Here is a 143,668-nt window from a genome sequence, read left to right on the forward strand (position 1 = left end):
TGTTGAATTATGGGAAGATGTAATTGTCTTGGGTATCAAGATCCCATTCCATGGGATTGGGTGTGGTGGTGGGGTGTTTTTGTATTCCTAATACAAAACATACTTAATGGCAATTTGAAGTCACTCTCATGCATTTGTATGACTTGAACATTTAAAATTTTGTTTCCTATTTTTTTTGTTTTTTCAATAGAATTGCATCCGAAAATCAGTCTGTGATCATGGCTTTATTGTTAGAAGTGTGTGCATTCTGTAACACCTTTTGTCCAGGTAGTCCAGTTTTCCTGATAACTTTGTTATGTGCTGTGAAGGGTTAATCATTTGAGCATGTAGTGTGTGTGGCATTAAATTGTGAATCATTGGGACTTAAACTGTAACATCTTATCAACATTTGAAGATAATGGTACTTGATAACCTCTTTAAAGAAAATTGCCTCCAAATGTAAAGCTGAAAAGTCACTGGAATTTAGAAACAAATTGTATTTACCTGCCATTTAGGATTTGGATGCACGCATTAAGAATTGTGGATAAATAGATAAAATTTAAAAATAAGAATTGTGTACAAAGTGTTCATAATGTCTCTGTACTGATCTCAAAAAAGCCCAACAATAAAATGCCAGTTAAAAAATAAAATAAAAAGATTTTCAGTCTTGGAATCCCGAAGGAGCAGTTCAACTCTGTCCTCTATTGTTGCTAGGTGCTGTTGAGTTGCTTCCGACTCATAGAAACTCTGTGTACAAAGGAACAAAACACGGTCCTGTCCTGCTCTGTCCTCTCCATTGTTATTCTGGTCAAGCCTATCACTGCAGCCACAGTGTCAGTCCATCTTGTAGAGGGCCTTACCAGGCATGATGTCCTCCTGCTCCTTGTTATCAGGTCTCTCCTGGTAGAACAGACAGATTTGTTTGTTTTTTCGACAGTCCATGGTACTTTCAACACTCTTCCCCAGCACCACCCTTCAAATGCATCAATTCTCCTTCAATTGTCCTTATTCAGTATCAACTGTCACATGCACAGGAGGCCTCAATTGAAGATCCTATGGCTTGGGTCAGGCACATCTTAGTCCTCAGAATAATTCTTGCTTTTCAACATTTTAAAGAGGTCTTGTGCAGCAGATTTACCGAATGCAGTGTGTCAGTTGATCTCTTGACTGCTGCTCCATGAGCATAGATTGTGGATTCGAACAAGACGAAATCCTTGACAGCTTCAAACTTTTCTTAATTTATCATGATGTTGTCCATCGATCCAGTTGTGAGGATTTTGGTTTTCTTCACATTAAGTTGTAATCCATATTAATCAAATGTGAGAGGAACCAGCCCCTAACAAATCATCATGGGCCTGGTAGGTGCAATTGTACAGTGATAATAGGTAAACATTATAGTAAAGTCATAAAGAGCATGAGAGATAGAAGAGAGAGAGAAATAATGGAGTCAGACACATTTCTTAGTAGCATGCTCACCTCAGCCTCACTTGGTAGTCCACATGGAGAGAGAGAGAGAGATCTTTATTGCTAACCAAGCCTTTTATATTTTCTGGGCCTGTGCAAGCCCCTTAATTACAGGTGAACACATACATCACAGGAAAGGATTGTGCTATAGATAATACAGTAATGGGAGGGGGTGACCTAGGGGTATCCATGTAATAGGAAGGGGAGGTATTGGGATACGCATGTGACAAGATGGGCGAATCCTAGATTCATGATGGCGGCCTAACTTTGGATGTCACTGAGCAGGTTTGACCTGTACTCTGGCTCACTATAGAAACCATTATCAGGAGGGTGTAAACCCCACCTATAGGAACCAAACTGATGACTGCAAACCTTTAGGGAGAAGTAGCCCATTGTCCTTAACAGCAGGGAGTGGGCCCTACTTGTGGTGGGACCAGACAGTAGTCTGGCAACTGACTGTCTTCAGGGAGGTAAGGACAATCAGTTACCATTAGCTGCAAGCAGTGTCCTAAGTCTAACATATATTTGGGGGAGATGACTTGGGAGAAATCTTTGTTTCTCACAATCAAAGGCTGCAATCCTTGATCTTCAGCAAGTGTTTCAAGTCCTTACTTTCAGCAAACGAGTTTGTGTCATCTGTATACCACAGGGGTTCATAAACCTTCCTCCAATCCTGGTGACACATTTCTTCATGTAAGCCAGATTTTCTGATGGTTTGCTCTGCATACAGACTGAATAAGTATGGTGCAAGGACATAGCTTTGATGCACACCTTTCTCCATTTTAAACCAGGCAATAGTTCCTTGTTCACACAACTCCCCCTGGATCCATGTACAGGTCTTGCATGAGCACAATGAAGTGTTCTGGAATTTCCAGTCTTTTCAAGGCTATCTATAGTTTGTTATGATCCACACAGTCGAAGACCATTGCATAGTCAATAAAACACAGTAAACATCTTTCTGGTGTTCTCTGATGTCAAACAAGAGCCATCCAATGTCGGCTCTTGTTCCAAGACCGCTTCTGAACTCAGCTTCCAGAAATTCAGTCAATATACTGCTGCAAAAGTTGTTGAAATGGATTCTACAGCAGGGTTGGTTTTGTTGTTGTTTTAAGGTACACTGATGATGCAAACAGTTAAGCACTGGGCAGCTAACAGAAGAGCAGATGGCTTAAACTCACCCAAGGAACTCTGAGGCAGAAAGAGCTAGTGATTGGCTTCCATAAAGATCACAGCTAAAAACAAGCAAACAAACCCTAGTGTGCAGTTCTGTTCTGCCACATGAAGTCAATCTATGTCAGAACTGACATGACCCATCACTCTAATAACCAAAAGGCTTAATTCATACCTGAGAAATACACCTCATTACAGAATACAATATGTTTTTTGTACCTTAGGTAAAATGGCACTATCTTCCAAAATTCTCTGTGTACAAACAACTGACTGGTAATTACCCACAAAAGAGAAATAAAATGCGATGCTTGCTACAACATGGATGAACCTTGAAAATATTCTGAGTGAAATAAGCTAGTCATAAAAAGACAAATGTGTGATCCACATGTGTGCAGTACCTAAAATAGGTAAATATCTGGAGACCACAGCTTATTAGTGGTGAATAGGTGTAGGAGGGTGAGGGAAAGGAGAAGTCATTAATTATGGGGCATTGAGTTTCTATATGAGTGATGGAAAATTTTGGAAACAGTTTTTTTGGAAACAATTTTTAAAAAATAAATCATTTTATTGTTGGCTCTTAGAGCTCTTATACCAATCAAACACATTTATACATTAGCTGCTATCAATTTCAAAATATTTTATTTCTACTTGAGCCTTTGGTATCAGCTCCTCTTTTTTCCCTCCCTCCCCTCTCCTCCCACCCTTTTGACCCCTTGATAAATTAGCAATTATTATTATTTCCTTATCTTAAACCATCCACCATCTTCCTTCACCCATGTTTCTGTTATTCATCCTCCTGGTGGGAGAGGGGGCAGGGAGTTATAAGTCAATACTTGTGATCTGTTCTCCCTTTCTCTTCCTTCTCGTCCCACCTTCTCCCTACCCTCATGGTATCACTACTCCCTTTATTGTTCCTGAGGGGTTTATCTGTCCTGGATTCTGTGTTTTGAGAGCTCTTATCTGTACCAGTGTATATGCTCCGATCCAGCCAGATTTGTAAGGTAGATCTGGCGTCATGATAGTGGTGGTGGTGGAGGAAGCATTAAAGAAGTAGAAGAGTGTTGTGTGTTTCATCAGTGCTATACTGCTGAGAACAGATTCTTGGCATGGTGAATGTAATTAATATCACTCAACTGTACATAAAAAATGGTGAAAGTGGTTATTTTGTTATATATCTAAATATATATAGATTTTTCACTGAACCTAAAAATTGTACAAGTTCAGATGTATCAAAAACAACTTTTAATAATCTGACCAAAAAAGGGCCTTTAGATATCAGAAGTTTTAAAGACAATCATTAGTATAAATACACGGAGAGTAGTATGCTGCTGTTCATTGTAAGCGGCTGTCAAGTTGGCCGTGACTTAGAGTGACCCCGTGGGCAGCAGGATGAAACACTGCCCATTGCTGCACCATTCACCAGCCATTGCTTTGTTTGAGCCTATTGTCGCCATTTCTGTATCAAACCGTCTGTGGAGGGTCTTCCTCTTTTTCCATGACCCCCTACTTTACCAAAAATCATGTCCTTCTCCAGAGACTGGTTCCCTTGATAACAGATCTTCCGCATAAGATTTGCCTGATGCCCTACATCATTGGATTCCACCCCCCTCCCCCACTGGTGCTTCCAAGGATCCAAGTAAAACAAAATTCTTGACAATGTCAATCTTTTCTCTCTTTATCGTGATAGTGTTTGTTGGTCTGGCGGTAAGGATGTTTGTTTTCTTTATGTTGAGGTGTAATCCATACGGAAGGCTATCTAGTCTTTGCTCTTCATCAGTAAGTCCAGTCCTCTTTCAGTAAGCAAGGTGTGTGAGCTGCTAACGTGTCTTCCTCCAATCTTGATGCCACGTTCTTTTTAATATAGCTTTTTTAGTACAGCTTCTTGGGCTATGTGCTCAGCATACAGACTGGATTCGTACAGTAAAAATATGTAACCCAGATGCACACCTTTCCTGATGAAAACCATTCAGTATCTGCTTGTTCTGTTAGGCTGACTACCTCTTGGTCTATGAATAGGCTCTCCATGAGCGCAGTTAAGTGTTCTGCAAGTCCCATTCTGTGCAAGGTTACCCATAGTTTGTATGACCCACAGAGTTGAATGTCTTCACGTAGTTAATAAAACACAGATACACTTACTTTGGGTATTCTCTATTTTCAGCCAAGATTCATCTGACATTGGCAACCTTCATTGGACTTGCAAAGTTTCTTTCTTTTTTTAACTTTTTATTGTGAATTGAATGAAAATTCGCAGAGCAAATCCATTTTCTGTTCAGTAATTCACACAAGGGTATAATCATTAAAGAAGCAGACAGTTACACGTTGTTTCCCCCACTACAGGACAGCTGGTAGGTTTGAACCACCTACCTTGTGGCTAACAGTCAAGTGTGTTTTAACCACTGTGTCACCATATGGGTTTGACGTTTTCAAAATAAAAAGACAGGGTTAGAAAAAGGAAATCTCTTGCCCTCCACTCCACTCTTCCCTTCCCCACTGATGAGAATCTGGACACAATTGTGAGCATCTTGCCTTCACTCACACAGGAGGGACAATACTCTCCCCAGACCTTTGTGACTTAAAGCATAGCCTGTTGAATCAGCATCACCTGGATCCCAGGTGACCCAGGTGAAAATTCAGAACCTCAAGCCTTACCCTAAGTCCACGGAATCAGAATCTGCAGTTTACCCCATAATCTGCCTCCTTACAAGGTTCCCAAAGGATTCACACACACAATAGTTTGAAACACATTCTCTTGGTGATTTTAGCAGGGGAACAATAGCCCAGGATTCCAGGCAGAGCATTAAGGAGCCCTGGAAAGTCAGTGGTTCAAACCTACCATCCTCTCTGAGAGAGAACTATGGGGCCTTATGCTCTTGTGAAGATTAAACAGCCTCAGAAATCCTGTGGAGCAGCTCTATGAACCTTTAGTCCACATATTTTATCCAAGAGACTTGATCTGAATTCATTCTGAGTAGGAGCCAACTTGAGCTTGGTAGGTTTTTATGTATAGCACTAAGGAGCCCCGGTGGCTTGATGGTTAAGCACCCACTCACTTTGGCTGGCAGTTCAAACAAACCCAGCTGCTCTGCACCAAGAAAAACTTGGTGGTCTGCTTGGCCACTACCCTCCAGCAGTTCCACTCTGTCACATGGGCCCATCATGAGTTAGTTGTTCAGGACAACACACCACAACATATGATGGACAATGAAGACTGACAAGGGCATCTGGAGTCACTTGGACTTTCAAAGTACTCTTTTAAATACAAATGAGATGATGATGATAAGTTTTTTCTAGAATTTATTATACCCCCTGGGCACTTTGTTAAACATTATACGCCAGATCTCACGCATCCCCAAGATGATTATTTTTCCCCAGTGAGGTACTACCATGTTTTAACACAAAGGATATTCAAGGTGATTATCTCCTGAAAGGGGGCTCCGGTGGCACACTGGTTAAGCACCTGACTGCTAATGGAAAAGTCAGTGGTTCAAACTCACCAGCCACTCCATGGGAGGGGGTGGTAATGTGGTGGTCTGCTTGTGCATGCAGAGCGAGGAGTCTGGCTTACATGAAGAAGAATGTGGATTGGAGGAAGACTTATTAAGAACCTGTGGTATGTAGATGACACAAGCTCACTTGCTTGAAAGTGAGGAGGACTCGAAGCCGCCTTCAGCATGGATTAGAAACCAATGTAAAGAAAACAAAAGTCCTCACATCATGAAAAATGAAGAAAAGATTGAAGTTGTCAAGGATTTCATCTTGCTTGGATCCACAATCAAAGCTCATGGAAGCAGCAATCAGGAGATCAAATAAGTATTGCAGTGGGTAAATTTGCTGTACAAGACCTCTTTAAAGTGTTGACTGACAAGCAAGGAGGTTATTTTCAATCACCTCCTATGCATGTGAAAGTTGGACATTGAATAAAGAAGGTTGAAGAGGAATCAATGCATTGAATGATGGTGCTGGTAAAGAATATCGAAAGTATCATAAACTACCAAAAGAACATGCAAACCTGTCTTGGAAAAAGTACACATAGAATGGTTAGGCATAAATAAAAAAAAAGAATGGTTAGGCATGTTATCAGGCAAGATCAGTCTCAGGAGAAGGACATCATGCTTGGTAAAGTAGAGGAGCAGCAAAAAAGCGGAAAGCCTTTGATGAGCTAGATTAACACAGTGGACGCAACAATGGACGCAAACATAAGAGTAATTGCGGGGGTGCACAGGACCAGGCTGTTTTGTTCTGTGGTACACAGGGCCACTATGGGTTGGAAGTGACTCAATGACACTGTGTTCGACAGTGTTCTCTAGAGAAACAAAACCATGACACTTATGATATATAGTCCTGCATGATCCTATTGGCCAGGTTGGCACAATAAACCTACCTATCACAGGCGCCTAGCAACAATTCTGGGCTTCTATGAAGATTTACAGCCTTGAAAGCCCGATGTGGAAATTCTACTTTGCCCGACAGGATTGCTATGAGTCATAGTCAAGAGCAATGAGTTTCTTTCCTTACACACCGCTCCACCCTCTGTCATTATGTGGATGGAGCTGACTCTTCCTCCAGCCGCAAAGTGGTCCGTTTAAGGCTACCCCATTCGGTCTGCCCTGTGATTTAATAGGCCATTGCTTTAACAGGGATGATGTACAGCGCGGTGGGTTAAGCTGCTTAGTTCTGTGGATCAAACTCACCAGCCAGACTGAGGGAGAAAGATGTGGCAGTCAGCTCCATAAAGATTTACAGCCCGTAAACTATGGGCAGTTCTACGCTGACCACTAGGGGTCACTGTGAGCTTGAATCGCCGGAACAATAACAGGTTTGGCTTAATTTTAAAAATCATAACTTGGTGAACTTTTTAGGCCCTGTTTTTTCTTGTGAAGATCAATAACACATGCAACGTTTGAGGTTTTTAAAAATTTCTGTAGACATATGCTCTTATCTCAATTTTCCTAGTTTAATTCTCAAAAACATCCTTATTCTCTTTCAAGTTCAAATGCATGATTATAGGAATCAATATGAGGAATGCATCGATGGATCTGATTGTTCAAGCATGTATATATAATAATTCTACTTAAACTCTTCCTCTCCCCCACCCCCACGCCCCAAACTATAAATCTAATAGGAGCCCTGGTGGATATTGGGTTATGCCTTGAGCTGCTGTCATTCCAAAGCACAAGGCAGTCTTTGATTGAAAGATGAGGCTTTCTACTCCTATAAAGAGTTGCCGTCTCAGGAAACCACAAGGGCAATTCTACATTGACCCATAGGGCCACCATGAGTCAGAGTTGACTTTAGTTTGTTTTTATAAAGCAAATACTTTTTAAAAAATCATCTTATTGGGGGCTCTTCCAACTCTTATCACAATCCATACATCCATTCATTGTGTCAAGCACATTTGCACATGTGCTGCCATCGTCATTTTAAAAGCTAATACTGCTCAAGCACTTCCTGTGTGCTAAGTGGTATAGTGATATGGTATAGTGTTATAGTGATATGAAAAGTATTAGCCGTTTGGCGGGAGAAAGAGCATTTTCTGCTCTTGTTCAGAGTTACAGTCTAGCATCACTGTGAGTCAGTATCCACTTGGTGGCAGTGAGTTTTGAGTGAGTGTGCTAAGTTGTTGTCAGGTGCCATCAACTCCGATCCACAGTGACCCTACACACAACAGAATGAAACACTGCATGGTCCTGTGCCATCCTTACAATTGTTCCTTTGCCTGAGCCCGTTGCTACGGCCACTCTGTCAATCCATCTTGGCAAAGGTCTTCCTCTTTTTCATCTACTTTGTCAAACATGATACCTTTCTCCAGGGACTGGTCTCTCCTGACAATATGTCCCCAAATTGTAAGATGAAGTCTTTCCCTCCTCCCAACACAGATCGGTTTGTCCTTTTAGTGGTCCATGGTACTTTCAATATTCTTTTCCAGCACCACAGTTCAAATGCATCCATTCTTCTTTGGTCTTTGTTATTCAATGTCCAACTTTCACGTTCATGAGGCAATAGAGAATACCATGGCTGAGGTCAGGAGCACCTTAGTCCTCAAAGTTAGCATCCTTTTCTTCAATACTCTGAGGAAGTCTAGTGCAGCAGATTTACCCAATGCAGTACTTTGAGTGTGATTGCAGGGCTTCAACGCATCCATCTTATTTTGTTGTGGCGCAAGAAATGTAGTCAGAAGAGACAAAGCTTTAACGCCAGTCTGACCCCAAGTGATGAGAGACAGAGTTTTATACTAGTAAGTAGACAAAAGGGACTTGCAGATAGTGCTTACAAGAATGGTGATAAGCAGGAATACATCGAGTTTTATCTTGCCAACAGGAACTTGTCTGGTTTTATTTTTTACTTTTAGACTGCGGTTTTCCTCCTAGTGCAGCTTGCCAGCTGTTTTTGTTGTTGCTATTGTTACTAAGGTAGAGGATACAAAAAGAAGGTGTGTGAGCCAGGGTTAGGTTACAATGGTTACAAAGTGGCCACACTTAGGCTGATACAAATGGCTAAGCTTAAGCTAACTAATACAAAATGGTTACATTTAGGCTAATTGAAGTCGGTTACTACAATTTATTCTTCTCAAAGTTCTGGGAGGTAGCTGCATCATTATTCCAATTTTGTAGATAAGAAGACTGAGATTCCCGACACAACGGCTGGAGCCTAAGTGGGTGAACAAGTAAATATGGTGAAGAAAGCTGATGGTGCCCGGCTATCAAAAGAGATAGTGTCTGGGGTCTTAAAGGCTTGAAGGTGAACAAGCGGCCATCTAGCTCAGAAGCAAAAAAGCCCACATGGAAGAAGCACACCGGCCAGTGAGATCACGAGGTGCCAAGGGACCAGGTATAAGGCGTCATGCAAAAAAAAAAAAAGAGAGATATAAGTGTGTGTATGTATGTGTATATGTGTGTATATGTATATATGTATATATATATATATATACCATATTAAATGAAGGGGGAAGTGCAGAGTGGAGACCCAAGGCCCAAGTGTCGGCCAATGGAGATCCCCTCATAGAGGGGTTTAGGAGAGGAGATGAGTTAATTAGGGTGCGAGGTAGTACCGATGAAGAACACAGCTTTCCCCCAGATCCTGGATGCTTCCTCCCCCCAACTACCATGATCCGAATTCTACCTTGCAGGGCTGGATAGGGCAGAGGCTGTACACTGGTACATATGAGGGCTGGAGGTACAGGGAATCCAGGGTGGATGACACCTTCAGGACCAAGGGTGTGAGGGACGATGCTGGGAGAGTGGAGGGTGAGTGGGTTGGAAAGGAGGAACTGATTACAAGGATCCACATGTGACCTCTTCCCTGGGAGAGGGACAGCAGAGAAGGGGGGGAAGGGAGACTCCAGATAGGGCAAGATATGACAAAATAACGATGTATAAATTACCAAGGGCACATGAGGGAGGGGGGAAAGGGGAGGGAGGGAAAAAAAAAGGGGGACCTGATGCAAGGGGCTTAAGTGGAGAGCAAATGCTTTGAGAATGATTGGGGCAGGGAATGTATGGATGTGCTTTATACAATTGATGTATGTATATGTATGAATTGTGATAAGAGTTGTATGAGTCCCTAATAAAATGTAAAAAAAGAAAAGAGGAGAAAAAAAATGATTAGGGCAAAGACTGTACAGATGTGCTTTATACAATTGATGCATGTATATGTATGAACTGTGATAAGAATTGTATGAGCCCCAATAAATTGTTAAAAAAAAAAGACTGAGATTTAGAGAGGTTAAGTAACCCAAAGCATGAGATAGTTGGTTGGGAGAAATTTCAGTTCTGGCAGTCTAATTTCTAGAACCCTGGGTTAATAACCCTGATAATTATGAAAGTATGTAATACATATTCACTGTAACAAATAGGAAAATAGAGAAATATATAAAGGAGAACAGTGATTTCTTTTTCCACCACCCAGAGATGATAACTTAACATTAGTGCATTGTCTCAGTATGCCTCTTAAAACACACAATAGTCATTCATCTTGGGGAGGGGGAAGATTACCTAGATGTTAGGACATTTTCAATTTTCTCTTCTATATTCTGTGTCCTACTCTTTCAGTCTTGTTCTGTCTTAAGACTTCACAACTCATGTCTTTTACTATTAAGATTTCAACTTTTCCCTTTCCTGGTCTTGTAGTTTATTTTTTGTAGCCAGTTCTAGGGAAAATCTAGGGAAGGTTTTCTCTCTGTTTTCATTTCGGGAACAACATAAGTTTCATTTCTAGTCTTTGGAAGCTCTATCTATCTCTGTTAAAAATGGAACAGAGTTTAAAGAAAAGGGCCATGTAAAATTCAGACCGGGACTGTCAACCCAAAATGTTACATCCCAGAAATAAGAACACCATTAAATATATGCATCAAAGAAGGAAGAGAAGATGCCTGCTTGAGCAGCACTGTGATTCTATCATGAACAAGCTTTTGGTTTGGGACTCCACATAGCAATCTGTGAGCTCTTTTCAATACACTCTTAAATGCTTGAGGTCCACTGTGGCTCCGAGCCGGATATGGAATGCTGGGCTGCAGCCACGGTGCACAAAGACCCTACAAATTTGGGGTCCGAGATTTGCAGCCGGACTACACTCATCTGGGCTGTAAAAACGCAGAAGCACTCCTTTATCTTCTGAGGCCCAACAATCCGCTGTCCATCCGTGGTTAGACCAGGGGTCCCAGTTCTCTCATTCACCTCGCCCCGTCACGCCCACGTCTCAGATCCACAGGATAACGCCGGCAGAAACCACGTTTCGTTATGGTTGGATTCTGGAATCTGCCTTTCTTTCAAATTTCCTGCTCCCCAGGAACATCAACCCCTCAGCTGTAACCCTCACGCAGGTCTGCACCCGTCAGTGGGCGTGCAGCTCACCAGGGAAACCCAGCCAGCGGAACCGGAAACGGCGGTAGAAACTCATGAATAAACTACATTTCCCAGAATGCCTGGCGCGTCCTTGGGATTTCGTTAAAGCGTTCGATTGGTTTCACAGAAGAAGTCCTGCCTCTTTCGGCTCACGCAGACCAATCACAGAGCAGTATAGCATCTACTCCGTGGAGGGGGTGTGGCGGGCCGCTTCCCTTGCTATTCTTGGCGGCTTCGGCTTTGGGTAGTTTGGGGTCTTCGGAACTTCTAGTTGGCCCCGTCCCTTGTTGTCCGGTATCTGTTGGGCCTCGCATTTTGCTGCTTCTGCCCGGGTAGAGCGAGGCTTTCGAAGACCGTGAGTCCCAGGCCGGTCAGTGGGGGCTGGTCTGGGAGTCTGGGCTCTCGAGGTTGGCTGGGAGAAAGGAGCAGTGGGCTCAGCTCTTCAGGAAGTGTGGGGAAACCTTAGAGCCGACCGGGGCGCGAAGGAGCCCTAGGGTCTAAAAACTCCATTGTTTTGTCCTGTCGCGCCGTGCACACGACCACCCCCTACCCTCCAGATGGCGTCCACGCTCTCTGCATCGCGGCGCAGGTGAGGCGAGGTCCTCCCATTGGGGTTCCGGTGGTACTTTCTGGCCTCTGCTCGTGCACCTTTGAGGTGCACCTGTGATGGCGGGAACTGGTCTTTGTTTCGGGGTCGGGCGCACAGAGCGAACGGTTTATCGGGCTCTTCTCAGACCACTAGATGCGAGGAGACCAACGTAACGTTTCTCAAACGTCCTTTTCTCAACACTCCTCAAATAGCGGGTTCTTTTGCTTCCTTTGTTGAATTACAAACAACAAGCCTCGGGGTTTATCGAAGTCTGTTGATTTCTAGACTGGCAAACTTTGAGGGAAGGCGGAGAAGTGGTCCTGGATGACGTACAACAAAACCCGCCGCCGTCGAGTCGATTCCGCCTCTTCAGCGACCCTTTAGGCGGGATTAATGAGGCACTTCAGCCATGTTTGTCAAAGGGGACAACGTTTTTCTTTATTATGCCGGCGTCCCGAGTGTCAGCTATGGCCTAACCCTCTCTGGCCCTTACAAGCTATTCTACAAAGGATTTTTATATTGTACAGTTAAAGGGATTGGAGCAAGCTGCTGGTTATCCCAACGTTCTTTCCCAGGCAAGGCCAGGTGGGGGTGGGGTGAGGGTAAGATGGCAGTTCTGAGGTTAACAAAGCAAAGTCGGCGCTACCGTGGCATATCGAGCGGCACGAGCAATGAAGGTTGTGGGTAGAAAGGGAACAGCAAAGAGAAGCCTGTAACCCTCACCCACTCATGACTTTTCTGGGGTGCTCCGTCTTTCCTTTCCCTTAGAACGTGGTATAACTGTTTCCTCCCCCAGGAACTGTTGTACCTTTCCTCTCCCAGAAAACAGTATAGCAGTTACAGAAACTCACAGGGACAGTTTTACCCTATAAGGTAGGCATCAACGCAATGGCAAAGTGTTTGAGAGATTTTTTGGAGTCCTCAAACTACTCCCTCAAGTTATCCATGCTATAGCAAAATGTGGTGAAGAAATTAGATGGTGCCCGGCTATCATAAAATAGCATTTGGAGTCTTAAAAGCTCGTCTCTAAACTCACAATCTAAATGAGATGTCAACTAAATCCATATGGAAGAAGCACACCAACATTAGTCACCGAAGGACTGTAATTCATATAACCTGAAATTGAATAGTATGAGAGCCTAAATTGTGAGAATCCGGTTTGCAGAAGGCTATGGATGACAGCGGGAGTCCAAGATACACTTGTGGAAATTACATAGGAAATAAGTCTCTGGTGATTTCCCTCAATTCATAAGAGATGGATGGGAGGAAAGTGGTTACTAAAGTGCATTGGAGAAGTAACTGTAGCTCAAAAGAATAAACCTGACACTTGAACAGTTAAAACCTTGTCATTTGGTCCCCACCGCTGATGCACATTAGACCTGATCTAGTTATCAACATTTTTCGGTTATGTTTTGTTTGTTCATATTGGGGTTTATTTCAGATGTGAGTCATTGGATTTGTGTTACATGTTTTTCTGTTTATGAAACTCAGGGATAGAAAGTAGAAAAAGGGCTTATGGGGGTTACAGCAGTGGTGGTGGTGGTGGGGGGGTAAATGGGAGCCAATGTCAAGGAATCCAGGTAGGAAAAGCATGTTTGGGAACTGATTATTGTAGCAATTGTACAATATTGTTTGATGTGATTGAACTACAGAATGATATGAAATATGTTTTAACTCCCAATAACAAAACCAAAAATATATCCATCTACTTTTCACGGTTTTTGTCCTCCCAACCTTTGAGAACCCATTTTTACTTAATGTCTAGCACTATGAAATTTTCAACCCCAAGTCCGTTTTTCCTTTGTATCTGACGTTTTTAACTTTTTCTCAGTCCGTCTTTTCTGAGTGAGGCCTGGCTCTCAGGCCTCGTATAATGAGATATTATCTTACATTGTTTCAGGGATCAGTGTTGTTTGAGGATCTAGCTATGTATTTTTCTCAAGAGGAGTGTGTGAGTCAGAGGTCCCTCAGCAGTGATGCCACAAAATATCTTGAGAATGTGGCTTGGCTTGGTAAGGACATTATTTTTTCCTGCATTGTTGGCTTGTGATCAGTTTAGGGTTTGGATTTCATGGCTCATCCATGAAGTGAGATCTCAACTCTGGATGATGTATGATGACATAATAACTTTTATGGGTCAACAAATTTCAAAGTGAGTTGATTTTTTTTTTTTAAAAAGCAAAATTCAGTCTAATAAAACTATTGTCATTTTGCACAAGACATAATTGGGTCTGATAATCTTCATAAGTACAGTGTTACATGGGAAATCTCATCAGTACCGATTACCATCACTTGCTAACATTGGAAATTGATCTCTCTCTTTTTTGGGGGGGTGGGTTGTAAATAATGATTTACTGTGCTTTGGTGAAAGTTAACACAGAAGGCTAGGTTCCCATTTGACAATTTTTGTGTAAAACAGTGACATTAAAGTTTTCACAATATGTCAGTGTTCTCTTGGTGTTTCTCTAGTTGAATTCCAGTACTCTGGTTTTCCTGTCTTCTTTTTGTTATCTTTGCTTTAGAGTAAATGTTGTCTTTTTGGTCTGATAGATGGTTTTATAGTAGAGGCCCGTCTTCCTTAAAAGAACCCCTGGTGGTGCTTTTGCGTAAGAATTAGGCTGGTAACCACAAGGTGAGCAGTTCAAACCCAGCAGCTACTTCGCAGGAGAAAGATGAGGTGATCTGCTCCTAGAAAGATTTACAGATTCCGAAACACAATCTAAGGTGATTATGAGTCAGAATGGACTCAGTGGCAGTGGTAATAACCATTCTTAAGGGAAATATCCTTTATTTTGTTTGCCACCCTTTTGGTAGGTTATTTCAGGTAGGGTTGAAGTTGTGTCTCCAGGTAGTACTGGTTTTATCTTAATGCAATGCCTTTCTCAACTCAGAGGAATACCCCTATGTCTGAGTATATTTTATGCCTAAGGTTGAGTAATCTTTCTCCTAACTGCTTATGTATATTCAACATTTCTTAATTATGCTAATTTTTCCATCTTCTTCAATGTCTAGAGCATTTTTGTGAAATCTGTTTTAACATCTTTCTAATGATTTTAAAGAGCCCTCATGGTGCACTGGTTAAGTGCTCAGCTAATACCAAAATGTTGGCGGTTCAAACCCACTAGCCCATCCTTGGGAGAAAGACGTGGCAGTCTGCTTCCTTAACAATTTACAGCTTTGGGAAATTCTGGGGGCAGTTCTCCCCTGTCCTAGAGGGTTGCTATGAGTTATAGGTGATTCTGGCAGTTGGTTTTTTGTTTTGTTCTTGGTTATTGTTTGTTTCTACTAATTTTATAATTTGTGTAATCTGGGTCTGTTTCTGTTGAATTTTTCTGTAAGTTATGGGTTACCTTTTTCTGCTCAGTTGTCATCTGAGTTAGCTTGAAGGATGGAGTCTTTTATAGATTAACTGGAAGACCCCACCCCTAGACAATGTCTGCCAAGAAGATCTTCCGTATGCATTCTGATGGACTCTAACTCAGTGTAGTTCTTTGTGCTCTCCTCCTGCAGGCTCACCTTTGAGAAGCTCGTCAAGCCTAGTGGCTCATGATTTAGTATGTTATCCGTGTCTGAGTTATAGGCTAATCCACCTACCCTAACTGTGTAACTGCCTTAGCTTGTTTCCTTAGTGCCACTTGAAGGTGTTGTCTGTGGTTTGCTTTTATCAACAGCAGTAGAAGGCAAGAATGAGATTAATCAACAGTTCAGCCTAGAATCTACGGAACTTGAAGAACTTGCTCCAAGAATGTACTCCATTGCTGTGCCCCTTTATCTAGTATCCAGAAAAACCCACTGAAGATGAAGTTGGAAGTGCTGAAGGGACAGTAACAGGGGGAACTTAAACTTGCAACAGAAGATTCATAAACCTTTTGGTTACCATGGAAAGCCACACTCCATGAGTAGACCTTTCTCAATGTTTAAGAACCCAAACACTTTCTGAAATTCTTGAATTTCCCTGTGAAGAAGTCAAAAAGGAACAAATTCCTGAATGTGATCAAAGCACCAGTGAAAATCCAGACCTTGCTTTACATCCAAGAAGCCATTCAGCAGGAAAAAGTTATAGACGTGGTGACTGTGGGATAACTTCAATCATAGAACCAACTTGAGGGCATGTAGGAGAATCCATACTGGAGAAAAACCTTATAAATGTCCTGAGTGTGGCACCTGCTTCCGTCAGCACCCACATCTCTCTCGCCACATGAATGTTCTTCTAGAGAAAACACCCTGTACCTGTGGGATATGTGGGGAAGGGTTTACGTGGCTCCCAAGATCAGAACAGCACCAGAAAACCCTCATTTCACACTAATCCTGTGAGCATGCTGCGGGAACTCTCCCTTCCTAGGAGCACACACACATCAGCAGCACACTACCAGAGTGAGCAGTGGGAGCGCTCTCACACTTTGCCCTCCCAAGAAGGGTGAGGAAGTGAAGGAAGGGGATTCTGAACAGTCCAGTGATCGTGGGGAAAACTTACCATCACACTCAGAAAGCAAACCCTTAGCATGTCCTGGATGTGACGCCACCTTGCCGCTTCTCCCTGACCTTATTTCCCACCCTAACGTTTATGGGGGAAGAAAACATCGTAAATGCAAAACACAAGCAAAAAGCTTCATTTTGGAATCAGAACTAACGCAAGCCATTCCAATTCCATTTTTATAACCCTGGAAGAATTTTTAAATTTAGTTTGTGGTCTGTTTATAGTAAAATGAATGCTAACATTAGCATTCTTTTAATTTTATTTACGCATTTAAAATAAACTTGCATGGGATGCAGCGCTATGGGAAAATTACTATATATTTTTTACTAGTTCTGCAGGGAGAATACCCTGAGAATAAATAATTTTATATTTGCTTTTTGCTATGATTATTAGCTTAAAATATCTTTGAAATTAATATTGTTCTACACGCGGATTTCTAGAGAAGTTTAGAAGCATTTTCTTTTTCCCTGTGAAAAGTGAGCGGGTTTGTTAAGCATCTTGATGGCTGTTAATATCCATGGAATTCCTGTTTTGTGATTCATTCATTTGCACAGTGTTTTTCAGTCTGACTACGGCCTTTTTCTGGTACTTGGACCTGCGGAGTGGTATCTGGAGGTGGTGTTATGTCCAATTTTTCTAAGATGATCCTCCTAAGGTGATTTGCTTCCAAGTCTCTGCTGAAGCATATTGTGTGCCTTTGCCTTGAGTCGTAGTAAGTATTATTTAGTGAAAGGAATTCTGGTGGTACAATGGTTAAATACTCCATTGCAAACTGAAAGTTTGGTGGATCAAACCCGCCAGCTGCTAAGGAGAAAGATGTGGCAATCTTTCTGGAAAGATTAGAGCCTTGGACACCTTTAGGGCAGTTCTACCGTGTCTTGTGTCTTGTAGGGTGACTGTGAGTCAATTGTCTTGGCAGTCAGGTCCGTTGAAGTATACTCGTAGAGAAGGGAAGCATTTTTTCCACACCTCAAGATGAACAGTCAACCTCCCGGATGAGGCTTTCTTACTTTCAACCGTTCCATTTTCGCCGTTTCCTTTCTCTAGATTTTGGGGAAATTGTGACAAAACTCAGTAACAGATGAAAAATATGGCCTTTTTCATAGAAACACTGCCAGACACTTGCGTGTAATCAAAATGGCTTTTTGGGTAACATTTGAAAAAGAAAAGCCAACCCTAAGTGTCAGTTACTGTGAAATAGGCACATTTCAGACACTGCCTTATTCTACTCTTGGACTTACACGTGTTCTGGAATATGACTCAAGCAGCTCTGAGCCCAGGGAGTGGGGAAGGGAGACTCTCAGCCAGTGAGGGCCATCCTGCCCCCTCCCCCACTCTTTTAATGACAGTGCCAACTGATGGACATAGATTCCACAAGATGATCATAAAGGAGATACTATTTGTTAAACCTACCATGTTGGGTGCTATTAACAAACACTGAATAGAGTTATTACTTTGCACTATTGGTTAATTATTGTCTGCAGCTTGGGCTGTGACACACTCTCAGAAGTGAAAGTTCTGTGCCAAAGAAATGTATTTAAACACATTTCTTGGTTTCTTGAAGCAGTGATAGCAATGTGTATCCAACAAGTCTTTAATGCGATTGCTGAATGTCAAGGTCTGTTAAAACAGTTATTAATAATGAAATAACTGTATTCTAGGGCGATTCAGATATAATCATTAAAGTAAGGGATTTGGCTATTCTCAAAGGATTTCCACTTTTTAAAAAGGGTTCTAGGTACAGCATTGTTGCTCGAGGTAATGGGCTATTCATCTCTCTCCTAATGTAGAAAACAACTAACCCAAAAAAGGAAAACTACAAATGACACTTCGCAACTTTTGACTCTTAGGATTCCCCTTAAATGGCAGTGTTCTAATGACTACAGCATAACCCCAAAAATGCAGCTTTTCCTCCAAGTAATCTCCCCGTTTGTCTCATATCGTACAAGAGGGGTGTGTATATGTAACATTATCGTTTCTCTGAGTAAAGTGTATTTTGAATTGTTCGTTAAGTCCATCCCTGTGGTTTTAGGAGGAAAGTGGATCTTTCCAACCCCATCCAACTATGTGTGTTGCTCTTTTATACTTGACATTCCTCCATGTGTTAAACAGTTAAATGAGCCTGTACGTTTGTGAAAGCCTGAGAATATGCTCCGATCTCAGGTCTGGATACCTGAAAAGAATGGATTTGCATTTGTTTAATGTTTTTAAAACATTCTCATCAGCTTTATGGGTAGTGATTCTGCCCATCTAATGTGCAATTTGACATTTAATAAATATTTTTGTATAATGATAGAAATGAATTGAATTGTGCTTTTTTCTTAGACTTAAGGGGTTTTTGATATATTTCTTTGGAATGCACAAGAGTGACAGGTTGTGCCTGGGGAACAGAGTGAATACCACTGTATCGATTAAATGAACATGGAGGGTTGATTCTGGAACTCAGAAAACTCTACATTATTCTGGGAAAGCAATAGACATCGAAGATTGCTGTAGTCAATTAAACAATGCATCCATGGCCTGTGTGGGTCAGGGCTAGAAGCAGGGGAGGCGGAAGTAAGGTTTTGTGCAAGCTCAGAAACGTCTTTAAAAAAAAAAAAAGGCCTTGAGGCTCCAGCTCGGCCCTTTGCTGCCATTGAAAGTACCGACGAGATGAAGGGCTGGAGAGCAGTGGCATGTGCAAGCTCAATTCCAGTTCCAGCTGAGACTTCCCCTTGAAGTGGCACCTCCCTCTGGGGAGGGTGGCCGGCTGCGTTGGGCTGTTGATTTACAGCCGGAAGTTCTGACCTGGCTTAGGTGATGGGGTCTTCATGATTGCCTGTCCTGGTGAAGTGGTTATGTATTGGGCTGCAACCCATAAGGTCAGTAATTCGAAACCATCAGCCACTCCGTGGGAGGAAGACAACTGTACTCCCTTCACAAGTTAGTCTCAGAAATCCACTGGGGCAGCTCTACCCTGTCCTACAGGGTCACTATAAGTCAGAATCTAATCGATGGGAGAATTGAGAATTCTTGCAACACCTGTGAACTCGCTGTGATCCCGGATCAGGGACTCCAGGAACTGACCATCTGACCAGCCATGCTCCTATTTGGGTGGCAATGTAGAGCCAAGGGCCTACCCTGCGAATGTCTCCATCAACCAAGGATGCTTTATACTGCTGACCCTTCTAGGTGACTTTCTTCTAAGCTGAACACCAGTGTGCAGTTGAAGTCTAACGTGCTCTTTGGATTGAATTTTGGTCTCATTTGGGTATGTGGTTTCCCAATGCGGTTTCACTACTCATGAACAGTTTAGAGCAGATCTCTCCTCTCCTGTGCACTCCTGGCCTCTACATTGAACTAGAGATCTTCCTAAAACTGATTGTGCTTTTAACCCCAAGTTGCAACCCCTCCACCCCCCATCCACACAATTGTTCATGCTACAGAAAGAGACTTCCACACATCCCAAATCCTGAACATGGCTTCCTGACTACTTTGCCATCTTCAATTCCACCAGCTCTCTTTCTTCTGGCTGTTATTCTTCCTTACAGCCACACTTCACATTTTCTGTCAGTTGGCCAAATATATCAGTAATTTGAGAGACGTGCTGGTTTAGGCACTGTTTTTTCCTTTAGAACCTAAAGGGAAAATAATCTCTTACAAAGGGAAAATCTCCCATTGTTTTAAAAGAACTGAGCACCTAGGAGAGTAGCTCCAGGAATTTGGGGGGCAGCTATGACTACACTTAAAAGAGGAGCAAATTCAAACCTGCCTCCCGAGGGTACCTGAAGGTCATCTCTGGCTCACCCCAGGGTGAATAATCCTCTGGGATATAACTTAATTGTACCCATTGCCTCCGATACTGCAGCCTCAGGTGATGCAGATAAAAACTGCAAGGATACCATTATCAAATGTTTGAAAATGTTAGGATGTGGAGATACTGGAAGCCCCCCATATTCTGCTGGGGGAGTGTAAAATAGTACAGCCACTTCACAAAACATTCTGGTAGTGCCTCACAAAATTGAAGTTACCATATGCCTCAGTGATTCCATCTGTAGGTGTATACCCAAGGGAAATAAAAACTCATCCACACAGCAACTTGTACACCAATATTTATAGCAGCATTATTCAGATAAGCAAAAGGTAGAAACCCAAATGTCCATCAGCTGATGAAGGGATACACAAATACTCATATAATGGAGTATTACTTGGAAATAAAAAGAAAATACCGATACAGACTTCAACAAGACTATAAACGTTGACAACTTTATGCTAAGTGAAAAAAGGAAGGTGTTGAGGATAGTCTGGAATGGGGACTGACTCTCCATGATTACATGGTTTCTTTGGGAGCTGTGGAAAATGTCCTGAAATTCGATGGTGGATAAGCACTGTGAATATACTACCACCACTGGATAGACGTTTTATGCAATTTATGGGACAGATGTCAATAAATTGACCAAAAATAGTATTTTAGAAACAATCAGGACAAAATTCAACATGGTCCATGGAATGGTTACTAGGGAGTTGGTTCCTTTTGCTGGTAATATGTTAAGGGATAGATTTATGAAGTCTTTAGTTTCTGTAGACTGAAAAATGCTTTTCAGATAAATCTGTGAGGTCCAGATTCCCCACATGTCCAGTGAGACTTCTCCTCTCCTCTCCATTTACCTGAGTCCACTCCAAAGACCAAATAACCTACACAGGATTACCACCATAAGGATAATTACTGGGGAAAGTCCAGAAAAGGTCACAAATAGAAGGGTTGCACTTATATTCTCTTACATTGGGGTTCAGCACACAGTAGCTGATTGCAAACCAGGTCGACATTCTGTGCGGAGGTCCTCTGATGGAGTCCCACATTGGCAAAGGGACTCAAGGAGCCTCTATATTTGTAACAGTAAGTACATGTCCGTAAATGAAGCTCAGTGCCCAGGTGCCTACTTCCTTAGGACACTACTCACCTAGAGCCGAGTCTTTCAGCTGCTAAAGTTAGCACAGCTGGAGGGGAGGAGGAGCAGGAGAAGGAAAGGAGTGGGTCACACATTTGAAAACCTACTGGAAATAGGAGTGATGTTTGGAATGGTGATTTTGTCACAGTTACTCAAGGACCGAACAAGTACTCAACAACACAAGATTCAACAGGAGAAAACACTCAAGACATCTTTATTCTTTTTCAAGAACTTCAAAACACATTGTGGAAACAGAACTCTTATTTCAGGAAGAGAGTTCTTAGCCTCCAACTCTTTTAAATAAGAAAAATGGGAATCTATGTTTCTTCCCTTTGGGGAAAGAACTTGAGTTAAGCTAGATATGGATTGTCTAACAGTAGTTAGGAAGGTGATCTTGGATGAGGCCACTGAGCTTGGCAGAGGTTTTGGCCTTCTGCAACCAACAGATCTCAAGCAAAATGGGTCTGGAGGTGGGAAGGAGGGTTCTCAATTACTGAACACCTACTTCTTTTGGCCTGGGACAGGCCAAGTCCAAAAGCTATAAATTATGAGAAAAAATTTAAAGTCTTTAACAGTCTTTTTCTAGTATATGGTAGGATTTCTCACCTCAATAACATGTCTCTTGGCTGGAGTTGTGTGGACTTTCTAAATGAAAGATGCTTTAATATAAAAAAGATCATATGCATATATAAATATATGTCTATATATACACTTTTTAATAATTTTTATAAATGCACCTATTAGTTATTTGGAAACAGAAACATGACACACGCTCATTTAATGTAATCCATTGTGTGAGCAGCCAGGAGTTATATCAGGGAGTTACACTCCAATTAACTGTTGCCTCAAAGTGCTGGTGGATCACCCAACTTTACTGAAGAAGTATGAGCACGATAAAAGATTGTCTGGTGTGATAGCAACTGCACTACTATGTGTAGAATTTATCCTTTAACTTATTTTAGAGGATAAAGCAAAAGGGAGAATATTTAACAATAAGAGGAGCAGGATCATCCTGTCTCTCCCACGGTATTTACTCCCATCTTTCCAACAGAAATTGTAGTTCTTCTTGACCCAAAGCACAAATCTGCCACCTCTTTATCCTTGACACTGTGTTTGGGTAAGTCCCTGGTCAGCCTTTTCTGGGTGTCTTCACACTAGGGAAATACATACCATCACTTCCTCAGGGACCTCTTTCTTGTAAGTCACACAGTCTTAGTGATTTACATGCAGGACGAGGAAGGAGAAGTACAGAGCCCTTCCTTTTCAATCGAAAGGCTGACACTCTGTTATACTCCATGGTGAAGTCTTTGATGCTTGTGAAGGTTTGACTTCTGGCGAAAGCTTTTCCCACACAGGTCACAATGAAAAGGCTTCTCTCCAGTATGGATCCTTTGATGTAGTTGCAGGGTTGACTGCCGCCCAAAGCGGTTTCCACACACTTCACACGTATAGGGTCTTTCCCCTGTGTGGACTCTCTTGTGTCTTTCTAACTCTGAATTAAATGAGAAGCTTTTCCCACAGTGATCACATTTATAAGCTTTCTTCGGGTGCCCAAGATGTTCCAAGTGATTGCTTTTCTTCATCTCCCTCAGTAGGTGGGTTTTTATGGGGGTGGTAATATACTCCAGTTGCCTGCAATGTCTCTGGTGGTGAGTGAATGGCTTTTGACCATTGGTGGGGCTGGCATGTCTTGGTGATAACCGGGGTTCACTTATATTCACCCCTCTAGATTCAGGACTCTGCAGACCATTCCCTTTGGATCTGTCAGCTGAGATTGCACAAGGCTTTGTTCCTTTAATCCCTTCCTGTTGTGGATTCTCCTTGTTGTCATTTCTCATTCTGGTGGCCTCTGTAAGTGGAAAAAATATGTTCTATTTTCTGGGCTTTGAAGAAAGAACCTCAGCAATATAGATAATATATTACAGTATTTCTCTAAGTGTGGTCCTCTACTGGCCATCTTTATGAGACTCAACTGGGGTATCAATCAAACAAGTAGGCTCCCCTGACCATCCCCCAAGAATCTCTTGGGGGATGGAGGGAGGGCCTGGAAATCTACACCAGAAACAAACTGCTGGAGTGATTATGGTTTATATTTAAGTTAAAACACAAGTTTTCCCACCTACACACTCTTTCCTACCTTTAGGAAAAGTTTAGAAATGGAGGAACATGATAAAGAAAATCCATCGGAACTCATTATCAATGAAAGAATGTTGAAATTTTAAAACTGAAATTTGTTGTACTGAAGTTATTTTAACAAATATCCATAATGGAATTGCCAGCCCATTTTCTCTTTAAAGGACGGTAAATTCTGTGACCAGTGTTTTCATTCATTACAAAGTTAACAATACATGTGTTTGGAAGCCAGAAAATGGGCTGGACAGATATTCTAATTACAGACTTCTTTATCTTCTGACTCCTAGGGTGCAGGGTCAGCAGGTGGAAGATCTAAGCAGCACTGTTCAGCAGGGCTTCTTGCAGTGTGGAAAATGGGTATGGGTCCAGGTGTGTTGTTTAATGTAGCAGCTACTCATCACACATGATAACTGAGTACTTGAACTGTGGCTAGTGTGACTGAAGATCTCAACTTCATTCGACTTTAATAGAATTGCCAATCCACAGAGATCTATGTTCAATTTTTGACAAGGGTGCCAAGACAATTCAATGGAATATTCACACACAAAGAAGTGAATTTCAACCCTTATTTCAAAGCTTAGTATTAAAAAAATAGTAACTCAAAATGAATTAAGGACCTAAAGGCAAGGGTTGTCACAAAAGGACAAATAGTGTATGATCTCATTTTTATGAAAGAAGGAAATAGAAACCAAGGATGATTAGCAGTTATCAGAAGTGGGTGGAGTTGCTAACTAAAGTGTTGATTACCAGAAGTATAGTGGGTTACTTGTTGGGCTGTTAGCCACAGGTCAGCAGTTTGAACCCACCGGTAGCTCTTCACATGGTAGATAAGGCATTCTGCTGCTGTAAAGAGTTATAGCCTTGGAAACCAAGAGGCAGCTTTGCTATGTTCTATAGGGTTACTAAGTCAGAATCAACTGGATGACAGTAAGTTTAGAAGAAAAGAGGAAGAGTTTATTTGCAGGACGGGGCACTAAAGTTATGTTAATGGAGGCAAATAATTTGGCAAAGGAGAATCAGAACGGTTGTACAATTTGAAGAATGCAATCAGTGTTACAGAATTGTGTATGTAGACATTGCCAAGGTGGTGTATGCTGTTATGGACATTGACACCACAATTCAAACCAAACCAAACCAAACAAAACCTCTACAGCACAAATGTTGAAAGGAGCATTATTCTTAATAGCCCCAAACTGGAAATAAGCCAAGTGTCCACCAACTGATGTGGATAAACAAAATCTGGTATATTCATATGATGAAATAATAAAAAGAAATACTAATTTTGACTACAACATAGATGAGTCTTAAAAACATTATGTTAAGTATGAGAAGCCAATCACAAAAGATCGCATATTATACAGTCTATTTATATGAAATGCCCAGAATATGCTTACAACCATGGAAAGTGGAATTGTGGGTTGCCAGAGGCTTCAGGACAGGGGAGTAGTAGAGAGTGACAAGCTGGTGAGTATGGGTGTCTTTTGGAGGAGTGATAAAAAATATATGGAATTAGACAGTAGTGATGTTAACATAACTTTATGACCATACTAAAAACCACTAAATTACATACTTTAAAAGGTGAATTTAAAAGCATGTTAATGATATTTCAGTACTAAAAACTCAAACAGTCTTATGTGGCTAGTGGCAACGACTGGACACTGAAGCTCTAGGCCTGGTAGATTTTAGAGATGGGAAAGAGTAATTCGCCCTCTCAGGAATCACATGTGCACACACACCTAGCTGCCTCTGCTGAGGCAGAAGTGAATGTGTGTGGTCCACTTTGTTTTGGACCATGAAGACTAGCTTATGGGGCAGGGACCTCATAAGCTTTTATTGCTATCCTGGGCCAAGTCCCTTTCCTGAGTTCCAACATGTTTAATTGATTGTAACATATTTAAAGGAACAAGGCTCTAGTGTTATAAATCTCGGCTCTAACTTGTTGATTGCATCCTGCATTTACATGACCATTGTATACATGGGACCAGTACTTACATCTGGACAGACAGGGTAATAGAAGAGGAGGTGGTGGTAGAAGATAGTATAAAGTGTGGGCTCTTTATCTAAAAGGAATAGTGTTTAGTGACCTATTCATGGGGCCATTTTATGAGCTGAAACTTCAGCCACAGTTTGGATTAAAGTTCATCAGTGCTCATTGTGTGCATATTTGGATCTATCTTCACTACAAAAAAAATCTTTAAAAGGAACAAACAAGTAGGTACTGGAATAATCCTGTTGTGCATTTGGTTGCCAAATACTCATGAGCCCATACTTATTTATATTCTCACCATTATTCTAATTAGATTAAAAAAAAAGATCTATGATTACATACAACATTCACACACACACACACACCCCACACACAAACGCACCCTGCCCCCGGACAAAGCTTTCTGGAATCATGAGGTCTTCTGCTGTATATGAAGGCCAACGAGAAGGCGAGAATGAGTACAAAGTGTTTACCTGTCTCATCCAATTTAGGGACTTGTTCCTGGAGGAGTTGGGATTTCTCCCCGTGATGGTGACTCAGCTGGTCCTGAGGTTCTGCCTCAGAAGACTCCTCCAGATATTCTGGTAATTCCTGTTCTCCTAGTTGAGCTCCAGTCTTCTCCAAGAGTACCTTCTGCCCCTGCATACAGACGGCCACCTAGGGACAAAGGCCATCAGGTCTATAAGAACTCCGACTAAGGACTGGCTGAGGGCAGCTTTCTCTCTCCTTGCTCCATGATGAGCCTGCTACCTTGAGAATTACTGATACAAGCCTGGAGGTCCGCTGTTGGAGAGAACCGACCGCTTTCAAGGAAGCAAAAGGAGGGACACGCAGAATGAGACTGCTATAAACCAGCTAGCATGGTGTTTCCAGGGTGGCTGTCCCTAAAGCTTGGACCTTTCTCATTGTCTGGAATTTTCAGGAATCAGCGGAAAATTAGAACGAAGACACTGGGGTCAGTTATGACACTGGCACATCAGAATCCCACCCCGCACTCTCCTCACCTAGTAGGAATGGTAACCAGTATGATGAGGAGGAATTATCAACCACTTATCTAATAAACTGTTCTGCAAAGGCAGAGATCCTGGTCGGGAGATCCCAGCAGTAGCAGACTTGAAGAAGATTGCCCCATACCCCCTCCTTAACCTCCCTCATTCTCCACAACATATGGTATTCATGTCCTGCTTAGGCCCTGGCGTGGGTCTGACTTTGGGGGCCAGTGCAGGTAAAAAGGGATAGCAACACTGGCCAGTTAAGCTGTACCTTCCTGATCCAAAGGCTAAGAACTCTGATTATGGAAAACTTCAAGAGGAAGTGAGGGCAGAGTTGACAGCTGAGATACAAGAGCTTTCAGACTTCTTTCAGTGGGCATGAGGTGTTTTGAAGACTGCAAGGGCTCTGATGAGGCCTTGGCTTCCTCTCTGGAGTGCCAGTGGCTACATTTGCTGAAACCCCGGCACAACGTGCTGGGGGTTCCTAGACTGAGGTGGAGCCACTTTCAAAACCATCTAGTCCACTTTTAGACTGTGTCTACCTGGGAGGTGAGGAAGGGTGGCCAGGGCCCCAACGCTATCCAGAGGAAGAAGAGATGCCGGGGGATTGAGAGAGCAGCCCTTCCTTACCCACTGCTTTGGTCTCTTGGAGGCTCTGTGAAACTCTTCCACCAGGTCCACCATCTCCTGGCTGTTCGAGGGACATCTTTTCCTGACCCACGTCTGGATCTCTGGCGGCAGGATGACCAGGAACTGCTCCAGTACCAGAAGCTCCAGGATGCGCTCCTTCGTTTGCAGCTCCGGCTGTAGCCAGTCCCGGCAGAGCTGTTCAAGGCGGCACAGCGCCTCCTTGGGTCCAGACACTTCTTGATAAGAAAGCTGTCTGAAGCGTTGGCGGGAGAGCTCAGGATCCCGGCAGGTACTCTGCAGCGGAGGTTCCCGTCTATCTTCCAATTTTGCTATTATGTGCCGCTCTTTTTCGGGGGAATCTGGCGAGGGGGGCTGCAAGCTCAAAGTTATCTCCATTTTCGCCGCCATTTGGGGTATCTAAGAGAAAAGCTGGAGTCTCTGTTGGAATGAAGAGAGATTTATGAAAGGATATGACAATACTACTTCATGCACAACAGAAGACTTCCCCAAAAGAGAACGTACAGACTGAGCAAACAGAGTTGGCAACAATCTTTGACAGGGGACTAATCTCTAAACCAAGCTCTAAAATGGTCATTGGAGAAAAGCAAATGAAACAGCAATGAGATATCACCTTACTCCAGCAATAAAGACAACATTCACTTAAGTCAGAAAACAACAAATGCCTCATACTCTGCTGGCGGGACGCTGTACATTAGTGCAAGTACAATAGGAAATGGTATAGTGTTTCCTTAAACAGAAGTAGAAATATGTTTTTATCCAGCAATCTGACCACTAGGCAGATATCCTAGAGAGATAAAAGCCATGAATAGATGTATGCACCGCACGTGTTCATTGCAGCATTACTCAAAAGCAAAAGAGAAGGAAACAATATGTCATCAATGGATAAATGGGTAAACACTATGGTGGATTAACACATACAAAGGAATTCTATGGAATGCTAAATACTAACAAGGAATCTGCAAAACACCTCAGAATGTGTGTGAACATGGAGGACATTAAACTAAGTGAAATAATCACAAAAGGAAAATTATGTTTTGAATTCACAAATATAAAAAGTCAAGGAAAGGCTGACAGACAGAAAGAAACAGTCTTTGATGATTACCAGGGATGGGAAGTAAAATTACGAACTAGATAACAGACACATATTCATGTGAGTGAAAGAGAAGACAATATACAAGGGGATGATCAGCCCAACATCCCTAAGGCAAAATAAGAAATTGAGGTGCTTAAGAGTTACCCACAATAAAGTTAACTAAATAAAGTTAAAATAGTGTGTGTAACACTATTACACACACAATCCTGCAACATTAATAATAACACACAGTAATCTGAGTGGATAAACAGGCAGACAGACAAGCTGAACAAGTATGGGTAGGCTTACAGGACAACACCCATGATTTGGCAGAGGTTATTTCCACAAACTTGTATGTCCTATAAATATATCCATGCATGTAGCAATCAAGAGACAAAGGTATGAAAACATATCCATGATCGAACACCACTGGGCTTGGGAATTTAGGAACACAGTCTTGGAGGGCAGCTAAGTCAGTGGGCATAGCAGTTCACATTCATAAAGCTCTACATCTATAATGGTTAGTCATTAGGACCTTAAATGCTAGAGAACAGCCATCTAAAATGCTCTTGGCCTCTCCCTTACTGACCAAAGAAGAATGAAGAAACTTCAGACACACAGAAATAGTCCAAAGGCCTAAAGGACCATACAAACCTCAGCCTCCTCCACTGAGAGACCAGAAGAACTAGATGGTGCCCAGCCACCACGATAAACCACTTAGAGATCATATTGCAAGATCCTCGATAGAGTGGAAGGAAAATGTGGAATAAAACTCGAAATCACAAAAAAGACCATATGACTAGTCAGAGACTGGAAGAGCCCCGGAAATCCTTACTCACCCATCCAGCCTGGAACTGCACTCAATTCCATGGCTCAGCTTTTAGTCAAACAACAGAAGAACAAGGTATGTTCATCTTACTTACAGTATGTACTCCTTAAACAATCAAACCCTATGCTATCAAAAGGGCCGAACATGCCCAGCGATAAAGCCCAGAAGACAGGAAGTGACAAAGGGATGAATGGAAACAGGACTGGTAGGGAGGAAGTGGGAAGAGGGGTGTTACACTGTGGAGATTGCCAACAGTTTCATGAAACAAAACATTATGGATTTTTTGATGGGAAAGCTCTTTGTAATACTTCACACATATTACAATAAAAAGTTAAAATAAAGGGTATATTAACTGCAGTGGGGCAACAATTTGCGATTACAAATTGCTCCCAAGAGCAGAAAACGAGAAGGGGTTTTGATAGCCGTTTAGAGAAATGACAACCATTACTCATACATCAGTGACTATATGTCAGTTAATGTATAGACATCCTGTCTGGAGCTAGTCCATGTATCTACTGGGGGCGGGGCGTTCTTTCAAGAACGGGCAGCTTTTACAAAAATGTTCTGAGCACGTGCAGTACTGCTTCCCCTCCTCCCTCAAGTCAGAATAGATTAATTTATTAGTGTCAGTGTCCCTCCAATGCCTCTTCCTCCCCCAATCTGTTAGCACATTATGGAGTTTGACCTGCACCCCATGTAGAAAGCTCTCCTATGTCCAGCACCTACATTTTGGGGGCTCTTGCACAGACTTTAAGGAGCCCTGGTAGTGTAGTAGTTATCATTGGGCTGCCAAGCCCAAGGTCAGTAGTTTGAAACCACCAGCCACTCTGCGAGGCAAAGATGAGGCTTTCTATTCCCTCGCTATGAATCCGAATCGACTGCATGGCAGTAATTTATAGAATTATTGGCATAGACTTTGTTCTCCTTGGAAACAGCTCAGACATTCTGGGTCATGACCCTGGAGAAGCCTTTCTGATGCCATCCCCACCCCATAGAAAGGATGTTCCTTGGAGAAGAAGCACGCCCAGAGAGGAGGCAGAGATGGGCGGTGGCGGGGGGGGGGGGGGGTGTCTTCTATTTTCTCGTTTACCCCGATTCCTGAAGACAGCACAGGGCTTCAAAGACGAAAGAGCTTGTCTTTCCACCAGATTCTGAAACAGTCTCGCAAGGAAGAAAAGTGAGACGTCCTGGTAGGCCACTGGGGCCGGTGGATGGAGAACCGGATGGAGAACACTGCTTTTGACTCAGTAGTACAGAAGGTCCCAGAGGAGCTGACAAGAATCTCTTGAAAAAGTTCAATTCGTTACCAGGGTTGCGCGCCCGCTACTTTCCGGTATCCTGGCTCAAATTGACCTCGAGCATCTCTCGGGGCGCTCACAGGTACAGCCACGGAGGGCAACAGCGCAACCCGGGCGTTGAGACCATCGGGAGGAGCCTGCCAGCTGGCAAGACAGAAGGAGCGCCAGCGGCTGCCAGTTCCCGAGGCTCCGCAGGCCCGGCCGCTCCGGCCTCCCAGGGCGCCCCGCTGCGCTCCGCGTCCCAGCCGGCCTCGGTTTGACGTAGCTATAGCAACCCGGCGCGCGACTGCTTGACGTGCGGAGACCCCGCTTGCGCTGGTGCCTGCGACGACGCAACGCCCCGCGCCCACCTCAAGAGGACTCACCTCTCAGGGGGAATCAGGGACCCGGAAGCCAGGCGCAAGCGGGGGGGCGGAGCCGAAGCCGTTAGTCACGGAGACTCCCACCAGCAGCCTGGGAAGCTCCTCCGGATAGGGTCCGCTTTCCCGCTGGAGAGACTGGCTTAATGAAGGCCCCTCCTCGGGCTGTTTCCTTTGTCCATTGGCTGCGGAATCGGTCCATATCAGCGGGGAGCGGGCCTGCGTTCAGGCGCGGCAGTGCATCATGGGAGTTGTAGTCTCGGGCCGGCTTCCGCGCGTGCGTGTTCGGCAGACTTGCCCTAGGGCTGCGACACCCACTTCCGGCCAGCGGTCAAGGGAATTTCTAGGGAGCGCTGATCCGGTGAGTCATCCGCTTGCTGGTCTCCGACTCCAGGCTGTCTTCGCGCCTACCTGGGACCTCTTTGCTGCTGGAAGGTTTTCAGTGGAGGTTAGGCCGGGTCCAGCGGGGCGGCTTGTTGTGACGGGCGGCCTTAGCGGGAAGGGGCCGGGCACGGATGCCCCTTGGGAAATTTCCGATTGCCAGCCCCTTACCCCGAGTCGCCCCATGGCATGGCCCCTCACTGCCCCTGAACCCTGGGCCCACCTCCTTGAGGTTGACTCCTGGATTCGCTCTCACGGTGACCCCACTCAACTCCTTCGCCTCCCTCAAGTGTAGAACCTTCGCGGGGTTTTGCACCTAATCAGAGTACTTAACGTTAGCTCCAAGTGCATTGTAAACAACATCCACGGCCCTGGACTGCTGAGACTCGACCCAGTAGGACTGCCTCGGGGTTTCAGGATTGTGAATCATGACAGGTGCAAATCGCCAGGTCTTTTCTCCCTCGAAGTGGCTGGTGGGTTAGAACTGCTGACCTTCTGGTTAACAGCCAAGTACTCAATATACTCATAAAATCAAGTCCTTTACCTTGGAGTCGGTTTCCTTTGCATTGGACAGTGTAGAACTGCCTCAGACGATTACCAAGGCTGTAAATTTATGTGAGCTGCGTAGTCTTTCTCCCACTGATTGGCTGGTGAGTTCGAACTTACGACTTTTTGGTTAGTAACCTGCGCTTAATCACAGTGGTTGTGGTAGGCACCATCGAGTTGGTTCCGATTCATAGTGAGCCCTTGCACAACCGAAGGACTGGGACTGAAATCTGATCAGTGTAACTTCGCCTGTTAGGCGAAGGCTCTCTTGTGAGAGCTTTGGTGGAATTATGAAGACATTATGAAGTGTGGAAAGACCTAGAGTTGGGTGGTGATTGGAGGTGATTGAAGAGTCAACTGACTTATTTAATGATGGAAATATAATTCAAATGACATACTTTGTTTAGATGTAACATAGCTAGAAATGCTCCAAAGCTATGTTCCTGAGCTACACTCTTCTAAGTATCCTGTGACAGTGGCCAGGCACGAATTCTTAAGGGTACTGGCCCAATTCTTATCTGAGAGTTATAAATCTCCTAGGCTTCTTCCCTTCACTAAGGGCTAGAACCTGCCTACCCAGCCTATCACTTGGAGATTTAGGGTCCCTAAGGAATGGAAGCTCTATTACATAAGATCTTTGTTTAAACAAAACTTTGTATACCTAGTTTATGCCTGTCATTCCAAGATTTGAGTTTGTCTAAAATAACCCTCAAAAACAACTATTTCACTCAGCCTTATATTTATCCTGTGACAACAGAAAGATGGGGAGACAGGCATTTGGAGGAAGGTTCCCCGTTCTCCTTCTTCATGGATGTGAAAATAAAATGTGAAATATATATATATTTTATTAAAAGATCATTTTATTGAGGACTCTTACAACTCTTGTTACAGTCGATACATTGATTGCATCAGGCATATTTATACATATATTCCCTTCATTCATTTCTAGACATTTACTTTTTTGTTTTTTAAAAATAATTTTAATTGGGGTACATACAATTCATCCATCCATTGTGTCAAGCACATTTGTACATTTGTTGCCATCATCATTCTCATAGACATTTACTTTCTATTGAGCCCTTGGTATTAGCTACCAATTCCACCCCCCATGCCCCCTAGGTAGATTATAAATTATTATTTTCATATCTTACACTGACCACTGTTCCTCTCACTAGATAGGGGTGTATGGTTATGTGTCGATCATTGCAATCGGTTCCCCCTTTCTCCCTTCCTTGCCTCCCATTTATCCCTACCCTTCTGGTATCACTATTCCCACTCCTGTTCCTGGATTCCATGTGTGATGAGCCCCCTCTCTTTTCTATACCTGTGTACATGTTCCAATCTAGTCTGAATTGAGAAGCAGGACTGGGGTCATGATAGTGGGGGCATGAGGAAGCCTCAAGGACCCAGAGGAATGTTGTGTGTTTCATCTATGCTTTACCTGCACCCTGGTTGACTCATCCCTTCCATGGCTCCTCTGTAGGGGGATTGTTCCATTGTTTACAAATGGGCTTTGGATCTCTGCTTCACCCCCCCCCCTCGTTCTCAACAACATCATTTTGTTTGTTTGTTATGTGCCTTCTGATGCCTATTACCTGGTCCTGATGACTCCTTGTGATCACACCACAGTGTGCTTCTTTCATGTGGGCTTGTTGCTTCTCTGCTGAATGGCCACTTGTTTAACTTCAAGCCTTTAAGACCCTAAACGCTGTATCTTTTAGTAGCCGGGCACCATCCGCATTCTTCACCACATTTGCTTATGCACCCGTTTTGTCTTCAGCGAATGCCGATTTGTTAGAACAAAGTGTTCTTGTAATGAGGGAGGATATGATCAGAGGGCCGAAGTCCATCCATTACCACAGTGTAGTATAAATATATGTACATAGGCCAATACCTCTATATTTATGGATAAACATATTTACATATGTACACATCTATGCTTATACCTCTATCCATTGCTTTGCTTCCTAGGTCCTTCCTCTGTCTCCTTTTAAACACTTAGAATCTTTTGAATCCATCTGGTTTCTTTGATCTGGCAACAGTGACTGAGCAATGAGGGCCCTTTGGTGCCCACCTTACAACAGTGGGTATGGGTCTGGACTCAGCAGGTGGTACCTTACTGGGTGCCCTAAGTCTGTGACTGCAATGGGAGGGATCCATGTACTCTCCCCTAGGCTGTGGGGGAACAAGTGGTACAGAGGATGTGTTGTTATTAGGTGCCATTGAGGCAGTTCCAACCCATAGAGACCCTATGCACAACAGAAGGAAACACTGCCTAGTCTACTCCTGCATCACCCTCACAATGGTTTCTGTGCACCTTGTGGCAGCTACCGTGCCAATCCATCTCCTTGAAAACCTCCACTTTATACCAAGCATTATGTCCTTGTCCAAGGACTGCTCTCTCCTGACATTATGTCGAAAGTATATAAGACGAAGTCTCGCCATTGCCTCTAAGGGGCACTCTAGCCATACTTCCTCCAAGACAGACCAGTTTGCCCTTTTAGCACTCCAGGGGACTTTAAGTCTTCTCTCGCACCACAATTCAAATATATCAATTCTTTGGCCTTCTTTATCCAATGCCCAACTTTCACATGCAAGTGAGACAATGGAAAATACCATGGCTTTACCCCAGTCCTCAAAGTAACATCCCTGATTTTCAATACTCTAAAGACGTCTTGTGCAGACGTTTTAGTCTTAGACAGTTCTTAGTCAGGAAGCTCTGCTAAGAAGAGAAAACGGAGGACAGAGGATATAAGATATGGACCAAATGGCACAGGATGGAGGGTTGAGTTGTCTTTGACATGCTTTGGAGAGGGGAAGAGCAGTATGGTGGGCACACAGAAGGGAAGAAGTGGGTGAGGAAGTTTGTTGGAAATTTAGGGGCTTGAGGTTCCAATAATCAACAGGATTGGGTAGGAAGTTAGGATTTAGAGAGAGGAAGGGAGTCGATGGGGAACTGCTCCCTGTATGCTGAGGATCCTTCAAGGAGCCCTGCAGGTGCAGCAGTGAAGTGCTCGGCTGCTCACTGAAAAGTCCAGACTGGTGTTTCGAGGCAGAGAAGATGTGGTGATCTGCCCCTATGAAGACCTGACTATCAAGATCCTGATCTACCTGGAAACTAGAGGGCAGTTCTTCATGGTCACATGGGGTCACTGAGGTTAACCAGATGACACACTGCACCAGGACTCATCATTGTAGCCCCAGGTCCCTTTGTCATAATGTGTTAATTTCTCTTGTTTCATATCCCTCACCCTTTCAGAACGAAATTGTCAATATGAATGAAAACAGTACAGGGAGGCAAAGGTTAAAACAGGTTTTTATTTGAAACCTCTCATGAAATTGGTGGCTTTTGTTAGGTGCCATTGAGTTGGCTGTGACCCAAAGCCGCGCTTTGCACACAGAACGAAACACTGCATGGTGCCGAAGTGCTGTACCCATAGTGACCCGATCACAACAGAAGGAAACACTATACACACATGAAAGTGGTAGTGAGTAGTCATGGAGCTTGATAGCATTTCTCAGGACCCTAGGTGCCTTCCAGACCTGCTCCTCGGTAACTTTAAGCAAGATTTAAAAGCACGGGAGTTGAAAGAATGAAGGTGACTGTACAATAAGAGAAAATGAAGAAAGCATTATTTCCCACATAGCTCACGTGGGAAATGAATGTATGAGGAGTCGTACTGTCTGTGGACACTATTTGTTTACAGGTGTAGTAGTGCCCATTGGTGGAGGAACACTCCGTGTACGGAGTAGGGAGCACCTGGATAAAGCTGCCTAGAGATAGTGATTGAGAGAGGTGAGCAGGGTGAGTGGGTTAGAATGACCATCAGGGAGAAAGGCAGGCAGGCATGGCTTTCAAGAGTTGGCAGCTGAACTGAGATGTGAAAGAGGAAAAGGAACCGGTTGTGCCAAGAGTTCCTGGGCCAAGGGTACACTCACACGAGGAGCCTAAAAGGGAAAGAACCTGATTTGTTGGGGAAAGAAGAGAGGGCTCATGGCTACAACCTGGAGATGGTGGAGATGCTTCCCAACCATGTCTGGTTTTTAGGCTCCCAAGAGGAGCTTGGATTTTGCTGTGTAGTCAAAAGTCACTAAAGGGTATTGATAGTGAGGGATGTGATCTTAATATTCAAAATCGCTTAGCCTGGTTTCTGTGTAAAGAAGATGATTGAGAAGGTGGAGCTGCAGAGAGGATGCAGATGCAGGGCAGCCAATTAAGAGGCAATGATCACAGCAGTTCAGACAGAAGGTGGTCCTGGACTAGGATGGAGGGCGTGGGCTTGGGGAAGCAGGGACCAGATTCAAGGTATCGTGAAGGCACAAGTGGCAGAACCTGGTGATCTCATGGGTTTGGGCAAAGAGCCAGCAGGAGTGCCTCAATCACAGGGCTCCGTTGAGGACTCTAGTCTGTCAGGCTTTGTGCCGGGTATGTTTACTTCAGTCAGGTGGAGAATGTCCAGCCCATGGCCTGTATGAGGCCCTAGAAATCTCAAAACTAGCAAACATCACACACTTCACCAAAGAAGCTGTTAGAGCTATCACATTAGGGGTGAGTTCATTACATGTTTGACCAAATATTGCAGGCTAATTTTTAAGTTGATTTTTTTGGAGGTCCATGAACAATGTCATAAATATCCAAATGGCCCTTGGCAGAAAAAAGGTTCCCATCCCCGACTTAAATGATCTTCAAAGAAAGAATATTTTTCTTCAGCTATCCTATGTTTGAAGTCCTTTTTAGGGGGTGTAAAATCCAGCTTGTGAGTTCTTGAAGGGCTCTTTTCAGTTGAGCACTCTACTACTAGCTGAAAGATTGGGGGTTCAGGCCCACCCAGAGGCTCCTTGGAATACAAGCTTGATCTGCTTCTGAAAGGTCGTGGCCTTGGAAACCCAGTAGAGCAGACCCCGGGTTTCCATGAGTTGGAATCTATTCAAGTGCAACCAAGAACTGTGACAGTCAGTTTAGGCCGGGATTTGTAGTGATGTTACTGTGGGTCTGTCCCCAGGGCTAGAGAGGACTTGAGAAGGCAAGTCGCTCAGGAGAAGTTAGAGAACTGCTGACCTTTCACCTGGAGCCAGAGGTTCATTCAGGGAGATGAAGTGAGAGGATGTCATGGAGCTCACACTCAAGAGCAGGCAGGTGGAAGCAAAAAACCTCTGCCCCAACCTTAGGCAGGTGAGACACATTAACCTGTTAGAGCTAGAGAGCAGAACTGGAGTCAGCCCCTTAGCTGCAGAAAATACAGTTGATGCTTGAACCATGTGGGTTTGAACTTCAAGGGCCCAATTTACGTGGACTTTGACCTTGCTATTGTGGCGAGCTCAAGCGTTTTCCTGTAACCTCTTAAAGCATTGTGAGATGCTCATCTTCACCATGTGAGCAGTGGTCTTTCCAGAGCGTCGCACACTTTTCAGGAGATAAGAGCAACACTTGACCTCACTGGATGAGAGGACAAAATACCCATGTGTCAGTGCACCTCACACTCACTGCCATCGAGCCCAGTCCGACTCCTATAGGACTGGGTTGAACTGCTTCTTTGAGTGTGAGGCTGTCAATCTTTATCGGAGCAGACAGCCTCATCTTTCTCCCATGGAGCAACTGGTAGATTTGAACCCACTTACTTTGTGGTTAGCAATTCAACGCATACCCCACTATTACCACCAAGGCTCTTTGTAAGTTTAAACCCATGCTGTTCTGGGGTCAATCTAAATTACACAGATTTTTGACTGTATACCTGGCCCACAGGTTGCTCACAGATCATGTGTGTTATGACTTGCCCAAGGGCCACACACCTCAGTGTTTCTTTGCAAGTTCACTTGTTAAGTCATACAAATGAATCATTTCACTGTGCACTTCTTGGAGGTGGGAATTCGAGGAAGAGTAAATTATTTTTGTCTGCAGAAAGAATCGAGGCAGTCTGGTGTGAAGACTACTATGGTCCTCTTTTTGGAGTCCCTGGGTGGTGTGAACTGTGAAGGTGTTTGCTGACCAAAAATTTAGAAGCCCCTTAGAAGAAAGGTTTGGTGATTTCACTTCTCAAAAAATGAGCTATTGAATTGATGACTGTATGACCCTACTCAGTGGGCTCCAACAACAGAATTGTATGTGAATGTATCTATTGGGTTGTGTAAGATTTGGCAAAAAACAAAACAAAAAACACAACAACAAAAAACACCCAACCAACAACTTCTGGGAAACATAAAAAGGAATAAAGGTTCCTAAGGAGTATGATGGGGAGGGAAGGGATAAAGGGAAGCTGTTATCAAGGAATTCAAGAAGAAAGAAAATGTTTCGACACAGATTATGGCAGCCATTGTACAGCACTGATGAATGTGAGTGAACTAGGGAATGTATAGTAAGATCTCCCAGTAAAATGATTTTAAAAAATTTGCTTTAAAAACATCAGCTATTAAATGATGGCAACAGATGGACAAATGTGCTTGACACAATTGATATATGTATAGATTGTGATAAGAGTTGTACGAGCCTCAAAAAAAGTGATTTAAAAAAATCAGCTATGGATACTAAGCTCAAGTAGACAGCAAAAAGTTTGAGAATGACGAGGGCAACAAATGTACAAATGTTCTTGACACAATGGATGTATGGATTGTGGTAAGAGTTGTATGAACCCCCAACAAAATGATTTTTAAAAAAAGTTCAGATATCCCATCATATTGCAGAAATGGTTGATAACAGCAAGTTTCATGAGCAAGTAAATAAGAGAACGCTAAGTTACTGAATAGTGTTGTCAAGAAATGAGAAAATAATGCAGAAGTCTGAATGAAGCCTTTCACAATTTTGCTCAGTGACCAGATCATTGGCAGACAGTTGCCACAGTGGATATATAATTATGAACATATGTGGACACAATAACAACTCAATGTAAAAACTTAAGCCCCCCCCCCCACTTGCATTCATATTAAATTACCTTTCATGATGACATTTTTCTAAAATGAAAAGAAAAGTTAAGGCTATTTTGACAAGAGGCATCAGGCCAAAGGCACATCCCATTAAGTTCGATGGGGACAACCACCCAGAGGGATAGTTCTCTTTGTCAGTGACTCCCAAACTAGGTCTCATCTAGAGGCCACACTCTCTGTAGCTGATTCAGTAGCCTAAGCATTTGTTTTCTGACAAGTTCCCAGGTTGACACTGCCAGGCCTGGCCCTTTTGAGGATCCCTGCCTTGTGACTATTGTGTGGAAACTGCCTTTCAAACCTGGAAATTTCTTCACAAGCCTGGCTACCTCCTCAGGTTCATGATCTCCTTCCCCAGAAGCGGCTTTGAGGCCACAAGGCAGATGCTGTGCTGTGGACAGCTGGGTCCCAGGTAAGCTGTGCTGGACTCCGCTGGTCGCTGTTAAAGTTTCCACCTCCTCCAACCCTCACTTATGCCCTAAAACCCCCAACTGTCCAAAGAGATGGGGAAGGTTTTCATTTAGTGTGTTGAGCTTCTCTTGGGTGGCTTTTTCTCTGTCCGCTCTGGAATCACTGTGTTGCTCTTTACTCACTACTGACCCTTGTACAAGGAGCTTGGGTGGTACCACGAGTTAAGCATTGGGCTACTAACCAAAAGATTGGTGATTCAAACCCACCACCAACCCATGCGAGAAAGGTGAAGCATTCTGCGCCTATAAACACTTACAGCCTCTGAAACCCTATGGAGCAGCTCCACTCTGTTCTTCAGAGAGGGTTGCTTTGCCCCTAATCTGAACACTTTGATCCGGTCTCTGCCCACCCAGCAAAACAGACCCCATGTGTTCCAGGAACCGGTTGCATGTTCATTACTCTGTGAGGAAGAACAGAGGCACCTTGACCCAGCACCAATAGTTCTGTGCAGAAGGGTGACCCAGAAGGAGGACAGGCAAGTCTCACTGGGTAACGGCTCTGCCTCTCCTTTAGGTCCAGCATGGTTGTGTTCAGCTGTTCAAAGAGGAAGAGACCAGAAGGACCTGAAGGGAGGGAGACAGGGAAACTGGGGCTACAGGGAGAGATGGACATAACAGGACAGTATGGAGAGCAGGTGAAAGAGAGAGAGTGCAAGATGGTGTGAGAGTCAGAGTCTCAGGACCTAGGGGGTGGAGGGGACGACAGCATGTGCCTGAGAACAGTGCTGGCAGCAGGGATGTGAAGAAGCAAAAGATGGGGGCGTGGTATGACAAAATGGGAAAGCACAAGAGACATCAAAGGAAATGCAGACCAACAGGTAGCCAGCCAGCGACTCTGAGAGGAGTAGGTGAGAGAAGAATGAGCACTCACGTGTCATTTTTGGGACAGCGATGAAGGAACAAGCAAGGACTTCCCAACCTGACTGCTGCCTTTACCACCAGGCTCTTTAGGAGGAACCAGGAGGCGGTCCTGCTAAGGAGAATGCTCCTCCTTGTTCTCAGATCAGTTCTGCCCCATATGGGCCAACCCCCTCCTCCCCGATCAGCCAGATTCAGAGAAAGCCTCTCCAGAACGAGGGTGGGCCTAGAAGCCATCTCTCTGCTTCCTCACGCGAGAGTTCCCCATTCCTAACTCAAATGTAGACCCTGGGCTGGACTGTAGGGAGTCTCACTCTTCATGTAACTACAATGAAGTGCTGGGTCAGTTGACATCCTCAGCACATGCTGCAGATCATATTATTCCCTTGTTTAAGCCCCGTAAGGCAACTGTCTTTCACGCAGAATAAAAGTCCAAGTCTATATGCCAGCATCAAAGCCTGACATTGGTGCCTCTCACATTAGCAGTGTGAAAGACCAGTTTGTTTGTTTTGTAAAATACAAATCAAATGCAGTTAAGATGGTGGTACAGCCATGCTAAATTGTTATACAAGGTAGAACTATATCATGTATATTTGCATTTCTTATACACCAGCACATTTCTCCTATACCCACTGCTGTCAAATACATTCTTACCCTGAAGGACTGAGTAGAATTGTTCCATTTGGTTTCCAAGACTATAAATTTTTATGGGACCAACAGCCTCATCTTCTCCTTGATTAGCATCTGGTGGGTTTGAACAGCTGACCTTGCAGTTAGCAGCCTAATAAGTAACAAACTATGCCACCTAGGCTCTTCCTAGCATAGGAAAGACTCAAATGTTCGTTGAAAAAAAAAGTGAGTTGACCTTGACTGCTGGGTTGAGGAGGTCTAGAGTAGAAGCAAAAATATTTCCTGAAGTCTTCTTAAAACTAAATGTTAGTTTTCATAAACTAATAAAACATGCCTGCTCTTTCAAGAACTATTTATATTGGATTAAATTGCTAACAGCAACTCAGAAGATGAGCTAGGAGCTTTAGGGACAGTGAGTTTATATTACTGGTGGAAGAAGCACATAGGAAAGGAGGGTGAGAAAGATGACACAGCTGGAAGAAAGCACTCTGTAGCTATCGCTAAACAGTACACATAGGCACTTGAATTGGGGAACATGCTGCTGTGTACACACTGAGCAGCAGCAACCAAGTAAAGAATGGAAGTAAGCAGGCTGCAGCAGAAACCGAGGCACAAGATGATGGTGGCCCAGAGCAGAGTGGCATAGTGGAGGTGATAAAGCGCTTTGGGTTTCCTTCAGGGCTTCGTGACCAGATGTTATCAGACTAGCCTTCCAGGGATAGCTCCAGCTAAATTATTCTCAGCAACAGGCCCTAGGGACACCCCTCTGGGAGGATGGGTGCTGGGCCTCCCCAGCTAGCTGCCAGGGGTATTCTTAAGCAGTCACCCACCAGGTATTTGTTACTGCTGACCTTCGAGTGCTGCTGTAAATTAATTTCTTGTACAGACAGGGTGGCAAGAGAACAGACAGATGGAGATGGAGCCAATCAGGGGTTCTTCATGTTTCAGAAGGAGGAGTAGGCAGATGTATTCTATAACCAGCTTCTTTCCCCTGCCCTTTCTTAACCTTTGGTATTTGCCAAGTCTCACTTGTTCACTTTGTTCCCTTAATGTGGCCACACACTCTTGAGGACTCCCACAATTGGGAAATAGGAAACCCACTGTCCCTTTTCAAAGATCTCTCTCCAGTAGAAATGTATGGGATTCCAGCCAATTAGGAAGCAAAAGAAAGGGCAGATGTAGAGAGAATCATACAACTCCTTTTCATTTGGAGAGGATTCCTTTCGACCACACTAAATGCTTTAGAGAAAACCCCTGCAGCGTTGACAGCATCCCAGGAATCAATGTAGCAAGTTGTGGCATAGTTTGAGAAGCAAGTATAGAACTTCTTAAGCTGCGAAAGCTCACAGTTTAGATGCAAGACCACACTTCACAGTTCTCCCTGATCTGATCACTGTGTTCTTCGCCCTCTGGCCATAGGTATGCACTGGGAGACCTAACCATTATCAGTAATTCTCAGCTTATGAAACACTCCAAACCCAACAAAAGAGCAGCCAGATTTACAAGACGGTGACAGGAAAACTCTGGGAGCAAGGCTTTCCTAAGAGTCCCTGAGCAGGGATCACCAAGTTTAAAGATCCACAAGCTACCGCAGAGTGAGGAGAGGCTATGTGCTTGCGCCTTGTATCTTGATGAGGAGGTCCTGCTATGCAAATGATGTGCTTCCTGGCCAAGATTGGAAGTACTTTCCAGGCTGGAAAACCGAATCAGCCAATGAAGCGCGCAAGTGAGTGTATACACGCACATACACAGCTTGGAGAAGTGTCACTAAGGATGATTTGGGTAGAGAAAAAAGGCTTCAGGAATCCTAGACAGAGTATTACAAGATTTGGCCTGCCACTCCTGTGCCCAACAGACGTGGTCAGATTGTCTTGACTGGAGGTTAAAGGATGGGAAGGTCCACCAGAATCGAGAGGCAGCTGTTTCTACTGCTGGGTTTCTAATCACATAATGTCTGATTGTGTAAGAAGCCAGTGGATCTTGGCTTCCATGAGATTTAAGGGTTGTTCCCCTTGCATTTTGGAGCCTTGATTTTTCCACCCGCTTTCACTGATTCCAATGAAATGCATTGTTGCTCTGTGTAGTTCCATGGACTTTGCTTCCTTGAACTGCAGTAGGCCTCCAGCCTCGACTCCCAGCACTCACACACCTGTGGCACAAGCCTGTGCTGGCCAACTACCCAGCAAATTGTTTCTTCCTCTTTCTTCTGCTTCTCGCTTTCTCCTTGGCCAAATCCAAGGTGGCCTCTTGTTACTCTATTCCTAGAAGTTTTCATTTAGGAATTGAGACTATATTGATAACAATAGACTGATGACATAGAGCTGGACCCTTGGTCTCTCTTTTGTCAAAAGAAAAATTGGTGATCACAAAATGTGGAGCTGGTGGAAACAGTGGGAGTCTCAGGTTTCTAGTCCTCATAGCTGGTGGGTTTGAACTGCTGGCTTGGTGGTTAGCTTGTTGTTATTAGTTGCCATCTAGTCAGTGCGGACCCATAGTGAGCTGATGTTGAAAGACTGAAATACTGCACAGTGCTGAGCCATCCTCACAGTTGTTTTTACGCCTGAGCCCAGTGGTTGCAGCCTCTTGCAGTCCAGTGCTTATCTGACAGTGCCACCAGGTTCTTTTCCATTACAGTTGGAAAATAAAACTTAGATTTTCAAATTAGCATAAGGCAATCATGTTCCAGGATTACAAAGAGGCATTTCTTTATTTTTTTAAATTAATAATTTCATTGGGGGGGCACTTAGAAATCTTATAACAATTCATCATTCAATAGTATTAAGCACACTTGTACATATATTGCCATCAACATTTCCAAAACAATTTCTTTCTACTTGAGCCCTTGGTATCAGCTCTTTTTTCCTCTCCCTCCCCCACCTTCCTACCCTCATGAATCCTTGATCAATTATAATTATTGTTATTTCATGTTCTACACAGTCTGTTGTATTTTTTCCTTTACATTAGTTTTAACTTTTCTCATTCTCGTTTCCATTTCTATAGAATAGTCTATGTGTTTCTATATTTTTCAGGCCTTGAGATCAAGAATGAGATAAAAAAGAGCAGAATGGGATAACTCAGAAGTGGACGTAAAGGCTTACAGAGAAAGTGCTCAGCACACTAATTGAACAACACCAGCAAAGCCTGGGAGAGTGAGAGTTATGAGAAACCCCCATCCCAGGAGATGATTCACCAGAGACTTTGTATTGGGGCAGAAACCTGTAAAAATCTCATGTGTGGAAAAAGCTGCTCTCAGATCTCTTCTTTCTCCCGTACACCAGCACCCCCAGACCGAACTTCGCCCCCGAATGTCATGAACATGGAAAAAGCTTTAGCTGAGGTTCTTATCTAGTTCACCATCAGCGAATCCACACCAAAGAGAAACCTCACAAATGCACTGAATGCTGAAAAGGCTTTAGTGAATGCTCCAACCTCACCGCCCACCAGAGAAGTTACCCAGGGGCGAGACCTTATCAGTGTGGGGAATGTGGGAAAAGCTTCAAGTAGGATTCTAGCCTCCTAGTCCACCAGAAGACCCACACCCGGGGGAAAGCCTTATGAGTGTAATGTATGTGAAAAGAGGTTCAACACGTTTCAGTTCAGTGCTCACTGGTGAGGTCACACTAGGGGCAACTCACACAAATGTGTGGAGTGTGGGAAAAGCTTCAGCAACGGCCCCTACCTCAGTGCCCACCAGAGAAAGGCTGTATTCATATTAAGTGCTCTCAATCTGAGAAAAGTGTCACAAAGAACTCTGCCCTTTCCCACCACCAGGAAGTTCACACACAAGAGACATTCACGTCACAGGAAAGATGAGCAGTCTGCAGGACATCTGGAAGGCCAATTATTTAGACTAATTTGTACTTTCTACAGCTCCCTTGGGGTTTTAGGGAAATCTATAAGCCATTTGACAACTGGATCTTAAGAATTATGCCCTGGCATGGGAGAGGAGGAGGTGGGGAGAAAGGAAGTGGTGTTAATAAACCCAGGGACAAGGGAACAACAAGTGATCCAAATCGGTGGTGAGGAGGGTGTAGGAGGCCTGGTAGGTCATGATCAAGGTTAATGTAACCAAGAGGAACTACTGAAACCCAAATGAAGACTGAGCAAAATAGTGGGACAAGAGGAAAGTAAAAGGAAATAGAGGAAAGAGCTAGGAGGCAAAGGGCATCTACAGAGGTCTAATAAAGGTATGCACATATATAAATATATATGTGAGGATGGGGAAATAGATTTATGTGCATATATTTATAGGTTTAGTATTAAGGTAGCAGATGGACATTGGGCCTCCACTCAAGTACTCCCTCAATGCAAGAATACTTTGTTCTATTAAATTGGCATTCTATGATGCTCACCTTCCTGACACAATCCCTGAAGACAAAGCAGGTACATAAGCAAATGTGGTTAAGAAGGCTGATGGAGCCCAGCTATCAAAAGATATAGCATCTTAAAGACTTGAAGGGGGAAAAAAAAGACTTGAAGGGTAAATAAGCAGCCACTAACTCAGAAGCAACAAAGCCCACATGGAAGAAGCACATCAGCCTGTGTGGTTACGAGATGCCGAAAGGATAAGTTAACAGGCATCAAAGAACAAAAAAATCATATCATTGTGTGCTCACCTCCCCAATATGATTGCTGAAGACAAATGGGTGCATAAGTAAGTGTGAAGAAAGCTGATGGTGCCCGGCTATCAAAGGATGTAGTGTCTGGGGTCTTAAAGGCTTGAAGTCATACAAGCAGCCATCTAGCTCTGAAGCAACAAAGCCCACATGGAAGAAGCACACCAGCCTGTGTGATCATGAGTTGTCGAAAGGATGACGTATGAGGCATCAAAGTACAAAAAAATCATATCATTGTGAATGAGGGTGAATGTGGAGTGGAGACCCAAAGCCCATCTGTAGGCAACTGGACATCCGCTTACAGAAGGGTCACAGGGAGGAGACGAGTTAGTCAGGGTGCAGTATAGCAATGATGAAACATACAACTTTCCTCAAGTTTCTAAATGCTCTCCCCTCCCCCACTATCATGATCCCAATTCTACCTTACAAATCTGGTTAGACCAGAGGATGTACACTGGTAGATAGGAACTGGAAACACAGTTAATCCAGGACAGATGATCCCTTCAGGACCAGTGTTGAGAATGGCGATATTGGGAGGGTGGGAGGAGGGTGGGTTGGAAAGGGGGAACCGATTATAAGGATCTATATGTAACTTCCTCCCTGGGGGACGGATAACAGAAAAGTGGGTGAAGGGGGGCGTTGGACAGTGTAAGATAGGACAAAATAATTTATAAATTATCAAGGGTTCATGAGGGAGGGGGAAGCGGGGAGAGATGGGGAAAAATGAGCTGATGCCAGGGACTTATGTGGAGAGCAAATGTTTTGAGAATGATGAGGGTAATGAATGTACAAATGTGCTTTATACAATTGATGTATGTATGCTTTGTGATAAGGGTTATATGAGTCCCTAATAAAATGATTTACAAAAAAAGAATTATGTCCTGGAATAGCAAAATATGCTGTACTTCCTTCTTAGCTCTGCCCATGACTCCAGAACTCTCATGATAGACTTTGCTTTGAAAGAGAAGTTATGGGATCCATAAGTTCTATTAAGAAACCAAGGTGTCAAAATACCAAAAACCAAGGTGTTCCTGTTTCCAGCATAGAAAATGGGTGGCCAGTGGTCTGAGAAGTGTTTCTGGGCCAAGTCAGAGCATGGCTCTCACACTGAGGGCCAAAAAATAGCTTTTCCTCATGGAAAGGACATGTAGAAGGCTGGATCTTCCCTAAGCTAATAATTGACCTCTAAGCACCTACTGTTATGTACTACTGTTACTGTCAGAGCAGGTCATCACTATTCTTTATAACCTAGCACAACCAAAATGGACAAAGACTGGGTTAAACCAGTTTACTTTATAAATATTATTTCTAATGAAAATAAAGGTTTTTTTTTTGTCTCCTTTGGTTGTAATTTTCTCTGCCGTTACTAGGTGCCATTGAGTTGATTTGGACTCTTAGAGACCCCGTGTGACAGAAAAGAACACCCACAGGGGTCTCTATGCTGTTAATCTTTATGGGAGCAGATGCCAGTTATTTCTCCCTGCAACTGCTGGGTAGGTTTAAACATTCCAACCTGTGGTTAGCCATGTACTTAGCCATCTTACCACTTTATGGTCATACAGAAGCTTACAGGACCCTGAAGAAGATCTTTAAGTGTTGAATCTACCTTAGTAGTTTGTGCAGAGAAGCAATGTTGTCAGAGGTCATTGAATCAGTTCCAACTCATAGCAGTCCCATACACAACGAAACACTGCCTAGTCCTGAGCCATTCTCGCTGTTGTTGCTGTTTGAGTTCGTTATTGCACCCTTGTGTCACTCCTTCTTGTTCAAGGTCTCCCTCTTGGTCTCCAACTTTCTACTTTACCAAGCATGATGTCCCTTTCCAGGGCCTGCCCCTCCTGTTACACCCAATGCACATGAGATGAAGTCTTACCATCCTTTCTTCTATGGGGCATTCTGGCTGTACTGCTTCTAAGATTTCTTCCTATTTCTGGCCATTTTTTATATTCTTTGCCAACACCATCATTTTTTATTTTAAATTTTATTAAAAATATTTTTAAATGATTTTATTGGGGACTCTTACAGCTCTTAAAACAATACATACAATTGCATCAAGCACACTTATACATGTTATCATCCTTTTCTAAACATTTTTTTCTAAAGTCCTTGGTATCAGTTCTTTTTTCACTCCCTTCCCCACTCTCCGACCCTGTGATCCCTTGATAAATTATATATTATTATTTCATATCTTAGACCATCCACTGTTTCCCTTCACCCACGTTTCTGTTATTCATCCCCCTTGGGGTGGGGGTTATATGTTGATCATCACTATCGATTCCCCACTTCCCTTTCCCCCCTATCTTCCCTCTACCCTCATGGTATCACTACTCCCATTACTGTTCCTGAAGGGTTTTCTGTCTGGATTCTGTGTGCCAAGAGCTCATCATCTGTACTCTGGCCTAACCATATTTTAAAGATAGAATTGGGGTCATCATAGTGTGAGGGGGGAGCATTAAAGAACTAGAGGAATGTTGAGTTTCGTCAGTGCTATACTGCATGCTGGCTGACTCATCCCTTCATTGTGACCCTTCCATGAGGGACTGTCCAATTGTCTAAGGTGGGCTTTTCTCCACTCCAATCCCCCATTTGTCTTGATAAAATTGTGTTTGGGATCTTCTGATGCCTGATACCTGATCCTGTCAACACCTTGTGATCACACAGGCTGGTGTGCTGTTTCCACGTGGGCTTATTTGCTTCCCTGATAGATGACCTCTTGTTTAACTTCAAGCCTTTAAGATCCTAGACACTGTATATATATAATTTTGCTGTATCTTTTAATAGCTGGGCACCATCAGCTTTCTTCACCATGTTTGCTTATGCACCCATTTTGTCTTCAGTGATCATATTGGGAAGGTGAGTGTCACAGTATGTTAGTCTGGGTTGACTAGAGAAACAAATTCATAGATACTCACATGTATAAGAAAGCGCTTTATATACAAGAGCAACTGAATAATGAGAAAACATCCCAGCCCAGTCTAGATCAAGTCCATGTGTCTGATATTAGCCAAAATGTCCAATTCCAATCTATAAAGTCCTCTTCAGACTCACAAAATACATGCAATGATGCCAAATGCAGGAAGTTCATAGGCCAGTGGTTGGAAGGTCTTGTAGATCCATTGGCAGTATAAGCATCTCAGCACTGGCATGGGTCTCTATGTGGTTCCTCCAGGGCACTAGTGTAGCTCCAGGTGTCTTCTCAGTTGGAAGGTCTCCCAGGGAGTGAGCACGTGTCCCACCTCCAGTGAGCTATTTATCTCCTTAGCACCTCCAAATGAGGTCCTCAAGCTGTGACCTGATTGACAGGCTAAACTCCACCCCTTCACTCATAAGTCTCAAATTGACAACAGATTATATAACTACAACACACAGAATGTCAGGTTATTAAAACAAAGTGTTCTTGTGTTGAAGGAGGACTTGAGTAGAGGCTCAATGTCCATCTGCTACCTTAATACTTAACCTATAAATATATGTACATAGACCTATATCCCTATCATATATTTACATATATACATGCCTATATTTATACCTCTATAAATGGCTTTTTCCTCCTAATTCTTTCATCTATTTTCTTTTACTTCCCTCTTGTCCCACTATCATATTCTATCTTCATTCACCTCTCAGTAATTCCTCTCAGCTACATTGCACTTGGTCAAACTATATCAGGCATTGTATGCTCTCATCAATGATTTTAGATCCCTTGTCCCTGAGTTTGGTCAACACCGTAATTTTAAGTCATCAATAATTCTTCACTTTCTAATTTTTACATGCACATGAGGTGATTGAAAGTACCCTGGTTTGGGCCAGGCAAACTTGGTCCTTAAAGTGTCATAATTTATTTTAACATTTTTAAGGAGTCTTTTGAAACAGATTTGCATAGTACATCATTTGATTTCTTGACTGCTGTCTCCACTGTTGATTGTGGATCCTAATAAAATGAAATTGTTTGCAACTTCAATATTTTATCTACTTATAATGAGAGAAGGAATAAGGGAAAGAACTAGGCAGAGGGAACAGAATTGGGCTGGGAAGGGTTTGAGCCAGCAATAAGAAGGAAGAACAAAGGAGTAAGTATAGACCTTCTGGAGAATTTTCACAGAAGCGCAGTCAAGTCTAGCTTTGAGAGTGAGGCAGAGAAAGAGCCCAAATTACAATGTATCGACTAAGAATAAGTCATAGATAATTCAGCTTTTAGGAGAGCTCCACAGATTTCAAAAAATGGTCAAAGACGAACATTGTCTGTGATTCTCAGTATATAAAAGGTGTCAGTGGTGGTGAAAGGAGATTATGCATTCCACCTAAAAGTCAAGAGTAGTAATATTCTGGGGAAGACAGGAGAAGCAGAAGTCAAACAAGAATAGAAACCTTTCGGTGATTCTTCAGGGTGAGCCCAACTTGGACCATCCCACCCCTCTACTTCCATTCTTTATAGGTTTGCTTATTCTAGATGAGTCCTATAAATGAAATCACACAATTCCATTTGAGTGTGTCTTCTTTCACTTAGCATTCTTTCACGGTTCATCAATATCATAGGATGTATCTATATTTCCTTCCTTTTTTAGTGGCTGAGCAACATTCCATTGTAAGGCTATACCACATTGTGTATATCTCTTCATTGATGGGCATTTGAGTTTCTTGTTCTTTGCGATGAAGAATGCTGCTGCTTGAGATGGTACAACAACTACTGAGAATGGGATCGTGCTTCCTCAAAAAGCTAGAAATAGAAATACCATGTGAAGTAGCAATCCGACTGGGGTATGTTCCCAAGAGACATACAAACATGCATGGCATTTGCTCATTGCAGCATGATTAACAAGAGCAGAACATAACCGAAGAGCCCACAAATGAATGAATGAATGAATGAAAAACAAACTGGTGCATTCATACAGTGAGATACGACCTAACTATAAAGAACAATGAAAAGAACCCTGGCGGCATCATCTGCTAGGAGCTGGGCTGCTAACTACAACGCTGGGAATTTGACTCCACCGATGGCTCTGAGGGAAAAAGATGAAACTCTCTGTTCCTGTCCAGATTGACAGCCTCAGAAATTCAAAGGGGCACTTCTACTTTGTCCTGTAGGGTCACTATGAGTCAGAATCGGCTATGGCAGTGGTATAGAGAATTATAAGTTGGCTATATAGACCCCAGCGGTATGAATAACAGAAATGTGGGTGAAAGAAGACAACGGACTGGGTAAGACACAGATGGAGGGGGATAAAGAGCTGATACTAAGGGCTCAAGTAGAAAGAAAATATTTTGGAAATGTTGATGGCAATATACATACATACACGTGTACTTAATACAACTGAATGATGGATTGTCATATGAAATGAACCATTAAATTATATACAGATAGATAATACAAGAAATTAACAGAGATGAACATTGTGTGGGCTTAAAGGGACCTCAACTTACAGTGACACAGTCCACAGGCTAGGCATCCCACAGGTAGTGTACCCCCTTTAAACTGAGGCACAGAACAAGTAAGGTGAGGCTCACTGAGCCATTTATCCCTCTGCCCTTCAGTTAATCGTACTTGTGTTTATCAGCCAGGCTGGCACAATAAACTATCGCACCCCCCAATAAATTAATTAAAAAGAATTATGAGTCCACAAAACAACATGGATGAATCTAGAAGACAATATGCTGGATGAAGTAAGTAGACCACAAAAGGGCAAATATTGTGTGGTCCCACTATTATAAAAACAATAGACACAGAGCATTCTTTGATGGTTATCAGGGATAGGAGGGGAGAGGAGGGATGAGGAATTATTTCCTAGATAATAGACACATTTCACTTTTGATGATGGAAAAGCAATACCAAGTAAAAGTCTGTACAATTGGACCAAGCTAAATGAAGACAGAGTAAACAAAAAAGGACAATTTGGGTAAATGCTGTAACATACAATTTGACGGGTGGTTATTTGTATCTATAGATATGAATGCAGATATATCAATACACACGTGAACATTGATCGGTGGAGCTTTTGCTGCTGTTGTGGGTGCTGTGGAGTCAGCTCTGACTCAGTGACCCCACGGATGGCAGAACAAAACTTCCCCAGTCCTGCACGATCCTCACAATTGTGCTTCTGTGTGAGCACACGGTTACAGTCATTTTGTCAGTCTATCTTGTTGAGGGCCTTCCTCCTTTTTTTCTGACCTTCTACCAAACATGATGCTCTCCAGGGACTGGTCTCTCCTTATATCATGTCCTAAGTATATGGAATGAAGCCTCACCATCTTCACTTCGAAGGAACACTCTGGCTGTATTTCTTGCAATACAGATTTGCTTGTTCTGTCATTCCATGGTGTATTCAGCGGTATGTTCTTCACCAACACCATAATCCAAAGGCATTCTTTTCAGGTTTCCCTTAGTCATAACCCAGCATTTCACATGCAATGAGGTAGTTAAAAATGCCATGGCTTGAATCAGGCACACCTTAGTCATCAAGTGACACCTTTGCTTTCGAAAACATTAAAGATTCTTTTGCAGCATTATTTTCCTAATGTAATATACCATTTGATTTCTTGTCTGCTACTTCTACATTATGGGATCCTGGCTAATTCAAGGTCAACTTTCAAAGCCTCTAGTCACTCCTTAGGAGACTTGGTGGCGTAATGGTTATGTTTGGTTGAGATCCACAAGGTCAGCAGTTCAAAAACATCAGTTGCTCCTTGGGAGAAAGACTTTCTACTCCCATAAACAGTTATTCTCAGAAACCCACAGGGGAAGTTCTACCTTGTCCTTTAGGGTCACTAAGTGTCAGCATTGACTCAATGGCAATGGGTTGGAGTAAGTGAGCCACTCCTTGGGAAAAGATTCCATTTTCTGCTCCTGTAAAGATTTACCATCTTGGAAACCCTGTAAATAGTTACTGTGGGTCACAACCACTTTGATGGCACTGGGTTTGGTTTTGGGTTTTCATGTTTCTTATTAATCCAGTTGTGAAGGGTTTTGTTTTCTCTCTGTAGAGGTGGAATCTGTAATGAATGCTGTAGTCTTTAATCTAAGCGCTTCAGGTCTTCTTTGCTTTCAGAAAGTCAATTTGTGTCATCTGCATATTGCAGGCTATAAATCAGCCTTCCTCCAAACATAATCCTGAATTCCGCACACAGTACAGCTCAGATTATTTGCTCAGCATACAGATTTAATAAGAATGGTGAAAATATACAACCTTGACAAACACCTTTCTTAATTTTAAACCAGATAGAATTCCCTTGTTGGGCTGCAATGACTGCCTCTTGGTCTATGTACAGGTTCTGTATGAGCAGGTTCTGAAGTTTCCCCCCTTTGCAGTGTTATCTATAGTTTTTACAATGCACACAATCAAATGCCAGTGCAAAGTCAGTAAAATACAGGTAAACATTATTAAGGATTCACCCATTCCAGCAGGTAGACTATGAGGTGATATCCCCTCCCCCCCAAAGGAAAAAAAATTCAAAGCTGTGTATTTACATTTTTTAAACAAATAACCTTATCACTTTCAAAGTACTCTCCATTACACTTAATATGGTTGTCAAATCTGCAATCCCATTCTTGGAAACAGTTTTGAAACTCATCTGTTTGGATGGCTGACAGCACCTCCATTGTTTTTTTCCTTCACCTCTTCTATTTCGTCACATTGCTGTCCTTTCATGCCCCTCTTCATTCTCTGAAACAAAAAGAAGTCACATGGAGGGAGGTCAGGTGAGTAAGGTGTGTGAGGAAAAAGAGGTATGTTGTGTTTGCCCAAAACTGGCACACTGAGATAGCTGCGTGAGCAGGTGCATTGTCATGGTGGCAAAACCAGTCCCCCGCCTGACACAAATCAGGCCTTTTTTGGTCACACACTGTTAGGCAATCTTTTCAGAACCGCTAAATAGAAAGCTTAATTAACATTCTGACCTGGTGGAATGAACTCCAAATGCACGTATGAGTCCACATTTCCGTCTGTTCAGGAAGTTGAAGGACATTCAGAAAGAGGTTTGTCATAAATTGACATTTCAACATTTTTGAAACGAGAAAACCACTGGTACACTTGAATTTTTCCCATAGCACTGTCCTTATAAGCTGTGTTCAACATCACAACAGTTTCTGCAGCATTTTCCCCGAGCAGGAAACATTTCATAGTCCCATGCTATTCTCTTAAATCAGCCATCATAAAAAACAAGGTTCCAGTGAAACTGCTTTTATGAAAAAATTCACTGTGACCAGAGAGAACCTTTCGAGGCTATGCCACTAGGTGCACTAACTCGATGTTCACCTAGACCCTAGGTGGATAAAACAGGGTTTCTGAGGCTGGCAATGTATAATTAATAGTCTCTTTTGCCCAAAGAGTGGCTTGTAGTTTTGAACTGCTGACCATGGTTAGCAATCATGTATTTCCAACCTCTTCGCCAGGGCTTGCATTTCATAGAGTGTTACATAATGGAAGCATCAGACTGTGACATGGTTTCAAGTCTAATCCCACCCCATATTAACTGATTTGAATCAGCCAACTTCTCAAGAGTCCCTTTTCTTGTCTGGATGACAATATCCACCTTGAAGGACTGAGGACCGGGTTAGGAATTATATTTGTAAAACACCTAGTCCAGTGCATGGCACTTAGAAGGTGCTGAGTAAATGGCATGTGGTGGTGGTTGTAAGATAAATCCTATCTTCAAGGTGCTTCTTTAAAGTACATCTCACCACTTGACATTATACATACAAAGGTGCTTCCAAAAGTTCATGGGAAATTTTCACTATCTTTAAACTTTTTCTATGCATCTTTGGAAGCTCCCTTGTACATGAATGTCAGGTGGTGAGATGTTCAATATCTATCAATTCCTGCAAGAAGCCCGGGAGACTTGGCCCCAAAGTCTGATTTATTCTTTCCATAGACACTCAAAAAGGGACAGCTGAGTTCCACCCTTCCAACCAGAACAGGAAGGGAAGGCACATGAACATGCAGAAATATGAATAATTCTCTGTTAAGGATTGCACAACACTGCCTCCTCCCCCCACCCTTTCTCACACACACACACACACACGATGCAGACTGGTTAAAGCGCCACCCCTTTCTTATAGTCTCCTGATCTTTGGGTTCCGTCTATAACTCTCAGCCAGAGAGGATCGTTTCCACTTAATATTAAAATTTGTGCTCGAGGTCTCTGTGACCCTAGCAGCACCCATCACAAGGGCGGGCCGATGTAACAGGGCCTGAGTGAACCAAACGTTTCATTCAACTGCATAAACAAGAAACTCAGCATTTTTAAAAGGATTCTTCTCTGGGGAATCTGGTCTACTTAGTCTCCGCTACTGCTCCAGTTTTTGCCATTCGTCTAATCCCACGGCCCTCAGACTCTCACCCGTCCCGTTGGAAAAACCAGTCCCACACGCTGAGTCGCTGGTCAAACCGCCGGAAGCCGCGGGGCACGCTGGGACGGCGAGCGCCTTACACATGCGCAATGCCTAAAGCCCAGCGAGGGGGCACTCGGAAGTCCTCTGTGCAACAAAGCAACGCCCCTTCCACTCCTTCTGTTAATTGATAGCACTCTCCACCAATGACAAGACAAGATCTTGCCTCGCGTCATTTTCTCGGACCAATCAAATGTCAGAGAACTTAGATACCTGAATATGGATATTTGTCCCTTAACTGACTGATGTGTCTGGTTGTACGATTGAAGTGGCGACAACACTAATGGGAACACTTTACATACCGTGATAGGTACTAGGAACAACCTACATAGCAACTTTTATCTACAAAATAATCCTAAGAAGTCAATTTGGTTGTTAGTTGCTATGGAAATAGTTACACGCATGGCAACCTAACAGGTAATAGAGACTGCTCCATCTTCACGGTCGTTGATATTTGAGTCCATTGCTAGGGTTATTGTGTCAATCCATCCCGTTGTGGGTTTCCCTCATTTTCAGTGACCTCCGACCACACAGGTTGACCTCCTCTAGTGACTGGCGTTTCATGATGGTTCTGAAGTAATCTACTGGAAGTATCACCACTCTCACTACTAAAGGTTGTAGTCTTAAGATCCATCTATCCATTCTTTAGGCAGTGAAGATGTATTCAGTATTGTTTGACACCACGATGCTGCCGCCTCGGTTCTCTTATTCTTTCCTTTTTTTCCCATTATGCAACTTCTCATGCATATGAGGTGAGTGAAGTGACAAACACACCTTGGAAAAAGAAGACATTAAATGATTGCTTTTATTTATTTATAATTGTTTCATTGGGGGCACATACAACTTTTATAACAATCCATGCATACATCTATTGTGTAAAGCACATTTGTACATTCATTGCCCTCATCATTCTCAAAGCATCTGTTCTCCACCCAAGCCCCTGGCAACAACTCATTTTCCCCTCCCTCCCCGCTCCCCCCCCTCCTGAACCTTTGATAATTTACAAATTATTATTTTGTTCTATCTTACACTGTCCGACGTCTCCCTTCACCCACTTTTCTGTTGTCTGACCCCCCAGGGAGGAGGTTATATGTAGATCCCTGTAATCGGTTCCCCCTTTCCATCCCGCTCTCCCTCCACCCTTCCAGTATCATCACTCATACCACTGGTCTTGAAGGGATCATCCGCCCGGGATTCCCTGTGTTTCCAGATCCTGTCTGTACCAGTGTACATCCTCTGGTCTAGCCAGACTTGCAAGGCAGCATTAGGATCATGATAAAAAAAGAAAAAGAATTGGGATCATGATAGTAGGGGGTGCAGGGGAGGAAGCATTTAGGAACTAGAGGAACGTTGTATGTTTTGTCGTTGCTACATGCACCCTGACTGGCTCATCTCCTCCCAGATACCCCTCTCAAAGGGGATGTCCCGTGGCCTACAAATGAGCTTTGGGTCTCCACTCCGCACTCTCCCCCTCATTCACAATGATATGATTTTTTGTTTTGATGATGTCTGATACCTGATCCCTTCAACACCTTGTGATCGCACAGGCTGGTGTGCTTCTTCCATGTGGGCTTTGTTGCTTCTGAACTAGATGGCCACTTGTTTACCTTCAAGCCTTTAAGACCCCAGACACTATATCTTTTGATAGCCAGGCACCATCAGCTTTCTTCACTACATTTGCATATGCACCTGCTTTGTCTTCAGCAATTGTGTCAGGAAGGTCAGCATCATAGAATACCAATTTAATACAACAAAGTATTCTTGAAATGAGGGAGTACTTGAGTGGAGGCCCAATGTCCTTCTGCTAATGTCAGGGGAAGCCAGCCCCTAACACATCATTACAGGTCCGGTAGGCGCAATTGTACAGTGATAATAAGTAAAGATCATAGTAAAGTTATAGAGAGCATGAGAGATAGAAGTGAAGTATTGAAGTAAATGGGAGTCAGTCACAATTCATGGTAGCATGCTCACCTCCGCTCCACTCGATGGTCCACGTGGAGGGAGAGAGAGAGTTTAATGGTAGCCCCGGCCCCTTTTATATTCTCTGGGGACGTGCAAGCCCTGTAATTACACGTAAGGACATACGTCACAGGAAGGGGCTGTACTATAGGCAATACAGTAATGGGAAGGGGTGGTCTAGGGAAATACACGCAATAGGAAGGGGAGGGATTGGGGTTATAAATGTGACAAGATGGGTGGACCCTAGATTAAAGATGGCGACCTAACCTTGATCATCCTTGGGCGGGTCTGACCTCTCTGGGGTCTCCTATAAGGAAACAGACAACCATTATCCTTATCAGAAGGGAGTGGGCCCTATTTGTTGTGGGATAAACAGTGGTGACTACTTGTTCTAGATGACTGATAGCTCTCAGGGAGAATAACCCCTGACCTACTTCTGATGACCTCCAAGTATAGTCATTCCCAAGCAGCTGTGTGGCATATATTTGAGGGAGACAGCTTGGGAGAAATCCTTATGTATCCCACATGCTACCTTAATACTAAACCTATAAATATATGCACATAAATCTATTTCCACATCCTCATATATAAATATATTTACATATGTACATGCCTTTATTTAGACCTATCTAAATGCCCTTTGCCTCCTAGCTCTTTCCTGTTTCCTTTGACTTTCATCTTGTCCCACTATCATGCTCAGTGTTTATTTGAGTTTCAGTAATTTCTCTTGGTTACATTATCCTTGATCACACCCTACCAGGCTTCCTATACCCTCCTCACCACCGATTTGCATCACTTGTTGTTCCCTTGTCCCTGGTTTTGTGATTTCTTCCTTTCTGTTACCCCTAATAAGAGTTCGTATCCCAGATCAGCAGAGCCAAGTCCATCAACTTCATATTGGAGATAAAAAGAGAAGTTTGATCAGAAGGTGACACCTGTGGGGATTGTTACAGCAACACAGGCTGTCATATTGGAGTCCTACTTGTGATGAAAATGCACAGTGTTTTACATACTTTACCCTGGAATGCACACTCTAGGGAGTCACATACTTTCCCATGTGCTTTATATTACTCAAGCCAGGAGATAATCACAGGGTAAATGTTAACCATAAACTATTAGATAAAACAATAAGACTATTATTGTGATGCATAAACAATCTTCTTTGACTGCTTAACAATCTTCCTTGAAGATGTATCCAGTCATCCACACAACAGATCTCTGTTCTTGAGCAATAGATAAAGTTATAAAAATTCCACAGAGAATGAGGGACAGGGCAAGCATGTTGTGAGTTGTGGAGTAAATTAGGTTAATACTGGATGATAATGTTCAAATAGGTTACGATTTTACTTAGGGAACCATGGCATAGAGTTTGTGTGTCTTTCCAAAAATGTAGGAATAGAATTTCCTTATAACAAATCTTCCCCCACCCCTCTGAATTGTTGCATATAATATTATGCAAGTGTTTTCCCAAGCAGAAATAATTGTTAATAGTTATTTTTCTGGTTCTAAATTGGTAACTTGATTTTTTTCATTTACTATATCTTTAATGTTTTCCTATTTCTTTACCCTCTTTTCTCTTTCATTTTTCCCTTTTTCTTTTTCTAACTACAGCATATAGGCTTATTACATAATCAGATTTGATCCACTTAATTAATTTTTGGTGGGCAGTCAAAAACTTTCTTCTGTTTCTTCCTCACTCTGAATACTGTGAGAATATTCTTATATGTATACCTTTGATTATAAATGTAATTATTTCTGTAGGCCAAGATAGTAAAAATACTGAATTAAGGGATATGCTTGTTTTCCCCCAATACAACTCTTGCTATTATCAATATTATTATCAATATTTTAGTTGAGGAGTTCAGTGTATTTTCTTCTCTGCTAAAGGAGGAACCGATTACAAGAATCTATATGTGACCTCTTCCCTGGGGGACGGACAACAGAAAAGGGGGTGAAGAGACACGCCGGATAGGGCAAGATATGACAAAATAATAATTTATAAATTATCAAGGGCTCATGAGGGAGGGGGGAGCAGGGAGGGAGGGGAAAAAAGAAGACCTGATGCAAAGGGCTTAAGTAGAGAGCAAATGCTTTGAAAATGATGAGGGCAAAGAATGTACAGATGTGCTTTATACAATTGATGTATGTATATGTATGGATTGTGATGACTTGTATGAGCTCCTAATAAAATGTTTTAAAAAAAAGTTAGGTTGATACCATGTACTGTAGTCTATTAAGTGTGCAATAGAATTATGGGAAGATTTACATGAAAAAATCATAATAATTTATAAATTATCAAGGGTTCATGAGAGAGAGAGAGGAGGGGAGGCAGGGAAAAAACTGAGGAGCTGATTCCAAGGGCTCAAGTTGAAAGAAAATGTTTTTAATATGATGAAGGCAACATATGTGCAAATATGCTTGACACAATGGATAGAAGCATGGATTGTGATAAGAGATGTACAAGCCCCCGATAAAATGATTTTAAAAAAAGAATTATGGAAAGATTTCAAATATTGTGAGATTACCAAAACATGACATAGATCTGAAGTTAACACACTCTGGGCAGTGGGGCAGGTGGGGTGTGTGTGTGAGAAATATGGCATCAATAAATTTATTTGCTCAACTTGGGTTTTTTATAAAACTTCAACTTGTTATGTATGTATATATGAAGCACAATAAAATGAGATTTGCCTGTAAAAAATAAAGGGTATATCTAGAAACATTTTTAGTGGGACATGCTATTTATAAACATGGTAAGTGACAAGCTATATCATAGATTCCCAAACTTATTTGGTCTACCACCCCTTTTCAGAAAAAAACAACAACTCAGTATCCTCTTAACAACAAGAAAATTTTTGTATTATAGCCCACAATCCAAGATCAACTACAGGCACCTGCTTTTTGAGCCTCTCTGGATCATTCAAGTGCCTCTCTGGGGGATGTTTTTGCCCACTTTGGGAAACACTGATATATTATTGGGACATGGAAACTTTCTAACCTTAATGCCATATTAAATGGAAAAATTCAGGAGAGATTAGACATTAAATCAGTCTCTGTCATGAATACCTCAATGTGAAGACATTTATTAGGTCTACTTTTCCTGAGAGCTCCACACAAATGACTTTTGCTAATGGATAACAAATTAACAGTTCAGAATTGGGAGCACTGGCCAGGTTGGCCTCAGTGGGTAAAAGGTATTTGGAAATTTGAGATGGTCTTGAGAAATTTGAAGAAATTGTCCTTAAGATACCTTATATTCGTGAAGTGCTTTGACACAGCGGGTTAACCATTGGACTGCTGACCACAGGTAGGTCAGCAGTTCAAACACATCAATCTGGTTCTTGGGAGAATGATGAAGTTGTCTACTCTCATCAAGAGTCAATCTCATAAGCCCTAAAGAGCAGGTCTAGTCTGCCCTATAGGGTAACTATGAATCAGATATTAACGCTTTTTCTTTTTTTCAAATTGAAGGTTTATGATATCAGACATGTCTATTGGTACCATTTCCCCAACTGCATATGCCTACCTCATGTCTCGTGGCATGTTGTAGTCATTCTCCCAATATTTCAAAGTTTTTCATAATGCTACCGCATAGATAATAAACTACATTATCATGTAAACATAACTTTCATATGCACTGGAAAACCAAAAATTTCTCCCCCAGTTCCAGTCTGCGAGTTCCAGTGCCAGGATCCCACAGGGGTATAGTGTTCTATAGTGTCACTGTCTGTAGACACTGTCAGTGTCTATAGTATACTGTTCTATAGTGTCACTATGCTTGTAGTCGTATAGATGACCACTAAAGGTAATCAGACAATGCTAATAGCAGGAAAGTTCAGAGAAGGGTAATCTGCTGGTTATGCGGTTAAGAAGTTGATGAATAGTGAGGTGGAGTGTGAGGAAAAGAATGTTTCTCCCTGAATTATTATAAGAACATCCTAGGTGATATCTCTGCCTTCTTTTGAGGTCCCCTCCCCCGTTCAGCCATCTATCAGTTTTGGAGACTGATATTACAAAGTAGGTGTGATTCTCAATCAGAATATAATGGAGAGATGTGTGGTGTAAAGCAGACTAAAAAATTCTCTCAGAGAAAGCATTCCATCTTTGATTTATAATAAATTAGTTTTCTAAGCACTATCACATGCATTTTGATACTTAAAACATTCCATTTTATAGATGATAAAATAGAGGGCTACAGAAGTCCTATGCTATCATAGCTAATTCATTGCAAAGTGAACCCAAAACTCAAATCTTGTTGCATATGTTTCCTGTAAATGCCTGTAACAAGATCTAATTAGAGGGATCCCAAGTGGTGTAGTGGCTATGTGTTGAGCTACTAACCGTAAGGTTAGAAGTTCTAAACCATGAACCAGAGCTGGTGAAAATGAGTTTTTCTACTCATAGAAAGAGTTACAGTCCTGGAGACCCACAAAGGCAGTTCTAGCCCATCCTATAGGGTCTCTATGAGTCAGAATTGACTAGATGGCAGTGAGACTTAATCAGAAATGGCTAACCCTAAGCAAGTAAAAGTGTTGTAGGGTCTCTGAGTTGGAATTGATTCCATGGCAGTGAGATTTAATCAGGGGTGGCAACCCCAAGAAAGTAGAAGTGCTGCCTTTGTACCATTCTGCCCTTGGCTAAGCAAATGCACAGGCACCTTTGACCAGGGTGTTTCACGTCCAGAAGAGAAGATGCAGGGTGATGGGTATTGGCATTAAAGAATTGTTAAAATACTCTTCCAGACAAGCAGAAACGATGCTTATTGTCCACTGCATGGTGTATGCGTGGAGGAAAAGGGGGTGCACACAGATGACACTGTAGTGGCTATAGACTATCAATCACCAATCCCAAACAGAGTTAGATCACACAGCCTGTAACGTTGATGGTCTGATCGGAGCCATGGAGATTTTAGCACATCGGAGAAGGAGCTGAGGAAGGAGAAGTTGCTGAGAGAGAGGGGAATAAGCTGGTATGTAGACGTTCCATTAACAAATGATGGGAAGCCTGCATTTCCCACCATTCACTGCATAGCAAAAGGACCACTTCCAGTTGAGGGTCATCAAGGAATCTGAGTTAGTTTATTGTGCCAACCTGGCCAATAAACACATGTGGGGTTAATTGAAGAGCAGAGGGATAAATGGCTCAGTGAGCCTCACTTTTCTAGTTCTCAGGTCTCTTGGTTTCTGATAGCCAGACCAGGGTGCAGCTGCGTTAGCCAGTTCCCTGCTTTAGCTGGCAAGGCTCACTTTAGCTGCAAGACATCCCCAAGGAGAAACCACATGGACCTATCCTGATGCAGTCGTGGGTGCTGGAGCAGCCGTGTGGCAACCCCTGCCAGTGCTGAGATGCCTACACATTCACTGACTCGGCTTTCCTCCTGCAATTGGCATCACTGCATCTGTTTTGTGAGATCAAGGAGGACTTTGTGGATTGGTTTTGGACATATGGGTTAATGTTGGATATGTGGGCTTGGGTAGCACTGGGTTGGGATGTTTTCTTGATGCGCACTTATCTTTATATAAAACTCTCTGTTATACACAAGTTTCTGTGGATTTGTTTCTCTAAAGCACCCAGACTAATACAGAATCCAACTACCGGTACACTGAGTTCCTGGCTCAGGACCTTCATATACATAGGTCTTATATAGGTTCTTTTCTCTGTTTTTTACTTTCTGAATTTCTAACAGAATAAGACACCAAATATATATATTTCTTCTGGAACCCTAGAAACAGAATTTCAAATGCCATAATAAGGCGCTTGTCCCCCTCTTTTTTCTCTAATTTTTGTCTCATACTGCCATTGAAAATAGAACATGGGTCTGCAGTGCTGGCCCCAACCCCAACTATATGGACACCCTTCCTCCCCCAACCCCCTTAGAAGAATGCACTTCAGCAAGCCCTGAGGACAATGTTCCTGCTCAGAGCAGACAATGCACTGGGAGGACCGTAGGGCCTGCCTCATCATGAGATATGGGCGTCCCTCACTGACCATGGCACTGCGGAGGACATCAATGGAAACACAGTGTGGGAATAGTGCATGGTCTGGCCCCATCATGCTGGGGCAAGGCACTGAGGACATGCAGCAGAGCAGCAGGGGGAGCAGAGTGATGAAACCCCTGGGAATACAAAAGATAAACTGGGGAGACAGAGTGTAGCACCCCATCAGACTTGACTGGAAAATACTCGTAAAGGCCAACAGACTTTGAACTATTAATAGGCTTTTACATTTTTGTTAATGGCTTTCTTTTTGTTATTGTTCTTTTGTTTTTGTTGTTATTGTTTTGTTGGTTTTGACCTCCTTTGTTGTTTTATTTGCCTTTGCCAGGTTTTTGCACTTACTAATGTATCTGCATGTTTATCTAGATAAGACAGGTGGGATAAATAACTCGGAGATGAAAAGAACAGGACCATTGGTTCCGGGAGGATACGGGAGAAGGGGAGGTGGGAGAAAGGAGGGGGGTGTAACCAACTCAAAGACAAGGGAACGTGTGAACTAAAATCATGGAGAGAAGAACATAGGATGCCCAGTGGGGCTTAATCAAGGCCAATGTAGCAGCGAGGAATTACTAAGCCCGAATGAATGCCTAACATGATGGTGGGACAAGAGGAAAGTAAAAGAAAATAGAGGAAAGAACCAGGAGGCAAGGAACATTGATAGAGGCCTAAATACAGGCATGCACATATGTAAATACATATATAATGAGAGGGGAATAGAGCTATGTACTCATATCTATATGTTAAGAATTCAGGTTGCAGATGGACATAGGGCCAGACTCAAGTACTCCCTTAACACAAGAACACAAGAACACTTTGTTCTAACAATCTGGCATTCTGTGATGCTTACCTTCCCAACATAATTGCTGATGACAAAATGAGTGCATAAGCAAATGTAGTGAAGAAAGCTGATGGTACCTGGCTATCAAAAGATGTAGTATCTGGGGTCTTAAAGCCTTGAAGATAAACAAGCAGCTATCTAGCTGAGAAGCAACAAAACCCACATGGAAGCAGCACACCAACCCATGTGATCACGAGGTGTTGATGGGATCAAGTATCAGGCATCTAAGACCCAGAACAAAACTATACCCAAGGTAAATGGGGGGGGGCATGGAGTGGAGATCCAATGGCCATCTGTAGACAATTGGACATCTCCTCACAGAGGGGTCACAGGGAAGAGATGAGCCAGTTAGGGTGTAGCATAGCACCGATTGTGTTGGACAGGGTTCTCTAGAAGACAAACCAGATTGCTAGTAATTATATAAAAATAAATTTATAAATATAGATATATAATACAAGAAATAAACCGTTAAATTATATACAGATAGATAATACAAGAAATTAACAGTTAAATTATAAAGCAGCAAGACACTAGCAGTCCTTTAAGGCTTGAGAGCCGCTAGTTGCCAGTCCCCTTCTGTAGAGAGAGCTGGGCTATATATATATCCAGGCAGCAAACAGCAAGGCAGGTCCCCAACTGTCATCATCTGTCGGTCCCCAGCTCCAGAGATGAACATTCCAATCATGTGGGCTTAAAGGGACCTCAACTTACAGCGACACAGTCCACAGGCTAGGCATCCCACAGGTAGTGTACCCCTTTAAACTGAGGCACAGAACAAGCAAGGTGAGGCTCACTGAGCTATTTATCCCTCTGCCCTTCAGTTAATCATACTTGTGTTTATCGGCCAGGCTGGCACAATGAACTATGGCACTGATGAAACACACAACTTTCCTCTAGTTCTTTGGTACTTCCTTCATCCACTTATCATGACCTCAATTCTACCTTACAAATCAGATTAGACCAGAGCATGCACACTGCTACAGATAAGAGCCCCCAACACAGGGAATCCAGGATAAATAAACCTTTCAGGGCCAACAATGAGAGCAGAGATACCAGTAGGATTAAGGGATGGTTGGGGGTGGGGGTTGAAAAGGGGAATAGATCACAAGGATCAATCTAGAACCCTCTCAGGGGGATGAATAACAGAAAAGTGGGTGAGGGGTGATGGAGGATGATGTAAGATAGGGAAATAATAATCTGTAATTTATTGAGGGTTTGTGAGGGAGGATGGACAAGGGAGGGAGGGGGAAGAAATGGGTAGCTGATATCAGGGGCTCAAGTGGGAAAAGAATGTTTTGAAAATGATGATGGCGGCATATGTGAAAATGTGCTTGACACACTGGATGAATGTATGGATTGTGATAAGAGATGTAAGAGGCCCCAATAAAAGTATTTTAAAAAAGAGGAAGAAAATAGAACATGAACACAAGTGTGCTGATGATGTCATATGTGACTGCCATGAAACACACACTTCTCAATGACGGTCAGTTAGGGTTTTCCCCTCCTTTATAGTTTCCCATCTCTCATCACTCCTTTAATAAAAGTTACCATATTTTAAAATATAACATACCTAAGTAAGTGCATCCAGTATCACAGTCACAGAACACATAGGACATTACTTGTGAGAGGGTTGTGCGGTTTGCGAAGATATATGTAACATGTACATTATTTATGTAAAAATAAATTAGAGCCCAAATGTCACTTCTTTTCCTAGAGGGAAACTCTGTAGAACTCCAAAATATTTCAAGAATCCCTATCTCTTTTTCTGCTCACTTTCCCACCTACAGGAACTGTCTGGAGGCGATGACTGTTCAATGTCTGTGGTTCTTATACATGAACCGACTGCAGTTCTGGTTTATAGCTTTTAGGAGCTTCACTACTGTGAATCTACCTCTAGAGAACTGGATCTAATCTGAGTGCATTGATAATCAAATTTTTGAGATTGTGAGGTTCTGGACTTTCATGAATTCACCAGAACAGCGCCATCGATTGACTTGATCTGTAGACATACCTTAGAATTGCTGAGAACTGAGAAAATAGAGTTTTTTTTTCCTGCAGCAACAATAACAAAAAAAACCCCAACTTAGGACAGAACAGTGTAATGAGATGCCTTTGGAGACAAGTCTCTGGGGAAAGATGAGAAAAGAGGACATCTGCCATTGTTTTCCAGTGTTGTCCAAGCAGTAGAACGAGCTCATACTGGCAAACATGGGAATGGTTTTGTGCCAGGCTAGGTTCTCTAGAAAGCAAAAGCAGTGATTAAATACACACACACAGAATGAATTTTCGATCAAGAAAGTGGCTCACACAGTTGTAGAAGTCCATGTCTGGTTCAAATCCATGGGTCAGATGTCAAGTTGGAGGCTTGTCCACACACATGTAGCTTCCATGGCTGATGAACCAGGAAGCAGGAAGACCACACAGGCTGGTGGAGGCAGAGGTAGATGAACCAAAGGTTAGCAAGTCAGGCTTGTGCTTGCAGAGTGGAATGGATCCAAGGTCAGTCGGCAATCTCGCAGACTTCTGATAGTTCCAGAGTCATCAGGGAACATAGCAATCAATGAGCCCGATTCAAGATCTGGACCAGCAAGAAGTGAAAAAGACCTCTCTAGAGTCTACTTAAATAGGAGCAGGTACTCCCTGCCCCCCAGGAAATTTCCTTTCCATTGCATCTGGGCTTCGACCTGAGAAAGGAGGCTGCATTCCCCAAACCCTTTACATTATGTTAGAAGTGGTTCTCAGCCTTCCTAATGCCTGACCCTTTCATACAGTTCCTCATGTTGTGGTGACCCCCAAGCCATAAGATTATTTTCGTTGCTACTTCATCACGGTAATTTTACTACTGTTATGAATCATCATGTAAATATCTGATATGAAGGATGTATTTTCATTGTTACAAATTGAACATAATTAAAGCATAGTGATTAACCACAAAACAATGATATATTGTGAAATATTTATTTCTAATGACAAATACATGAACTTTTGTCTTGAAGCATGGTGTAGCATGGGTAACAGTCTTCACACTGGGTACTCGTAGGTGGGCATATCTGCATGTAGGCAGACCTGCCTGGAAACGGATAGAGGAGCAGTGTCTCAGTTCCTAAGACCATCGGAAATATCTGTTTTCCGGTGGTCTTAGATGACCCCTGTGAAAGGGTCGTTCGACCCACAAAGGGATCACGACTCACAGGTTGAGAACTGCGGTGTTACCATACTATAGGGGGGTCCTCTACAGCCAAACTTTTTAGATTCCTGATCTAGCCATATTGACACAAAACCTTGTCTCACTTGAAAAATTTGGTTCCTATCATGAAAAAGAAGGACCGAAAAAGAATAGATGCATCTGAGTCACAGTGTTGATGTTAAAAGTATGACAGATGAACAAATAAATCTATCTTGGAGGAAATACAGCCAGAATGTTCCTTGAAGCAAGGATGGTAAGACCTTGACTGGGGTACTTTGGACATATGATCAGGAAAGACTGTTCCTGAAAAAGGATCTATGCGTGGTAAATTAGAGGCTCAGGTGAACAGGGGAAGATGCACAAGGAGATAGGTTAACGCAGTGGCTGAGCCCATGAGTACAAACATAGAAGGATGGGCAGGGTAGTGCTGAGAGCAGGAGTGGAAACATAGAATGATGGGGAGGGTGGTGCTGAGTCCATGAGTGCAAACACAGATGGATGGGGAGGGGGTGGGGAGGACTGAGCAAGGCTTCCTGCTATTATGCACAGGGTTGCTCAGGTAGGAAGCCACCCACCAGCACCTAACAGGAACAACCTGAAGAAGGGAGACACATGCGACTTGTTTATTCAATTCACTAAGCATTTATTGAACATTATTGTATACAAAATATTGGCTGTTTGGGATTCAAAACTGAAGACTGGTTTGAAATTAGCCCTAAAACCCATTAATTTTCTTTCTTTTTGTAGTTGCCAAATAACGTTCTCATTTTAGCATAACCTGTGATGTGAAATGCGGTGGCGGGTTCGTCATCCTTTGGCAATTCTAGAAATGTGCACAACTATAAATTGGCATTCTGATTCCAATACCTGTGTTCCTCGAGGGGAGTCAGTGTGGGCTGGGCCGATTACTGACTTCCAGGGACTTTGGGGTGAAAGACTAGATCTTGGAGCTTTCGATTTTTCTTGGGCTTTTCAACTTTCTTAAAGGATTTCTGAGAGTTCTAGAATCGATGAACCAGACAAATATATCCAAATGCTGGATCAAATTTAATGCCTGGGACTGTTACATGGGATTATTTCAATAAAGCATGGCAAGGAGTCTTCTTTGGCTATAATAGAAAGGCATTTGTCCTTTCCTACCTTTCTTATCACACATTAGATGAGTCAGAAGGGCAATAAGCTGTGGACATGAGAAAGGGGGAAAGAAAATGACAGGAAACTACATGAAGGGAAGTAATGGGGAAACAGACTCAACTGTTGAGAAGAATAAATAAAGAGTGATGGATAGGTCTTTGTGCACAACAGTGAATGATGTGGGTTTCCACAGGGGTCAATAATACCTGGGTTTATTTAATGGGGTTATGGGGAGATTGTATAAGTAAGATACTGCAACTCGAGCTGCTTTCTCTAGAAAAGTACAAAATTCGCCAGAAAAATAAGTTGTGATTAGCAACACGTAGGCTATATAAACAGAGACAGTGAGATAAGTATGTACTAGGTCAATAACCTCTGAACCTGGACACAGATGTCTGCCTTATTATCTGGAGTACACAGTACATAGTTTGGTAAATAAGTGTAGAACATTGCAAATAACACTAACCATATGCCAGTTGTTGGGCGCATGCCTCAGTTTCACTGGAATGGTTTTATCAGGGCTAGTATGCCTCATGTCCACCTGGCCGGAGAGACAATGAGAAAAAGTGTGTAGAGATGAACAGGAAATAATGGATGAAGGTTTTCATTCTTTCAGCCCACTTCCCTTCCTTTGCCCAGCAGCCTTCTCAGTGCCCCCTTCACTTCCTTGTTCCGTAGAGTGTAGATGAGAGGATTGACCATGGGTGTGACCACAGAGTAGAAAAGGGAAATGAATTTTCCCTGGTCCTGGTTGCTGGTCTTCGCTGGAAGAAGGTACCCATAAATAGCTGAGCCATAGAAGAGGCACACCACCACCAGGTGGGAGAAACATGTATTAAATGCCTTTCGCCGTCCTTCTGCTGAGCTGATCTTCAGCACTGCCTGGGCAATGTAGCAGTAGGAGATCAAGATGATGCTAAGGGGCACAACAGTGAAGAAAGTACAGACTCCATTGAGCACAGCCTCATTGAGACTGGTGTCTCCACAGGCCAGTTTGATCATGGCGGGGACCTCACACAGGAAGTTGTCCACCTTCCGGTGCCCACACAATGGGAGCTGCAGAGTGAATGTGGACTGGATCACAGAGTTGCCCAAGCCACCCAACCAGGCAATGGCAGCCAGCAGCCAGCACAGTCGAGGGTTCATGATGGTGGTGTAGTGCAGGGGCCGGCAAACTGCCACATAGCGGTCAAAGGCCATCACCACCAGCAGGATGCACTCAGTAGCCCCGAGCCAAAGGAAAACGTAGAGCTGGGTCACACAGCCACCATAGCTAATCGTCTTGTCTGGGCCCCATAAGTTGATTAGCATCTGGGGGACAGAGCTGGTCGTAAAGGCCAGGTCCAGGGAGGAGAGGTTGCTAAGGAAGAAATACATGGGTGTGTGAAGCCGGGCATCTAGGTGGGAGAGCAGGATGATGGTGGCATTCCCAACGAGGGTCATCAAGTAAGAGAGGAGAATGAGTACAAAGAAAATGATCTCCAGCCGCGGGTGGTCAGATACACCCAGCAGAATGAAGGCGTCTGTGGAGCTATTGCTGGTGGCTCCCATCATGGAGCGTCCTCAGTCCCTTGAGGCAACGGTTCAGGGAAAACTGCTAGGAGAAGAAGCCAACGGAGAACAAGCTGTTAGGTTAGGCAGACCTGCATCAGAGCACACCTGGTGTACGTGTAGCTCGCGGCTGTCCTTTGGTATTCCTCTTGGGGAGAAGAGTTCCGCAGATAGAGGTGGCCACCTGCTTCTCAAGAGATGGACAGCTTTGGACACCCTCTGGGCCAGTTTGCTCTGCACGATCAAGGTGCTTTGATTTAGCATCTACTAATCAGCAGTGAGGCTAGTGTAGGAGAGGTTTGTTTGTTTTCTGGGAGGCAGCACCTCTGGGGCTGCTCAATCGTAGTAGAACCTCAGAACCTCACCTTTCAACCACTGCTTAAAAGGTGAGGAGGACTGGGTTACTGTAGGATCCGCAAGTGATGCTAGCATTAGGGGGAAAGACCCTTTACAGAAGGACACAAGCCCGGAAGAGGAATGGGGTCGCTCACCACACACTTGAAGGGATAGCCTTGCTTGCTTGGGGTGTTTGGCAACTTCAGTCCAAGAATCTAGCTCAGTGGTTCTCAACCGTCCTCATGCCGCGACCCTTTCATATAGTTCCTCACGTTGTGGTGACCCCCCCAACCATAACATTATTTTTGTTGCTACTTCATCACTGACATTTTGCTACTGTGATGAATTGGGTGACTCCTGTGAAAGAGTCATTTGACTCCCAAAGGGGTCGTGACCCACAGGTTGAGAACCACTGCTCTAGCTGCTCTGACATGCCCTCTTGAGTCAACAGCTTCCCATTTTAGGACTAGACTTTCCTTTTCTATCTTTGACTGACTTCTACCTCGGTGAAAACGGCTTGATGGAGCTTCAAAATGTTTGTGGAGAGATGGCATTTTCTCCTAACCCCATTTGCCATAGCCTTTTTGAAGGCCCCTGGCATTGAACTCTAGAGATGGATCACTTATAGGACAATGGAGGCATGAGAGCACCTGAATGCAGGGTTGTTTGGGGCCCGAGAGGATTTTTAGTAACTTGTCATATGGTTCATAGGTAGTTTCCACCTCTGCCTGTGTATTTTCAATGGAAAGTTCAGAATGTTGAGCAAAACAGCCAAGACTTGGTTCTTCCAGGGAGTCCTGGCCAAATTGCTCACCTTTGCCCAGTTTTCTGCCCATTTGTCCCTTAAATCTCACAACACCCAGGTGCAGCAAGTCTGGTATTCCAGGTTAGTATCTTCCTATCATGTTGGTTGCTTCTGAGGAGTTGGCCCCACCTCCACCTGGTGGTTCATGTTCTCAGAATTCAAACCTTGCTTTAATATTAGACTGAGAAAGACATTGGATTCCCTGAACCTCCTTTGCCACGAGACTAGAAAAACAGCATGATGTTCAGCTGAATGTCACGGAACATTTTGATCAATGATTCCATAGAAGATCAAAACAGGAGAAATATGGTACAGAATTTCAAATCCTCATGGACTCTAGATTTTTGTCGCTGTGGAACCTGAGTGGACCTGTGACACTATCTCTTGGTACCATTTTTAAACCGTAAGCAAAATATATCCCTTGAAGTCATCTTAAAAACAAACAATAGTTTTGCATAACTAGGACACAATGTCTGCCTTGAATATTACGCTCTTTTTCAGAGCCACGGAATCAAATTCACGAGAGCAGCTCAGACGATTAGATAGGAACCTCAGTGGGGCAGTGAGCTTATGCTAATCGAACAGCTAAAAAAAAGGGGGTAAGGATGGCTGCACAACAGAAAGAATGTCTTCAATGCCATTGACATGGACAACTGTTGAATTGGTATATGTCCCGCTGTGTATCCCCGTATTTTAATTTAAATTCAGATTTATGTGGGGACTGCAGTCTCCGGAGGAGGAGGAAACAGAGACGCCATGGAGGGCAGTGGCGGCATTAAGCTTGGCTTTGGAAAGTGGTTACAGGGAGGGTTTTTGCTTCGTTATTGGCTTCATGATGATGATGGGCTTGTAAAGATGAGGGTTTGCTGGGCAGTGCTTCCTTGTCTGTGAAAAACAGACGCAGCTACAGAGCCGGGGGGGTTGTGATGGGACATCTTGAGGTCTCAGGATGACAAAAGACAAAGGGCTTTTGTGGCAAGAGAAAAAGAAGGGATGGTTGAAAGTGTTGTCTGCTGGGAGACATGAGGCTGTACTGACATCTGCCCAATCTCTTTTTCCTTGAGGCTCTGTTTCCCAGACAGGCTGCATGCCCCCAAATGTTCCTTCCACAGGGAAGATTTGCCAACCTTTCGTTTGAACTACTCTATAGTTGACTTTCCACCTCCAACTCCTGAGCACGCATACACACGCACACACACACACATTTTATTCTGAGTCCATCGAGATGTACTTCCTGCTACATAAAGCTCACAGCTTAAGGCAGGGATGAAAACAACAACAAATAAGCCCACCTCCATTGACGACTCTAACTCATAGGGACTCTGCAGGGCAGAATAGAACTGCTCCAGAGGGTCTCCAAGGCTGTCATCTTTACAGAAGCAGAGCCTCATCTTTCTCCCACGGAGGGGCTGGTGGATTTGAACTGCTAGCCTCTCAGTTAGCAGCCCAATGCTTAACCCGTTATGCCAAGACACAAAACAACCAAAATCGAGCCGATGCTGACTCACAGAATCCCTAAGGGACAGGGCAGAACCGCCCCTGTGGGTTTCTGAGACTGTCACTCTTTATGGGACAGAAAGCCCCATCTTTCTCCTGAGGCTCAACTTGTCATTTCCAACTTCTGACCTTGCAGTTAGCAGCCTAACTTGTAACCAAAACACCACCAGGGATCCTTATACCCAGACAAAGGTTTGCCAACTTGAAAATGCATGTGCATGTACTGAAAATATACACAAACACACACATTTTCCATCCCCTGGCAGGGACAGTTATTCAGCGACAGTGACAATGTTCTTCCAGCTCTGCGACCATCCTTGCCTTCTTTTTCCAATTCCTCCTCCCTTGGCATAAACTCAGTGCCCCCACTAAGCCAGCATCCCCCCTTCCTTCTCCCCCACCCCTGGTCCCCACTAGGGATTCTGAGTTTCTATGTACTTACTAATTTCTTATCAGTGAGATCAGAAACTAGAGATGAATTTTATTAGAGTTCTCACACCATTGTTTTAAAACTCCCCTTTGTTCTTGAACAACTTTAAAAAGATGGTTTTTTTTCCTGCCTCTACTCCACCCTGTTGGGGCAGGCCATGAGCTTCTCTACAAATGGCCTGGGGACTCTAGCAGCACCCCGAGGGCCTCCACCCTTTCTCCTGCAGGCAGACGGCAAGCCCCGGGTCTGGAAAGGCCACCGAACACATTCCCTTCTCTCTCTCCTTTTCCCATCTCCCTTCACTCTTGGCTTCTCTCTCCCTGGACTCTGCAACAAGAAATGATAGCCCACGATTTGTGGAAATATACCTTTGGCGTCAGGGTGCCCCCCTCAATCCGTGTCTGCTGTCCTTGTGCTCCTGTGGGCTGGGGTCATGAAGCTTTAATACTGGGGCTGGTCCTGGTCCTCTGAGGAGTGCTGGTCGACCTGTGTCAAGTCTGGCTCACTGGCTAATTCTGCAGAGCCCGAGGGGGCCTCTCCGACCCCGCAGGCAATTAGCACGCAGCGCCAGCCTGGCCAGGACACAGGAAAGACACTGTCCCTGAAGAACTAGCTGTGTCTCATGCTGAACTCCCTTCCCACATGCAAACTACTAATTGAAGTAGCAATAACAAGTGCATTTATGAAATACTTGCCAATTAGATCCTTTTTTTCTTTCCACGGTGCTTGTACACTATCTTAGTTCTTTAGACTTTGTTCTTTATGCTTTATACCATAGGAGGAGGCTTCAAACCATTCATGGGAAAAATTCCATTTTCCTGTCAACTTTTGGAAGCCCTTCTCAGACTTTCTGAGGTACATTTATACAGCAGACGGGGTGACTGAGTTCACTGAGCAATCGTAACTCCAACAATCGCTTTTTTTAGTAGGCAGAGACAGGCCATGCATTGCCTGCCCTGCCGCCCTGCGTGGAGCACCATGCAGAGCAAACTGCTAGGACAGAGCAGAGCAGTGTTGCTGAGTTTATATGTCTTTATGGGAACAGATAGCCTCATCTTTCTCTTGACGAGCAGCTGGTAGATTCAAACTGTTGACCTTTTGGTTTGCAGGTTATCGCTTAACCCATGATGCCACCAGGGCTCCTTATCTAAGCATAGGAAGTTAGTTTTAGTTTTTTTTAAAAGCAACTAGTACTTTTGACTCATTGTCTGAAAGCCTTTGTAGTTTATTTTTAAATTTATTTTTATTTTCTTTTATTTATTTTTTAATTATTATTATTTTTAATTTTTATTTTCTATTGTGTGTGTAGGCAACTCATTATCTCTGGCCATCATATGTGTGAGTGTGTGTGTGTGTGTGTGTGTGTATAAAACCATCCCCTGTGAAAATCAATAACTTATAAAAGGGTTCTGGATACATCTATGCAAGGTGACCTGATTAGGTCATTCGATATCGTACAAGATGAGTAACTCCCAATATTGCTGAGTTCAAAGCCATGTTCATTCCAGAAACAGTCACAAAATGCAAAATGCGGTAACTACTTTGGGAGCCAGCCTGGCAGTTCCTTGTGAAGCTGAGCACAGGCTCGCTCATGCGGTGAGCTGCCATACGACCCCCCCAGGCCTATTCCCAAATATTTCCTAAACTGGATCAAAAACTCATGTGCACACAAAAATCTCTGGCTAGACCAGAGGATGTACACTGATGCAGATAGGAACTGAAAACACAGGGACTCCAGGATGGATGATCCCTTCAGGACCAGTGGTGAGAAGAGTGTTGATATTGGGAGGGTGGAGGGAAGGTGTGGTAGAAAGGGGGAACCCATTTCGAGGATCTACATAGAACCCCCTCCCTGGAGGATGGACAACAGAAAAGTGGGTGAAGGGAGACACTGGACAGTATATGACATGACAAAATAACAATAATTTATAAATTACAAAGGGTTCATGGGGTGGGGAGGGAGGGGAAAAATGAGGAGCTGATACCAAAGGCTCAATTAAAAGCAAATGTTTTGAGAACAATGATGGCAACAAATGTACAAATGTGCTTGAAACAATGGATGGATGGATGGATTGTGATAAGAGTTGTATGAAGCCCCAATATGATTTTTTTAAAAAGGTAAATATTTATAAAATAATGACAACATACGTACAATTGTACTTGAAAAAACTGATGTATGGATTCTTATAAGAGCTTTAAGAGCCCTAAATAAAATGGTCTTTTAAAAACTTTTTAAAGCCAAAAAACCCACAAAGACTTGTGCGGGGATGTTTCAGCAGCTTTATCCATTCTTCCCCAAACTAGAAGCAACCAAGATGTCCTCAAACCAGCTGTAAGCGGCCACACCGCGGTGCGTCCAGACGACGGAGACTCGCCCAGCCATACACAAGAGAGGAGCCATCGCGCAACAACAGTGCCTGAAGGACAGGCACACAGATATCGTTCAGGGTCAGAGGCCCGTCGGAAAAAAAAGCTACCTGCGACAACCGTAGGACATCTGTAAAAGACAAAACTCCAAAGGCTGTTCAAAGATGGGCTGTCTCGGAGAACTCGGCTGCAAGTAACCCCAGGAAGGACTAGCTCATAATGGGGATCAGAGAACTCCCTGCTGGGAAGTGATTCCGAATCACAGCACGTTCTAGAACAAGGTAGAATTCCCTTTTAAAAAACACTTATTTTATTCTTTTTTAATTTTAATAAATCATTTCTTGGGGGCTCTTATAACTCTTATAACAATCCATACATCTATTGTATCAAGCACATGTGTACATATATTGCCATCATTTCCAAAACATTTTCTTTCTACTTGAGCCATTGGTATCAGCTCCCCTTTTCCCCCCACTCTCCCTCGCCCTCCCACCCTGTGAGTTTCTGAGACTGTAGCATTATGAGAGTAGAAAGCCTAGTCTTTCTCCAAGGAGTCGCTGGTGGTTTAGAACTGGTGACCTTGAAGGTTGCAGTCCAACTCGTAACCAATTGGACACAGGGTTCCCCTGGGAGTGAGGGAAGGAGCTAATAATGAGAAGTTTTTAATTTATTTTTCACACTTGATGTATGTGTGTTGTTTGACCATGAATGTACATCATCTTTATACTCTTATAAATTTAAATGATAAATGCTAGGTTCACGAAAATATTTTAAGTTACAATGAAAATGAACAACAAAAAACCAGTACTGAAGACTCCTCAGAGATCCCCTGGCGTCCCTGTTGTTTTCTTTGCCAGTTGAGGAAACGGTAACCCTGGGTGATTTGTTCAGCTGATGCCATTACTGGTTAACCCTTGTATGGCTGATAGTACATACAGTAACCACCTACACTTTCCACCTTTGGTGTTTAGTGGGAAGCTGGCACCCCACCTTTACTGGCGGGGATCTGTAGAGCTGTGTGGCTCTGAAGAAACAGGCCTCATCTTACCAGCCTCAGCACCAGGGACCCCTGAGGATAGATAATCAAGATTCATACAAATTTCAAAACTTTCTTTAACGTTTCACACAAAACACATGGTTTCAACAAGAAATTCAAAGCAGAAAATAATTAGGTATGGACCATGAAACAGATCTCCCAATTGAGTTGGAAGTGTTTGCTTTCTTCTCGGAGGTCATCTGACACCTGTGTTTATCACACACAGCCTTGTAAAGTTTAATACCTCCCCTGCTCATTTTTTTATTTAAAATATATCTACTGCAGCAGAAGGACATTGGGCCTCCACTTGAGTGCTCCCTCAATACAAGAATACTTTCTTCTATCAAATTGGCATTCTATGATGCTCACCTTCCCGACACAACCGCTGAAGACAAAGTGGGTGAACAAGCAAATGTGGTGAAGAAAGCTGATGGTGCCCAGCTATCAAAAGAAATAGCATCTGGGGTCTTAAAGGCTTGAAGGTAAAAAAGTGGCCATCTAGCTCAGAAGCAACAATGCCCCCGTGGAAGAAGCACGCCAGCCTGTGTGATCACAAGGTGCCGAAGGGATCAGTTATCAGGCATCAAAGAAAGAAAAGTCGGGACACAGTGGCATGCCTACTCCTTTCTGCTGTGGACGCCGCGGAGGAAGCACTGTTGGGGCTTTCTCTCCCCTTCGCCGTCACGTCTAAGTCAGAGTCTCCTAAAGAGCCCAACAGCTGCGGAAGCTCTTCATCGGAGGATTGAGCTTTGAAACAACAGACGAGAGTCTGCGGAGCCAGTGAGCAATGGGAGCCCCTTACGGACGGTGTGGTGATGAGAGATGCAACACCAAGTGCTCCGGAGGCTTTCGGTTTGTCACCTCCTCCACTGTGGAGGGGCGGACGCGGCCATGAATGCACGGCCACACAAGGTAGATGGCAGAGCCGTGGAACCACGAGAAGACTCGCAAAGACCGGGCGCCCATTTCACGGTGAAAAAGATAGTTGTCGGTGGCATGAAGGAAGACCCTGAAGAGCACCCGCTACGACATTATTTTGAGCAGTATGGGAAAATTGAAGGGATTGAAATCATGATGGATCGAGGCAGTGGCAAGAAGAGAGGCTTTGCTTTTGTGACTTTGGATGACTGTGACTCCGTAGATAAGACTGTCATTCAGAAACACCACACTGTGAATGGCCACACCGTGAAGTATAGAAAGCCCTGTTGAAGCAAGAGACGGCCAGAGCCTCCTCCAGCCACAGAGGTCGAAGCGGTTCTGGACACTTCGCTGGTGGCCGAAGTGGTGCTTTTGGTGGAATGACAACTTTGGTCAGGAGGGAACTTCAGCGGACGTGGTGGCTTTGGTGGCAGCCGCGGTGGTGGAGGATATGGTGGCAGTGGGGATGGCTATAATGCATTTGGTAATGATGGAAACAACTTTGGAAGCTACAATGATTTTGGCAACTACAACACTCAATCTTCCAATTTTGGACCAATGAAGGGAGGGAACTTTGGAGGCAGAAGCTCTGGCCCTTATGGTGGTGGAGGTCAATACTTTGCCAAACCACGAAACCAAGGTGGCTATGGTGGTTCAAACAGTAGCAGTAGCTATGGCAGTGGCAGAAGATGTTGAATGACTACCAGGAAACAAAGCTTAGCAGGAGAGGAGAGCCACAGAAGTGACAGGGAAGCTACAGGTTACAACAGATTTGTGAACTCAGCCAAGCACAGCGGTGGCAGGGCCTAGCTGCTACAAAGAAGACATGTTTTAGACAATACTCATGTATATGGGCAAAAGAACTTGAGGACTGTGTTTGTGACTAATTGCATAGCAGGTTATTTTAGTTTCTGTTCTGTGGAAAGTGTAAAGCATTCCAACAAGGGATTTTAATGTAATTTTTCGTTTTTTTCTTTTGCACCCATGCTGTTGATTGCTAAATGTAATAGTTTGATCATGACGCTAAATGTCTTTAAAAAAAAAAAAGGAAACATCATATCATTGTGTGCTCACCTCCATCACTGAAGACAAATGGGTGTATAAGCAAATGTGGCAAAGAAAGTGGATGGTGCCCGGCTATCAAAAGATAGAGCATCTGGGGTCTTAAAGGCTTCAAGGTAAGCAAGTGACCATCTAGCTCAGAAGCAACAAAGCCCACACAGAAGAAGCACAACAGCCTGTGTGATCACGAGGTGTCAAAGGGATCAGGAATAAGGTATCATCAGAAAAAACAAAACATCTTACCATAGTGAATGAGGGGGAAGTGCAGAGTGGAGACCCAAAGCCCATTTGTTGGCCACTGGAGATCCCCTTACAGAAGGGTCTCAGGGAGGAGACAAGTCAGTCAGGGTGCAATGTAGCAATGATGCAAAATACAACTTTCCTCTAGTTCCTAAATGCTTCCCCCCACTCACACTATCATGATCCGAATTCTCCCTTGCAAGTCTGGCTAGATCAGAGGGTGCACACTGGTACAGATAGGAACTGGAAACACAGGGAATCCAGGGTAGATGATCCCTTCAGGACCAGTGGTGTGAGTAGTGAAACGGAGCATAGAGGGAGGGTGGGTTGGAAAGGGGGAGCCGATTACAGGGATCTACATGTGACCTCCTCCCTGGGGGACAGACAACAGAGGAGTGGGTGAAGGGAAACGTTGGACAGGGAAAGATGTGACAAAATAATAATTTATAAATTACCGAGGGTTCATGAGGGAGGGGGGAGTGGGAAGGGAGGGGAAAAAATGAAGACCTGATGCCAGGGGCTTAAGTGGAGAGCAAGTGTTTTGAGAATGATGAGGCAATGAATGTACAAATGTGCTTGACACAATTGACGTATGTATGGATTGTGATAAGAGTTGTATGAGCACTTAATAAAATGATTAAAAAAAGATATATGTACTGCATATTGATATGTTCCAGGAGTGTCTGGGTGGTGTGCACCTTTAGCACACTCAGCTGACCCCTGAAAGGTTAGAGGTTCCAATCCACCCAGAGATGCCTTGGAACACAGGCCTGGGGGTCTACTTCCACAAGAGCTGCTACTGAAAACCCTACAGAGCACAATTTTACTCTGTGTTGGGGTTGATTCCATGGCTACTGGAGTTTACAATGTCCTAGGCATGTGGGATATAGTTCCTGCCCTTAGGAACTTGCAGTATGGTTAGGAAGAATCACAACATTGAAGAAAGCAAAATATATCATCTACCAGGTAGCAATAAGTGCTACCTGATAACTAAAGAAAACTAAAGTAGGATAAGAGGGATGGCATGTGGAAAGGAGTGATCAGAGGATTCAGCGACACTGCACTGGGGGAGGCAATCACACAGCGGAATGCCTTTGCGTTGTCAACAAAACACAAGTAAACAGCTTTCTGGTATTTTCTGTTCTCCGCCAAGAGCTGAGACATCAAAAATGATAGCCTTTATTGCATGACCTGGTCTAAATCTGGCCTGACCCTCTAGAAGATCCCTGTCAACTTCTTGCTGCAACTGCTGGTGGGTGATCTTCAGTGCAATTTTACTTGCATGTGATACCGATGATATTGTTCTATAATTTGAGCATTCTGTTGGGTCACCTTTTTTTGGGAATGGGTACAAATATGGATCTCTTTCTGTCAGTTGGTCAAGTGACTCTCTTCCAAATTTCTTGGCAGAGACAAATGATGGCTTCCAGTGCTTGAGCAGCTTGCTGAAACTTACAATTTTGAGGCCAGCTAATCAAGAATTCTTCTTGACATGCTAAATTTGAGATGTTTGAATAGGCCATTGTATATGTCTTATTGTCGTTCTGATCATGTCTCCACACTAGTTTGTTCTTGAATCTGTGTCTTGTTGCCCTAGGCAAGGCATATGCTTCTACATTGGTAAGTATCTTGGTCATAGAAAGAGGTTCTGCTCATGAAAAATAGACATTTACTGAGGGGCTGGCCCCAATCCCAACCATGTGGACCCCCTCCCCCCAGAAGAATGAACTTCAGAGGACAGCATTGAAGCTACAACTCAGGGAGAGGGGCACGTCTGATCGGAGCACACAGGAGGAAGCAAAGAGGGAAGGAAAAAGAGTGGAACACATCCTGGCCCACCAAGCCCCGACGATGATATTCCCTCTCACAGTAGCCAGTGCACAGAGAGGACCATAGGGCCAGCCCCACCATGAGACATGATATCCCTCACTGACTCATAGTGCTATGGGAGACAACAGTGGAGACACTGTGCGGGAATTGTGCCCGATCTTACCCCACCACACCAGGGCAAAATGCTAAGGGCATGCAACTGAGCAGCAAGGGGAGCAAGCAATGAAGTCCATAGGGAATACCAAAAACAGACTTTGGGGCTAGGGCATGGCACCCCATCAGACTCAACTGGAAAACATTCCTAAAGGTCAACAAACAGACCTGGAACTACTTATAGGCTTTTCTTTTTTTGTCGTTGGCTTGTTGTTGTTTGTTTTCTTTTGTTGCTTTGTTTGGCTCTGTCTTATTTTTGTGCTTATTATTGTCTCTCCATGTCTATCTAGATAAGATAGGCGGGGTAAACAATCTGGAGGAGAAAACAATGGGACCAACAGTTCTGGGGGGGATACCAGAGAGGGAGAGGTGGGAGAAAGGTGTCAAACAACCCAGGGACAACAACAAGTGATCTAAAATAAATCACAAGGAGAGTTTGGGATGCCTGATGGGGCTTGATCAAGGGCAATGTTATGGAGAGAAATTACTGAAACCTGAATGAAGGCTAAACATGATAGTGGGACAAGAGGAAAGTAAAAAGGAAATAGAGGAAAGAATTAAGAGACAAAGGGCACTTACAGAGGTCTAAATTCAGGCATGTACATATGTAAACATATTTATATATAATGATAAGGAAATATATCTATGTACATATATTTATATGTTAAGTATTAAGGTAGCAGATGGCCATTGGGCCTCTACTCAAGTTCTCCCTCAATGCAAGAACACTGTTCTAATAACTGGTATTCCATAATGCTTAGCTTCCTGACATGATCGCAGAAGACAAAATAGGTGCATAAGAAAATGTGGTGAAAAAAGTTGATGGTGCCTGGCTATGAATAGATATAGCATCTGGGGTGTTAAAGGCTTGACGATAAACAAGCAGCCATCTAGCTGAGAAGCAACAAAGTTCACATGGAAGAAGCACACCAGCCTGTGTGATCATGAGGTATCAAAGGGATCAGGTAGCAGGCATCAAAGACCAAGAGCCAAAAATCAATGTGAATGAGGGGGAGTGCGGAGTGGAGACCCAAAGCCCATCTGTAGACAATTGGACATCCCCTCACAGAAGGGTCACAAGGAAGAGACAAGCCAGTCAGGGTGCAGTATAGAACAGATGAAACATAGAACTTTCCTCTAGTTCTTTAATGCTTCCTCCACACCCCCACCACTCTCATGACCCCAATTCTACCTTACAAATCTGGCTAGACTAGATCATGTACATTAGTATAGATAAGAGCTGGAAACAGGAAATCCAGGACAGATAAACCCCACAGGACCAAAAATGAGAGTAACAATACCAGGAGGGTAAGGGGAAGGTGGGGGGAGATAGGAAACCGATCACAATGATCTACATGTAACCCTCTCCCAGATGGATGGTCAACAGAAAAGTGGGTGAAGGGAGACATAAGTCAGTATAAGACATGAAAAAAATTAAAATAAATTATCAAGGGTTCATGAGGGAGGGAGGGAGGGAGGGGAAGGGAGGGGAGGGGAAAATGAGCTGATACCAAGGGCTCAAGTATAAAGAAAATGTTTTGAGAATGATGATGGCAAGATAGGTACAAATGTGCTTGACACAATGGATGAATTGTGATAAGAGCTGTAAGAGCCCCCAATAAAATGATTTTAAAAAAGCAGCCACTTAAAAAAATCAGGTGAAGAGCAATTCTACTTCTCAATTCATTACACATTCTCATCATTGGTCTGTGCAAGACTTTTCTTATTTTAATTTCTTATTTTCTGGACTTCATTCCCAGTCCCCACTCTTTTCTGTCCACTCTCCCATAACCACCTACTCTATTTAATGTGATGATATAGGTGTTTAGATTTATATGTACCCTTGGAAAAACAGCACTGTGTGTGCGCATCGATGTTTCCAAGTGACACCCTTGTAGGCAACCTAGCCCAATCCAACTCAAGTCCATGGGGCTGATGCTGTCCGGAGTCTTTTTTTAAAGTTTTATTGGCCTTTAATCCACATATCATAGAATTTAATAGTTCAATCATATCAAGAAGCATTGCACTATCATTACCACAATCAATTTTAGAACATTTTCTCTCCACCCACCCCTGCCCCCATTGGAATGTTCTTCAGACACTCTCAGCTGCAGGCTGATGATGCAGGATGCAGGGAGATCACTGGTTGGTGCTGCAGGTGGCTGCAGAGTTGTGAGTCGGCATGGTTGGTGGGAGCATGGCAGGGCCTTGACAGCTCTCAGGGTCAGAGGCCCATGTGAGGCTACCCTGGAGGCAGCCGCAGAATCCAAGCAAGGAGGAATGCATAGGAGGGGAGAGGGAGAGAGCAAGACAGCAAGAGAGAAAGATTCCCAGGGTCTCTCATAAAATATAGCTTTTTAAAGAAACAATGTTTTATTGTGTTTCCGATGAAAGTTTACACAGCAAATTGGGTTCCCATTTAACAATTCTTACACCAATTATCCAGCGATGTTGGCTACATTTTTCCACAGTGTGTTAATATTCTAACTTCTTTCATTCTGGTGGTTCCAATTCCAGTACTCTTGTTTCCTTGCCCCCTTATGTTCTCATCTTTGCTTTGGGGTCGTTTTTGACCTTTTGATCTCATATGAAAAAAAATTATGGATTTTGTTACACATGAGCGATATTTTTTATTTGATAAGTCAATCTGTGATTTAACCAAGAGGTATGTACTATGGCTCTTATTCTGTTTCCTACCGTTTAACTAATTTTCACTTACACTTTTTTTCATAAGTGTATTTAGCTGAGTGTGTCTAATGATGAGTATGCACATTTTAAAAAATTGAGTCTAGTAGAGATGAGCTCTATTCCTTTTTCTTGCTGAATAATATTCCATTAAAAACCCTCATGTGTTGAAGGACATTTGGGTTGGTGCCAGTTTTGGGTGATTAGAAAAAAGATCTATAAATATTGGTGTACAGGTTTTTGTGCAAACATACATTTTTGTTTCTCTAGAGAAGATGCTAGGGTCTGTAGTTGAGTTAGTTAGTTTATTGTGCCAACCTGGCCAATACACACATGTAGGGTTAATAGTAGGGTGGAGGGCTAACTGGTTCAGTGAGCCTTGTCTTTCTAGTTCTCAGGTCTCTCTTGCTTTGTGATGGTCGCAGCAGGGTGCAGCTGCCTTAGCAGTTCCCTGCTTCAGCTTGCAAGGCTGATTTCCTATAATATATCCCCAAGGAGAAGCCATATGGACCTACCCCGATGCAGCCCTGGGTGCTGGAGCAGCCATGTGGAGACCCCTGCCAGCGCTAAGATGATTACACATTCACTGACTCGGCTTTCATCCTGCAGTCGGCAATTTTTTTGTCTGTTCTGTGAGATGGAGGAGGACGTTGTGGTCTGGTATTGGACATATGGGCTAATGTTGGACTTGTGGGCTTGGGCAGCACTGGGTTGGGATGTTTTCTTGATGTGCACTTAACCTTTATATAAAAATTTCTCTTCTACATGAGTTTCTGTGGGTTTGTTTCTCTAAAGCACCGGACTAACACAGTAGTGGTGTAGTGGGTTCCTTGTTGGGCTGCTAACAGCAAAGGCAGCAGTTTAAAACCATCAGTTGCTTCTTGGAAGAAAGGTAAGATTTCTATGCCTATCCAAATGTACAACCTTGGAAACTCACAAGGCCAGTATTACTGTGTCCTAGTGACTCGATAGGGCAGAGTAAAACTACCTCTGTGGGTTTCCGAGACTGTAAATCTTTACAGGAGTCTCTAAGGGAGCCTTGATGCTCTCATGGTTACGCGTTGGGCTGAGAACCACATGGTCAATAGTTCAAAACTGACCAGAATGACCACATGACCAGCAGCTCCATGGGAGAAACAGTTGCAGTCTCAGAAATCCATGGGGGGGGGGGAGGGGGGTCACTAACAGTCAGCACTGACTTCCTGGCAGTGAGATAGCGAGGCTGTGAATTGGGAGAGACTCGATGCGGTGAGTGTTTTTGAGAGCAAAGACACCCAGGAATCGGGTTGTTTGGGTAATAACTGAAAGTACTCATATATGCTTAACTGTATAGGAAACTACCAAACTGTTTTCCAGAATGGCTGTATCATCCTGCATTCCCACCAGGAATGGCTGTATCATCCTGCATTCCCACCAGGAATGACTGTATCATCCTGCATTCCCACCAGGAATGTATGTTATTTTGACTTGCTCTGTATCCTTACCACTACTTGGTATTTGTTTTATAATTTAGCTGTTCTAGTTGATGTGCTACCACTAGTCTGTCAGTTTGTCACACTGTGGTGGCTTGTGTGCTGCTGGGTTGCTGAAAGCTATCTCGAGAGTATTTCAAATGCAGCAGAGGTTCCAGACTAAGAACAGACTAGCAAAAAGGACTAGGCTGTCCATCTCAGAAGAATGAGGCACTGAAAACCTTGGTGGATGCAGGTGCTAGCAGACGAGCCCCTCAGGTTGAAAGGCACTCAGAATGTGACTGAGAAAGAGCTGCCTCCTCAGAGTGGAGTGGACCTGAAAGACCTGGCTGGAGTAAAGCCTTCAAGACCGTCATTTGTTGATTGGACATGACTCAAAATGAGAAGAAACAGCTGCAAACATCTATTAACAATTGGAACTTGGAATGTATGAATCTAAGAAAACTGCAAATTTTCAAAAATAAAATGAGATGTATGAAGATTGATGTTCTAGGCATTAGGGTGCTGAAATGGACTGGTATTGGCCATTTTGAATCAGAAAATCATATGGCTTACTATGCTGGGAATCCTCTTATGATCAAGAGGAATGGCATCCCATTCATCATCAAAAAAGACATTTTTAGAGCTATCTTGAAATACAATGCTGTCTGTGATTGGATACTATCTATTCCCATACAAAGAAATCAAATCAGTACAACTATTATTCAAATTTATGCCCCAATCACTAAAGCAAGTGATGAAGCAAAGAATTTTACCACCAGCTTTAGTCTGAAACTGATTAAATATGCAATTAAGATACATTGATAATTATTGGTGATTGGATGTAAAAGTTGCAAACACAAAGGAAGGAGCAGTAGTTTGAAAATATGGCCTTAGTCTATTAAAAGATATAGCGTCTCATGTTTTTAAAGACTTGAAGGTAAACAAGCGGCCATCTAGCTCAGAAGCAACAAAGCCCACATGGAAGAAGCACATCAGCCTGTGTGATCACGAGGCTCTGAAGGGCTCGATTATCAGACATCAAAGAACAAAAAATCATATCAATGTGTATTCACCTTCCTGATACGATCACTCAAAACAAATGGGTGCATAAGCAAATGTGGCGAAGATAGCTGATGGTTTCCGGTTATCAAAAGATATAGTGTCTGGGGTCTTAAAGGCTTGAAGGTAAACAAGTGGCCATCTAGCTCAGAAGCAATAAAGCCCACATGGGAGAAGCACACCAGCCTGTGAGATCACGAGTTGTCAAAGGGATCAGGTATCAGGCATCATCAGAACAAAAATTCATATCATAGTGAATGAGGGGGTGAGTGTGGAGTGGAGACCCAAAGCCCAGACGGGTCTCAGGGAGGAGACAAGCCAGTCAGGGTGTGATGTAGCAATGATGAAGCATACAACTTTCCTCTAGTTCCTAAATGCTTTCCCCCCACCCCTGATTATCATGATCCCAATTCTACCTTACAAATCTGGCTAGACCAGAGGATGCACACTGGCACAGATAGCAACTGGAAACACAGGGAATCCAGGGCGGATGATCCCTTCAGGACCCATGGTGTGAATGGTGATACTAGGAGGGTGGAGGGAGAGTGGGTTGCAAAGGGGGGGGTCCTATTAAAAGGATATACATGTGACCTCCTCCCTGGGGGACGGACAACAGAAAAGTGGGTGAAGGGAGACGTCGGACTGGGCAAGATATGACAAAATAATAATTTATAAATTATCAAGGGTTCATGAGGGAGGGGGAAACAGGAAGGGAGGGGAAAAATGAAGACTTGATGCCAGAGGCTTTGGTGGAGAGCAAATGTTTTGAGAATGATAAGGGCAATGAATGTACAAATGTGCTTTACACAATTGATTTATGTATGGATTGCGATAAGAGTTGTATGAACTCCTAATAAAACAATTAAAAAAAGAAAGAAAATATGGCCTTAGTGATAGAAACAAAGCTGGAGATCAAATGGAGGAATTTTGAAAGACCAATGACTTCATTATTTCCAAAACACAAATGGTGACTCTAACATAGACTTCTCCATATGGAATACACAGAAATCAAACTGACTACATCTGTGGGAAGAGACAATGGAGAAGCTCAATTTCATCAGCCAAAACCAGGTCAGGAGCTGACTGTGGGACTGCATATGAAAGCTCATGCTGAAGCTAAAAAAAATTAAAACAAGTCCATGAGAGCCAACATAAAACCTTGAGTCTATTCCAGTGGTTCTCAACCTTCCTAATGCTGCCACCCTTTAATACAGTTCCTCATGTTGTGACGAGCCCCCAACCATAAAATTATTTTCATTGCTATTTCATAACTGTGATTTTGCTACTGTTATGAACCGGGCAACCCCTGTGAAAGGGTCATTTGACCCCCAAAGGGGTTGCGACCTACAGGTTAGGAACTGCTGGTATATTCTATCTGAAGTTCTAGAACATTCCAAGAACAAATTTGCTGCATCGATGCTTGTGACAGAAGCCCTGAGAGCTGTGAGAGGACATAAAGACCATCATACACGATGAAAGCAAAAGGTCATTAAAACCACAGAAAAGATCAAGATGGATGTCAGAAGAGAGTCTGGAATTTTTTCTTACTTGTAGAGTAAATGGAAGAAATTATGACGTAAAGAACTAAACAAAAAATCTCAGTGAGCAGCTCAAGAAGACTTACTTTGTTATAAGGTGTTATAACGAAGTGTGTAGACACCTGGAGTTAGAAAACCAAAAAGGAAGAACACACGGAACATACCTTCAAATGAGGGAACTCAAGAAAAATTCGATCCTCGAGTTAAGTATTGCAAGAGTCTATGGGCATACTATTGAATGATGTAGGAAGCATCAAGAGAGGAGAAAGAACATACAGAGTCACTGGACCAAAAAGAACTAAAGGAATGCAAAAGAATACAAACATCACTGCAAGCAGAGAAAAGATTGAACTTGTCAAGGCTTTTATTTTGTGGGATCCACAGTCAATGCTCATGGAAGTAACAGCCAAGAGATCAAGCGATGCACTGCATTGGGTGAATCTGCTGCCCAAGACCTTGCTCTTGATCGTACAGTAGCGAAAGCAAATGGAACAAATGATGAAATTAAAGAACTGAATAGGACATTTCAAAGGGCATATTGAGAAGACAAAGTCAACTACTATAATGAAATGTGCAAAGACCTAGAAAACCAAAAAGAACATGCTCAGACTATCTGAAACTGGAAGAACTCAAGAAACAATTCAAGTTTCGAGTTGCAATATCGAAAGATTCTATGAGCAAAATATCAAATGGCATGGGTAGCATAAAAAGAAGATGAACAGAAATTCAGTCACTGTACCAAAAAGAACTAGTCAGCATTTCACCATTTCAAGAGGTAGCATATGAGCAACAACCAATGGTACTGAACAAAAAAGTTCATGTTGCACTGAAAACATTAGTTAAAAACAAGACTCCAGGATTTGATGGAATACAGATGAAAATGTTTCAGCAAGCTGATGAAGCACTGGAACATTCACTCATCCATGCCAGGAAATTTGGAAGACAGCTATTGGCCAACTGACTGGAAGAGGTCCATATTTGTGTCCATTCCAAAGAAAGGTGGCCTATCAGAATGCTCAAATTTTAGAACAGTATCATTGAGATCACATGCAAGTAAAATTGTGCTGAAGATCACTCAACAACGGTCGCAGCAGTGCATTGGCAGGGATCTTCCAGAGGTTGAGGCTGAATTCAGTAGAGGACATGGAACAAAGAATATGATTGCTGATGTCAGATGGATCTTGGCTGACCCCTGTCATTGCAACTATTGTTGGATGATCTGCAGTAAGTTTTGCTTGCATGTGGTATAAGTGATATTGTTGTATGATTTGAGCATTCTTTTGAATCACCTTTCTTTGGAATGGGTACAAATATGGATCTCTGCCAGTCAGCTAGAGATTCAAAAAATGGATGTTGGCTGAAAGCAGAGAATATCAGAAAGATGTTTACTTTTGTTTTATTGACTATGCCAGGGCATTCAACTGGATCATAACAAATTTTGAGAAGAATGGGAATTCCAGGATACTCCATTGTCATCATGCAGAACCTGTACAAGGATCAAGAGATATGTGTGGGAATGGAACAAGAGAATGCTGCATGGTTTAAATCTGGAAAGGAGTGTGACAGGGTTGTATCTTCTTAGCATACTTTACGCTGTGACAGGGTTGTATCTTCTTAGCATACTTTACGCTGAGCAAATAATCAGAGAAGCTGGCTTATATGAAGAAGAATGTGGCATCGGGATTGAAGGAAGCCTTGTTAACAACCTGGGATATACTGATGATACATTCTTGCTTGCTGAAAATGATAAAGACTTGGAGCACTTGCTGATGAAGATCAAGGATTGCAGCCTTCAATGTGTATTGCAACTCAAGGTAAAGACAAAAATCCTCACAACTCAATCAATAGGTAATATCATGGTAAATGGAAAAAGGTTGAAGTTGTTAATGATTTTATTTTGCTTGGCTCCACTATCAATGTTCACCAGTCAAGAGATCAAAACATGAGTTGCACTTGGTAAATCTGCTGCATGGACCTCTTTAGAGTATTGAAAAGCAAGGATGTTATTTTGAGGACTAAGGTGTGACTGACTCAAGCCATGGTATTCCCCATTGCCTCGTGCGCATGTGGAAGTTGGAAACTGAATAAAGAAGACCGTAGACGAATCAATGCCTTTGAACTGTGGTGCTGGAGAAGAATCTGGAAAGTACCACGAACGGCTAAAAGGACACACCGATCTGTCTTGGAAGTGCAGGCAGAGTGCTCCTTAGAGTTAAGAATGTTAAGACTTTATCTTACGTACTTTGGAGCTATTGTCAGGTATCAGTCCCTGGAGGAGGACATCATCCTTGGTAAAGTGGAGGGGCAGTGAAGTGAGGAAAGGCCTCAAGGAGATGGACTGACAATGTGGCTGCAACAATGGGCTCAAGCACAGCAACAACTGTGAGGGAGGAGCAGCACCAGGCGCGGTTTCATTGTGTTGTGCACAGGGTTGCTGGGGGTCAGTACCAACTTGATGGCACCCGACAGCAACAACAAACAGCATTACCTCTTCCGTTTCCCATAACTGTCTCATGCAGTCTGTCCAGCTCTTGCAGCTGTTTCGCCCAGAAACTGTTAAGCATGCGCACTCCATTTTACTCAGAACTAGAACCCTAACCTATTTTATTTCTTGTCTTACTTTACTAACTCGGCCCTCTAAAACAATACTGATTAAAATAAGTGGTGGTAGCTTTCTTTTTTTATTATGTACACATAATGTTTTGGTCTTGAATTATGTTAGTAAGAAATATGGAATCTATGCAAGGGAAAGATGAGGGGTCTTTCTGTAAAGATTTGCAGCCTTGGAAACTTTAAGGAGCAGTTCTACTCTGTTCTAGGGGCTTACGGAGTTGGAATCAGCTCGTGCATCAGGCAGTGCATTAAAAAAAATTTTTTTTTTAACAATTTATTGGGGCTCATACAACTCTTATCACAATCCATACATATACATACATCAATTGTATAAAGCACATCCGTACATTCCCTGCCCCAATCATTCTCAAGGCATTTGCTCTCCACTTAAGCCCTTTGCATCAGGTCCTCTTTTTTTTCCCCTTCCTCCCCTTTCCCCCCTCCCTCATGTGCCCTTGGTAATTTATACATCGTTATTTTTCATATCTTGCCCTATCCGGAGTCTCCCTTCCCCCCTTCTCTGCTGTCCCTCTCCCAGGGAAGAGGTCACATGTGGATCCTTGTAATCAGTTCAGGCAGTGCATTTTATAGAATATTTTGACTAATACACATATTATAATATTTTGTTATACAAACTTTTCTTTGATTCATATTCACCTGATATCTTTTCCCATCTTTTTACTTTCAATTTTCTCCACCTCCTTTGCCTGAGTGTTTCTGTTTTTTAATCAGACTCTAGTTAATTTACATTTATTGTTATCATTGTGTTCTTAGGCCTTATTCCTGCATCTTTTTTTTTTTCAAATTTACTTACCATATTTTTGTTTTACTCATTTCTGTCTTCAGTGACTAGATCTAATCTCCTTATATATCTAATTTCCCTTACCCTTCCTTTGGCAACCACCAAACCACTTTCTGTTCTACGCATTTGCCTATCTTGCTCATCCCATACCATTGGAACCAATTAAGAGTAACATGTTACCAGACCAGTCATACTGAGATCCATTGCCAGTGTCCCTGCCACCAAGACACTGAGTTCTAGCTGTTGCTCTTCTCTCTGAAAGGAACTCAGTTCTCGCTGCTTTGCCATTCTCTCCAGGGTCAGAGTTCCTGGCAGGCACATCTGATTTAGTCAAGCTTGGCCAGCTTAGGTTGGGTGTTTAGACTAGAGCTTTCATTTTCTCACATGGGGATAATGATCACCTGCCCTTGTCAGCTGTCCTACAACTACAGTTGGTTGTGGGACACACCCAACAATCTACAATGGCAGACTACTACAAGATACGAGGGGTTCTGAGGCTGGACAGCCAAGATGAAGACAAATGAGTCTAGCTTTGGGAGCCTCTAATTCTTCAATGGAGCTTTAGCATTGGGGAAGGAGGGTAGGGGGCCAAATTTGGAAAGATTTGAAGCCTAAGACTAAGGAATTTTATTGATTGTTGCTTCTATAAGCAAATGCTTGCCCCAGAGCTCATCGTGTGAAAGTGATAAAAGCCACACTGGTTTGTGGAAGCAGAGTTGGGGGCTGCGTGCCCCCCTTGCTCTGCTCTTCAACTCTCTGCATGCAGCTCCCAACACCAAGGAGTCGCTCTGGGAGGGACTTGGCAGTAAACAGGGCACCTTGGAAGACGGTGACTGAGGGCAGTGGTGTGATCAGAAGTGTGTCAGTAAGAATTTTGGTGAAATGAAGTGGAGAAGGGAGGATAAGTTACTGACTAGAGGATTAATAGCAGGAGTGGTGGTGGTGGTGAAGTTATGTTTAAACTAGGCTAGTCTATTAAGTGTGCCGTAAGAAAAAGTTTGGAATTTTATGAGAATGACCAAAATGGGACACGCAGGCGTGAAGTGAGCACATGCTATTGGAAACACAAGGCCAGTAGACTTGCTTGACACAAGGTTGTCACAAACCTTCAGCTTTGCTAAAGGCAGTATCAGCAGAGTTCAACAAGACAAGGTCTGGAAGTGCGCAGGGATTCCACCAGAGACCAGCTCAGCTCAGGGGGAGCATTCCTTCATTCCTAAAGAAAGTCTGCCCTCCTTCACAGTCATTTCCAGTTCCGCCACACATCACCCCCACAAACTCTCATCTGCTTTCTGTCTCTATGGAGTTGTCTATTCTAGTCATTTCCCAGGAATGGATTAGGTAATATAAGGCCTTTTGTACCTGGAGTCTTCCATGTGGTATAATGTTTCAAGATTCATTCATATGGTAGCATGTATCAGTACATCATTATTGTCTGTGGCTAATTAATATTTGTTTGTGTGAATGTATGACATTTTGTTTATTCATCAGGGCTGAACTGGTTCTACCCCCTGTTAAAAATTTGAATTCCCACCCTAAGTCGACGGAATCAGAAGCTACAGTTGAACACTACCCTCAGGTGATTCTCACAGATTTGTTCAAAGGTGGTTGGGTTCAGTGTTTCTTGAGTGGAAAGGCCAGGTCTCAGTAGGAGACTCAGCTGGAATGAACCAATTTGAAACCTTTGGCACTATTACGTCTCATGCTGCTCTGAGTATTCATGCACAAGCTTCTGTGTGGACAGAAGATATTTTTCAATCTCTTTGGTATATACAAAGAAAGGACCCCATCACTATATTTGACTTTTTGAGGACCCACCAAATTGCTCTCTAGTGGCTGCACCATTGTCCACTCCCCACAGCAATGCATGGGATTCCAATTTTTTCCACAAATCCATCCCAGCACTGTTATTGTCTGTGTGGGTTTCTTTTTTTTAAATAGCTTCCTAATGAGTATGAAGTAATGTCCCATTGTGGTTTTGATCTGCTCAGTCTATCTTTGGCAACTTAGGTTTTCATTTAGCCCTTGGAGTACCTGGCATGGTGTTTAGTATATCATAAAAAAAAATATTAACTTTTAAAGTAACTATGTCAATATTGATAGTTTTGTGTATGGATAGAAAATAAGCTTAGATACAATTTTGAAAGCAGATTTTTCAACCCAGTGACAGCAATTACTTTAAGACTGATTTTTTTTTGGAGGGCTTTCTAGTTGAAGGTCATAATCTGAGTTCATAATAAAATGCAAAGCAAAATTTAAAAAAAGACTGATTTTTAAATGATAAAATATAAACTATACTTTCATAAGCATTCTAGATGATTTTTTAAATTGTGAATTGGGTGGGGGGAATTATATTTCAGAACATCAACTCTGTGTTCAACAGTTCAAACCACTCATCAACTTCCCCTAGAGCAGTGGTTCTCAACCTTCCTTTAAAGCACTTCTCCCTCAAGCATAAAATTATTTTCATTGCTACTTCATAACTGTAATTTCGCTACTCTTATGAATTGGGCAACTCCTGTGAAAGGGCCGTTTAACCTCCAAAGGGGTCGCGACCCACGGATTGAGAACCGCTGCCCTAGATTAATAGATGTATGTATATATACACACAAATACATATTCAATGTTAACTGCTTTTTAATCATTTTATTAGGGGCTCATACAACTCTTATTACAATCCATACATACATCAATTGTGTCAAGCACATTTGTACATTCATTGCCCTCATCATTCTCAAAACATTTGCTCTCCACTTAAACTCCTGGCATCAGGTCCTCATTTTTCCCCTCCATCACCACTCTCCCCTCCCTCATGAGCCCTTGATAATTTATAAATTATTATTTTGTCATATCTTGCCCTGTCCGATGTATCCCTTCACCCACTCCTCTGTTGTCCATCCCCCAGGGAGGAGGTCACATGTAGATCCTTGTAATTGGTTTCCTCTTTCCAACCCACTCTCCCTCCACCCTCCCAGTATCACCACTCACACCACTGGTCCTGAAGGGATCATCCGCCCTGGATTCACTGTGTTTCCAGTTCCTATCTGTACCAGTGTACATCCTCTGGTCTAGCCAGACTTGCAAAGTAAAATTCGGATCATGATAGTTGGGGGGTGGGCAGGGAGGAAGCATTTAGGAACCAGAGGAAAGTTGTATTTTTCATCGTTGCTACATCGCACCTTGACTGGCTCATCTCCTTCCCTAGACCCTTCTGCAAGGGGATCTCCAGTGGCTGACAAATGGGCTTTGGGTCTCCACTCTGCATTCTCCCCATTTACTATGATAAGATTTTTTTGTTCTGATGATTCCTGATACCTGATCAAAGTTAATTGCTTCTATCATGTGCTTTCTTCACATAGTTTCAAATAAAGCCATTTGTGGTGAAGTATCTGTTGGGGTAGCTGAATGTGAAAATCTGAGACATAGGCAAAATCTAACCAAAAAATTGGCAAGTAGAATATGTTGGCTTATACACTAATGTACCTGTAGTTTTTGTAGTAGTTTGTTTTGTGTATATTATCCTTACCGAGAATATGTTCAAACTTAATGTTTCTGCACGAAAAACTCTTAGTGGGCCCATATTGGTTAAGATGGAAACACAGACACATATAAACATATACACACATACATACAAGGGGACTTCAAAAAGTTGGTGGACAATTTTCATTCTTTTAATTCTATTTTCCATAACCTTTTTGAAGCACCCTTTTGTGTGCATGTCTATGTGTGTGTAAATAAAAGTTACATATCAGTCAGTGTTTATATGTCCCTGTAAGTACTTGGAGATGTTCCCCATATGTGAACTGCAACTCACGAGTTAAAGTAAAATATTCATGAATTGTTGAATGCGAGACTGATTTTCAGTAAACCTTCACCCAACACACAATAAAAGGTTCAAAAGCAGAGGAATTGGATGAATTCAGTCACATATTTAAAAAATATTATTAAGGTATGCAAGGTGGAGAAGTGTGTATCCCCTCTTCTATACTCAAGGGGACAGTGAGAATCTGATCACTAAAAGCCAGTCAAGTGGCTAAACAAAATACAAAGACTATACAAATATTATTTAGTTACAATGAAAATGTTTTTTTATAAGAATTAAAAATTGTTTTATCCTAAGTCTAGCCTTCTTTAGGAACCAAACATCAAGCCAAATATGTTTATGAACATAACATTCCAGTACACCAAAACAATGCCTGGCTCATAGAAATCACCCAATGTTGAATGAATGAACATACAGAGTACTTATTTTTTAAAAAGTTTTAAAGAGCAAATATATTTAGAAAGTGATAAAGATAGAACCAGATTTTGGCAGGTTAGGTTAGAATAAACATCATCTGGGAGCTGCTGAAAGTGATAAACAACAGCATATGACATCAGGAATCTTAATCACAAAGAACACTTTGTAGGCCAAGCAAGTTTCATAAATGACAAATATGGCATGTGTTACCGGGTTATAATAATATATATTTTAAAGCAGTTCGTACCCCCAAAAAACTACTTGATTGCTGCACTGGTTGTTAAACTACCTTAGAAGAACTCTAGGAAGAATTGCCAAGAGAATCAAGGGAACAGCTAGATGCCAAACAAGGAAAAGGAGCGAAAAGTCCTCATTAAGAAGCATGACAACAGAGACATAGAATAGAAACATTCCATTTCCAGGTCATTTTTCATCTTAGTAGTTATCCAAGTGTGATAGACAAATACTAATCAAAAAGAAACATGATATAGCAGGAAAGGGAAGAGGGAGGGAGAATGATAATGAATTTTTAAACTCTTGACTAATAACTTGCATATTGTTTTCAGAGAGAGGCGGGGAGTTTTCAAAGTCATTCCAAGTAGGTAAATGAGGAACTGTCTCGGGGGACACGTCGAGCTCTGTCGGGAAATGCTCTGTATAATGTAAGTTGGAGGGTGGTGTTTGTTGTTGTTGTGCTTTAGTGACTTCCAGGAAACCTACAATTAACTGTTACCATCAAACTCTTAATGAGTGCACCACTCTGGAGGCCTCATTAAAAGTACAGCAGTTGATCATGTAGTTTCACATGATTAATAAGTTGCTCTGGTGATCATTAAAGGCACCAAACATCCCTTGCAGTCCATTCTCCTCTTGAGGCATTCGGGATGCCTGGCGTTCTCATAAATGAACACCCCAGGGAGAAAGTCAAGGGCGTCCTCTTACAGAAACACCTTGAGAAGTTATTGGCTGTGCTTTCATTGTCCTCCCATGTTTGCAATTAACCTTCCCTCCTATGGGGGAGAGAGCCCTCACTGTGTGCCAAGTTTTCATCAGTGGCAATTTCAGAGATGGCCAGCATTGTTTCTCTCTCACAAACCGAAGTATTTGTGGATGAGAATTGCCTTAAAACTACTCCAGCCAAAAAGCAAATACTACTCCGCCCCTCAAGACAATAGAAAAGCAAAACAGTGGAAGGGAAAAGATGGAAAAAATGTTGACAATTATTGAAGCAGATGTGGGGGTTCATTCTACCCTTCTGTGAATTTTTATGTATGCTTAATACTTTCCAGAATAAAAGTTTAAAATAGGTATATATAATTTGTGAGTGTGTGTATATACATATATATATATATATACAATTTTAAATTGGTTATTATTACTCTTTGGATTAGTTAGAACTCTTTCAGTTCCCATGAACAGAAATCCCCATTCAAACTAGCAAACAGCAAAGGGAATGGACAGGCTCATGTGTCTGAAAAGTGCAGGGCAGTTTTAAGTATCGTCGGCCTGCCATATTCTTGTCTTCCTTATCTATGGATTCTACGTTCACCGACCCAACCAACCACGGATGGAAAATATTTGAAAGGAGAGGGGAAAAGCACTGAAATGTTCAAACCAATCTCTCACATGCAAAGAGGAATCATAAGGTGCCATTTATGAAGTATTTACATTTTATGAGGTATTACAAGTTCATGGAAAAAATTCATTATGCTCTAATTCCATTTTCCCATAAGTTTTTGAAGGCTCCTAGTATGTGGGAAGATGTGTGAAGGCTGTTTGCAAATACCTGGTTTTATTGCCCTTTGCAGATTGAAGATTGGTAGCAATCCTGTATTAAACAAGTCACACTATTTTTTCCAACAGCATTTCCCCAACACTTTGTCTCTGGGCTACGTTTTGGTCATTCTCACAATGTATTAAATTTTTCTTAAGTGTAAACATAACTTTTTATGAAACAAATAAAAAAATGCATGACTTGCTTTATTGTAGCCTCTGGAATTGAACAACCTGCAACGTTTCCAAGATATGCCTGCATATGAGATGAGCATTCTCAGAGCCAATGGAGGTCCTGGAACATATCTCCCACAGATACCAGGGTACAACTGTATTAACCAATCCTTGATCCTATAGTTCACTGGTGACATTCCAGGATCCAGGAATTTCTATCCCTGGGCTCTGCCTTCTGTGGTGTTGGTTCCAACAAATACTAGCATCTCCAATTGTTTTGGGAACATTGTCAATGGCTACTGGGGCGAGATGATCCAGCAAGATGTGTTTTTGATCTAGTATTTCCAAAGAAAGTCCTGATGGGACCAGCTTAAGGGCTCATGCCTAACCTTGAGCCATCTTTTAGCTAAGGAAGTAGCATCTTCTTAACCTAGCTGAGGTCAAATGCTATACTCTTGGATACTAGGGTCAGGAACTTCATAGATCTCCAAAATGAATCAGAGTTGTTGGGAAGGGAGGGGGAAATGGATGCTAGGAAGCAGTCAATAAATATCTGATACAACCCCCACATCTAGAGCTCCAGTAGAATATTCTTGAACTATTTACTTAAAATGTTCAATATAGATGTGAAGGTCTTGTTATTGGTCAGGGACCTGAATGGTTTTTAGAAGTGGAAGATTTCCTTAATTGATGGATGGGCAATATCTAGAGGTTGGGGCTAGTGGAGAGGGTATAAAGCACTTAATTTGGAGAGAGTACCCACTACCACATGAAAGGCGCTATCTTGCCAGACCCAGGCTAAGCATCTGGATTTGTTCCAGCGCTTCTGGCTGTGATTGTTAGAACGCATTGTTGAGTAATCCTGCAGCATAGAGGTGGTTCTCGACTTCTGAGGGGGGTCTTTTCTGATGACTCCAGCATCATCAATTGGTTCTGATGCAACCTCATTCCCACCCCCACCCCAGTTTTAATTATTATTGCTTGTTATTATCTGTATCTTTATAAATCCAATCTTTCTCTTTGGCAATTGGAAACATTATATATAAATGTACTGCTATGTTTTAATACCTATATATGTAAACTTTTAGACAACTCAATGAAAAAATAAAAATAAAACGGATAGTCTTAAGTGTGGTTTGTCCTAGATCAAACACCTTGTAAGTTGGGAACTGCCTATGATTCTTGCATGCCTTGCAGAGTCTGGACCAACAGTACCCATATGAGTACAGAAATGATTTATTTAGCGTAGCTGTTTGTCTCAGAAATACTTGAATGCTTATAAATATATTTACTGAATTTACCTATCTAAATATCTGACATGTACACTATCGGATTACTCAAGAAGAAAACTAAGCATGACCCAACACCACCCATCTTACGGAATGAAGCCGCTTTTAATTTAGAGTACCCAGTCAGTAAGGCAAGCAAGGGCTTACTTATTAATCTGTGACCTGGGTACAATTTCACATGAAACTCATGTGACATTTTTACTACCAATTAGTAGGTACAAGTAAGCCCGTGCTTACCCTGTTTATCTGGTAATCCATCCTCAATATAGGTAGTTTATCCATAAGATGTATTGTTGTGCATGTATGTATAAATATGTGTACACGTGTGTATGTGTGTAAATGAGTATATCATCACATCTTAGCATGCAAACCAGACAGTTTGTCATTATTTAGCTATATACTTAAGATTTGATTGTTCATGTTCCTGCGCCAGTCTTCAGTTTATTTTTAAATGTATATACGTTTGGGGAAAATGAATTCTCTATAAGCATAAGGCTCTAAATGTTCAAAGGTTTTCTTCTGATAGAGTTATAATTATTAAACACTATTAATCCAACAACATAAATGTATATTTGGGCAAATATTTATAAATAAAAATAGGTTTACTGAAAAGCCATCCTTTAATGCTATAGATGTTTTCTCCAGTTAGTTCATATATCATGAATCGAATATTAGCTGTTGTCAGAATAAGATCAGGCTCAGCACCAATTACATCCATTTTTTTCTCCTTTTAGTATATGTGGATGGAAATGGAAATAACTTTGTAGCAGTCATTTACTTTTTACATCTTTTATATCCCATAAGTCATATTATTTTTCTCAATAACCTAGTAAGCCCTTCAATTGTGTTGACAGCCCAAATCTGGAAAGCATTTGATTTGTAGGACTCTCTCCTCAGTCCTTAAGGAGCCCTAGTGGCATAGTGGTTATGCATTGGGCCGCTAACTGCAAGGCCATTAGTTCAAAACTACCAACTGCTCTGTGGGGGAAAGACATGGCTACAGGAGTAATTCTACCTTGTCCTACAGGCTCATTATAAGTCTGATTTGACTCCGTGGCAGTGAGATCCCGTCATTAGCCATGCACTTTCTGGGCTAGAGCACTTATTTTTGAAGTCTCTTTGGGTATTTGGGAGTCTTTAAATGCCCAGGCAGTGTACTCTTGTAAGGTCAGGGCAGGAAGGCGCCGTGCAACGTGGTGGGCGAAGGGCAGGTAAATCCTAGTTGTGGAGCCAACTGTGGCTCATAGTGACCCTGTAAGAGTACAGCTGCTCCACAGGGCTACCAGAGCTATACTTTGTATGGGAACCGATTGCCAAGTCTTCCCCAAGTTCCTAACTGGTTTGAACCAATGACCTCAGGAGTCAAGCACTCAACCATGTGGCGCCAGGCCTCATCAAAGTGCAGGTAAGGAAGAGGAAGTGCCGGACCTCCCACCCACCACCCCTGGGGGCTTTCTAGGAAAATCTTACAAAGGAAGGAGAGTGTATGGTAGTGTTTGGGAAGAATTTTCTTCAGTCTGTCAGTGTATGTGACCCTTGGACCCACTTTGTGGACAGCTTGGGAGTCTGAAGTCGGCCACACTGCAAGTACCCTGATGAAGAGCTGCTGCTTAAATGCACTTTCCAGGTCCTCAGTGGAGCGTGAGTCCCCAGACTGCCATTTACCTGCAGAGCTTGGGAGTACAGACCTAGGAGACGACTCACCTGCCCCACTGGAGGGTGCAACTCCACCTTCTCAGAGGACAGTAGGATGAGTGTGTGGGCTAAGTGTGGGGTTCCACTATGGTAAACTCCTCTGGGGCACTTGACTGACCCTGTCCTTGCCCAGCCCCAGAACAGGTGTCCCCTCTGCCTAGATTAGTCCTCGATAGCGGGCAGGTATGTGGGTGGGAGATGAGAGCCTCCATGAACCTACGAAGAAACATTTCAGAAGCTGCTTTGTCAGACAGTGACCATGGATCCAACTGACCTTCACAGGGGTGGGTAGAGGATAAATGAAGGCCAGGAGAAGTTGACTGTGGAGATGTGCTAGGTTTCCCCCCCTAGGAGGGCCTCTGTGATTACACATGGGCTGTATCCACAGGGTCAGCAGTTTGACCCACCAGAGGCTCTGAGCAAAAGGCAGGTGCTTTCTAGTCCTGTGAAGTTAGAGTTCCGGAACCCCACAGGGGCAGTTCTACCCTGTTCTGTAAGGTTGCCATGAGTCAGCATTGACTCGATGGCAGTGAGTTCTTTTTATCTTAACCCAGTCATGAACCTCTTTAAATTGAAGAGCAAGGATGTCACTTTGAAAATGAAGGTGTATTTGGCCCATGCAATGGTATTTTCAATCGCCTTATTTACATCTAAAAGTTGACACTGAAAATGGAAGACCAAAGAACTGATGCATTTGAAATATAGTGTTGGTGAAGAATATTCAAAGTACTGTGGATTTGTGTCAGTCTGGGTACTTTAGAGAAACAAATCCACAGAAACTCATGTATAAGAGTTTTATATGAAGGGTAAAGTACGCATCAAAAAAACATCCCAATCCAGTGCTGCCCAAGCCCAAAAGTCCAACATTAACCCTTATGTCCGACACCAATCCACAAAGTTCTCCTCCATCTCACAAACACACGCAATGATGCTGACTGCAGGAGGAAAGCTGAATCAGTGAATGTGTAAGCATCTCGGCACTGGCAGGGGTCTCCACACGGCTGCTCCAGCACCCAGGGCTGCATCGGGGTAGGTCCATGAGGCTTCTCCTTGGGGGTGTCTTGCAGGAAGTCAGCCTTGCTAGCTGAAGCAAGGAACTGGCTAAGGCAGCTGCACCCTGGTCTGGCCACCACAAAGCAAGAGACCTGAGAACTTGAAAGGTGAGGCTCACCGAGCCATTTAATCCCTCTGCCCTTCAATTAACCCCACCTGTGTTTATCGGTCAGGTTGGCACAATAAACTAAGTAACTCAGGATTGCTAAAACAAGCAGCTCTATCTTGGAGAAAGTATAACCAGAATGTTCTTTGAAAACAAGAAGGGCAAGACTTCATATCAGACTTCGGACATGACAGCAGGCTTGAAGAGCTGCAGGTCAAGGCAGAATGAGGAAGGTGAGCTGACACCATAGAATGGACTCAACCCTAAGAATTATGATGGTGCAGCACTGGGCAGTGTCTTGTTCTCTTGTGCATACTGGTGCTGAGTAGGTGCTGACTCACTAACATCTGACATCCAGTCACTCATCAATCTTCAGAATCACTAGGCTTTAAAAAAATCATTTTATTGGGGTCTTTTACAACTCTTATCACAATCTACACATCCATCCATCATGTCAAGCACATTTGTACATGTTTACCATCATCATTCTCAAAACATTTTCTTTCTACTTGAGCCCTTGGTATCAGCTCATTCCCCTCTCCCCCCCGGCATGAATCCTTGATAATTTACAAATTATTTTTCCATGTCTTATCCTGTTTGACATATCCCTTCACCCACTTTTCTGTTGTCTGTCCCCCAGGGAGGGGCTTACATGTGGATCCTTGTGATCAGTTCACCCTTTCTACCCCACCTTCCTCTTCCCCTCCTGGCATTGCGACTCTCATGTTTGGTCCTGAGGGGTTTATCTGTCCTGGACAGAATTACGAGGCTTCTAAGACAACCTCTGACCTCAGGAGAAGGTCCAAGACAGTGGTTTTAAGGGCAATTCTTAGACTCCCTCTGGCATTATCTGGGAGTCTGTTAAAAATGCAGATTCTCAGGACCTACCTTAGATTGACTGGATCAAACACCCAAAGGTCAGGCCCAGCAATCCCTTTGAACAGTAATTGTGTTTTGATCAGTTAACGAACGGGCAAGTTTGGGCTGAATTGTGGAGGTTACACGCAGCAGTAACACAAAGCTGAGGCTGGATATGGTCAGGTGAGGAGGTGATACTGGAGAGTAAAAGCAAAGAATGAGATGAAGAGGCTGGCTCACACTGGCATATGTGACCCAGGAGAGGAAAATTGGGTTGTCTGTAGATGGTTCCCACCAATGTAGGCTTTTGGAGTCCAACTAGGAAACTAAGCATGTGGGGATTGGGAAGCAAGCTGTTGAAGCTCTAGAAGTACCAGTGACATGCGACCACAGTGCTAGGGCTTGGTGACCTACTTTTGAAACTGGCCAATAAAACCCCGATGGGGTGAAAATAGCAAGGTTGCTCCCTGCTCCCACCTACCCTTCTTGAAACTCTTGGTCAAATAGCACACGTGAGATAAGGTGGCAGAAACAAACACCACCACCATCCCAATGATTTAAACATCACTTTATTGTTCTTACAAAGACTAGTTCAGGTGTGGGGAATTTTCCAGGATGGTTGGCTCCCACGTGGGCCTCAGCATCCCAAATGGCTTTGAACTTGGCTCCTTTATATGTGTTTCACAATTGAGGAAAAAGGAGTACTAATCTTGCACCAGCAAAGAACTTCTTCAGCCCAGAGGTCGACACGTGTACTCACAACCCATGACCCTGCCAGGATCAGGGGAGCATAACCATCTGTCTACCACTTGTTAGAATGCAAATGTCATAAGCAGTTTTCTTTCTCTTCTTCACAGATGTGTCCTCCGAATCCAGCACAGTGTCTGGCACATCAGAACACTCTCTTGAATTAAGTGACCATATGTGCAGGAAGAAATGCACACGTCCTGGCAGAAGAGATGAGTCTAGGACCCAGGGTTAAGAGGGTACTGAGTCACAGCTTTGTGGACTGCAGCCTGAGAACCAACTGTGCTTAAGAGGCAAGTCCCAAAGTGTGGTGCATCTTGAAGAGCAAAATGAAAGCTTGGCTGAAAGTTCCAGAGCAACTCTGACTGAAAAAGGGCTGGTGCCTGAGGTTCTGGATTTACCAGGGAAAAAGGTAAAAATGGATTTGAGCAAACCACATAGCAACCAAGTTGCTATAGTGACTCATACTATCAAGCACTGAAGCCAAGGGCCACCACCACCTTGGCTCCTGCCAGAGTCACAGCATCAACCACACACACTACCAGGAAGCAAAGGGAAGGGAAAGGCATACTCTGGAAATGAGCATTGATTGTAGCCTCGTCTCGGCTAGGCACTTTGCTTCCCGAGATTCATCTCATCTCCAGAACCCTGAGGTGAAGTGTTATCCTTATTTCACACACCAACCCACCTACCCACCCACGCACCTCACTGTCACTGTGTTGATCCTAAATCGTAGCAAGCCTATAAGGCAGAGTACAGTGGTTAAGGTTCCCGAGAATGTAAATCTTTCCATTCTTATCGTTCTCCCTTGGCGCAGCTGGTGGATTTGAACTGAAAACCTTGAGGTTTACAATGTTATCTCAAAGGATCACAAGGGCACCACTGATACACCAAAGGAGACTTACAGTGTCTGAGTGACTAATCAAGAAATAGGAATGGTTTCCAAGCTAGAAAGAGAACACAATGTCATCTAGACTAGTTGTACAAAAATGGCATCCAAATTCGTCCTGCTAATCCAGCCTCCAGCCTGAATGATGGAGATGGCTCATGAGCAGGTCCTCTCACCTCGTTTGAGTCTTTCACTGCCTCATCTACAGATTTCGTTTCTTAAACCTCCCCCGAGGACAATACCCCAAAGCTCTAATGGGAACATCCACAAGTCACTGTGGCAAATAAATAAGTAAATCAGGAGGAAATCTATAAGACTTCAGACTTTAAAGGCAACCTTGGCTGCTAACCAAAAGGAGGTTCAGACCCATTCCACAGGACAAGAGAAGGCACTCCACTTCTGTAAAGAGTTCTACCTTGGAAACTATGGGGCAGTGCTATCCGGTTCAGCAGAATTGATTCGGTGGCAATGGGATGGCTATACAGACTTTAAGGTACCCTGATGGCACAATGGTTAAGCACTTGGTTGTGAAGCAAAAGTTTAGGGCTGTCAGTAGGCCAATGAAAGAAAAGACTTGGTGAGCTGCTGCTGCAGATTACCACCTCAACCTAAGAAACTCTATTTAAGTGGCAGTTTTATTCTGCATACTGGGTCACTAAGAGCTGGAATTGACTCAGAGGCAGCAACATACAACTGGGCACCAGTCCATTAAATTTATCACCCAAGACTGCTCTTAAATTCTGTGCTTGAGAAAAGGGCAGACAGACCCTTGCCCACTGAAGTGCTTACAGTGTCTGTTATCTAATGCTGCTATAAAATACGGGCAGGTAGCTTTAAGGAACAGAACTTGATCGTTTTAGTTGAGGAGGCTAGAAGTCCGAATTCAGGGAATTGGCTCCTGAGGAAAGCTCACTCTGTCTACTGTAAGGGATTGTCTTTGGTACGAGCCCCCAATAAAATGACCAAAAAAAGAAGAAAAAAAGGAATGTCTGTCTCTTTTTAGCTTCTACTCCTGGTACCTGGTAAGGAAGTGACATGCACCTTTCCCTGCATTTGTGTTTGCTTCATTTGTTCTTTCATATCTCAACGGGTAGATTTTTAAGGCACACCCTATACTGCTACTATCACAGTAACGTAGGGAAAACCAATTCCTAAGTAAGACTAAAACCACAGGTACACCCATTTCTGTAGAGGTAATTCCAACCTACAAGCGCTGTCTAAGTTAGAGCTGAGCTGCCCCGCAGGGCGCTTATGGCTGTAATCCTCAGAGGAGCAGAGTGCTACATCGTTCTCCAGGGGAGTGGCTGTTCAGTCAAAAACTGCCACCTTTAGTAGCTGAACTCTTAACCATAGTGCAACCAGGGCTCCTACTATAGGGCTGGGGCTTTGGACGTACACATCTTGCTGCGGACACAATTCAATCCATAACACAGTATAAGACAAACTCCACAGGTGTGGATTCAACAATCCTTCCCTAACATTTTCATTGTGGGAACTCATCTTCTGCAAACTAGATTCCCATGTCACCACAGCAAGTTAACTTCCGGGGTCTGTTTGGAGCACATATCCCCTACGTCCCATATAAACACAATTTCCCCCTTGCTAAGAAAAACAAGCCGAATTAAAAAGCAGACAACTAAAACAAACCTGACAAAAATTTGACCCTGAACTGCCACTAATTTTCTTTCAAGCCATGAGCAAGTGCTAAATTTTATGGCTGTTTTATCCTATTGACATTATGAGGTAATGAGATAAGGCATTTATTGCCAGAACTAAGTCTTTACAACTAATACATAGTTCATGTCCATAAATTCAACACGTATTCCTAAATTCTCATTAGAGATTGTCTCCATTTTCAAACATCACCAATGAGAGACTTAAGTTGTGCATTATTAGTTGATCTAGTAGACTCCTGGATGGTGATTTAAGCATGATTTAATTACAGTAAAAAAAAAATCAAAACTTAAAAGTTCCTAAAAAGTTCAACGAGAAACTCGCTAACTTTGTGAAGTGACCAAAGATAACATAAAATCTGGTTTCTTGGAAAATTTGTTTTAGGAGATAATTAAAAATGTTCTAAGTCTACCACCCTGAGGTTAATAGTATACAATTAAACACATATTACTGCTTTCTTGGGCGAAGACAAGGCTACACGTTTTTGTATGTTCAAAAATGGGGAGATTAATATAAAACATTTACTTCTAGGATCACAGAAGACTTTTACTTAACTCATGGTTAAACCTACTACTTGAAGTTGAGTTATTTTGCAAGACAAAATTCTCATCAGAATGTTCTTAGAACATTATGGGAACTCCCTGTTAAAAGTAGCGAACTGTTGTTCTCTCTTGCAGAGCCGAGACTTCTGTCATTTGCACCCACAAGGTTTCCATTGATGACAAATGCTTGTTGCTTCATGATTTTGTGTTTTCTTCATTTGGCGAACTTTAGAAAGGGGATCAATGGGCTACCTTCAGTTCACCTGTGGAGTTTTTGGTGCCTTAGCAGGCTTGACCGCCTGCTGAAGTTTCTCTTGCAGATGCTACAGGAAAATGGTTGCTCCCCTGTATGGGTTCTCCGGTGTTTCACAAGGTGGGAGTTCTGACTGAACTGTTTCCCACATTCATGACAGGTAAAAGGCTTCTCTCCTGTGTGAGTCCTTTGGTGTGTGTGTAGATTTGTGTTTTGACTGAAGCTTTTCCCACACCAGGAACATTGATAAGGTTTTATGCCTTGGTGAGTTGTTAAGTGCTTATTAAGATCTGAACTCCATCTAAACCTCTTATCACATTGTTGACATTTATAGGGTTTCTCTTCAGTGTGAATTCGCTGGTGCTTAATAAGGTCAGAACTCACTCTGAAGCTTTTCCCACATTCCTGGCATTTAAAAGGCTTTCCCCCTGCATGGTTTTTCTTGTGAAGATCCATAAGTTTCAGCAACTCTTGCTTCCAGGTTGAAAGTTTTTTTCTTTTCTTCACTGGAAAATCTCGATGCCGTTTCTCAGCCCTTTGCAAACCACCTTGATTTTCTTTGCCTGTTGTTTCCTGATGGATGTTTGTTCTGGACTCTTTGGAAATGGTATCTCCTAGTGCTTCTATTCCTGTGGCAGGAAGAAATAGAGGCTGATGATTCCCAGTGTCACTTTTGAGTTTTAACTCTGTTGAAATAAACTTTAAGAATCAGCCCTCTGTATCCAGGGACAGAAAAATCATAGGAATAAAATAACTCAATGATGGATAATTTTAAAAAATAAGAGCGAAATCGTAAAATGTTTAAATTCCTCTAAGGTTCTGTTCAATGTGTAATTCCCCTCTTCCCAGGCATACATACCTGTAGGGGATTCAACAGGTCTGTCCTTGAATTCTCTGGGTCCATGGATCCATGGCTCTTCCCCTTGCTCTAGACAGGAGATCACTTTAGGTTTAGGGAGCACAAATAATGCTGCAAGAAGGAAAAATTGAGGTCATGGTCTGGCAAGCTAACAGTGATGTGGCCGCCTAATCCCAGACTATTTAATGGAAAGCAAAGGACTCTTGGACTCCAAATGGCTACAAAGGCACTCTGATTTGTGTGACTAAGAAATAAGGATAGGGTGGACAGACGGAAAGAAAACTAAGAATGGCAATCCAGGACATACTGCTTCTCCTGTCACCAAAACACCGCACTCCATCAAAGGGGCTGCAAGGCCCCGAGCTTGCAGGGCACCCACGAACTCAACAGGAAGAATGCAAGGCCTAGTGAAGCCAATCCAAAGTAAGTTAGGTGTCCTATACATACGTGCTTCCTGTAACAAGTAGTTACTTTTTATTTATGCCTATGCATCAAGCACTGGAGGACTAGAAAATAATTCTAGTATTCCTCTAACTCACTGGTTTATATTCAGAGGGCCAAGATGGAAAAGCCCTCTGAATATACGGTTGAAATATTTATTAAGTAATTCAATTAGTAGCATGGCTGTTATGTATTAAATAACATTTTATGGGCTGGGGATACCTGGAACTTTATTCTAAAGGAGTAAAATGATCAATATATGTTTTTGGAAAAAAATGAAAATGGGCCAAGATCATTTTAGGATTGTGCTTCTAAAACAAGCTATTCTAGGTAAGATGGCTGTGAGTGATAGCTGACATTGGAAAAGGTCATTTGCATGTGCAAAAGCATAGCAGTGGAAAGAATCAAACCCACTTTCATCGTCAATTCTGCCACATACAGCAACCCTATACAGGGTTTCTGAGATTATAAATCTTTATGGGAGCAGACAGCCTCACCTTTCTCCTATGGATCCTTTGGTCGGTTTGAGCTGCTAATTTAGCAACCTACTGCCTAATCTACAGCACTACCACAGCTCATTAGTAGAGGACAAGAAATGGGAAGGTACAAATGATGAGTTCAAGAATGAGCAAGGTCAGTGTGGCTAAATAAGACTGGGCACGGGTAGGAGCCAACCTTCAAACATCAAACTTTCTGCCATCAAGTTATTTCTGACTCACAGCAACCCCACAGGACAGGCGAGACATGCCCCTATGGGTTTCTGAGGTTGTAAACCTTTATGGGAGTAGAAATCCTCATCTTTCCCCTGTGAAGCAGCTCATGGATTTGAACTGCTAATGGTTAGCAGCCTAGTAGCCTACTATTCCTTCAGGGCTCCTTAGAATGTAGTGGCCAACTAATGGAGGCTCGTGTGCACTTCAGTGATGAATTTAGTTTTTTTCTTTCTGAAAGTGCTGAACAGTCACTGCAGGACTTAGATGCACGGAAATGTTACGATTTAGTGGTTTCTAAAAGATTCCTTGAGCCTCCGTGTGGAAAACAAGACTATACTTGGCAGGAATGGAGGCAGGGGATCCCACGTAGAGGGCTATCAAAATAGCCTTGGATAGAGATGATGGTGGCTTAGAGTAGAGAAGGCTGGAGAATTTGCTGATGAACTGCTTACAGGGTATGAGGAGAGAATCATGAAGATGTTTGTAAGCTTTCTGGCCACATAACCGAGTGAATGGCGGTGTTCTTTACTGACGTGAGGAAGATGTGAGAAGAGCCAGTTTGAGAAGGGACACTGAATTAAGATTTCGCTTTATGATAAGAAATGAACTATATGGTAGAAGCTTATAGTTCTACCTAAAAGTTTATTTGGAAAATATTTGGAAAAGCTCTTAGGGGGATCTGCATACACCTTGTTTCATCTCTACGCCATCTAGTTAAGAACCAACCAACAATATGAACAGGAGGACATTCACAGGGGTGCATCTCAGTAAGCTGACATGACAGACTATTCAATTTCTAGACAAAGGGAAGGGAATTTTTACCTAGAGAGATGACCGTCTCATAGTTTTCCTGCATTACATCATGGTAGAGGACCTTCTGAGTGGGCTCCAGTAACTCCCATTCTTCCTGGGAAAAATACATGGCCACCTCTTCAAAGGTCAACAAGCTCTAATGAAGAGAATTGGGGTGGGCTTCAGTTCGGTGCTCGGCACTACAGAAGCAGCTGTGCTACTTGACCTCTGAACTGCATGATAGGCCAAGCATTGGAGGAATTAACAGCATGATCTTTAAATGGGTAAGAAAGCATTGCTACACCCAAGGGTGTAGCAAACAGCCTGAGGTGTCCTGTTTCCACTGGGCAAAGCCAAAGTTATCCAGGAGAAAAAAATCTGGCATTAACATGCCTCTGAGCAGCTGTAAGGCAGTGGGGTTATTGGCCAGCGGGGAAAGCATAGACAAGGGCATGTTTACAAAGCCCTGAACATCTGGAAAGTATAGCTCACCTGGGTTCCAGGTATGATGAGCTTAGGGGCCATCATCCAATCTTTGGTGTTTGTCTGTTCAGAAAGGGCTAGAATCTGTGGGGCAAGCAGACCTGGGGGTGGAAAAGAATCACAGAACATTTCCTATTGTTTATAAACATCTTAAACTCATTTCCAAGATATTTTTGATCCTGGTTCGAGTGTGAAGTGCAGTGTTATTTGGATTTACCAGCCCACATATCAGTTTCCCTACCTCTTCCTGAGCTTATTAGAAAGGGACACCCACTTTTATTTTCCTCTCATGAAATAAAATTATTCTCTGAGCTGGTCAAGGGCTAACGGTTTTTGAAAATGAAGTACTTGAATCTGATATATAGGAGATAAGGCATTTTTGTCTTTTGTTTACTTTTTTTTTTCCTGGTATACAGATCTGTTCAAAGTCTGCCAATGACAACCCATCTTGTTTCCTCGTTTTTCCTCTAGCTTAGGAATGAGGTGGTCCTGAAGTATCCATAGTCCATCTTTTTGCGCCTTTCTACTTTTCTAAGGAACAGAGTTCATGACATAAGGCTTCTGTGATTTGGAAATTCTGAAACCTAGGCCGACTTACTCTACACACAGTTGGCCTATTTTACTGCCACCTGGTGGGGGGTGAAGGGTGGCAGTATAATCGCTAGCATGGCTTCTGCAAGTCCTTCAGACTAGACAGTCTTCCAAGTGAGCAAATTATCATCACCGCTCCCAGGCAGGGAAAACTATCATAAAGCTCCTTACCCTTTTTGTACACTGGCACAGTTTCTTTTTGAGCGTTTCTGCTTGGCTGTTTTTGCAGACCCTGTGGTGCATTCACAAACTCTTCATCCTGCAGCCGGCCCAGTCGTTGGGCCTCTGCTGTTCCTCCAAAGATCACTGCCTCCTTTCCCATCTCAGGGAACGAAACCTAGAAACAAGCCCCATCCTTGTTACCTTAAAAATGTATTTTTGGTTTGAGGGTAGTGGTAGAGGGATGAATGAGCACTGATCCTAGGAGGCATGAAGATTAAAGAGTGAAGAAACTTAAGAGACAATGGCCAACTCAATTTTCCAGAGTACCCTATACAAAATCTGGGAAAATTAGGATTCAGGGCACTAGCAAGGTGGGGCTCTTCTTTTGGTACCTTCATGGATTTCTTCACCTGACCTAGGTCCCGGCTTTCATGGCTTCCCCTCATTTGTAAGGGGGCTTCAAAAAAATTCATGGGAAAATGCCATTATCTTTTAATGCCATTTCCCATGAACTTTCTGAAACACCTTCCTAACTTCTTAACTTTTAGTAAGACTTTCCTCATATGGGAATAGGGCTAAGAATGAGAAAGGGAGCCTGGTTCCAACCTAACTAAATGATTTGGTGTTTGGTATCATCTCTATGTCCTGTCCTGTATTCTTTATCACTACAAGTGTGCAGCCCACCTGCCCATCGGCCATACTTAGTCCCAAGGCACTAGTGGGGCCGAGGACCAACCACTAAATGAGGGCAGGGGAGGCTCTTGCTTCTGGTAGAGGGCATGACCCCTCAGCTAATCTTCTGGGTTAAGCCCGACAAGGCTAATTACTTTCTCTAAAGGGAGGAAAGAGAAGCTCTTTTTCTCTAAGAGCAGGATAAACTACCAGGAACTTCAAATCTGTGGCTTATTGTTATAGCTCATTGATTCAGGTTCCACCTTAGCTGCCCCAGAAGAACATTACAAGAGGGCTTCAGATAGCTCATGGAAAAAAAGCTATTATTACTTAATTCCACTGTCTCATAAAATTTCAAAGCCCCCTCATTATGAGTGACCTAATCAATCTCATTTCTCAATCTCCCAACTCCTCCAAAAGATCCACCTTTATTCCATTAAACTGTACACATCAGGAATCTTTCTTCTCACCCCAGGCCTTGTTTGATCAGATCCTCTCTGCAAGTATTTTACTAGGGTCACGGCTTCTTTAATGTTCTGTGGACGATGCTTCTGCATCTGGGTCTGGGTCTCCCTGGGAAGAATCGTTAGAAACTGTTCTAACACCAGCAGTTCCAAAATTTGCTCTTTTGAGTGGATCTCTGGCCTCAGCCACCGATGGCATAATTCCTGAAGTTGGCTCACAGCCTCGAGGGGTCCAGCTGCTTCACGATAGCGGAAGTTCCGGAAGTCCTGGCGAGAGCTCTCAGAACCAGCATTGTAGATTTGAGGGTTCGACTTATCACGATGACTGGAGCTCTCTCTCACAGACCCCTTGGTTTCCCACAGAGCTGTGATCTGAGGGTCCAAGTGCGCAGCCACCTTCAGCTCTACAGTCATCATTCTGCTCTGGAATCAGCGTAGCTCCCCTGCTTCTTGTGCCACCTTGGACACTGAGGACTCATCTGCTATGGGACCAAACCAGCGTCTTCTTCCTAAGAATATAGAGGGCAGGGGGTAAAAAAGCACATGCCAACATGAACCTTTAAAAAATAAATTGTGTGGGGTGGCTGGTAGATTAAATTTCCTCTTAGTTAACAGGGCTCCTTCCATGATCCTTATTACTTGCAACTGTAATCAGAAAAAAATGAACAGATAAGGCTATCGTGTTCTCTCTTTTAAAATCATCGGCCCCAAATTAGGTAACTCATAGTGATAGATTTGTTCAGGTCCATTGTTTTTTATTTAACTTTGAAAGAGCACAGTTCAGAGATGGCACATGACAATCTGACAAACGATGACTTGGCCTTTTTTCGGTTTTTTTTTCTTCCCCTTAAACAGTTCAGGAAAGGTTGGCGGGTATGAAAACTGTTATTTAGAAAACTGGCTGAAAGCTTTGAATTATCCATGGATTTCAATGGCGTGCTTCCTATCTCATTTTCCCAATGTCAAAAGAAAATTAGGAAGAAATTAAGTAAAATTAAAATAAAAAATTACTTTCCCTAAAATTTAACAGCTCCTTCCAGGCTAGGCCTTTTGTGGGGTAGGGGGAGGATACAACTTTGATTACCATTCATTTCCTAGTGAAGATTAGAATCGGGAATCTGAACTTTGTGGGATATTTATAATCCCTTTCCCAAAGGGGGGCGTGGGGAGGGTGGGGAAGACTGCCAGCAGAGCTCAGACGGTGGTGAGCTTGAAGAACAAATTACTTAAAATCGTCCAGTTGAATAGGATAAAAGTAGTTGGCTTTTGAGCTCTGGTGGGGCAGTGGCTAAATATTGGACTGCTAACCAAACAGTCCTTCAGTAAGAATGTTCAACGGGAGAAAAAGTCGGCCAGAAAAAGTGGGATGTGTTTGGTGAGGGCGTGGCGATTAAGATGTTCAGACAAGGTGACCCTCTATTGAGGTCACATTTCTCCAGGGTCACTTGGACAATGTGCTCAGTGATGACCTGGTAGAAAGGGCACCTGTACCGTGTCCAGGAAGCCTCGAGTGTGCAGAGTGGCAGGTTTTTTGCTGCCCAACCAGGCTCGGGAACCACAGGGACTCGTCCCATGCGTTGGCCCTCAGCAGAAGCGGATAACTTTGAGGGTGCATCAGCGGAAGCGGACGAGTTGGTCCAGTGCGGGGGCCGGACCCCAACACCCACCCCTCGAATTCACTCGAGACTGAACGCGGGCCTCGCTCGGGACTTGCGCGCCCTCAGAAAAAAGGCCGTCTCCTGCCCCGCCCGCGTCTCTCGGGGGACTCGGGGGCCCGACGCCGAGGGGAAAGCGGCTTTCTGGTTACCTCTGGACAGCGCGGGTCCCGTGGCGGCCACTTCCCCCTTTCTCGGGCTCGACCACAAGGTCGTCGTCAGCCGCCGCGCCGCGCGGTGCAAGGCAGCGACCCACAACCTGGAGCCCAGCCACACAGCTCGCTCGCTTCCGGAGGCGCGCGGACCGCAGGGGCCAGGGCCGGGGCCGGTGGGAGACCCGCGTGCGCAACCGGAAGCGGAAGTGACGCTTGCCGGGACGTTCGCCCCGCCCACTTCCGCCCAGTCCTGGCGGAGTTTCGGTCTCGGTTAGCTTCTGCCCGCTGCCCCTGCCTCCCCAGCAGAAACGCTTCTCGGGCCAGGAAGAGGTCGTGTCGCAGGGCCCGGGGCCCGCCAAGGCCAAAAGGAACCCGGGGAGCGCTTCATCCTGGGGTTGCCCCATCCCGGGTCCCCGCTCGGCCAGGCCTGGCGTGCGGTCCACGATGTTACTGTGTGGCTTTGGAGAGGCCGGGAGGCTTTGGGACCGGCGTCTCGAGTTGCAGTTTTCTCCCGGTCAGGCCTTGGCTAGAATAGGAACACAACGACCATGCACTGTTGTGTGAGGTGAGTTCCAACTTGGGAGATAGGTGCCCTGTATGGTTCTCTTTGACGGAGAAATGGAGTCCTAGGAAGTGCCTTACCTGAGCAGGGTCACATCGCCCACCACTGGCAGGTCCTAGGTTGGGAGGTGTGTGTCTTGGCATTTTTGTACCTTCCCTCTACAATATGCTTTGCATGACCCGTTTATCTTGTATCTCCTATCGTGTCCAATAATAGTGTTCTGGGTAAGGTAGGGATCCCATAAATATTTGATGAATCATTTATTAGAATATGAGCATATCCGGGAGTTAATATTATCCTAATTACTGATGTTTTCATAGTCTGAGCCTGTACGAGTCTTGTTCTCTATGTGTTAGTGTTGGATATGACAGTGTCCTCAACTTACGGAGTAAGAGGACTGATTTCATGACCATCAGTTACACAAGGCAGTAAAGAGTAAGACATTAGCCGAACGTTATAAATTCCAAATCAGAGTAAAAGTTGATCTTTGGTTGGGGGAAATTCTGAAAGACTGAGGGATTTTTTTTCTTTTAAAAATCATTTTATTGGGGGCTCGTACAACTCTTATCATCCATCCATTGTGTCCAGCACATTTGTACATCTGTTGCCATCATCATTCTCAAAACATTTTTTTCCTACTTGAGCCCTTGGTATCAGCTCATTTACCCCCTCTCCCCTCCCTCACTAACTGTGATAATTTATACATTATTATTGTCTTATACTGTCCGACGTCTCCCTTCACCTACTTTTCTGTTGTCTGTCCCCCAGGGAGGGGGTGTATATGTTGATCCTTGTGACCGGTTCCCTCTTTCCGCCCCACTTTTCCTTTCCCCTCCTGGTATGGCTACTCTCCTAATTGATCCTGAGGGGTTTCTCCGTCCTGGACTCCCTGTGTTTCCAGCTCTGATCTGTACGGATACGGAGGGTTTGTAAGGCGCCTGGTGTTTCATGGTGGGTTGCTGACCTCAAGCTCTGCTGTCCAGACCCACCAAGGGGAGGGTGTGAGATGAGAGAGACTGCCCCGCCTAACACCGGAGCAGCTCGACATGGTGCTCGAGGGCCCTTAAGAGATGGCATCGATCAGATGGCGTGAAGTTAGGTTTTTACTTTCAGAGGGAGTTTCGACAGCTGCGAGTGGAGTCACAGCCGAGGCAAAAGGGACTCAAGCGAAAAGTGTGAGATCTGTCGTCCATTTTTGCTGATCCTACTGGGCTACACTTAGGGGAAACCTATTTTTCCTTTTTAGGTTACAAAATAAGTTTGTGTGCACATTATTGCAGAGTGCTTTGAATTAGAATGATTAAATAAAGTAGATCATGAAGCACTACTTGAGGGTAGCTGAGGGAACTTTGGTGTCGTGCTTAAGTGTTGGCTTGTAATCTACCTGGTTGACAGTTGGATGCACCAGCAGCTGCACTCATAAAGACTTACAGTCTTGGAGTCTCACGGGGGTCCCTAATGAGTCAGCATTGATTGGATGAATGGCAGTGATTTTGGTTTGGTTTTGGTTTTACTTACTAGGTCAGTTCATCTGGAGATAAATACAAGCCAAGAATGAAGATAGGGGATCATTACAATACCATTCAGGACCATTATTTAATTTTTGTTTTTGAATAGTGTGGTATTATGCTTCTTTGACGCATAGATCCTTAATTTGTCTGCCATAGCCATTTGAATAGGAGACAAAGCAGAATCATTTCCTAGACCAGCAGTTCTCAACCTGTGGGTCACAACTCTTTTTGGGGTCTAACGATCTTTTTTCCACAGGGGTTGCCCGATTCATAACAGTAGCAAAATAACAGTTACGAAAATAATTTTATGGTTGGTGGGTTACCACAACATGAGGAACCTTTATTAAAGGGTCATGGCATTAGGAAGGTTGAGAACCACTGCCTTAGACTCTCAGATTGGGACTTAATCTCTTTAAAAAACAATTATTATTCTGTTTCTCAGAACCAGTAGACTAATCATCTGACCCAACCCTGAACATAAATGTAGAACTCACCAAAATGAATAAATGAAATTCTGCTGACAGTGCCCCTGGATGTCACTGGCAGAGCAATGACTGAGGGGCTTAGGGGAGGCCCTGTGGAAGGAAGAGGAGGCTGAAGCAGTGGACACATGGCTAATGATTGATTGTCATTTGCTGATGGCTTTTCTTGTTTGCAGTTAAGTGCCTTAGTTGCCTGCTCTGGCCGCAGAACCCACAAAAGTACCTGTGTCTTTCCTCTTGCATTGATCCTGGTCTAGGGGCTCTGGTGGAAATGAGGGTTTAGCTGGGAAGCAGTGGAAGCAGGTGGATTGAGTTTATCTTGAGTCAACCCTACTGCCACAGGGGACGGAATATTTTTGGTGGGTAACTGGCTGGAGTTAGTGGTGCTGTTATTGACTGAAAATACATTCACCACCCCCCATCTACAGTCGTATCACTTAGTTGTTTTGGCCTCTTTTATAATGTTACAATGGTCTCTTTTACAGAGTTACCTGACAGTATGCTGTCATTGATTTACTACCATATTATCTCCCTATCCTTTCAGTGTTCCCTAATCCAAAGCTGGCATTTCTTGCAGCAAATGTTAGCGAGAAACCAATGTTGAGCTTGTGGGCTCTAAGACAAGAGAACATAGAGTTTCCTGTAAAGTGTTAGACTCTGACCTTAAGAGAGGAACAATAACTGGGCCACCAGTTATTTCCTCTCTCTCTGACATACTTTTCATTTTTCGTAGCTGCTCCTGGAATGGAAAAAAAAAGTGGCAACTTTTGTTTCTTCTCACAATGTTCGGTGTCTGGAGTGAGAAATAGGCAATTAACTTAGAGTAGCAGATTTCTAAAGACCTAGAATGGCATTGGGCAGCACCAAGACCTAAAAGGAATATTTGAGGACACGGTACTATGGAAAAGTTCATCAAAAGAAGAACTTATGGGAAACAATCAGAAACACCAGTATAAAAGCCTTTATATTTCTTCAGCTGAGTCATCATTCAAATTAAGTAACATCTACATTAAAGGAAAATAAAATCTTAAAATGCTAAACTTAAGGAAACATATGAAAGGTACAATCTTAATTTTTTTAATGACGGGAAAATATTTGTAGAATGGTTAGCCCTTCATTACGAACTGTCATGACCCTGAACCTTGATAATATCCCAAATGAGAATTGTTTCAGTGAGGAAGAACAGCACGTGAGACTGCACGAGGTGTCTGCAGGAAGATCTAAGACTAGAAAAGTGTCACTGACAAATGATTCTATGTAATTTTCTACATAAATTATATATTTATGTTTACATTGGATTAACCAAAGCTCAAAGATTGAGAAAGTTAGAATGTGTGCAACAAAATTTATTCAACAACACCTCCTAATTTCCTTCTTTCCAAGTATCCCCAAATTCCAGCTATCCACAGATCCTAGTGTCAGAGTTGTTAACATTTGGAGTCTTTAATCTAATCTAGACAGATGGACTGCTGTAGACACTATTTAGAGAAATAGAAGCACCATTTTCTTTTTTGGCTGTTAGGTAATAGCAAGTTTGTGGGGATGGGAAAGCCACACTGCATCTCCGTGACGCAAGATTATTTGGACTTCACACTCCCTTCTTCTCATACTCCCTTCTTGAGACCTTCTCACTAGAAGTCTGTTTTTATGGGTACACCTTGCTCAACACTTCCCATTTTCCTTTTGTCTTTTTTCTTGTCTTGAATTAGGGAGACTGCAGGTATTGGTCTTCTCCTAGATTGGTGCTGCCATATCTGTGGAAGGAGAGAAGGGGCAGGGGGATTTCCAACCACCCAGATTGCAGGAGCAACAGCCATTCTGGGTTTGGGCAATGGCACCTTTCTACGTGTGTAAAACTTTACCTCCGGATTAGCACTTCCATCCTCAGCCTTCATCTTTATTAGTCACTTGCCAGAATGAGTATCTGGGCCTCCTGGGGCTTTGAGCTAGTTTCAGAAAATGATCTCTGTGCCCCCCTCCCCCAATCTGTAGGGCCTTTCTCTTCTGTTGTTTGAATCAAATTCAGTACACATAAGAAAGGGACATACACAACACTAGATTTGGAAGAGAAAATGAAAGTGCTAAGGATGATTGAGCTGGATGGTCTCAAAATGTAATGGGTGAGTTTGGGATTAGTAAATCAACATTTTATGACATTAAAAAGAATAAGAAGTTTATAGTGTACTTTGTACTAAAGCAGGACATGCCAGTAGTTGGGGCTGAGAAGAGACAAAAGACAACAGGAGCCCAGTATGGCGATGTGAACAACGCAGCGTCCATGTGGTACCAACAGAAACGCTCAGCTGATGTTCCAGTTAGAGGCATGGAGCTTCAGGCAGTGCTGAGTGTTTTGGTCAAACAGAATTCAAAGTTAGGACTAAAAAGATTTCAAAATAGGCATGGAATTAGGAACGGAAAAATTGTATGTGGAGTGAGTCCCAAGTTCAGCTTCAGCAAGCATTGAGCTGTTTGGACAAAAACTGTCCCTGATTTTCAAAGAGGGAAAGAAAGCTCTGTCTGGCTCTGCCAGATAGTCGGGATGAGACAGAACTTTTTTGGGAAATCAATGCCAGGAGACAGTAAGGCAAGCAGAAAAGGGAACAAAAGAAAGGGAAGCAAGCAGAACAGGGAAGAACATAAAAGAACGGCTATCTGCCTTTTCTGTGCAGATGCAGGCGGTGGAGGCATAACTGGAAAATCAAAGCTGCCCAAAGTGTGAAGAAGGACACGTGTGTTTTGTGGTATGTAAACCTAGCAAAGACGTTTGGCTCACCGGAGAATTGTGTTCAGAATGGTTCTTTCAAAACTTGGTTGCAGACGTCAGGCACTTTCAACTGGACCGTCTCAGGTTTCATGAAGAGGAAGCCAGGGCATTGTTACCTGTGGGTAATTCCTCAGCTTGCTTACCTTTCTATGGAAACACCAGTGCAGATGGTTGAATAAAATGCATGGTCTTTTTTTTTAAAACAATTTATTAGGGGCTCATACAACTCTTATCACAGTCCATACATATACATACATCAATTGTATAAAGCACATCTGTACATTCTTTGCCCTAATCATTTTCTTTTTTTCTCCTCTTTTCTTTTTTTATATTTTATTAGGGACTCATACAGCTCTTATCACAATCCATACATATACATATACATCAATTGTATAAAGCACATCCATACATTCCCTGCCCCATCCATACATTCTCAAAGCATTTGCTCTCCACTTAAGCCCCTTGCATCAGGTCCTCTTTTTTTTCCCCCTCCCTCCCCATTCCCCCCTCCCTCATATGCCCTTGGTAATTTATACATCGTTATTTTGTCATATCTTGCCCTATCCGGAGTCTTCCTTCCCCCCTTCTCTGCTGTCCCTCTCCCAGGGAAGAGGTCACATGTGGATCCTTGTAATCAGTTCCCCCTTTCCAACCCACTCACCCTCCACTCTCCCAGCATCGTCCCTCACACCCTTGGTCCTGAAGGTATCATCCACCCTGGATTCCCTGTGCCTCCAGCCCTCATATGTACCAGTGTACAACCTCTGCCCTATCCAGCCCTGCAAGGTAGAATTCGGATCATGGTAGTTGGGGGGAGGAAGCATCCAGGATCTGGGGGAAAGCTGTGTTCTTCATCGGTACTACCTTGTACCCTAATTAACCCATCTCCTCTCCTAAACCCCTCTATGAGGGAATCTCCATTGGCTGACACTTGGGCCTTGAGTCGCCACTCTGCACTTCCCCCTTCATTCAATATGGTATATATATATATATATATACACACACACATACATACATATACATACACATATACATACATATACACACACATATCTTTTTTTGTGTGCATGATACCTTATACCTGGTCCCTTTGGCACCTTGTGATCGCACTGGCCGGTGTGCTTTTCCATGTGGGCTTTTTTGCTTCTGAGCTAGATGGCCACTTGTTCACCTTCAAGCCTTTAAGACCCCAGACACTATCTCTTTTGATAGCCGGGCACCATCAGCTTTCTTCACCACATTTGCTTATAATGCATGGTCTTTCCCCGTAACACTTCAACCTTGATTCGACCAGTGAATCTAGATGGGATCTTAAACTGTAAACAACTTTATAGGTGGAAGCAACTTGAAGAGAGTCTGGTAATTGTTGAAGCAAGTGATGACAAGCAAGACGAAGGACAAAAAGGAATTTCCAAGGTGAAAACCTACAACATGATGTGGGAAACTGACACCGAGGGAAATATGACTGGACTCTATTCCCTAACTTACAACAGAGGGAATCTGGAAAGCTAGTATTCCACGGGAGGAAAGCCACCACTTTGGTAAGTTAGAGATCAAGTCCAAGTACTTTATCCTGCTTTAAATATCATTCCCACAGATTCTCCCCTAACAGCTATGGTGCCTTAAAGTGAGCACATGGTTGATTTTATCTCTATGAAAGCAGCCATCATTTTGCTATCTCTTCCCACAGTGTTACCCAGCCCCCCTCATATGCAGGTATTAGTTCATTACCTGTGAGCTCAGGGACCTTACTGTAGATTCCAACCACCTTGTGACATGTAACTACTGAATATGCATGTCCTATGGCTACCTATAAATATCTCAAGACAGTAAAAGTTCTCCCTGCCCCTCCTCCGACCTCCACATGGACCACCAAGAGGTGCTGAGGTGAGCATGCTACTATAAAATGTGTGACTCCTTTATTCTCTCTCCTATCTTAACTATCTTCTAAGACTTTACCATAATCTTTCTATGTTATCGCCATACAGTTGCGCCTATAGACCCTTCGGTTGTTAGAGGCTGGTTCCTCTGACAACATTAAAAAGTGCAGTTTTCAACTGGGCAAAAAGGTGGGATGAAGTACAACAAATCACCATAGCAAATGCATGCAAAAATCATCTTTCTAAAATGGAACCTGGAGATGATCTTAGGGTTTGGACCGTGGGGATTATAGAGGAGTTCATGAGAAATGTGGGGAGTTGGAAACCAAGTCGATGGCCATCCAATGTGGTTAAATGGGGAAGAAGAACACGGCTGTGCCCCTTCTCCAAGCAAAGGTGGCACTACTAGAGGAATTGCTCTGAAAGGGGAAGGAACTGAATGCCAACAGCCTGTTGATTTTAAATTCTCTGCTGTGAGAGAGTTTGGACTACCTTCTTGATTTTGTTGATGCCACGCCTGAGTTTCAAAGGTTCTATTTTACCCTGAAAGACATGCAGTGGGAAATTGTCAACAGTCCCAGAGTAGGACCCACTGTAGATTTGGCAGCTTTTTGAAATCTAGGCTTCATAATAGGAAAGAGTCCTTCAACATGCCTTCGACTTCTAGCTTCTAATAATTAGATTTTGTGCTTAAAGATTTGTAGTTATAGAATAACATGATGGAGTTCAGTTCTAAATTGTCACAGTTTGTATCATCTGATTATTTTGTGTATCAATGTCAACTTAAACATAATGGTTATAAAATAGTTCGAAAACAGTGCATTTCCATTTCTTTAAATAAACAAATATATTCAATAATTTGGATTTTTTTCCTGTTTTATACAAGGATCTTAATGAGGAATTCTTGGCTTAGAATATCTTAGGTGGAATAGTTGTGGGAAAAGCATTATTTTAAATTCTTTTTTTTCATTATTTTAAATTCTACCCTAATGGTATTCACAGTATATAATAAAGAAGCTATATGCTGACTGGTTCACCTTACCTTTAAGATATGGATAGATCCAGGGTTTTCTTAAAGGACGGCATGCTTTGGTTTCTTAAATCTTACACCACCTAGTTAGTGTTTGCTTTCCTCTTCTCACTGTGGGGTCGGCATTTGACTGCTGACTGCACGGTCATTGGTTTGAAACCACCAGGCACTCCTCAGGAGAAAGAGCAGGATTTCTGCTCTCACAGTCCACTATGTCTTAGCTAGTCACCCTGAGTCAGAATCAACCAGGTGGTTTGGATTATTGTTCCTCTTCCTGTGCAAGTAATATATGCTAATTATAAAGAAGATAAAAAAATCACCCAAGATCTTAGCTATCCGTGAAAGTTTCATGTAACATTAATATATTTCACATATTAAAAAAAATTTAATTTTCACAATAACATTCCCCAACCCTTTTTATTTTTTTATGGATAAGGAAATGGGGTTAGAAAAGTTAAGTAACTTTATAAGATCACATAGCTAGTAAGTAGTCAAGATGAGATATAAATTATTTAATTCCGAAGTTCAGGCTTTTAACCATTATGCTTCATTGGTTCTTAAAATATCTTGTCATTAAAATCTCTTCACAAATCTCAAACTGAATGGCTCTGTAACACTCTACAGTGGTGTGTACCATTATCAGTCGAATGGCCCATTCTCCTATTGAACAACTTTGCTTCCAGTTTTTTTTTCAAGGCAAATAATAGCATTTTTATGTAGAAATGTTTTAACTATTAAGGTGGCTACTAGAAGTTAAACTACTAGGACAGTGTTGGAACATTTTTTTGGACACATATTTTATAGCTTTCACATTTCCAGTAGGAATTTGAATGTTCTCCTATTCCTCAATCCTGACATTGAATGTAGCTGTTGGGTTTTGCTGATGTTATAACCAAAAACCACCTAAAGGTCTATTGCCATGGAGACGATTCTGACTCTTAGCAGCCTGAGAGGGCAGAGTAGTCCTGCTCCGAGGTTTCTGGCTGTAAGTCTTTCCGGGAGCAGAAAGCTTCATCTTTCTCCGCTGGAGTGTGGCTGATGAGTTCAAACCACTGACCTTGCAGTTAGCAGCCCATTGCATACATACCTCAGTGTGCCACTAAGGCCTGGTATAACCATGAGGATTTATCTATTCATGGCTGTTCCCATTTTAGTACAAGGTTTCAGGTGAGCATTTGACTTTTGAAAGTAGCTTTTTTAAAGCTTTGTTAGTCTAATTGGTTCTTTACTGGCTTTTAATGTCCCTTTTTCATATCAAGAGCAAGAATCTTCTAAAGTGTGTATTCTGTTCCATTGATCTGTGAGTACTAGGCAACGATGGTATAAAATTACTGATATAAATGGAGAACTGGTTTCCATTCTTGCTGTATACCTTACTATTTTAGTGTCTTTAAAAAACGTCTTTTTACATTTGATAAAGCAATTGCCACCTTACTCTTCATTTTCAAAAACATCCAACCTATTTTCTTTATTAATCTTTGTAAATTAACCAAACCCAGAGCCCTCCAGTAGATTTCCACTCATCACAACCCTCTAGGACCGAGTGGACTTGCCCCATAAGGCTGGTGAAACTGTCATTATGGAAACCAAGTGCCTCAGGTTCCTCTTGCAGACCTTTGGTTAGCAACCCAACATCCAACCCATGGCGCCACCAGGGCCCCCTTACACATCAGTGTCAGCGTTTCCTCTCCACACACCAAACCCTTTTGAGAATGTATTCATATTTTAAAATTAATTTGGGAAGGATCAACATGCATGCTACTTCTCTCCATTTGCATTCTCCCTAGCATGGGAGTCGCCTCCTTTGAGACACCTTTCAAGCCTGGAGTCAGCTAGATTGTGGGACAAATTGGAGGGGCTGGTCAGTGAAGACAATGGAGAGCTTGTTACTTCCTTTCATGTTAAGTACTCACTTGTGGGAAACAGAACCGGGAGGAGAGTGAATGAGGACAAATTCTCTACATTCGTTCATACGTTTGTTCGTATGTTCATACATTAAGGAGTCTGGGGCCCCTTGGAGAGAGATCTTCACGTTTGTGGGTTGGAGATGTGTCCCACTCATATTTTTCTATGTTAAAAGTTGTTCCCCACAAAGTCCCCCTATAATAATACCAATTTTAGGGTATTACTTGCAAGCTTATGGTTGCTACTATACACACTTGAAGGTCAACTGCTTGAAGGCCACTTGCCTAAAGATTGTCTGTCCATGAAGAACAATCAGACCCTTTTGTCTGTCCCCCCCAAATTTTAGACTTTGAGCACCTGCCCAAGCTCTACCTCCTGGACTCTGCCTCCACTAGTCTCCCCTCACAGCCCTCGTCCCTGTCCAAACCATTGTAACCTAAGCTTTTCATGTTGAAAACAAATCCCCTGGACTAAATGCAGTGACTGGGATTTTTATAACTTGATACATTGCTCAAATAGGCTGGATGTGGGTGTCACCTAGAAGGGCCAGGTAACTCCTGAGCTGCTTCTGTTACCTGTTGGTAATGAAAAGTTAGGCCATACTATCTAGTGAACAGAGACATCCTGAGACTGGCCTTAGGTCATTGTAAAACATCTCTAGCGAGTTCCCAAAGTGTAAATTCCGAAATACAGGGAGTTCAGTCTCTGAATTTTGGTCTCGAATAGGATGCCACTAAAACCTCTGGCTCAGTTAAGTCTTCTTGCTGGTGGCACCTTCTAACAGAAGCTTTATTCTGCTGCCAGGTAAATACCTGCATTTCAGCTGAAACCATCCGCACTCCCTGCCTCAGTGAGGGCACCTGCCTGCCTGTCTTGTTCCATTCCGGGTGATTGTCCTAACGGTGGTTTTGCCCCTTCCTTGAGAACTACACTGAATTTCCTCCATACATTTTCACAATGACCCAAGCTATGCATCTGTCCCTTTCCCTAAGCCTATCTCATTCCGTCTCGGCTGACAGATAGTCGAGGGGCTGGAAGTTTCAGGGAATACCGTTGTGTCCCTGAGGTGCTGGGTGTTTAGCACCCCTGGGGGACAGGGCAGGAGGGTCAGTCTGTAAGGGTGCTCGGCAAGTGCAGAGGGCTTGCTGAGGGGCCAGCGGCAAAGGCAACCCTGAGTCCTGGGAAGGGAACGTGCACTGGTGCTAGTTTCTATGGAGGCAGCAAGTGTGGCAGGGTCAGTGGGCAGCTCGGGTGCCTGTGGGAGGTGTCTGACTTGGCTTCAAGCTGTGGAAGCCATAGATTCCTTGCCTTTGCCCAAGACTTTTCTTCTGGGCAGTTACTCCTGAGGAAGAGCCCCCTTGGAGAAGCCTGGTAACCTCCTTCTTTTGCAGCTTGTTGAGACACCCCTGATGCTTTCCCAAGAAGGCAGAGACCCATTCAAGGTGCCAACAGAGCCCCAACTTCAAGAAAGGGGCGAACCAGGCTTTCAGGATTGGAACAAAGCCCTGATGGTGCAGCAGGCTCACCGCTCGGCTGCTGACCAGGACTCAAAACCACTGGCCAGCTTTCTTGGGAAGAAGATGAGAAAGTCAACCTCCTTAAAGACGACAGCCTTGGAAACCCTATGGGGCAACACTACTTTGTCTCAGAGGCTGCTATGAGTCGGAATTCATCCCACCTCAATGAGTGTGTTTTTTGGTGGTTTGGGGGAGGAGAGTTACACTCAGTATGCAATGTCTAATATCGAAGTGATTTCATGTCCTCTTTCAGCCTGGGAAAATGGTACTAAATTCCTTAAGCGTGTTGACGTTCTTTTGAACCAACACTTGATTTCTGGCAGAAGCATCTGTGATCCTCCATGTATTTCACTCGTGGACTGAGGATATTAATATTTATTGGAAAGTGTGTACAAATGTAGTCTGAATAATTTTCTATCCCTTATTTTGTGTTGTGGTTGAATTTACCTAGACTATATCCCAAGGGTCTCTGGTTCTGGGGTTGGTGGAATGAGGGCCCATGTTGATTGAGTAAATAATACAGGCCCCACCAGATGGCAGCAGGCATAAAAAGTGGGATAAGAGATCCCCACTAAACTCCAGAGGTAGAAAATGTAGGGAAGCACACTATATATAATCCAGAGGTCACAAAAGGGCCAAATGTACTAATCCAGGAGTCATTCTGCTGCCTTTGCTATAAGGACGTGTGCCTTGCACAGCCACTGATTTCGCACATGATACCGTGGACTTGTCTCAGTCTTGGAACTAACCAGGCCATACGTGGCCTGCCTCTGTTGCTTGCTACCTTTCTCAGAACTTCCTGACCAATAAGGAAAACTGCAAAGAAAAAAAAGCAGATCCTTGAATCAAGGTAGGAGAGATCAACCTTGAGGGACAAGGCAAAGGACTGCAATGAACAGACGCATTTTCATGTTTCCTTAAGATGTTTATTACCATCCATACTTCAAAGAGCATCGTCCTCTGTCTGAGGAACTCCTCTGTCTTTCATAGGGCCCTGGACATCTTTTTCGGACAAAGGGCAAGTCTAGAGCTCTTTAAAGGGTAGACTGCCACTTCCTTGGCCTGCAATAATAACCTTACGCTCATGTCTCTGGTTCCTTGCCTAAGGGGACACTGGCTTATGTGGCCTGCCTACAAGTACTTCTGTCAGGCCACTGAGGAGCACTGTGATGACTTCCCAGCCGGGGCTTTCAGGAGACTTGCAAATTACAACTAGTCTTTAGTTGGATTCTGGCTAATTTCCCGAGACTTAGCTTCTCCTCTTTGGTTGTAAAAGCCTCAGAGCCTAAATGTTCCCATGGAATGTCCTAAATAAATAGATCACAAGGATTCCCAAGGCACCCAAATCACAACTTGGATACATACTCAGAGGGTGTGTACTCTTTAACCCTCAGCATCCTCTGCACCTCCTTCATAACGGCCAGCCCTCACCCTACTTCCATATAACAATCACTGTAATCTGTAGAGATCAGTTGGGCAAGGAAGGCTAGTTCAGAAAATTAAGTCTGTAATACTTTACCACATCTGAATCAGAGAAATTTCATTCATCCTACCCAGTATGAGTTCTTTGATGACTGACAAGGCGTGAACTCCGAGAAAAGCTTTCTCCACATTCAGAACACTTATACGGCCTCTCTCCTGTATGGGTTCTCAAGTGACGAATCCGATTGGAGCTGTGAGAAAAACTATCTCCACATTCATGACAGGTGTAAGGTTTCTCTCCTGTGTGAATTCTCTGATGCCGGATTAAGTTGGATCTATGAGAGAAATTTTCCCCACAAAGGGTACATTTATATGGCTTTTCCCCTGTGTGTGTTCTTTGATGTCTGGTGAGGTGCATGCCCTGCCCAAAGCTTTTCCCACAAGTCAAACATTTAAAGAGCTTTTTTTCTACCTTGGGGGTTCTGTGGTTGGTAAGAAAAGGGGTACAGTCATTCACAGAGTCTCCACATTCAGAGAAGGGGTAAAGTCTCTCTCTCTCATGAGTTCTTTCATGTATGACAAGGTGTGAACTACGAGAGAAACTCTTCCCACACTCAGGACACTTATAGGGTCTCTCCCCGGTGTGAATTCTCTGGTGCCTGAGGAGGTTGGAACTATGAGCAAAGATCTCCCCACACTCAGGGCACTTGTAGGGCTTCTCGCCTGTGTGTGTTCTCTGGTGCCTGTGGAGGTTGGAGTTGCAGGAGAAGCTCTTCCCACAGACGGTACACTGGTAGGGCTTCTCACCTGTGTGAGTGCGCTGATGGCGAGTCAGATGGGTATGTTGACTGAAGCTTTTTCCACATTCAAGGCATTTATGGGCCTCCTCTCCCAAGTGTGCTCTGTGTAGTGACAGGAAATGAGGGCTTCCACCAAAGATGTCACCACAGTCCACACCCATGCACAGTCTTTCTGCTGCATGTATTCTCTGGTGCCTAATCAGGTTTGAGTTGTTAGAAAAATTTTTGCCACACAAAGGACATAAGTGGAGTTTCTTTGGCTGCAGTTCCTTTATCCGCCCCAGTTCTCTGCAGTTTGTGGCCCCAACTAAGGATTGCTCCGTTTGATTCTCTGGGAGAGGGTCCCAATGCCCTTCTGACCGGCCCTGAGATTGCCCTTGCTCAGGACTCCAGGGCACCTCACCCCTTTTGGCCTGGCCAGGCAGTTCCAGAGGGTGGGTGTTTTCAGGGGCAACAAGTTGAGCAGTTTCCTCCTGGTCCTCAAATTTCTCTTCCCCTGGCAGAGCAAGAGAAACAAACCCTGTCATTATTTAAACACTGGAGAAAAGAGAAAAGGAAACCCCACAAACCTGCCACTGCCTTTGGGGCACTTCGGGCTGATTCTACCTCAGTTTCCCATCTTCTTCCAGAGAAGCAACCAGTCAGGTGGGGCCATCACTCTAAGAAATGGAACTAAGCTCAGTCTTGGAATTCCTCTCTACAGGTCTTCATTCACACCTCCAGTTAAAGGCTTGGGCTTTTGCCCGTCACGAAGGGGTAGAGTAGGGCAGGGATGTAGTTCAACTGGGGCAAGTGAGACAGCCGACAAGTGAAGCTCTATTATTTTCTGCACCCTGGGCCCCTCACTTTCCTCACCCTACTCCAAGCTCTGGGATGCAGAGTGGACAGTAGGACAAAGGAAGCAATGAAGCTCTAGCTGACACCCACCTGGCAGGGCCAAAGTCCAAACACAAATACCTCTTGCTGGGAAGGTAGCTCACCTTCATGTCTTACCTGCAGCTAGACTTCTGGGGCTCAGGATCTCCTTACACCTCTGGCTCCTGGGATCCAGTGACTTTTTGTCTTGTTCCACTGGGGTGCTGAGGGCCTCTTGATGGGGAATCAGAGACTCTGTACACAGTGAAAGAGACAGCTCTCAGTATCAACACTTTTCTCCACCAAAATGGGGAAGCACAGTCTTGATCCCTGCCCTCAAAACCTCAAAAGATGAATTGAGACTTCTATGCTCAATTAAGGTTGACAGTAATTACTGCTAACCGTGATTCTCCCTAGAAGATTAGGGGAGGCAGGCACACACCCACACCTACCCACCCCAAATTCTACTTTCACAGTACTCGTTTTTGTGTGCAATGAGAATGTACATTTTTGCAACTAAAACAGTAAAAAGATCACCGTAGAGATGGCCAGTTCCTTGACAAGGTAGCTTCATATTGTAAACGAGACTCCACTTTTAAAAATCAGTCTAAAACAGAACTCAGTTTAGCCTGGCAACTCCAGAAAGCAAAAACAAAATAAATAGCATGGTGGACAATTAGAAGATAACCTGGCCTCTGAGAGGACCATGCAGTTAAAAAACAGAAGGACCGCTGACTATTGGGCTGGCAAGGATGGATTTAAGGGAATCCAGCATGACGATCCCTTCAGGACCAGTGCTGAGAATGGCGATACTGGGAGGGTGGTGGGAAGGTGGGGTGGAAAGGGGGAGCCGATGACAGGGATCTACATATAACCTCCTTCCTGGGGGACGGACAACAGAAATGTGGGTGAAGGGAGACGTTGGACAGTGTAAGATTTAACAAAATAATTTATAAATTATCAAGAGTTCATGAGGGAGTGGGGAGCGAGGGGAGAAAAATGAACCAATACCAGGGGCTTACGTGGAGAGCAAATGTTTTGAGGATGATGAGGGCAATGAATGTACAAATGTGCTTTACACAACTGATATATGTATGGATTGTGGTAAGGGTTGTATGAGCCCCCAATAAAATGATTAAAAAAAAAGAATAGATTTAAATAGAAATCTGACTCCAAGATATTGTGTTCTGAACTTCTTTCCATGTTTAGCACTCACTGAAAGAGAACTATGTTCAACTCTGGGCACCACAGTAGTGGCAAAAGGATAGGATAAGGAGAACCTGAGACAGTGCCCATAAAAATAAACAAGCAGTGGTGATCCTCTTTGTGAAAACCTGATGGCTGTAGGAGTCTATGTGTGTTTGCGTCAGCGGAATTGAACGAGTAAGGAACACATTCTATGTTGTTTCCAAACCTACAGGAAAGTGGAATACCTGCATATCTTCCACCTAAACCACCTTTTGGGGGTCTTTTATTTCAGAAGTATCCTTTTTTCTCTCGGTTTGACATGAAGTTCTGCCTTATGAACATCTGAGCAGGGAAACTTGACGTTTTACAGCTGTGACAGCCGATGTGCTAGAATGTTGGAGCAGTGCCCTGAAACGAGTGTCTTCAGGGAAGCGTTAGGAGGGTCCTCAAACTACAGCCTGTGGGGCCACATGCGCCCGCCAAGGACATTATCCAGCCCGCCAGATGTTTATGCTGCCGCTGCCTGTCCTGCTTTAGCAGCCGACTCATCCAGTGTGCATAGGAATTTGTTCATAATTTTTTTTAAAACTATAGTCTGGCCCTCCAACAGTCTGAGGGACAGTGAACGGGCCCCCTGTTTAAAAGTTTGAGGACCCTTGATCTAGGGTATTGATGGAGCATCCAAAGTGAAGGAAAACTCAGAGAACTAGCATTGGAAAATTGTAAGAAGTAAAAACTTAGCATCTACAACATTCTTGGACACTGAGTATGTGTTTGTGGATCTGATTTATAAATAGACCCTGTTTTATTGTGCTTCGCTGGTATCCTGTTTTTTTACAAAAGGGGGGGGAAGGCGAGTGGCAACCTTGTCGGGACCAAGTATACCGATGCTGTTGTAAGAGTGGCATCACGTTCCCTTCTTGTCGCCCCACCCCATTTTGGTCATTCTCACAGTCTTCCAGACTTTTAAAATAATGCTACTACACAGTTAGTCAACTACAGTTAAGTGTAAACATAACTATTATGTGCACTGGGAGACCAAAAACTCCTTGTGACCTGCTTTTCTGTGGTGGTCTGGACCCAAACTCACACTATTTCTAAGGTCTGCTTATATTTGTCCACTATGGTCCAGGCTTCTAGCCTGAGGCCCTGGCAGCTGGAGGTCAAGTCCTGGGCTGCTCATAAGTGGGCTGGCTGGGCCACCTGGCCCAGGGGACTGAAGATGAAGTTCTGGTGGAGGCTTCTTGGCAAAACTCAGAACTAATGTCAGAAGGATAAGGCCCTGGTTAGAATGGTTCAGCCTTCATCCCTGGAAGCAAAGTCCTTACCCAGTGAGTCCACATTCTCATAACGCTCTTGTACTATGTCCCTGGACAGGCGCTTCTTATTAGGTTCCTGCTGTCCCCACTCCTGGGAGATGTACGTTGCCACGTCCTCTACGCTCTCGGGTAACTGCAAAAGCACAAGATCGCCTTTAGCACCTGACATACCAAGAAATCAAGCCGTGTCAGGGGTGAAAGGGGCAACCATTCGGGGTGCCCAGAACCCGTCATGGGAAGAAGGCACTAGCCATACAAACCACAGTGGAGAGAGAGCTGGTGGTGGATGGCAGAAAAGACCCCGCCCCCACAAGAGGCACATTTCCAGGGGGAGGAGCAAGGGTAGGGGCAATGGGAACGTTCACATCACCTGGGGCCCAGTCATCTCCTTGTCTTCTGTGTTCCCTTCGGGAGGAAAGAGAGAAAGCCAGGGGGCAGACAATGCTGAGGGTGACAGAAACCACAATGAGAACAGCATTCCTAATTTCTGGGGTCCCTTGACAAGGCGGATTATTACAACAACGGATCCCACCCCCCCAACACCCAGACTGTTTTAGGATTAAGCACTAGTGAAAGACCACCAGAAGCATGGTAAAGTGAGCCAAAATGATGGAATCCCAGAACACACATACCAGTGGCCTTAACTGAAGTGCTCCAGACCATCATTCCACTAATGCTCTTTTTAGAAAACAAAAACCCTGAGATTCCCTTTGTTTTACAAAATAAACGGCTCCACAGAGGGCAATCTCCTTCCTCTCCCTCCCCTGGAGAACTCAATCCACCATTTCCTGTGTGTGGTCTTTCTCTGCCCACAGGGGAGACAGACCCTGGACTTCAGAAATTCGCTGTTCTTGGCCTGCTAGTGCCAGGGGCAGCCCCAAAGTCCTTCCTCCCTCCCACTTGCCCGGAGAACTGTTCCTCACCCCTCTCCTTTACAGCTTGGGGGTCCCTTTGGGGGCTGGGGCCTAGCAGCTCCTGCAGCCTGGGGCCAGGGCTTCGCTCAGTCTCCATGGGCTCCAGCTTGAAGCTCGGTGACTCTCGTGCTGTTTCCAGAGGCAAAGGCTCCTCCAAAAGCACTGCAGTTCCCTGCCCACGATTTGTGACCTGGGGACCAACCCACATCACTCATCATCACCATGGGGGCCCGGTAGGGAGAAGGGGAAAGCAGCACAGGATTCGGCGGGCAGACCTTCCTTCTTAGGAGAACCACAGCGGTCCCTTTGCAAGTGAGGGGGTTTCAACGGGAGGCACTTTTCATCGCCTGTGCATTATAGTGACAAGAACACCTGGACGCTGAGGTGGTTCTGGCGGTAGGACCTCAGTGCCAAACCACTTTTCTAAATTGACAGTTAACTGAGACCTCCTTCCGTAAAGGAGAGCAGACCCAAACTAAACCAAACCAAAGGCACTGCTGTCCAGTGGATTCACACCCCACAGGGTGGAGTAAGTCTACAGAAGCAGAGTCCCAAGGAGCACCCACGAGTGCTCCTTAATAAACGACAGTTATTAAACAGTGGGCTCAAAACTTTACATTTTGCTCTTTAACCCTAACAGTATGCCTAATTGGTATTTTGCCATTTAGATAATCGAGGCTACAAGAGCGCAAGTAACAAACATGCCCCAAATCACAGAGCTAATTCTTAACGGTGTTCAGGTTTTAATCCAGTTTAACTACAATAAGCCCCTTGGCCATGAAAGTATACTCTGGGCAACCCATTACATTCGAATGGGGAGTTAAATCAGCACGTTTACAGCCCTTGGGCCCAACTGATCGCACTGGAATCTGCAGTCTCTCGCTCACCTGTTGCAGTCTTTCGAGTTCTCTCTGCAGGTCCTCCACAAGCGTCACTGCTTCCTCGCCGCTCTCTGGATGCAGCTCCTGCACCCTGCTCTGGATCTCAGGGGGCAGGATGGTCAGGAACTGCTCCAGCACCAGCAGCTCCAGAATCTGCTCCTTGGTGAGCAGCTCGGGCCGCAACCACTCATGGCAAAGCTCTTGGAGCCGGCTGAGGGCTTCTCGCGGCCCACCGGCCTCTTGGAAACGGTATCGTCGGAAGCGCAGGTGCGCGGACTGTGCACTGGACCCAGCGTCCGGCGGAGGCAGCTCCTGGCTCCACGCGCAGTCCTCCTCCAGCTTCACGATCAGGAGCCCTTCCCGCTCCTGGGAGCCTGGGCCCGACGCCATCAGCAGGCTCCCGGGACGCCTCGGTCACAAAACCGACCGAGCCCGTCCGGGAAGTCGGCGGCGGAGCCAGGACCCCGGGTCCCGGTGAGAAAAGCGATGGCCCTGCCTAGGCGCAGCCCACTCCGGCCGAGTCCCGCGGCGCAGGGGCCTCCGCTCGCCCCCGTCGGCCTCCCCGGAAGCAGAACCCGAGCCCCACTTTCTCTTCTCGTCGCGAACCCACGCAGGACTCGGGCCTCGGCTCCCACGCCGGAAGTCCCGGCGCGCGAGCCAAACGCCAGCAAACCAAGGGCGCTTGCTCCCGACCGACATCCGGGTAGAACCTACCGAAACACAGCGCCCACACTCCCCTTGGACCAATGAGAAGGTACAATTTATTTGAGGCGGTGGGACGAGTTTAGGTGCCAATGGGAAGGCGAGGGGCGGGGCCGTAGGCAAGCGCTAAGCTATCAGAGGCTCTGGCGGCGGGCTTGGGCGGGGCTCGCTGGGCCGTCACGAGGCTTACGCGGGCCCGAGGATGGTGTGACTCCCGAGTGACTCGCATCAGAAACCCCAGGTACACTTCTCTCTATAAACTCCGGAACCTTCCTTCAGAGAGCCAGGGTTGGGCCCTGGAATCCGACCTTTCTAGTAAGCGCCCGGCGGACCAGGCTGACGAGGGAGGAACGCAGCGGGGCCTGGCGGCGGCCGTCACCGGAAGCCGGGCCCCTGACATCCGGGAGGGAGCAGGGCTTGCCGGGAGATGCAGTCCGAGCTGCCGTTGAGCGCCGGGGCCGCCGCCGGCTCTTCACTTACAGTGTGGACTGCGCGGCCAGCAGCCGCCGCGTACTCGGTGCAGAGTTTTGAACAGGATTTTAAAAGCTTGCAGCTCCCCCAAATGCCCTGGGGTTCGGGAACCGTTCAGTGAGCTCTGGGAGAGCTGATCATGACCACCCTTCTTAATTGCCCCCTGTGAAGGGAACTTGCTTTGCGAAGGGCACATGGAAGGGAAGCAAGAGGGACTATTCCTGGATCGATGATACCGTTGATAGTTTAGAGCCCGGGAGGGTAGGGTAAGAGACTGTGAGTGGAAGTCCAAAGTCAGCGTAGGTCCCAATCCCTCCAACGACTGGCTGGACGCAGGAAAACAAAGGCTTCATGGGATTGAGCGGTATCGATCAGCGACCGTTGATTGAGTGTTGCGTGCCCAGGCACTTGACTAGTCGCTCGCTCTACACATCATCACACCACACTTAATTATATCAAATAGTTGCTGTTATTCTCATGTGACATCATGATACAGATTTAAGTCACGTGCTCAGAGTCATGTTACCAGCTGGTAGTTAATTCTTCCTGGGCCAGTCTGCTACAAAAAGTTCAGACTACCATGATGACAAAAGGTGATCTTGGGCATGCTTTTGGCTGACTGGGTGGGATGAGGAAGAGAAAGACCGACTTTGTAGTACGGTTTAGAGTTTACAGTTTTGGAAACCCACAGAGGCAGTTAGTTCTACCTTGTCCTGTAGAGAATGATTGTGATTCAAAGGCAGTGAGTTTTTTGGGGGCGGGGTGGGTAGAGAGTCCAGGATGTTTAGATTTTCTTTGTTCCACTCTAGGAGTGGGGCTTGTCTCCTCAAATGTAGCTCCAGAGATGCCACAGCACATGATAAAGGCTATTTCAGGTCTATTTGGGAAAATAATGTTGAGATTTTCACCCGCTTTTGTGACTTCAGAGTATTCTTAGGCCATTCTGATATTTTTAGATTCCAGATTTCAAGAGACTATAGGCCTGTAACCCCTAACCACTTATCCCTGATATGATGCCACACAAGGCATTCCATCTCTAAGTCTCAAAACTAATTTCTTCTAAAAAATCATTTTATTGGGGGCTTGTACAATGCTTATCACAATCCATACATACATCCATTGTGTCAAGCACATGTATATTTGTCGCCATCTTCATTCTCAAAACATTTGCCTTCTACTTGAGCCCTTAATATCAGCTGCTCATTTTCCCCCTCCCTCCTGACTCCCCCTACCTCATGAACCCTTCATAATGCATAAATTATTTTGTCATATTGTTAGGTAGCTTAGCCTAGGTAATTGGGAAGTCCATTTACGCATGCCCAGGAGAGCCGGCAAAGGACAAAGCTGGATTTTCCCGCCGGTGGGCGCAGATGGGCGTTACACCTGGAGCAGCCCACCTGGGCCAGGTGACTGCAATTCAGCCAATGGGATCAACCTGGGGTCGTTCACCACGCCTCCCCCTGGAACCCTTGAAAAGGCAGGGACCGAGAGGGAGAGGGGTCTTGCTTGGCTGGTCTGGTCATCTTTGTGGGAGGAGAGAGACCTTACAATATGTTACACTGTCCGACATCTCCCCCTACCCTCTTCTCTGCTGTCCATCCTCCAGGGAGGAGGCTATTTGTAGATTCTTGTAATCAGTTCCCCCTTTCTACCCCATGTTCCTTCCACCCTCCAGGCATCGCCACTTTCACCACTGGTTCTGAAGGAGTCATCTGTACTGGATTCCCTGTGTTTCCAGTTCGTATCTGTACCAATGTACATCCTCTGGTCTAGCCAGATTTGTAAGGTAGAATTGTGATCATGATAGTGGGGGCGGGGGTGGGGGGCTCCGTTCTTTTATCCGTACAATGGCACCCATCTCCCGGGCACCAAGACCCAGTCAAACTCACTACCATCAGGTTGAGTCAGAGGTTTAGCGACCTCTATAGGGATTCCGAGGCTGTAAAACGTTTGGGGGAGCAGCTAGCATCATCTTTCTCCTCTGGGGCAGCTGGTAGTTTAGAACAGCTGCCTTTGTTAACAGTTCAAAGCTTACCCAACAGGGTCCTACTTCACTGTGCACCAATTAAAAGCTGATGTGCATTTGCTTAGGATACAATTTCATCTTGTGCTATCCTTACGGTTGCTGCTGTTTCAGCTCATTATAGCCACTGTCAGTAATCTTGATGGGTCTTCTGTTTTGCCCACCCTCTACCAAACATGACGTCTTTCTCAAGGGACTGATCTCTCCTATTAAATAGTAGCTGTTAGTAATGCAACTCACCTAGTCAATCCTGACACATAGGGACCCTTCAGGACAGCACAGAACTGTCTCAGAGGATTTCCAAGGCTGTTATTGTTTACCAAAGCTGACTATCTCCTCTTTCTCCCAAGTGTCTGGTGGGTCAAACTTGGCAGTCTGCACTTTAATCACTGCATCACCATCAGGAGCCTTGCAAGTGCTTAGTTAAAAAAAAAAACACCTTTCCCATTATTTACAAATATGAGATCACACTATACACATTATACTGTAATTTTTCAATTTATTTTTATCTATTAGCCATCTTGGCACATTAGCACACAGCATTCCACTGCATTGTTTTAAAAATGGATGATTTGTAGTCCATGGAATGGTGTCACCAAGATTTATTCTTTTGTTTGGTTTCTATATAACTGTCAGTGGCAAGTGGGTAAATGCTTCAAAACAAGGATCTGAGCCAGAAAGTTGCCCATCTGAATGCCATTCAGCTGTTTGAAAAGAGGTGCACAGCCATCCGATGATGTTTACCTGAAGATGGGCAGGACAAATGGAAGAGTGCAACTGCAAACAGCTTGGTTTTTCCTTTGGCTGCAGCACATTTAGATAAAAGAAAATCTCTTTGGAATGTTCAATATGTAAAGCAAGTTTAACAATGAAAAAACAAAGGCACACCATCCTCTGACGGAAGTGGGAATTTAGATCCAGAACCCTAGTTCCCCAGTCAGACTTCAGGCAATCCAGTAACCTCCTGACAGCATACGGAACATTTTAGGTACACAAGCTTTTTCCCCTGAATGAAGCCGTTTTCCCTGGGGATTTCTACTAGATTTCCCCAAAGCACTCTTGAAAGATCCAAACTGAAGAATTTGTATTCTACGGTCCTGAGAGGTAGAGTTGGAAACACTTCCTTACTTTTACTCCTTCTATAAGTGCGGCTACAGGAGTGCTTTTGTTAACTGAATGCTCTGATTTATTTCCTAATTGCATCCTGGTGTATGACTTGGACTGCTAACCGAAAGATCAGCAGAGGTGAAAACCCCATATCGCTCAGGGAGAAAGACAAGGCTTTCTACTTCTGTAATGATTTATAGTTTCAAAAACCCACAGGGGCGGCTCTACCCTGTGCCATAGAGTCACACTAAGTCGGAATACACTGAAGGCAGTGAGTTTGCTTTTTTGGATCTCCACACCATGAGATAAGCACCTGAAGGTAAGGTATCTTGCTTGACCTGTTTTTGACTTTGGAGCTTTGGGGCACATAATAGGGCAGGGTAGAACCGTCTCTGCATTTCCGAGACTGTAACTCTTTACACAGTGTGGTAAACCATGAACAAGGCCATGCAGTTAGGTGCTAGTTCCCATCAACTCATAGAGACCTTAAGGAGAAAAGACCCAAACCGAACGTTGGCCGGCCTTTCACCACTTTCAGAATCGTCTCAGAAATGTGTATGAGTACGTTTGTTCCAGCCCTTTGTTCCAGCCCTTGTAATGAGGCCTCGCCAAAAACCTGAGGTTGCTGTCAGGTTGATTTCCCACTCATCAGCAGCTTTAAGGATGCTGCCTGTCTCCCCTTTCTTGCTTAACTCACGCCACTAAGTCCCATAATGAGGCCTACCAGCTAATGAATGCCAGAGGGCGCGGGGGGACCACTCAGGTGAAGGCGAATCCACTTTCTGGCGCCGTGCCGGGGATACCAGCCACGGTAGCACTCTGGAAGAAGAAACTGCGGCTGGAGGGTCAATCGCGTCCACGCCGCCGCGCCCTCTGTTGGGCCCGCCCACTAGCTCCCCGATTGGTTCCTGCCACTCCCGAGGCTTTCTGGGATATGCAGTCCTTGACAGGCTGCTGCGTGGCGAGAGCGGGTCCCCAGGCAGGCCGCAGCCCTTTGCAGCAGTCACCTGCGGACAGACACACCGCCCGACCTGGCGACTCCTTCCGGCTATCCTAACTTAGTCTGGGCTCGAGGCGGTGGGGCTGGAACTGACACTTCCCCTTTATCCACGGCCCCTCCTGCCCTTCCCCAAACCATTCCCCTCTGCCCCGGGAGGTGCGCGCAAGACAGCCAGAGCTAGGGGCAAAGACTCCCCGGATCGATGCGGAGAAGGGGGCAGGAACCGTATCCACTCTCACCCACGCTGCCCACGACATCGCGGGTGGTGCAGTGCCACCGTTTGGGGGACACATTCATCGCCGGGCGTGTTAACATATACGGTGTCATTTTATTTCATGAACTAACCTATTTGAGAGGAAACTCAGAACTCACCCAAGTAACAGGCACTAACACGTTTTCCCCACCACTCTGTGCAGCTTCCAGACTCACAAGCAAACTGTTTGGATACAGGACGAATGTGTGAGAGTGTCAGAGGTATTGCACAAGCAAGAGACAGCTCTGCCCTGGGTGGAGGACAGGGCAGGTGGATACGGAGCAGGATTCTCTAAACCCGTTTCTTACCCCTATTCAGGGAAGTCAAACCAAACCAAATCTACGGCACCGGAGTGGATTCTCACTCATAGGCACCCTCTGGAAAATAGAGCTGTCCATAGGGTGTCCAAGGCTGTCAGTCAGTCTTTGGGGAAGGGACATCTTTCTCCCTGGGTGGGCTTGGTGGGTTTCAACAACAGACCTTTAGGTTAGTTGCCAATTGCAAACTGTTTGTGTCACCCAGGAACCTCATGGCTCCTAGGGCCTTGTGTGATCTGTTTGAAAACAATGGTGTTCTCCTGGATCTCCGTTCACGTTCACCTAAGTCCCCACCCCTTCAGCATTCAGTCCATCATCCTAGGCCTTCTGTTACCCACTAAGAGTTGTCCCCTGGGGCAGCAACCCTTCATCTCAGAATGAGAGCCCAAATCCATTTGGAGCCTGGAAGCCCACTTCTCTAACTCCTTTCTTCTCACCCTCTCACCCTCTCCTCTCTCCTGCCTCTGCTCTGGCCACATAGGTCACGATCTTCCTCAGACACTAGGCACATCGTTAGTTACCACAGGGCCTTTGCACTTACTCCATACATTTTGATTACTCAGCCCCAAGATGAATGCAAGGCTTACCTTTTCATTCCCTTAAAATTACCTTCCTAGACTGCCCCGTTAAAAATACCACAACCAATCCCCTGGAAAACCCCCTCCCCCATCTTTTTTTTTAATAAGATCTGTTTTATAAGAAGTCTTAGATCTCTTGTGGGAGAGATATACCTCGGTCCTTGGCTTCGCCCACGAAAGAATTCATTCCGAAGCCTGGATTGTGATCCAAGTGAGTTTTATGAAAGAAGTAGTTTCAGGTTTACACAGGCACCCGCAGGGCCCCTCACCCTCTTCAGCCTGCCTGTAAGCTGCACGTGGTGGGCTCCGGGATCCTGCCTTTTCAATTCTTCTGCTGGGAGGCATGGTTGGCGATCCTGGTCAATCCCATTGGCTGAATTGAATTCACCTGGCCCAGATGGGCCAATCCAGGTGAAATGCCCACCTAGGTGTGCCACCCCTTCCTGGCTGGAAGCTTGAACCTCTGAGCGTGCACGATGGACACCCCAGTCCCTATGCTGTTACTTTTCAGAAGTTGAATAAAGCTCACAGCAGATCATGGGCTTCTTTGTTGTTTGTTGTTGTTTTTCAGCATCCTCCTCATGGCTTGATACATAAAATCTATTTGTTTATTTTGGGTCGCACTTTGTTTTATTCACTTCTGTATCCAAAGTATCTCGTATAAGCCCATTGCGAAGCAGTCCACCCAACATACATCGACCCCACAAGACAGTGCAGCATGGCCCCACAGAGTTTCCAAGGCTGTCACCTTTATGGAAGGAGTCTCACCTCTTTCGCCCACAGAGCAGCTGGTAGGGCCCCACTGTTCCCTTAGCAGCTGGGTGCTTCACCATTTTCCCACCAGAACTCCTTCAAGAAAGATGATAAAAAATCCAACACTAACCCACATTGTTGAGTTGATTTGACTCAGGAGGTCAGAGTAGAGGGGCCCCTGTGGGCTTCCCAGACCGTGACCTTTAGGAAAGCAGACCACTAGGTCTTCTCTCCTGTAGATCCACCGGGGGAGTCTGAACCACTAGCCCTTCAGTTAGCATCTTAACACGTAACCATTGAGCCCCTTACCTCGAGTCTAGTACATTACCACTAGAGGGTCACTGTGAGTCAATTTTGCTCCTTTCTATTTATGTTTTCAGCCTGTCAACCTTAAGGAGGGTGACAGATTGTCCCTGTTTTCCAAGCACTGAAGGGGTCGTGGGCTTTCACTGCTATCATTTGGAAAATCTCAGAAAACCAGGCCTAGCTGGTCACCCTGCTTTAAGGAGAAATGTCATCATCTATAAAATAGACCTGAGGGAGAATTAAACTGGAGCATTCTATAAAAATATATGGCTTCCCTGACCCAGTGCTTTCCTGATTCTGGGCCAGGAGGACAGTAGTCTGTTCCTTTACTTAATGCTGTTAGTCCAAGTTACTTAATGTAATCTCTATGGAGTTTTTATGTGGGGGAAAGTCATAGAGAATAAGGAGAGAGAAGAGATTGAAATAATGGAGTCAGACACATTTCATAGTAGCATGCTCACCTCAGCCTCACTTGGTGGTCCACGTAGAGATGGGAGACCAGAGGGGAGGAGAGAGGAGGAAGGGAAGGAGGACAAGGGGAAAGGGAACAGGGGAGAGAAGATGGGGGAGAGGAAGGGGGAGCGGGGAGGGCGGGGGAGAGCAGAGAGAGTTCTTTATTGCTAGGCCCGGCTTATATATCTTTTGGGTGTGTGTGCAAGTCTCCTAATTACAGGTAAAGACATAAGTCACAGGAAGGGGTTACACTATAGTTACTACAGTAATGAGGGGGACAATAATCTAGGAGTATCCATGCAATAGGAAGGGATTGGGGACACACATGTGACAAGATAGGCAGATCCTAGATTCAGGGAGGCAGTTTAAGTTTGGATGTCACTGGGTTGGTTTGACTTGTTCTCTGGCTCACTGTTGAAACCATTATCAGTAGGGTGTGAACCCCACCTACAGGGACCAGACTGATAGCTACAAGCCTTTAGGGAGAAGTGGCCCATTGTCCTTAACAGCAGGGAGTATGCCCTACCTGTGGTGGGACCAGACAGTAGTCTGAATGCCTTCAGGGAGGATGTCTCTAAGCATCTGACCTACCATGTGCTGGCAACCAGATTCTGATATTTGGGGCATCCTTGGGGGAGACAAAGCTGGGGAAAAGTCTCTTTATAATCCCACATTTTTTATAACTACTTGGCTATTTTTTATTGCTACTTGGCTCAGAGGCAAACAGGCTTAAATGCAGATACCACATGGAAGGGCCAGATAGCTTTTGGAATCTTCTTTCATTTCCCTATTAGTGACCAAAAAAGAGAGGTTCTGCTGTCAGGTTAGTCCACAGACATCCTGAGGTTGCCCTAAGACTTAAATAACCTTACTATTCTGCTTGCTTGCTCACGGTCAACAGTTGTTTCCTGTCGTTCTTCTGAGACGAGCTAATGTAAAGCATATATATGTGACTCTCCCAGCTTGTGAATTCCGAAGTAAGAAGTATCTGTTTTCTATTCTGAGTTCACAGATGACTCCATCCACACAGCTTGTGCTGCTTCTGGCCTCCTCACTGGTGCTGCTTTCTGTAAAATACACGTTCTTTTTCTCTCTAGCTTGTGACCCACCCTGCTGTTCAAGAGCAGGACCCATATTAGCGATGGGTCACAACACACATGGCTGGAGCAGTGTGTGTGTGTGTGTGTGTGTGTGTGTGTCCTTTTCCAGACACCCCCACCTTCCAATTTCCTCTTGGCTATTTTAATACAGCTCTTTTGATGATAGATTCTGATATAGTGCCTTTAGTACAGGGCCATTTAGATCTTGTCCTTATAAAGATCAACTTCCTCTATTCTAAAATCTTCATTTATCAATAGTGTGTGCTCAAGTTTATTGTGCCAGCCTGGCCGATAAGCACAAGTAGGATTAACTGAAGGGCAGAGGGATAAATGGCTTGCTTGCTCTGTGCCTCAGTTTAAAGGGGTACACTACTTGTGGGCTGCCTAGCCTGTGGACTGTGTCGCTGTAAGTTGAGGTCCCTTTAAGCCCCCATGATTGGAATGTTCATCTCTGGAGTTTGGGACCGACAGTTGATGACAGTTGGGGACCTGCCTTGCTGTTTGCTGCCTGGATATATATAGCCCAGCTCTCTCTACAGAAGGGGACTGGCAACTGGCAGCTCTCAAGCCTTGAAGGACTGCTAGTATCTCACTGCTTTATAATTTAACTGTTAATTTCTTGTATTATCTAGCTGTATATAATTTAATGGTTCATTTTTTGAATTATATATCTATATAAATATATTTATATATAATTACTAGCAATCTGGTTTGTCTCTAGAGAACCCTGTCCAATACCGTGTGTAAAATGTAATCTTAGCAATAAAGTGAGGGTCAGTGTTGGGATTAAGAATTGGCTGGTAGACAAACTCTGTGTAACGAGCATTTGGTGTTCTCTTTTGCTATATTGTTATTTATTTGTTGTTGAGTCATGCTAAGCAAGACGTCTGTTCATTACCTGACAGTTCACTGAGAACGGCAATAACTAACTTCTTAAAATTTAATTATACAAGGGGCAGGTAGGGAAGCTTGGGTCATAAGGAGATCGGTCATTCTCAACTCCAGATGAATACAAGAGATCTCCCTGATACTGACCCTTGGAGCCCGTCAACATTGGCTGGGCTGCAGAGAGGTAGAGAGGAGTTGGTCAGAGGGACTAACCCTATTGGTCCTCTAGACTACCCGCTCCCCTACCCCCTTACCAGCTTGGTATCATGAGAGGAGGAGAAAGTAAAGAAAGCGCCCTAGTGCCCACCCAAGGGTTGAGAGCCTAGAATCAAGGCCCACACCCTCCATTACAAACTTACCTAGCTCTTGGCAGCCCAGCCAGTGGATGAGAGCTGGGCGGTTCGGAAAACTCTGTGTTCATATCTGAAGACACTGAGTCCTCACAGTGGAAATATTCTCTGAATCTACGAGAAAGAGACGACAGGCCAGTGTTGACATACTCGTGTCAATGTCAGTTTCTGCCCAAGCGCAGAGTATTTCCGGTGCCTTTTCCTTTATTTCACAAGCTACCTCTCTCACGCACCCTTGGGGCTCCAGAGGACGGACTGCTTCTCCTTCCAGAAGCCAGACGACCATTCTGGCCTCCCTTGGTCAGTGCCATGGCCAAGACTCTTAGTGACCATCTCCTGAACTCCCTGGAGCAGCTGCTACTCTATGACTTTGAGAAGTTCAAGTTCATGTTGCAAAACACCAACTTGGAGAAAGAGTATTCTCTTATCCCCCGAGGCCTGCTCCAGATGGCCGGGCCAGTGAAGTTGGCCACTCTGATGGTCAACTACTATGGAGAGGAGGATGCCATTCGGCTGACGCTGCAGGTACTTCGGGCTATCAACCAGCGTTTTCTGGCAGAGAAACTCCAGAAGACCACCGGCCAGGGTAAGGTGCGGCCTCCCGGCCTCTCATCTCCCCATACTGGCTGCTGACTGCTGGTGTTGGTGAGGATGAGGTGGAAGGTCAGAGAAGGAGGGCTTGTTCAGATGTATGTATTCTAAATGACTTAAAATTAAAAACAAACAGAAAAGGCAGAGATGCTGTTGTCCAGATCAAGAGAGGCAGGAGATAGAGCCCCTTATATTAGAGAACTCTTCACTTCATCTGTGACTAGGTTTTGTTGTGTTAGCAAAAAGGGCATATTGATAGGGGCTGAGTTGCAATCTTATTGTTACCCTCTAATTTGTTTCCTCTTCACGACCCATGGAGTTGTTTTTGACTCACGGTGATTCTATGTAATGAAGTAGAACTGCCTCATCAGATTTTGAGATTTTATTTCCCTGTGGGCCTAAAATAAAGTCAGTTTTTGTTGTTGTTGCTGCTTTTAATCTCCAGAGTTTAGAGCTTTCTTCTATTTCCAGATCTTTAGAATACGTTACAGATGCTTTCCGTGTGTTTCCATGAAGTAGAGTAATTCAAATAACCTACGAATGTTCTCTTCTTGTCAGAGTTATAAATTAGAAAGTTTCTGCTTCTGCTGTAATATGATGCACAGATAGTTAAATAACCTTTCCATGTTTGAAAAATCCAGTTATTAATACTATGTTTAGGGGTTCTCATCAGTTCTTGTGCCTGTTTTGTTAACTTACCAAAAGTTTCCCCTAGAAAGCCAATAGCAAATTATGGTAAACAACTATACAGCAATTTTAATAAGAGCTTTTTAAAACCCCAAGTTAAGGTACTTATTACAGCTTTATTTATGTAATTAAAAAAGTTTTATTGGGACATAAGCCACGTATCATACAATTTAATAGTTCAGTCATATCATGAAGAGTTTTACAATCATTACCACAATCAATTTTAGAAAATTCACTTCTTTCTTATACTCCTTGTTATTAGCTCCCCATTTCTGCCCAACCTCTCCTGCCAGACCCCCCAAAAAATATGAATCCAGTGACTCTAGATTCACCCATCCTGGATCTCATATACTGGAAAACACACAGAAACAAAAGACCAAAGAAACGGAAAATGCAAAGACTTGCCACAGTGATTCAGAATTCTAGAAAATGGAATTTCTACGTGTAGTTTTGGTGCCTGAGAACCAATTATTTGGTTTTCATGATTTCTTATGGGAAAAATGTGTGCAGTTCTCAAACTTTTTGGTATTTAACACAAGTTTGGAGCAAATTGCATTTGACAGCTGAGGCATCACTGGAGTCCTGGTGACATAGTGGTTATAAGTTAGGCTGTGAACCAAAAGGATTGTAGTTCGAAGCCACCAGCAGCTCCTCAGGAGAAAAATGAGATTTTCTACTGCCTTAAAGATTTACCATCACGACACCCACAGGGGCAGTGCTACTCCGTCA

At 43.8% G+C, this 143,668-nt stretch overlaps 5 protein-coding genes, 2 long non-coding RNA genes and 1 pseudogene across 13 annotated transcripts in view; 4 read left to right on the plus strand and 4 right to left on the minus strand.

The window, feature by feature from the left end:
- Positions 1–20,626: 20,626 nt before the first annotated feature.
- Positions 20,627–54,538, minus strand: ZNF174 (zinc finger protein 174). 4 transcript variants are annotated; one of them, XM_075564382.1, is made up of 5 exons: positions 54,512–54,538; positions 52,767–52,836; positions 27,190–27,627; positions 26,041–26,224; positions 20,627–23,296 (listed from the first exon to the last, which is right to left on the minus strand). In XM_075564382.1, the coding sequence occupies exons 3-5, from the start codon at positions 27,595–27,597 to the stop codon at positions 22,734–22,736; spliced, it is 1,155 nt and encodes a 384-aa protein (XP_075420497.1). In that variant the 5' UTR covers positions 27,598–27,627; positions 52,767–52,836; positions 54,512–54,538; the 3' UTR covers positions 20,627–22,733. The 4 variants fall into 4 exon arrangements, with proteins under 4 accessions (XP_075420497.1, XP_075420496.1, XP_075420498.1 ...); XM_075564381.1 differs by lacking the exons at positions 52,767–52,836; positions 54,512–54,538 and adding an exon at positions 30,775–30,962; XM_075564383.1 differs by lacking the exons at positions 52,767–52,836; positions 54,512–54,538 and adding an exon at positions 30,419–30,768.
- Positions 30,208–45,713, plus strand: LOC142462475 (uncharacterized). Its single transcript, XR_012787258.1, has 3 exons — positions 30,208–31,129; positions 38,832–39,022; positions 43,598–45,713. It is a non-coding gene; the product is annotated as an uncharacterized LOC142462475 (long non-coding RNA).
- A 13,748-nt stretch (positions 54,539–68,286) lies between the features above and the next one.
- Positions 68,287–69,228, minus strand: OR2C1 (olfactory receptor family 2 subfamily C member 1). Its single transcript, XM_075564384.1, has one exon. It carries the CDS (start codon positions 69,226–69,228, stop codon positions 68,287–68,289), a length of 942 nt encoding a protein of 313 aa, XP_075420499.1.
- Positions 69,229–73,814: 4,586 nt separating this feature from the next.
- LOC142422789 (heterogeneous nuclear ribonucleoprotein A1-like) lies at positions 73,815–77,555 on the plus strand (annotated as a pseudogene).
- A 23,230-nt stretch (positions 77,556–100,785) lies between these two features.
- Positions 100,786–112,504, minus strand: ZNF75A (zinc finger protein 75A). 2 transcript variants are annotated; one of them, XM_075564379.1, is made up of 7 exons: positions 112,328–112,504; positions 110,527–111,029; positions 109,394–109,559; positions 108,641–108,732; positions 108,179–108,305; positions 106,203–106,313; positions 100,786–105,972 (listed from the first exon to the last, which is right to left on the minus strand). In XM_075564379.1, exons 2-7 carry the CDS (start codon positions 110,935–110,937, stop codon positions 105,350–105,352), a joined length of 1,530 nt encoding a protein of 509 aa, XP_075420494.1. In that variant the 5' UTR covers positions 110,938–111,029; positions 112,328–112,504; the 3' UTR covers positions 100,786–105,349. The 2 variants fall into 2 exon arrangements, with proteins under 2 accessions (XP_075420494.1, XP_075420493.1); XM_075564378.1 differs by having other exon boundaries at positions 100,786–106,029.
- A 74-nt stretch (positions 112,505–112,578) lies between these two features.
- On the plus strand, positions 112,579–124,405 carry LOC142462474 (uncharacterized). The gene is made up of 4 exons (XR_012787257.1): positions 112,579–112,895; positions 117,555–117,767; positions 118,984–119,190; positions 123,856–124,405. It is a non-coding gene; the product is annotated as an uncharacterized LOC142462474 (long non-coding RNA).
- ZNF263 (zinc finger protein 263) lies at positions 118,347–132,353 on the minus strand. 2 transcript variants are annotated; one of them, XM_075564374.1, is made up of 6 exons: positions 131,367–132,353; positions 130,489–130,669; positions 129,936–130,009; positions 129,575–129,698; positions 127,197–127,313; positions 118,347–126,699 (listed from the first exon to the last, which is right to left on the minus strand). In XM_075564374.1, exons 1-6 carry the CDS (start codon positions 131,748–131,750, stop codon positions 125,531–125,533), a joined length of 2,049 nt encoding a protein of 682 aa, XP_075420489.1. In that variant the 5' UTR covers positions 131,751–132,353; the 3' UTR covers positions 118,347–125,530. The 2 variants fall into 2 exon arrangements, with proteins under 2 accessions (XP_075420489.1, XP_075420490.1); XM_075564375.1 differs by lacking the exons at positions 129,936–130,009; positions 130,489–130,669 and having other exon boundaries at positions 131,367–132,352.
- The window catches only part of LOC142462469 (pyrin-like), a 21,380-nt gene continuing 9,856 nt past the window's right edge, over positions 132,145–143,668 (plus strand). The window contains exon 1 of one of the 2 annotated variants that reach the window (XM_075564377.1): positions 132,145–132,303. Coding sequence is in view for 1 of the 2 variants with exons in the window: in XM_075564376.1 (XP_075420491.1) it covers positions 141,971–142,247 (277 nt within the window). In the remaining variant the exon portion in view is untranslated. Of the gene's footprint in view, positions 132,304–141,970; positions 142,248–143,668 lie in introns of those variants that run through there. The other variant, XM_075564376.1, reaches the window with a different exon arrangement.

This window comes from Tenrec ecaudatus, chromosome 12, assembly GCF_050624435.1.
Source record: "Tenrec ecaudatus isolate mTenEca1 chromosome 12, mTenEca1.hap1, whole genome shotgun sequence".
In the NCBI taxonomy this organism is placed as follows: Eukaryota; Metazoa; Chordata; class Mammalia; order Afrosoricida; family Tenrecidae; genus Tenrec; species Tenrec ecaudatus.

Bases quoted from the DNA above. Each gene is read 5' to 3' on its own strand.
- ZNF75A (XM_075564378.1), bottom strand. From the start codon at position 110,937: ATGATGACTGTAGAGCTGAAGGTGGCTGCGCACTTGGACCCTCAGATC. The intron at 108,733-109,393 runs GTAAGGAGCTTT...TTCCACCCCCAG, and splicing joins TGTGCCAGTGTACAAAAAGG to GTCTGCTTGCCCCACAGATT. The intron at 106,030-106,202 runs GTATGTATGCCT...TTATTTCAACAG, and splicing joins ACCTGTTGAATCCCCTACAG to AGTTAAAACTCAAAAGTGAC.
- ZNF263 (XM_075564374.1), bottom strand. From the start codon at position 131,750: ATGGCGTCGGGCCCAGGCTCCCAGGAGCGGGAAGGGCTCCTGATCGTG. The intron at 130,010-130,488 runs GTGAGGAACAGT...TGTCACCCTCAG, and splicing joins CCAAGCTGTAAAGGAGAGGG to CATTGTCTGCCCCCTGGCTT. The intron at 126,700-127,196 runs GTAAGACATGAA...TTGCTCTGCCAG, and splicing joins CCCCAGAAGTCTAGCTGCAG to GGGAAGAGAAATTTGAGGAC.
- OR2C1 (XM_075564384.1), bottom strand. From the start codon at position 69,228: ATGATGGGAGCCACCAGCAATAGCTCCACAGACGCCTTCATTCTGCTG.
- ZNF174 (XM_075564382.1), bottom strand. From the start codon at position 27,597: ATGGCGGCGAAAATGGAGATAACTTTGAGCTTGCAGCCCCCCTCGCCA. The intron at 26,225-27,189 runs GTAAGGAAGGGC...CTTTGTCCCTAG, and splicing joins CCAAGAGACCAAAGCAGTGG to GTGGCCGTCTGTATGCAGGG. The intron at 23,297-26,040 runs GTAAACACTTTG...TTCCACTTACAG, and splicing joins CCCTAAATTGGATGAGACAG to AGGCCACCAGAATGAGAAAT.